At 39.5% G+C, this 144,179-nt stretch overlaps 1 protein-coding gene, 1 long non-coding RNA gene and 1 pseudogene across 3 annotated transcripts; 1 reads left to right on the plus strand and 2 right to left on the minus strand.

Annotated features, from left to right (window-relative positions):
• Nucleotides 1-10,701: 10,701 nt before the first annotated feature.
• Nucleotides 10,702-69,885, minus strand: BOD1L1 (biorientation of chromosomes in cell division 1 like 1). Of its 2 annotated transcripts, XM_015138008.3 has the most exons (27): nucleotides 69,511-69,885; nucleotides 62,424-62,548; nucleotides 57,259-57,449; nucleotides 56,147-56,761; nucleotides 55,474-55,623; nucleotides 52,893-53,059; nucleotides 51,245-51,356; nucleotides 50,478-50,616; nucleotides 49,070-49,142; nucleotides 40,905-47,040; nucleotides 39,086-39,150; nucleotides 37,853-37,937; nucleotides 34,191-34,234; nucleotides 32,817-32,877; nucleotides 31,154-31,224; nucleotides 30,134-30,206; nucleotides 28,832-28,911; nucleotides 25,081-25,165; nucleotides 24,673-24,746; nucleotides 23,601-23,676; nucleotides 23,487-23,521; nucleotides 22,394-22,439; nucleotides 19,752-19,801; nucleotides 19,576-19,660; nucleotides 19,014-19,167; nucleotides 14,980-15,120; nucleotides 10,702-12,089 (listed from the first exon to the last, which is right to left on the minus strand). In XM_015138008.3, the coding sequence occupies exons 1-27, from the start codon at nucleotides 69,745-69,747 to the stop codon at nucleotides 11,972-11,974; spliced, it is 9,288 nt and encodes a 3,095-aa protein (XP_014993494.3). In that variant the 5' UTR covers nucleotides 69,748-69,885; the 3' UTR covers nucleotides 10,702-11,971. The 2 variants fall into 2 exon arrangements, with proteins under 2 accessions (XP_014993494.3, XP_001098928.4); XM_001098928.4 differs by lacking the exon at nucleotides 14,980-15,120.
• Nucleotides 69,886-89,486: 19,601 nt separating this feature from the next.
• LOC114678247 (large ribosomal subunit protein eL32 pseudogene) lies at nucleotides 89,487-90,130 on the minus strand (annotated as a pseudogene).
• A 2,451-nt stretch (nucleotides 90,131-92,581) lies between these two features.
• On the plus strand, nucleotides 92,582-98,277 carry LOC106998263 (uncharacterized). The gene is made up of 3 exons (XR_003729552.2): nucleotides 92,582-93,063; nucleotides 97,372-97,471; nucleotides 98,078-98,277. It is a non-coding gene; the product is annotated as an uncharacterized LOC106998263 (long non-coding RNA).
• Nucleotides 98,278-144,179: the final 45,902 nt, after the last annotated feature.

The raw sequence follows: 144,179 nt of genomic DNA on the forward strand, positions 1-144,179 counted from the left end.
ACTAGGAAGCAATCATTAGTTTTGTAGGAAGAACCAGGGGAGGTTGGAACTTGAGGAAGCTGAGACAGGAAAATGTTGCCATAAGGAGAGAATGATCAGTTGTAAAATGTGCTGTGGTCAAGCAATGTGTTAGAGAAATGGCCCTTGGGTTTGGTAAAATGGACGTTATTGGTCACCTTGATAGAAACCATCTTGCAGAGTGAAGGGAGTACATCAGATTGGAGTGCACTGAGGAGAACATAGTAGAGGTAGAAGCAGAGTTAGTCAATACAGGTAACGCTTTAAAGAATTTGGCATGAAGAGGAGCAAAGCAGTGAGATGGAAGATGGAGGGGATCCTGCATCTAGAGATTTATTTTTAGATAGAAGATACTATAATATACTGTTATACATGTTAATGTAAGTAAGCCATGAGAGAGTGACTATTCATAATCCAAGACAGAAGAGAAAATTGCAGTAGCAAAATCCTTGAGAAGGTAAGAGATTGCTCTTTTTAAATGACGTACTTTGAAAAACTGCCAGATGAATTGATATACCTTCAGTTTTTTTTTTTTTTTTTTTTTTTTTTTGTTGGGAGGGGGCGTGCGGACAGAGTCTCACTCTGTCGCCCAGGCTGGAGTGCAGTGGCGGGATCTCGGCTCACTGCAAGCTCTGCCTCCTGGGTTCACGCCATTCTCCTGCCTCAGCCTCCCGAGTAGCTGGGACTACAGGCGCCCGCCACCTTGCCCGGCTAATTTTTTGTATTTTTAGTAGAGACGGGGTTTCACCGTGTTAGCCAGGGTGGTCTCGATCTCCTGACCTCGTGATCCGCCCACCTCGGCCTCCCAAAGTGCTGGGATTACAGGCGTGAGCCACTGCGCCCGGCCTGATATACCTTCAAGTTTACTAATTCTTTTTTCTGCCATCTCTAATTTGCTATTAAGTGTGATAAGAACCTATTTTCAAGGAAACTTTATATAAATAACGTATGAGTAATGTAGATATATTTATAAATATGTAAATAAATGGAGCACAATTAATCTCTTGCAATATGTAATTTAAACTTATAAATAAAGCAAACTGAAGGAGGCAGTTTGTGCCTGTAATCCCAGCTACTCAGGAAGCTGAGGCGAGAGGATATCTTGAGGCCAGGAATTGGATACTAGTCTGGGCAACAGAGCAAGACCCCATCTCTAAAAAAAATAAAAATTAGCCAGACATGGTGGTCTGTGTCTATAGTCCCAGATACTTGGGAGGCTAAGATGGGAGGATTTCATGAGTCCAGGAAGTTGAGGCTGCAGTGAGCTATGATCCCACCATTGTACTCCAGTCTGGATGACAGAGTGAGACCCCCAACTCTAAAAAGAAAAACAATGTGTTAACTCACCATCATTCTAAGTAACATTGCTGTTCCCTCAGCCTTTTAGCACAAATAGCGTATTTTAGTTTCTTTTGTTGTTGTTAAATCGTATTTTGGGACCTAACTTGGAGATGTTTATTTCCATTATGGGATATTTTGGACTGGGTTTTGAAAAAGAAAGGGCCAGAGGGCTGTGCTTTCAGAGAAAAAGGCTTAAGGTAAGGGCAGAAAGCTCACTGGAGAGATTTATGTCGAGGAATTTGCAGCAAACTCTGTCATTTCATCTGAGTAAGTGTGGCTAGAAACAGGAAGGGAAAAACAGGATATTGTGGTAACGCACGGGCTTAATGGAATGTCAGATGAACAGATGGGTTGGAGCTGTCCTGGGAACTGTCAAAGGAGGAAGTCTAAGGAGCCTTCAGAGGAATCCTTACACAAATGCAGGTGAAGTGGGGATGGGGACGTGTGTTTCCTGTAAAGTCAAAAAGAGTTGTGAGTGAAGCATCAAAAGGACAAGCAAAGGCATCTCTGTCCAAGTCATCTCTCTAAAGTCAATCCGCATTCAGGTCAGAAGGAAGTAGGGGCCCAGTAAGTTCCCATCAATTTACTTTTAGGAATTGGAAATGATCACTTATATCCTTTGACACTCTGTCAGTGTTTACTGGGAAATAATTTTTTGAAGAGCCGGAGAATCCCAAAATGACAAGGATGAAATTAACATCAATGTTCAAAGAAGGAAAGGGAAGCTCTTCTTGAATATTCGGTTTTGGCTGAAAAAAAAGTCAGTTTAACTATTTTAAGTAAGACTCATTGAAGACTGACAAGTTGGTGTCTTCAAATAAGAACAACTAGTTTTGGAAAGGATAACTTTATTAGCCTGTTTCACACTGCTATAAAGATACTACCAGAAACTGGGTAATTGATAAAGGAAAGAGCTTTAGTTGACTCACAGTTCTGCATGACTGGGGAGGCCTCAGGAATCTTACAATCACGGCAGAATGGGAGGCAGGCATGTTTTATGTGACAGCAGGCGTGAGAGAGCGTGTGTAGGAGGAACTGTCACACACTTATAAAACCATCAGATCTCATGAGAACTCACGCAGTATTATGAGAACAGCATGGGGGGAAACCACCTCCATGATCCAATCACCTCCCACCAGGTTCTTCCCTTGACACGTGGGGATTATGGGGATTACAATTTTAGATGAGATTTGGGTGGGGACACAGAGCCAAACCATATCAATGACATTTTTAAAACAGCATTGAACAAATTCTACTAGTGGTCATAGGGAATGCATTAACTAAAAGCTAATTGGGAAGCTGATCCTTCAGATGTAAACTGAGCAAATGAGGACACAAATGATTTCTGGAGGATTTGGAAAATATATTTGGAGTTTCCAGTTTAGATAGCATGGCAATATTAGGTACTTACAATGACCCTACTGCAGCGAAACACCCAGATGCTGGATTAATTACATACTTGAATTGCATACTTAATGTGCACTGCTGGGTTTACTAAAGAATAAGCGATATCCACTAGCCAAAGATTGTTCTTTTCTTTCCTTTTTTTTTTTAGATGGAGTCTTTCTCTGTCACCAGGCTGGAGTGCAGTAGCATGATCTAGGCTCACTGCAAACTCTGCCTCCCAGGTTCAAGCAATCTCCTGCCTCAGCCTCCCAAGTAGTAGCTGGGACTACAGGCGCACGCCACCACGCCTGGTTACTTTTCGTATTTTTAGTAGAGATGGTGTTTCACCATGTTGGCCAGGATGGTCTCGATCTCTTGACCTCGTTATCCGTCCATGTCGGCCTCCCAAAGTGCTGGGATTACAGGCGTGAGCCACCGCGCCCAGCCACCACAGGTTGTTCTTGTTATATTGAAGTTGAAATATGTATTGAAAGATGGGACAGATGAGAAGAGTCAGAATTGTGGTTGTGCTGATTGTTAAGCTGTTGTCTCTTAACTCCAAACTCTTCTATATTCTGCTTTGTGGTGCTAGGATTGGGATTTTGCAAGCCAGATTTCTCCCTAGCTAGCAGGCCCACTGTTAAGTTCAGTCAATAGGGGATGCTAACCGAAGTCCAGAAGGCCGAGGTTGAAAAGAGGTCTTATTTCTTGTTTGGTTACTCTTTTGTTACCATCACTCCAGCAATACTTCTTTATCTCAGTAATGGTAGATGATGGCAGTGGCACTTGGTTCCAGTTTCCAAGTTTCCACCCACTCTCCTAGGACAAGCCACGTTGTCCTCTCTCAAAGATACCAGAACTATCTGGGTAGCATCTCTCCTCAGGTTCTAAATCCCAGCCCTGCATGGCTTCTCCTTCAAACTTCTAATAACCTCAATTTTTGTCTTTCTGTTCTCCAAGCCTGGAGATAGTTCTGGTTGCTTTCAGAAATAACTCTGTATTATATCAGTGTTACCTTTTTCCCTCTTAGTTCTCTAATAGCTGTTTAACTAGTTCCCATTAAATTATTATCTTAGTCCATTTTGTGCTGCTATAATAGAATACCACAGACTGGGTAATGTGGAAAGAACAGAGATTTACTTATTGTTCCTGGAGGCTGGGAAGTTCAAGATCAAAGGGTTGGCATCTGTCAAGGACCTCTTTGCTGAGTCATCTCTTGATGGAAAGTGGGAGGCAGAAAGGAAAGAGAGCATGAGCTAGCAAGAGGGGGCTGAACTCACTTTTATAACAAACCCACTCTCACAATAACGAAACTACTTCCATGTTAATGACATTAGTCCATTGCCCTCATGACTTAATCACCTCTTAAATGTCCCACCTCTCAACACTGTTGCATTGGGGATTAAGTTCCCAACATATGAACTTTGGGGGACACATTAAAATAAACAGCAGTTATTTATTCAAATAGCTGGTGCAGTTTCTAATAACTAACTGGACCGTAACTGAAACAAGGTCCAAAATTTATTTCCTATAATATGGTAACATGAATATAGTTAGAATCAGGCCTTGCATCCAATACCAGGGGCACACCCCTCTGAAAGAAAGGTGACCTTTAGTTTCGAATCCTTGTAAACTTGCTAATAATGATAGACTTCCAGGAAAACAGCTAATGGTGTTTACTAGGAGGAGAGTTGGCACTTATGAAATACTTTTAGCAAGATATACCTGGTCTATCCAGAATTGCTTATGGCAACAAAAAACCAAATAAAATCCCTTAGAATCTATTGATATGTGGGACATGGCTCCCTGGAAAATATCACACAAGTTATGTAGCCATCTGAATACAGAAGTTCCATGACTGAAACGACTTTCTTCTAAGTAATGGAGCTGCAGATTTTTTTTTTTTTTTTTTTTTTGAGACCTCATGTGTTAATCTAGGCACATGTGTCCTGATGAGAAAGGGCCTGGGAATAAGTTGGCTAGCCTGGACCTGTGTGCTTCACTTGTGTCTAGCACAAGTGTCTAGCACATACTTATATCCTTGAAATTATTTGTAAAGCTTGATGCTGGGTAAGATCTCTGATTCAAGAGTCTGATTTAACAGTTGATCCTTTATGGTATTGCATAGACCTTTGCTCAGAATGCTATAGGTGCTTCAGCAAAATACAGGAGTACACAAGCAAGAGGAAGACATAGGATACAGGTATTAGGAGATCCAATGGGAAGATAAGTGAAGGGTAACCCTAGGACAATGGTTAGAGGATGAGGTGGCAGCCAGTTCAGACTGCAGCAGGAGGACTCAAGAAACAGGTGGAGAGTTGTCTTCAGCAAGATGCCTTCTGGCTTTGGACCATCTTTTAAAATCTAGGGGTACATGGTAGAGTTTGACCTAGATTCTTTTATATACTTGGCTTGCTGCCAAAGCTCTTCACTTCCTCTTTATCTACTAAATGTGAGGCAAAACATTAAAACTTTTAGAATATCTATTTGATCTTTTGAGTCTTTAGGACTCAAAAAAAGCTGGCAATTACATTAAAAATAAAAACTGTTCATCAAAAAGTACCATAAAGAAAGTGAAAACATAAGCCGTGTGTGTGTGTGTGTGTGTGTGTGTGTGTGTGTGTGTGTGTTTGGGGGAGAGATATGTTTGCAACACATATATGTGAAGGATTAATATCCTGAATATATAAAGATATATAAAGAACTCCTAAAAGTTGATAAGAAAAACACAAATAACCAAATGGAAAAATAGACAAAAACCATCAACAGGCATTTCACAGAAGAGGAAATAAGGTTGGAAAATAAGCACATGAAAGCATGCTCAATCTTCTTGTAACCAATGCAAATAAAGGCCACAATGAGATATATTATCCCTACTAGACAGGCGAAAAGCAAGAAGTCCTGTACTACTCAATGTCAGAAAGAGAAGTAATTTTTACACAGTACTGGTATGAGTACAATATGATACAAGCATCTGGGAAAAATTTTGGCATTATTTTCTAAAACTGAAAAGATGCTTATCCTAGGAATTAGCAGTTGTACTGTGAAGCAGAAAGCTGTACATATCTTAGTGCAAAGAATGGATACAAGTGTAAAGATATATTAATTCCCTAGCTTCAAAGTAGCTGAGTAGTCTGCTTTTCTGGTTAACAGGCTGATACTCTCTTTAGGCAGCAACCAACCTGGTCCTTCCACTTACATCCTGTGCCTACAAATACCACTTTCTATATGTACAACAAAATTCATAAGTTTAGGAAACTCTACCATAGAGAAACTTCATAAAAATGTTTAAAATAAAGCAAATAAATCTGTGAATAACCCAAGGACCAGTAAGAGGTGAATGGCTTAGTATACTGAGATAATGTATATTCCTTCAATGGAATACTATACAGCAGTGAAAATGAATCCAACTCGAGCTATACATATTAACATAGATGAATTTTAAAACATAATGTAGAAGACAAAAGCAAGTCTCAAATGATCCATAGAATGATTCTATTTGGAAAGCAAAAAAAATAAAAAATAAAAAAATAAAAAAATAAAACTGAATATACTGTTAGGGATATATACGTATGTAGTAAAACTGATAAACAGCTATAAAATAATAAACCTTTATTTAGAATGATGGTAATCTTGAGGGGGAAAAAGAGTGGTACAGTTGGGATAAGGAATGGACATGTTTTAAAAGGGCAAAAGGGTGGATATGTAAAATCTCATTTTTGTAAAAAAGAATCTACTATTTCATTAATTCAAAGGCATGCTTTTTTTCCCCTATATTTTAACAGCTCTGAAGTTAGAATGTGTCTTGAAATTGCTATTGAATGAGTTACAATTATGATATAGTTGTCATTGCCATGCTTCATGTTGTTCCTAACTATTCACATATCACTTCAACTGAATTATGTATATCATTGGTTCTAGATCCTTTGATTTCAAACACCATTTAAAGTTTTTTTAAAAGGTTGGAGTATGACTTGGCATCAAAACAGTTACTATATATTCGGAAGGGCACAGGAACCAAGGACTGAAAAATACATTTTATATCAATGAGGCAAATATTCAGTGTTGGAAAAGAGAAATAACTGATTCTATGTTTCCTCAGAAAGCAACAACCAAGTGCTTTCTGTGACTTAAGAAAGGAAGATATCTACAAGTAGGTGATGTTGTTATATTTTGTTCCTGACACATGTGCAAAGAATTGCCTCATACATGACAAATCATACAGCTAAAGGTGGAGAAATCACCACATTCTTTGTAATTGAGGAGAGACATTTTAAAGCAACAAGCTAATATAACTGATTCATGCATGCCATTAAGAACATCATTAATTTTTGTGTTATGGCGTTTCTCTTTCCTAATAGTATACAAAGTAATGGTGCATGGACATTTTATAGTCAATAGCGTTTTAGATTCAATGATTTGTAGTATATGAGTTTTGAGTATAGGTAAATAGAAAAAGACCTGGAAGAATTACACATCAGACTGTTAATAGTGATATCTGACTTTGGGATTACCAGTGATTTTTTTCCTCTTTATTGTTTATTTTTAATTTTCTACAATAGAAACATTGCTCATATAATAAAGAAAAATTAAGATTTTATAACATTTGTTTTGTTTTGTTTTTTTGAGATGGAGTCTCCCTCTGTCTCCCAGGCTGTAGTGCAGTGGAGCAATCTCAGCTCACCGCAACCTCTGCCTCCTGGGTTCAAGCAATCCTCCCATCTTAGCCTCCCAGGTAGCTGGGATTACAGACATGCACAACCACGCCTGGCTAATTTTTGTATTTTCAGTAGAAACGGGGTTTTCGCATGTTGACCAGGCTGGTCTCGAACTCCTGACCTCAAGTGATCCGCTCGCCTTGGCTTCCCAAAGTACTGGGATTGCAGGCGTGAGCCACCATGCCCACTGCTATTTTTCTTTTCTTTCTTTTTTTTTTTTAAAATCAAACATACTTCAAGAGAATGTCAAGGGAAAGCTGTTTCCACTTAGATCTGTTGTGGGCACTAGCTAGGTGAATGAAGTGGAGGAAATCTTTGAACAAGATCTTGGTTCTAATACTAGTTATGCTTCATATGTGTGTTCTTAAGCAAGTTATGTAATGGCCCTGTGCTTAAATTCTCCCAACTATGACATTGGGTGTATGATACTCTTTCACAGGGCTATTCTGAAACTCTTCAGGGTTTTCAAAGTTTTGTGCAACATCAGTTTCCATGGGCGTTAAATTAAGTTTCTGAGTGTGTGGTTTAGGGAAAGAAAGCAGGTACTCTAAAGGTTTAATGATAACCTTGGAAAATTCTAGGTTCAACAAATTAACCTGATTCCTCTCATAATTTCTTAGAATTTATATTTGTTACTGTGCACAATGAACTTCCAAGAAGGGCTATTGTGTGAGGAAGCATCTCTTGGAACTACTGTTTTGTGTAATGCCAAGATATAGTATTATCTGTATCTTCCTCCAGGAAGTTTCTGAAAGGTTGACTTAGTAGTAAAAATGGCATCCATTATTGTCTCCAGTTGTCCCTGCTCGTCAGCTTCCAAAATACTCTCTTTAGGTTCCAACCTTGCTTGAAACTCCATTTTAGACTTTTAAAAGTAAACTCCCTTCATCTGCCAGGAGTTAGTCCTTTGTCCTGCTTCTCTAAGGAAGGTATTCTTCTCCCACTTGCTGTTCTGTGGCACTGCTAGTGCAGCCCAGCTGTTTGCTTCATGTGGTTGTGCCCTTGAGACTTGAGCCAACATTGGAGTCCCTAGTGTTGGGCAGAGTAGTAGCTCAACAAATGTGTCCTTTCCCAGCACAGCAGTTTCAGTGGGAAAAGTGCTGGTTCTAGAACTATTTTCTTCCCCTGAGAACAGTATCTGTCAGTGTATTCTGAAAAGTATCTTGTTCTTGATTTAATCATACAAAGATGGCTACACAGTAATCTTAGTAAATATCAGGTGCTGTTGTACAAATGATAAACAAGACATCCCCCCCCCAAAAAAAAATAATAATAAATAAAAAAGCAAACTTTTCTAGCATTTCTTCTAGTTAGAACTATCTTCCTCTGACCTCAAATCACTTAGGTTTTAATCACTGACAGAGATGTTTGGGGAAAAGCTCTGATATATTATGGTCCTAAGAGCAGTGAGCCTGCTGTTGAGGTGGAAAGATCAATACCTCCCTCCTATGGGCTTTCATATAAATAACTCTGGCCTGGGGGTTAGAAGACAAAGTGTTCAGTCTGTGTTGCCACCAGCTCGCCATGAGATCTCATTGGGAAGAGGAGTGTCACCTGATGACCATTCCTAATTGGCGTGGTTATGGTAAACCTGTTAGTAGACTCTAGTATTTAAGTAAAGTCTAGGTGGTAGGGGTCAAGTGGTACCACCCTGAGGAAAGAGGCCTGAAGTAGGCAGGGAAGGATTGTGGTTGTGGATGACCAACTTCAACTGAAGAGGAACCAGCCATCATTTTGAGTCACATTGTCCTCAGTCACAGGGCGCTCTGCTGCCTTCACTAAGTCTTGTGTGATCCTCCTAGCCTTGTCTCAGCTCTGGGATGGGAAAGCAGGTGGGCTCTTGTTCAGGTTGCTTATGGAGAAGCAGTGAGGCAGTGGCAGTGGTAACCAAGCCAAGGCCTGGGAAATGTCAAATTTGGAGATGGTCTGCAAGTGCTTCTCAGTGAGTTAGTGGAAACTACTGGATTTTAGGCTGGATATTTTTTTTGGAGTCAGGGACTGTCCTGTAAATTGCAGTATGTTTTGCATTCCTGACTTCCTTCCTTCTGCTCAATACTTTTAGTAGCAAATCATTGTGATGACTAAGAATTGCTTCCACCTATTTCCGAAGTCTTGTATTAGAATCATTGGAAGGTATGTGGTTTAGCTGACTTCCCCATCATAAAATTCTTCACGTATTTCCACTATTTCCAGTTTTATCGAGAGGCAGCATTTCTGCACACTCCAACTACCCGGTCCCTATAGGGTCATGCCAACAGCAGCCATTACTAAACTGAGTAACATCAGTGTCACAGTAAGACTGCGTTTTCAGAATGCACTGCTGGTGAACCAGTCTAAAACTGACTGACTGGTGCAAAGGCTATGACCAAAGGAATCAGGAACCTTGGAAACTGGTTCAGCTTCTACCCTTTTACTTTTTACATTTTTTACTTGTATTTTGTATTTTAGATTTGGTTTTCTGTTCCTGCGTGCATTTACTTAGAATAATGGCCTGCAGCTGCATCAGTGTTGCTGTAAAGGACATGATTTCGTTCCTTTTTATGGCTACAGAGAATTCCATGGTGTGTACGCTCCACATTTCCTTTATCCAATCCACCGTTGACGGGCACCTAGGTTGATTCCTTGTCTTTGTTATTGTGAGTAGTGCTGTCATAAACATCTAAGTGCAGATGTCTTTTTGGAAGAACAATTTACTTTCCTTTGGGCATATACCTGGTAATGGGATTGCTGGGTCAAATGGTAATTCATTTTAACTTTTTGAGAAATCTCCAAACTGCTTTCCACAAGAACTGAACTAATTTACAGTCCTACCAACAGTGTATAAGAGTTCCCTTTTCTCACCAAGACCTGTTATTTTTTGACTTTTTAATAAAAGCCATTCTAACTGGTACCTCACTGTGGCTTTGATTTGCATTTCTTACTTTTAAGACAAATCACTTTAGATTTTTGAGCTTTGGTTAAAAGTCATCCATATACATAAAAATGAGAAACTCTCATATTCCTCGTCTCTAAGGGCCTTTCTGGATCTAAAGTTCAGTTCTTCCAAGTTCAGTTCTACAGAGTTCAATTCTACAGAGTTCAGTTCTACCAAGTTCAGTTCTACTGAGAAACGCCATCACTGACTCAAATTTGAATGTGAACATGGAACGATATAGGTAAGACCAATTATTTAGAGAGAAGAAACGGTTTTCATGCAGACAAATTTTAAAACACACAAATAAAATTCTTACCACTCAAATTTTGGTAAACATTTTATAATTTATATATAAAATCTCAGTAAGAAACCATGTAAAATGACAGAAATATCCACCTGACATTAAGAGTCAAAATAAAAATAAAAAAAAACCCATACACACTGAATGTAAATTTTAATTATAAAACAAGAATATGAACAAAACATTTAAAAATAATCTCAATTATTTGGCAACTCATCACATCATTGCAAGAGACAAATTTGATCGTAAGAAGTTTAATCTTATGAAAAACTGAAGTTGGACAGTTTGCTCATATGAGAGTTAAAACATGTTTAAAAAAACACCTGGCAATAAAGCCAGTTTCTATACTGAAACAACTGTGTATAAAACAACATAAAATCCTGAAACTGGATAGACAGGAGGGACCTAATCTTGAATGCCTTTCTCTTCACTGAAAAAGACAATATGGAAAGAGTATTGGTAGAAGCTTCAGAACAGCACAGAGCAGGGGAATGAACACCAGCAGAGAGGGTTTCTGCTGCAGGTGACTGACGCAACTTTACCTGAACCAGAACCTGTTTTATGTCAATGGGGCTGGTAGTAAAGTCACAGATGCAAGTATAATCTAAAAACGTTACATTCTTAAAAAACAGAGCCACGACTGTGAACAGAAAAGCAATGGAGAAACTTTCTTTAGCTAAACTACTTTACTTGGATACATGCGAGTTTCTGCCAGATCATATTAAGATAGTTACAGGGCAGGCAGAGTCCTAAAAAATTTTCTACTAATCACTGCATAGCATTTAAAACCCTTTTTTATTTAAAAAAAATAATAATAAAGTAAAATAAACAGATATATAGTAAAGTTCACAGATAAGTTTTCTCTGTAAAATAAATAGTGTTCATTGATTAGCATCATACATAGAGTAAAATACAACCTATTTTTACATGTTTATATACTATACACAGATTACCAGTAGGCAGCCTGGTGTCTGATGGGCTGGAGGGGTTTGCATTCATGATGTGTCACATTGGGAAATCCCAATTTTGAATGTTAAAATATACAACTACTTTGTTTTGAGTTCAGATACAAAGTAAACTTATTGTCCTTTATCTGAAATAAATGTACATAATATCTTCTATGAACAATAGTTTATAAAGCTGTTTAAAACATAACAAGAAAAAGCTTGCACCTAGGGACTTACAGCACATGCATATCTTTTTCCTGGTTAAAGAGAAGCCTATGGCCACCGAGGCATGTCTCTTTCCTCTCCACTGTGTTCCTCCATAAGCCTAGGGCAGCAGTGGTCAGGATTATCGCTTCGCTTTTTTCACAGGGGCTTCCTCCACCCTTTGCTGGCCTCTTGTTCGGGCCCCAGGAGGGCTGACTTCTCTCTTGCGCTTGATAGAAGGGGACAGCTGTGTCTTTGATCTGCATTAAGCAAAGTCAAGGCAATGGTGAGGTTTAAAAGCAGTTGCTTCAAATAACTTGGGAGTTCCTTAAAAAAATGGAAGAGTTTTGAACTTGACAGCTAAGAAAAGAAAAACCCAGTAAAATTTATACACGAAAAGGAGCTATTTCGCGAAGAGCTCGAGCTAACTGGTTCTTTGCTGTCAAACTCACACACAAACACAGGACACTGGAAGAGAAGTGTGAAGCCTGTGCTCTGGTTCCAGCTCTACCACACTCTAGGTGCTGATGGTGCTCAAGTCCACTTCCTTCTCTGGGCCCTAGTTCTTTCATCTATAAAACAAAGACATCAACAGTAGGTCCCACCAATATAGAAACTGTTCTAAGTTCAAACAATTAGCAAGAACACAGCAGGATTTCAACCTAGGTTGGACCAAGTGCAAAATCATACTTCGTAGCACAGGATTACAGAAAATAGCTGTGTTAAAAAAGCCACAGGAATTTCAGAAGAACATTCTAACCAATCTCCCTGTAACCAGCATACCCTGTTAATACAGTCTGTGATTAAAATTATTTGTTGGAAACTCCAATTAATCATGTTACTGTCCAGGAGATGTATGAAGTAGTTCCTCTTGGGTCTCCGATGCTTTCAGGAGAAAATCATCCAGAGCATAGAACACAGAGCCTTTTTTTTTTTTTTTTTTTTTTTTGAGACAGAGTCTCACTCTGTTGCCCAGGCTGGAGTGCAGTGGCCGGATCTCAGCTCACTGCAAGCTCCGCCTCCCGGGTTTATGCCATTCTCCCACCTCAGCCTCCCGAGTAGCTGGGACTACAGGCGCCTGCCACCTCGCCCGGCTGGTTTTTTGTATTTTTTAGCAGAGACGGGGTTTCACCATGTTAGCCAGGATGGTCTAGATCTCCTGACCTTGTGATCCACCCGTCTCGGCCTCCCACACAGAGCCTTTTATAATTCTGCCTTCTACTTGTGCACCATCTGGGACTGTAGTCCTGCACCTTCCACATCACAGAGCAAGATGCCCTATCTTTGGAATCCCCCACAGAGAAATGCGACTTTATTGACATGAAGACTTTAGGTCTTTACCACAGCATTTATCATTGTAATTTATCTGCTGTGTTTCTACAAGTTACAATCAATATTTTGTAACTACAAGTTACAATCAATATTTTAAAACAAGATATTAATAGGACACAACAGAAAATACCACTTGTATCACATCTACTAAATTTGACTCATGAAAATTTTGTTTCAGTTACAGTAGCAGGAATGTGAGCACCAGCTGTATTGCAAAACATTCTGATAGTGGGTTGTTGCCAAAAAAGTTTGAAAGTCTTATATACATATATCTCTCCCAATTAGACCCAATGATTTTCTAGGGCAGCTGCTGAGATTTATTCATTTTTCTAACTCCAGTGCCTACAGAAATGCCCAAAACATGGCAAGCAGGCAGTAAATGTCCTGTCAATGAATAAAAGGCTTGGAAAACCAAAATTGCAAGAGACGGAGAAACGGGACTCTACTGATATGAAGACACGTCTTTCATTTATTGTTTGACAGCAAAAGTAAATAAACTCAAATTGAGTCAAAAATTGTTGCAGATGATGTGGTTCTGGCATGTGTTGACAATGACTGAAAATGTGTTTGTTGATAATCCATTTCAAACCATTTCCATGGAAAGCCACCAGCCACTCAATGAACACCTCTTCAGTAAAGGTGCCGTGCGCAGCATTGTGCTGGGGGCCAAATGGCAGCTAACAGAAGCTCTGAGTCAGGCTGCTTCTCCCCAGCCATGTGAGCTTCGTAGCTTATCCAGGCCCTTCCAGTTCACCCAGAATGTGGTCTGTGACCAGGGGCACTGGTCACTGAGGAGCTTGTTGGAAATGCCAACTCACAGGCCCCACCCTAGACTTACAGACCCTAGATCTGCATTTTACAAAGAGCCTCAAGTGATTCGACTGCATGTTCAATTTTGAGTAGTATGCATGCAAACCTTCCTGAGATTCTGTCCCTCACATATAAAATAGAAGTAACTGTTACAATTCACTCAATGAGAGTTAAATGAGAGCATATTTGTGAAAGTGCCTAGCGCTATAGTTTGCTTTCGTTTCTAGAACGTGGGGAAAACAGCACATACGTGCAAGTATGCTGTGAAGATGAAAATGTGGTAAGAGGTCAAAACGGTTTTTGTGTACAGTGAAGAGTCTTTTACTTTGGAATATGATAATGTATAGAAAATATGACAAGTTCCTATCTGAAGAAAGAAAGCTAGAGCTCAGAGGGGTAAATAAAAGGAATATACCAAACCAATGCTATGTGGCATCTCAAGTGCCCAGTACTGACCAGAAGCGCAGCAAGAAGAAGAGATGAAAACAGGCTGAAGCAGGATGGAAAGGATCTGACTTACTGGAGGTGCTGGTGCACTCCTCACTAGCTCAAGCAAAGGCAAGAAAGGCAGGCTTAGGACCACCTCTGGGAGGCAGTAAGACTAGTAAGGCTGCAGTGAAAGGTGTAAGCTGGCAGGGGCTGTGCCTGAAAGAGGAAGCTTTATCACCTCATCACCTCTCCAATGCTCTACCTAGCACAGAACTGGTTCTGGGCTGTTATCTGCTTTACCACACTGCCTTGCCTTTGGTCTTGGCGGATGGGAGAAGGCAGATAAGGCTCACAGGTGTCAAGGGCAAGCCTGTGTGGCAATCCACTGCGGCAAGGCCAGACTGGCGGGGCCACAGAGACACCTTCTGCAGCCCTTCCCATTCTTCTTGGAAACCAATGATCCCCAAAAACAGTTATTTGGTGAGACAAAATCTTAAAGGAAATTAGGAAGAAAGCATTATTGCACCAAAAATAGTCTTAGGGGGTTAAAAATTACTTGAAGTGTAAGCAGGGACTTACCTTCCTAATGGGGGAGAGTTACTAACTTTTTCGCTGGTAGGTAACTTCTCTTTTGCTAATTTGTGGCGATTTCTAGGAGAAACTGTGTCTGGGCTGCCAAGTTTGGATGTTGCACGTGCAGATGGCTTGCTATGTTGCTTTCTGAAACAGATTATAGAAACACTGGGCAATGGTAGCACTGAATACTCCAGTCCCTGGAACTATTTAGGAAGTATGACGCTCCTTGTGGGCAAGTCAGAACAATAGGAACTCAAATCAGAAAAATGGTTGGTTTTGCTGACCACTGCTGATAAGTCGATCTTAATGTCATCTACAACTACCTCTGCTTGTGTGACACTATCTTTGCTCTTACTGTGCGTGGTATTTTATTGTGATTTAGAAAAGAGATGTATCTGTGAAAAATAGAAAATATACTGGCTGACAAAATAAAGATTACAAAAGAGCTCATCAGGGTAGAATAAAGGGCCAAGATTAATGACAGTACAATTCACAAAGCTAAGTGTTAAGGCCCAAGTAGTCAATTGCACAAGAATTTGATAAGGAATTCTGATTAACCAGTAAAAACTCTGAAAAAGGAACTTGTTTAACTGGTGTGTTTTTCAATTTGAGGCTCAGTAATGAGGATGCACACTGAAGAAAAATATCCAGAAAATAAGGTAAAACAGTCCTCTTCTGGATTCATTAGACCACACTTGGTATACAGAGTTTGCTTCTTTCTCTTTCCTTCCTTTCCCTTCCTTCCTTTCCTTCCTTTTTCTTTCCTTTCCTTTCTCTCTTTCTTTCTTTTGAGAAAGAGCCTCGCTCTGTCACCCAGGCTGGAGTGCAGTGCTACAATCTCTTTTCACTGCAACATCCACCTCCCGGGTTCAAGCAATTCTCCTGCCTTAGCTTCCCAAGTAGCTGGGATTATAGGAGTCTGCCATGACGCTCGGCTATTTTTTGTTCTTTTAGATGAGGTTTCACCATGTTGGCCAGGCTGGTCTTGAACTCCTGGCCTCAAGTGATCCACCAGCCTTGGACTCCCAAACTGCTGGGATTACAGGCGTGAGCCACAGTGCGTGGCCTCTTTTATTTTTTTATTTTTTTATTTTTATTATTTTTTTTTTTTTTTTAAGACACAGCGTCTTGTTATGTTGCTTAGGCTGGTCTCGAACTCCCAGCCTCAAGCAGTCTTCCTGCCTCAGCCTCCTGAGTAACTGGGATTACAGGCATGAGCCACTGCGCCCAGCTGCATATTTGCGTCTAAAAGAGGATAAAGGTCATTGAGGAGCACAAACAGGGATGATGAAAGGGCTCAAGAAGCAAGCAGAGAAGACCTGGAAGCTGCCCTCAAATATGTAAGGGAAAATTAGACAGAAGGTTCTGAAAGTAGAACTAGAATCAAGAGTAGAAGCCATAGGGAGGCCGGCTTCTACTGAACACAAGTCAGAGAATGCTGAGGAGGATGTGGCCACTGAGGTCCATGCAAAAGCAGGAAGACCCTTTCAGAGGAGATGCAGGTGCAGTGACTCAGGCATGACTGGCTAGTGGTACTACATGATCACTAAGAGCCCACCCAACCCAGACAATTTGTGAAATTATGAAAACATCAGAGCCCTGGGACTGATCAACCAATGCCAAGGAATCCAAACTAGAGAGAAAAGAACTCATTTGTAAATCAAAAGTTTATATTATAAAGTGCATGAAGAAGAACTTTAATAATCCAAGTGATTACAGAATCAGATACATCAAATAAGATTTTTAAAGAATTTATAAAAGGCAAATCGGAGAGCAATTTCTAGACACTCACTAGACGGCTAGAAGGCCTATGGAACGTTCTCTGAGTGGAGCCCTACTTTCCACAACGGTTTTAGAGGGAAGCAGTAATTCTGGTGGGATGGATGCTATACCCAAATGCATGGGTTTTGGGCTCCAGCACCCTCACCCTCTCCTAGCAGCAGCAATTTGGATTCTGTGACTTCTTTTCTAATTATCTGAGTTGCTCCACCTAAAAAAACAAATATGAGACCACCTTATAACTTTCGCCGTGTGAGCTTCTAGAATCCTTTGGCTCTAAAATCTGATTCTTTGAGAAATCAAACCATGGCACAAATGGCTAATAATGTGTTAAGTTTGGAGGAATTAGAAACAAGTTGATTTTAAGTTTTTTTTTGAGATGGAGTCTCACTCTGTCACCCAGGCTGGAGTGCAATGGCGTGATCTCGGCTTACTGCAACCTCCGCCTCCCGAGTTCAACTGATTCTCCTGCCTCAGCCTCCCGAGTAGCTGGGATTACAGGCACATGCCACCACGCCTGGCTGATTTTTTATATTTTTAGTAGAGACAGGGTTTTACCATATTGACCAGGCTGGTCTCGAACTCCTGACCTCATGATCCGCTGGCCTCAGCCTCCCAAAGTGCTGGGATTACAGGTGTAAGCCACTGCACCCAGCCCTGATTTTAAGTCTTTATGTAAACACAAGATACTATCATATTATGGTGTTAAGTGTTATTTTTGAAATAAATCTTCCTGAACTTTTTGATCTTGAATAATGAAATTAAATAAGATGATACCAAGATTAACACCTTATAAATCACATTAATTAAAAATTTAAAAAATATACATTTTTTCAGAGACAGAGTCTCACTGTCACCCAGGCTACAGTGCAGTGGTGTGATCACAGCTCACTGCAGCCTCAACCTCCTGGGCTCAAGCGATCCTCCCATTTCAGCCTCCCAAGCAGCTGGGACTACAGGCTCATGCCACCACGCCCAGCTAATTTTCAAGATTTTTTTGTAGAGATGGGGTCTCCCTGTGTTGCCCAGGCTGGTCTCAAACTCCTGGGCTCAAGTGATTCTCCCATCTTCGTCTCCCAGAGTGTTGGGATTACAAGCATGAGCTACTATGCTCAGCCTGGAAAATATTCATGTTTGGGAAAATTATTAACGGTTAGGATGAGACTACACAGTTATGTACCATTTCTCAAATGTGCCATGGGAAAAGGAATACTGGATGAACAGTTATAATGATATAGGCCAACAACAGAAAAGGGGTATCAGCAAATAATGCTTGTTTAAACAAAGTTCAACCGGCTTCTTTCCTTTAGGAGTTTGCCAAACCCTTTTTTTTTTTGAGATGGAGTCTCGCTGTATCACCAGGCTGGAGTGCAGTGGAGCCATCTCGGCTCATGGCAACCTCCGCCTCCCACGTTTAAGCGATTCCCCTGCCTCAGCCTCCCGAGTAGCTGGGACTACAGGCGCGAGCCACCATGCCTGGCTAATTTTTTGCATTTTAGTACAGACAGGGTTTCACTGTGTTGGCCAGGATGGTCTCGATCTCCTGACCTCATGATTCACCCACCCTGGCCTCCCAAAGTGCTGGGATTACAGGCGTGAGCCACCGCGCCGAGCCCTGGAGTTTGCCAAACCCTCAATGTTTTAATGAACATGTAACTGAGAAGGAGAGAGAATTCACTGTCATTCCCAAACTCATCTGACCATGGTACTCTTTTTCTTAGAGGTTTCTGGCTACGATAGGGCTTGAGAGAACACATTTTGGGAAATATATGAAATTATGTACCTCAAAATTGGTCAAATTTGGGCACTTTCCTATGATCAACCTATTGCATAGCACTGGTGAGATGCATGTGATGACGGCAGTGCATGGGCCTGGTTCCTCCTGCTTTCTGGGTTGAAATAAGTATGCTGAGAGCAGGGATGATGTTTTATGTATGTCCATATTCATGAATGGTGCTCAATACAACGTCTGAAGGATGGTAGATGCTCAAAAAATATTCGTAAAGAATTGAATGGGTTCCACCAAATAGACGTTTAAAACCTGGTAAGGACTCTGAAGCAATCCCCTAAAATGGTTTAGGACAGAAAATGTGTTCTCCAAGAACTATGTGCCCACTAACAATAAAAATGAAAGGGAAACACTTCCACTGAAGTATGAATGATTCAGTTAGTACAAAGAGAATCCCAGAAAACCCAGAGCAGTTTTCAGATGGAGAAGCTGGTGAAGGTCTCTGGCAGCTCTGTGCTGCCCCCATTACCTCTGAGCCTCTGATCTGGTGGTGGATCTTGTGGTGGCTCCTGAAGGCTCATCCTCTTCCTCTTCTTCCTCTTCCTCATCAGACTCCTGCTCTTTCTTGTCCTCTGCTGGTTCAGAAACTGATTTCTGGCGTTTTCTTTCTGGCTCTGAGGATTCTGTTCAAATAGAAGGGTAACACCTGGATTATACAATTCCCAAAGATCCAAGGGAGAGAGTCATAGAGTTTAGAACTTAGGATATTAGGGACTTGGAGGCAGAGAAGTGGTTTTCCACTTCCTTTTTGTTTCAGCACTTGCAGTTCACAACTGTTTAACTTAATCTCAAACACATTTTGGATAGTTTACATATGCAGTTCACAGCCAGCGTTCATAAAAAATTCACATGTACTCAGAAAAGCATCTGGGATGTACCATTTCTGACATGGGCTTAGACCTATTTCACACATATTTATGTAATATTAATATTAGCCGTATCCCATTGGATTTTTCCTCATTCAAAGAAAAACTCTTAAAAAAGGTGATTTTGAAACAATAAGACTTATTAAGAATTTGCTAGAAGCATACCTGCATCATCTGACACAGTGAGAGAACGTTTGGGTTTTCTTCCTCTCCGACGCACACTTGCTACTGTTTTTTCTTCACCATCATCCTAGAAGCAATAAAATTAAAGTTCAAAGGGTGGTCAGTTGAGCATTTAAGTTGATTTGTAAACATATCTTGATAAGAAATTTAACACTTACATTGCTTATACTTCTTTCTTGTAGGTTAGCTGTTTCTTTATTGGATTCATCTTTAAGAAAAGGAAATCTCTGCATTAATATTTTATTACTGTAAATTTAAATTTCAACAGTCAGTCTGGCTTATCTGTGTATCAGTATTAATTAATACACTGTTATACACTTCATTATTATTTTGTTATCAGTCAAGCAAAGATAGAATCAGAATACCTAGCAGAGATCACATTGGATTGTGAGTTACAAAACCTAAGTTTTCATTTCAGATTTTATTTTATTTGCTGACCCTCAGTTTTTTTTTTTTTTTTTTTTGAGACGGAGTCTCGCTCTGTCGCCCAGGCTGGAGTGCAGTGGCGCGATCTCGGCTCACTGCAAGCTCCGCCTCCCGGGTTCACGCCATTCTCCTGCCTCAGCCTCCTGAGTAGCTGGGACTACAGGCGCCCACAACCGCGCCCGGCTAATTTTTTTGTATTTTTAGTAGAGACGGGGTTTCACCGTGGTCTCGATCTCCTGACCTTGTGATCCGCCCGCCTCGGCCTCCCAAAGTGCTGGGATTACAGGCGTGAGCCACCGCGCCCGGCCCCTCAGTTTTTTTCAGCTACAAAATAGGAAGTTGGATTAGACTACTTTTTTTTTCTAAGACAGAGTTTCACTCAGTCACTCAGGCTGGAGTGCAGTGGCATGATCTTGGCTCACTGCAGCCTCCGCCTCCTGGGTTCAAGCAATTCTCCTGCCTCAGCCTCCCGAGTAGCTGGGATTACAGGTGCCAACCACCACACCCAGCTAGTTTTTTGTATTTTTAGTAGAGACAGGGTTTCACCATGTTGGCCAGGCTAGTCTTGAACTGCTGACCTCGGGTGATCCACCCGTCTTGGCCTCCCAAAGTGCTGGGATTACAGGCCTCTGAGCCACCACGCCTGGCTGGGTTAGACTACTTTTATGATCCCTTTCAGCTTAAATGTTCTGACCCCAAAGAAAGAATAAAAAAGGGGCATATAAGGAGCTCACAATATGTACCAGTAACTGCAAGTTGGAATGATATACAGGCAGAGCATCCTTAATCTGACGATCCAAAATTTAAAATGTCCTAGAATCCAAAACTTTTTGAGCACCAACATGACCCTCAAAGGAAATGCCACTGGAGCATTCTGAATTCTGATTAGGAATGCTCAACTGGGAAATGCAAATATTCCAAAATCTGAATAAATTCAAAATCTGAAACACTTCTGATGTCCTAGGCATTTCGAATAAGGATATATAACTGGTACTTTTATTTTTATGAGACAGGGTCTTGCTCTGTTGCCCAGGCTAGAGTGCAGTGGTGCAATCATAGTTTACTGCAGCCTCCAACTCCTGGGCTCCAGTGATTCTCCTGTGGAGGCCTCGGAAAGTGCTGAGATTACAGGTGTCAGCCACCACACTTGGCTAATATGGACTTTTCAATTTCAATGTAGCTCTACAAGTATTATGATCCTAGCTTATAGTCTGAACAAACCAGGCTTGAGTAACTTGATTTATGTAATTTGTTCAGAGTCACATAACTAACAAGTAGAGTGACAGGTAGAAATCTTTTGACTCCAAAGACATCATGGTAGTTAAAAAAGTACATCTTATGACCTGTTTGTAGGGTGCATACATACATTCTTTATGCATTTGCTTTCTGCAGATGTTACAATTTTCTGAGACTGTTTCATGGTAAGAAAAGTAAAGATTAGTTCAATGCACTAGTTGAAGCTGAGATTATGGGGATGTTCATCAGGCACTCAAAAACTCAAAGGTACTTCTTTTTGGTGACTGTAGTAGTCATCATTTTTTGCAGGTTTAAAATACCAATGAAAATGAAAAAGTTAACCCAATAGAAAGGTCAACAAAGAGGACTGTCTTAAAATGGTCATCATTTTACCCACATTCAGAAAACATTCTGAATCACACAGCTTTAATTAGCGTCCTTAAAGGGCACTCAAGTTACAAAGATTTCTTCTTGTATGGATTCAAATACTACAAAATTATTAATACAAACTGGTGAAGACCAAATGTGCAGAATCTCCTCCCTCTTTTAAAAAATAAACAAACCTTAATTTACCAAGACACAAGAAAAAATGAAGTACGATCACACATAAATGTGGGAAAAATTTTATATTACCTATTTGCTTTATTTGCTGATCAGAATATATACTTTATCGATCTGACCATGCTATTTATTTGATACAAAATAGCTGTCACATTAACCTTTGTTGTTGATATCAGCACTTCAAAGCTCACTAATGGCTCCTCTTGCTTTTATGTAAAAAATTTTAGACCACAAAATGGATACACACACATTGCAAAAAATATCTGGAAAATGCATGCAATAGTGACAAATAATATGGAATGCTCCCATTATTCCACCCTCCAGAGCTAATCATTAGCAACATTTTGGAATATATTTTTCTCCTTGGAATGAAAAGAAAAAGAGTCAAAACAATTTCAATTCTTGAGTCCTGGACTCCGTAAGTCAATAGTCTCTCCCAGATACAAGGACAACTATTTTTACCAAGGGGGCCACCCACTTCAATGAGAAGCAGAATGGAAGTCCCCAACATTCTCCAAGAGCCAGCCTCTCCTGCCCCGCCTCAGATCACACACAAAGGAATGCTCTAGGTACAGACCTGTTGGCATTACTTTCAGTTTGCTGCTAGGTGGAGACTGTTCTACCTATGTTTAAATAAACAACAACAAAAAAATTAAAATCAGCAGTTTATAATCATCACATAGAAATGCAATCAATGATATAAAAGTGGTATAGGATCTTTATTTACATAGGCATATTTGAGACCTATTTTCTATAATTAAGTATACCTAGCCAAACATGGATGCCTGAGCTTCTAAATACAGACTTTCCAATAAGTTACTTCCCTTTTGCAAAGCTAGAGGATGAGAAGTGAGGCAATGCAGCATGGCCACTGTGGTTAATATTCCCCAAGACAAACCATTTTACATGTTGGTAAATGCATTCCCATGTGCTTCTCTGGTTTTGTCTTATAATAATTCTATGAGATAAGTACTACAGGCATCATACCACTTTACATTCAAGGAAACTGAGTCACCCGAGGGTCCATGACTGACCCTAAGTCACAGGTCTCGGGGTAAGTGGCAAAACTGAGGCTTGAATCCCATGTTCTTTTGTTAGGTCAGTGAACACACGTCTGTTCTCCTTATAATGCTCTTCTTATAATAATCCATTGAAATGCATGCGATGGAATCCTGATACAATGATTTTGGTGGGTATATACATCAGGGTCAAAGATAAAGAACGTTCAAACATAAAGTATCACTGAGGATTTTCCTGCACTGAAATCAGTGTATATTTTAGGTCAAAAAGAATTCCATAGAAAGTAGTAAGATGGCAAGACAACTCACAAGTCTCTCTAAAGAAGCCACTATCTCAAAATCATATAAAATAGCTAATTTGTGTATTTTAACCACAGGTAGCCGCAGGAAGATAAATCCCTAGATAATTTTTAAATAATCAAACTCATGAGTTAGAATGGAATAAGAATGAAGAACAACTAATATAACTCTGTTTACACAAAGATACTAGTAATCAAAATATTTGAATGGTTACTCAGTATTTTATTTAGGAAACTCTTTTAAAGCTTTTCAAGTACTTAAAAAATAAAGTTCAAAATACTAGATAGTGCATTATACCCTTTTCAGGTTAAGAGCAAGTATTTGAAATTGTCGTGTTTTGCAATTACTTACAGTGGCAATGCCAGTATCTGTTTTGGAGTCGTCTTCTAAAAAAAAAAAAAATTCTCTTAGAAAATCGGTTCAAAAATTTCTTGTGTGTGAACTGAAAACACACCAAGTACCTACTCATTTTTAACGTTGTTTCTACAGGGTATTTGCGAGGTCTTCCTCTTTTCCTTTTAATAATTATTGGCTGATCTTCCTAAGGGGGAAATTAAAAACAACAGCAATTAAAAAAAAATTTAATCCTTTATTATACAAAGTTTTCTCAAAAATCAGACTTAGAGTTCCTGTTTAAGAGAGCTCAAATCCTAGCTTTGTCACTTTAAAAATATGTGATGTAGGGCTTAGTGTTTTATTTACTTATCTCACTGTAGTTCCTTCAACCTGATAAATATCACTAACTGTCATAAATTAAAGGAGCCGTGATGATTTTGAGACAATGAAGTAATCAAAGTGTTACCTTTTACTTCTGTAATAAATATGTATGTCCATTTAATTGGGATTTAGCCCAAGTTAGTTGTGACCAAATGGTAACCCTTATAAAAAATAATGGAGTCCACTGAATATATCATACATACAGAAGTGAGAACAACAACGAAAGATTTAAAATGGGCAAACTTGGTGATGGTTATCTAGATCTGGCTAGTGCACAGGCTGTGTCTCTTGATTTATGGTGCTCAGTCTCAAGCCACTGCAATTCTCTGCTCCACGGGCTCCCTGAAAATCTATGGGTTACAGTGGGCAGGGCTGGGATGCTGTCTGTGCCTGCAGCCCCCAGGAATCCATGACCTTGCCTCATGAACTAGGTCCCCTAGAGTATTCCCTGCATGCCTTCTGCACAACCTGCTGCTGTTCCCATTTCATCCTAGCTGGACTCCATGGCTCAGACAGCCTCCAATGTTAGGCCAGGAACCTGACGTTGACACTGATGTAGAGCACTGAGCTGATCCTTTCTGGCTATGACATAAGTGGGTCTCATACAAATGTTTTGAAGAAACAAAGATGAAGACAACAAAATTAATCAAAATGACACTGATAAAATGCACTGTATGAAATGGTGCCCCATTGCACTAAAAAAACCCCGAGCTCCTTCAAAGTACTTAAGAAAAACTCAAGGTAACAGTATTTAACGAATTTAATTTGGTTTTAGTGCTTAAATAATTGTGAACAAATAAATATGAAAAGCACATCTCACCTCCTGAGATTTTATGGTGTCATCATCGTTCTGCTCTGGCTTTTCACCAGTAGTTTCACTGCTGCTATATTCATCTGTAGAAAAGGAAGAGCTTTGTCCACTGCTAGTGACCACGGTCAGCCTTCCCCATCTTTACCCAAGTGACCTACATAGCTGCAGCCACACATGAACACACACTCCATTTTCATGTTTCTACCATCAAAATTAGTAAGCCTGAGTTGGGGTGACTAGTAAACAGCACATTTTGGGTATAGCAGGATCCAAATTAAAAATGATCCCTAATCTTAAGCATGAGGCACTTTATTATACAGGGAAAGTAAATGAGCAGAATAGATGTTTCGGTTGTTGAGAGATACGATGGCTGCTTTGAAGGTTCAGTCAATTTACCTAAGCAGATGTTTTACTCACCTTTTTCTTCCATGACCCTGGAGGCAGTGCTATTTGTCTCAGAACTGGTTTTAGATAATTCTTCCAAATCTCTGGAGTTCTCTTCCTATAGAGAAGTTGAAAAAGACCAGAAGCTTCTTCAAACTGAAGCCTTCATCCATTCATCCTCCCCACCCAAGTATGCCTTTCTATTTCAAAAAAACTCCCTCTTTTTTAGGATAGTCTTTTGGAAAATGTTTTTGAAATGTAACTATTATTGCTGCTAGTGAGACTATTAAAAAAAAAAACATTCTGAGAACAGAAAAGCATGAGATAAGGTTCAAGTATAAAATATCAAGGCCATTTTCTTTCCTGCAAAATAGAAATTGCTCTTCTCCTCCCTCCGCTTGGATTTTGTCTTTTTAAGACAAACTCCAAAGGAAAAATGGACAGATATTGGCAACAGATATTCATCTTTGTGGGGTGATGGAGGGGGCAGATGTGGGGAAGCAATAATTTGGGAGGTGCCAAAGGGAATTTATGGGTATCCAGATGGGCTGAATTGGAGCAGTGATCGTTCAGCAATTAAATTATCCCCCCGTAGTAGCAAGAAAGTTCTCAGCATGAAATGCCAAATTGTTTATACTATAATACTAATACAGTATATAAACAAAAATATATAAAGTAGAATAAGATCAAGATTAAATAGGCAACTAAAGTAAGCATTAATTTTACTTTAATGGCCCATTATAAACAACTGTAAATCCACATTTCCATTAATTTTAATTTTACTTATTTTTGAGTAGAAATATATTCTCGTGGTTCAAAATTTAAAGGGATCTATAATGAAATGCCCTCACCCCCGACTTCCCTACTTGGAAGAATTCAATGTCATTGGGTTTTGATATAGCCTTTCAGGGACTGGAAGGGGATGGATATAAAAGCAAATCCACATTTCACACAGTCTTCTGAAACACTGGAATTTCTGGCCCACTTCATGTCAGATATGATTAGATCTTCATTCTTTTTTACCTAACAATGAGGATGACACAGAGCTTCTGTTACTTCCTAGTAAAAGAAGTGTCAGTTCAGCCATTTCTCTTGTTATTTGTTTGTATCTGGATTACAAATACTCTCTGTGTCTTATGGGGTTTTTTGTTGTGGTTATTTTTGCAGAAATCTCAAACCAGTGTCTGTTTTGGGAGGGTCAGTTCAATTAAAACAAGGTAAACAAACTCTGCAAATTCATTTAGTTGAGCATCTGTAAGCTATTAAGTCATAAAATGCTGAAAGTGAACAAATAAGTGAGGGTCTCAATGTCAAGTCCTCTGTGTTGTGGGACTCCCAGCTTCCCTTAAGGTACTCTGACAGTACTACATAACTAGGTCCAAGACGTGCGATTACAATATAAGACTAACAGGTGACGTCAGAGGAGAGCTCACTTTCAGTGATAGCATCAGGGCCAATCTACACAGTAAATATTAGTAGAGATTAATTTTTAAGATTTTTAGATAAAAGGCATATATAAATGGTGGTTCTACCATTTCTTCTCACATTCTGAGGGCTTGTGGTACCTTGAGAGAGTGCTAATTTAGAGGATGGAAGGTCCACTCACTTGGGAAAGCCAAGGAGAAACCTATTTGCTCTGACCTTATCAACACATCAACATTGAGGCTTCACTGAGACCCTCATGCTGCACTGCCATTTTCATCGCAGGACCTCTTCAAGTGCTCTGTGTGTGTGTGTGTGTGTGTGTGTGTGTGTGTGTGAGAGAGAGAGAGAGTGTGAGAGAGAATGTGTGTGTGAGAGGGAGCGAGGCAGCACGTGTGTGACGCCGGGGGGAGGGAGAGAGAGAGAGAAAGAGAGAGAGAGAGAGAGAGAGAGTGAGAGTGTGAGTGTGAGTGTGTGTGTGTGTGTGTGTGTGTGTGTGTGTGTGTGTGTGTGTTGGAGCGGGTTGAAGTGTTTGAGGTCTTCTCCCTCATTTCAGCCAGAACATCTACACTTATATCTGTTTCATATAGTGGGGGCTGAAGATGCCCTGCACAAAAGTCTTCAAACCACTGGATGAACTGCATTTCTGTTTCTGAATTGGCTCTTTCAGAACCAACGCTTGGTCCTGTAAGCACTTAATCAGATCCTGATGACATGCATGCAACTCACTTTTTATTTCCTGCTTTTATTTTTCCAGTGCCTAGAATTTTTTCACTTACTCAATTTTGGTCTTCTTTTGGTCTTCCTATACACATTTCAGAATAATGACTTTATTGCTTTTATAAAATGGTACATATTTACTACACAGAAAACTTTAACAGAAATGATGAAATCACTCCCAATTTACTGTCCAAAAATTACTAATATTAAGATGACATCAAATAAATGCTATTGCAGACAGCTTTCATGTAAGAAAGGATTCTTTTGTAGTAACTGAAAATACCATGTCTATAAAACTGCTTAATGAAAATAGTTACATTAGATTTTATTTAAATTTAACATTAAAAAATCATGAAATTTAAGAGAAAATAAAACAATACCCCTTCAATCTACTTTTCTTCAAATTTAGAAGGATCGTCTCAGGATTTTTGATTTTGGACAGGGCAGGGTGAGACATAGCTTAAGAGCCTGTTTCTTCCTTTGGTCACAACCAACTAAAATTCATGACAATATGCCACTTTCCCTCTTAGGTTATTAAATCTTTTCCTACTTTTTATTTAGTTCTTCGGTTACTGGGGGAAAAAAGAGACCAAAGTCTGGTTTTAGAGAACTGGAAATCAGTTCTCTAAATTAGGGAAAGAGAGAGGAAAAGAGGGAACTAGTTTAGACAGACAATGAGAAATTTTAGAGTACTGAGTCTCAGAAATGGAAGAACACCCAAGAAGTATCTAGTAGGGAATGAAAAAATCTGGGCCTACAACAAAAGAGACAGCAGAGCACAAATAAAAATTTGTGAGGAGGTTCTGTGAGTCATAAGATGAAAATAAGACCACAGGAAAAAAGGCAATGGGTAAGGCCAATCCTTATAGTACCCAGATTTTAAAGGTAGGAGGTGATATGGTTTGGCTGCGACCCCACTCAAATCTCATTTTGAATTACAGGTCCCATCATCCCCACTTGTAGTGGGAAGGATGCAGTGGGAGGTAATTGAATCGGGGGGCAGGTTTGTCCTGTGCTGTTCTCCTGACAGTGAATAACTCTCATGAGATCTGATGCTTTTATAAAGAGGAGTTCCCCTGCACATGCCCTCTTGCCTGTTGTTATGTTAAGATGTGACTTTGCTCCTCCTTTGCCTTCCACCATGATTGTGAGGCCTCCCCAGCCATGTGGAACTGTGAGTCAATTAAACCTCTTTCCTTTATAAATTACCCAGTCTCAGGTATGTCTTTATTAGCAGCATGAGAACAGACTAATACAGGAGGTAAGCTAGAGAGTAAAGTACTAATATTTAAATATATGTGACTGTATTTCAGTATTTTGGTGCAAGTATATCTGTGATAAAGCACATTCTACTTTGGAAGAAAACATTTAGACACCTTAAGAAATCAATACTACTGAACAAAAACCTAAGCAATGTTATATTTAAATTGTAATAAGACAATCTTGCAGTTTAAGAATTATAAAGTGCAACATTTGATTTTGGGGAGAAGACTAAAAATATACACCTTTTATAATAAAGTGATTATTATTAGAGACATATAAAGGGGGATACTAAAATGAAAAAATATTATAATAAGTATTCACAATGCTGTAATTAGGCCTCCCTACCCCCACCCAAAACTTTAATATGTGGAAAAAATACCTTTGTGTCATGTGGCTCAGTTTCAGAACACTGCCTTTGTGCTGTTTCTATTCTGGAATCCAGGACATCTGGATTATCATCTGTAAATCAGTTTAGACAGAATCACAAATGAACAAAAGCTAAATGAAAAATGAAATACATAGTTCTATTTTAAGACTGTTTGAGCCTTCTTTCTTAGGCCTGTGATACAGAGAAGCCAAAAGTTACTCTATATTTATAATATCATGTGATATGAGCACTGAACACTTGCCTTTTGCCCTGGCAAAGTAAAAATAAAACAAAATACAAAAATCCCCATATGGTCACATGACACCAATGAAGTAGTGGGTTCTGTGGGAAGGGCTTAGTGTATAGTTTCCAGAGATACTTTAACTTTCTAAATGAGTTACCACGTAAGAGGTATAGCATAGTAATTGAGACCATGGGCTTTGGAATCAGATTTATGTGGTGAAGATAAAATCGTCATGTTTCAGAACCTTAATCTCTTTATTTATAAGATGACAACAACACCTAACTTACAAGTTTATTGTAAAGATTAAATGGGAATGTGTATAATGTACCATAGATAGTACCTGAATACATCAGGAACTCATTAAATTGCTACCAAATAATATAAAACATAAATATTTCATTCTTCACTCTTCATTCTTTCTCATGTAGTCATTCAATAAGTATTGAACTTCTCCTTTATGTCAAGTATTAAAGGTCAGTGCACTGTTCAACATGATAGTCACTAACCACAAGTGGCTACTGAAATACAAAATAATTTAAAAACAATTAAAAATTCAGTCTTTTGTTTCCACTGACCACTCTCAAGTGCTCAACAGTGACATGTGGCTAGTAGCTTCTGTATTAGACAAAATGAATGTACAACACTTCTATTACTGTTGTTCTACTAGAGGGCACCATTACAGACCATGAGAAAATCAATAGTATGAAGCACAGAAGGGGTGTTAGAGGCACTTTGGGACTAAAGTGCTTCACTAGCTCTGTAGGGCATCTGCTTATGATACAAAATACAGACTGCAGTGGCACCTGGCTGGGCCCCGGGGTGTGGTTCCAGAGAGAGTCTATCTTTGAGATCCAGGGGTTGGGTCTTCTGCAGGAAACAATCTAGTTTCTAGACTGAGGTCCAGAAAGGACCCTGGAGGTATCAAGCCAGTCTAGAAACAAATTAGCCTCAAGACTTGTGAAGTAGACAGTTACTATCCTCAAAAATTCTCTCTGTTTTTGGCTCACTCTTTTGGATATAAAAAAATATGATTTTTCACAGATGTCTAAAACAGAAACATATATAAATACCCAGTTCATCTTCTGAAGAGAGATAATGCTTCTTTCTTTTTCTTTTAGGCATATGCCTTTCTTCCTCTTCAACCTGGAATTAAGAATGACTAGATCAAAGGCCATAGAATCTTGATTCAAATAAACTGAAATGGGGGCACACTGTATTAGTTTCTAACCTTGGGAATAAGTTGAGATACACATTTTAAAAAAATCTAGAACACTTGGCCGGGTGCGGTGGTTCACGCCTGTAATCCCAGCACTTTGGGAGGCCGAGGCGGGTGGATCACGAGGTCAGGAGATCAAGACCATCCTAGCCAACATGGTGAAAAACCATCTCTACTAAAAATAGAGAAAAAAATTAGCCAGGCATGGTGGTGGGTGCCTGTAGTCCCAGCTACTTGGAGGCTGAGGCAGGAGAATGGTGTGAACCCGGGAGGCGGAGCTTGCAGTGAGCAGCGTTCATGCCACTGCACTCCAGCCTGGGCGACAGAGCAAGACTCCATCTCAAAAAAAAAAAAAAAAAAAAAAAATCTAGAACACTTGATATTTAGATTTGGATTAGACTAATTTTGTAAGCTTTAGTCTTTTTTCTGGGTTTGAATGTAAATTCATACAAAACATGCTATTTCTAGCTACATACTGTATTTCAATAATTCTAAAACACATGTTTAAAAAATTATTTATCATTTCACTATCTCTGAAGTCAAGCTATATATATCTTACAACTGATGGCATGTCATAATTAGTAGTATTTTTTCTGCTTAGTGGCTGATTAAACGTGGACTTCTTACGGTTGATGAAAGGTGCATGAAAAACCATTCTGACTATACAACATGGGCACTTCCAGACAGTCCTGAGAACTGCTATTTGCCTAAACATTGAAAGGGCATATACAGGTAAAAGTGACATGTGGAACTCTCAGTATACCCATTAATATTTAATTTATACAAAGAAGTAAAGCCTTCCTAAAGCCCTTCTTTGTGCACAGTGAAAATATTATGTATAAAATATCAAACACTTGAGTTTATTAAAACGCACCTCTTTAGGATCTGCCTCAACACTGTGACTGCTTATGGCTTCTGCGTTGTCTTTTCTATCACTGGATATCTCTGAGTAATAAATACAAAAAAGAAAAAAAAATCTTAAATCTTTTTATATTCCAATACTTATTGTAGGTGTGTGTTAGGGGGCTGGGAGAAAACTGAGTGAGTAACTTTACTGAGTACCAGTACAAGGCATTATGGTAGATAGTTCACAAATGATTTTTGATGGGATCCTCCACACAACTCCGTCAGTTAAGTTCTCTTTCTTCCTCCACTTGTAGATGTGAGGGAACGGGGTTCAAGGAGGTCAGTAACATGTCGGGGGTAACAACACTGGACTTTACACAGAAGACTTCAAGGCCCTTCCCCCTACTTTGTGTAGCAACACAGTATTAAGAAGCATCAATGAAAACAATGAATCACTGCATCATAATCATCAGGCTAACAAACATTCACCAGTCAAACAATACCAAATACAGGAGATGCTATAGAGTGACAACTGGTACACTACTTGGGGTCAATTTAGCACATGCAGTAAAGCTGAAGAGGTGCCTATAACTGAGCAATTCCATACCCAGAAATATAAGTACACTACATATACACTGGGAAAGGTAGGAGAACATACACAGTAGCACTCTTTGTAATTGGGAAAAGCTTCAAAATACCTACATGTGCAAAATAATGTACAAATGAAGCAAAAAATACTAACTCCGGTATATTCGAAAGCAATGAAAATAATTAGAGTTAATACAAATCAACAGAACAAAATCTCAAACTGCTGAATGAGCAAATAACGTGGGGAGGGTTTATGTAATGTGAGACCACATATTTATCTAACGAAGGCAACATATGTTACATGTTGTTTATGGACCTATATATAACTAATGCATAATAGTGGTTCCTTCTGGAGTGGGATTAAAGGGAAAGAGATTGGGATTGGGAAGGGGTAAATGGGGATTCCACCATAATATTTTTTAAAAGGTATGTGAAGCAAATATACTAAATTGTAAGATAGGGCAAAACAAAGTTGGGGGCACATGGGTGTTTATTACCACTTTACTTTTGTTTGAAATATGGTATATGTTATAAAAATAACTATATAAGTAAATAAGCCTCTTTTCCCACTCTTACAATAGAAAATTAACAAAATTAGTAAGCATCAAGAAAATTCTATGTTCTGTTTGAGAAGGGAATTATCTGTCCAGAGTTGGCAGCCTACACAGGTTGTATGGCCACCAGACCTCACCCCTGGGAGAAGACCCACAAAAATGTGACATCCTTGATATGCCACCATCCTAAACTGTCTGTCGGAAGTTAACACATTTCACAGTTGGGTACTTGTAATCCACAGGGGACTATGTGTTTTGTATTCATGTTGGATTGAGTCAACTGTGAGATTAATGGCAAAGTTCTAGTAGCTATTTAAAGTGAGACATCACTTTTAAGCTCTATGGCTTGGAAGAAGTCACCTGGTCTAAGACTCGTTTTCCTCAACTACAGGAGTGATGCTGTTAACTATCACTTTACTGAATTACTATGAATTAAATGAGAGAAAAATATGTAAAATAATTAACACAAGGCCTGGTATACAGACCACACTCAATAAATGGCAACTATAATTAATATTAAATCTATGGCTATGAAATTCATTAACTTACCTCCTTTGTTATAAGATTTGCTATGAATTTCTTCATTTGTTCTGAAGTCTGAATTTTCAACCTAAATATATAATATAAAAGATATTTATGGATAGTCTCACAAAAAATTTAAAGGCTAAAAGAGAGAGAGAGGAGAGAAGGTAATTTACATAACCTGGCTATTTGTACAAATGCCAAAAGGAATTGGGGTACATATTCTTTTTAATTTCACCCAGAAGCTCAGAAGCATGCAGCATCTTCTTTTTGAAAAGGTTTCAGTTTAACAAATTATTGTGCTTATTCTTCCTGTCCTTAAAGCAGCCAATGGCAAAAGAGTAAGAATAAATAAGAGAAATATCCTATAATATCCTAAGTCCTGGTCACAGGCTTTTGTACACATTTGGAAAGGACATTTATGCTCGACTGGGGAAAAGATAGCTGTTGGTGGACTCGGGGGACTGAGGTAGGATGGAGAACATGCCACCTGGCTCGGTAAGCTTCAACTCCATTTAAAGTCTTTTTAACTTTTAAAATTTATTTTATTAAAAAAAAAATTATTTTTAGAGACAGGGTCTTGCTACGTTGCCCAGGTTGGACCCAAACTCCTGGGCTCAAGTGATCCTCCCACCTCAACTTCCTCAGTAGCTGGGACTACAGGCCATGCCACTGTGCCCAGTCAAAATATTTTTAACTCTTGGATGGCAAACTTGAACCACACCAAGTGGTGCTTTTCTCTTTCTTCTTATTCAGCATATGGTGTATGAATTTCTAGCTACAAAATAGGGTGGTTGATGAGGAAGTACTCTGATTCCACGGTTCACTGATAGTACCCCAATTCCTCTAGGGGCATTGGAAAGAATGCAGTTGTCTGCACATTTGGAAACATTTTATAAAATGTTCACTCCTGGTACAATACGAGGTTCCTTATAAATACATTAAGACAGAAAGCCCAAAAGAAGACTCTTTCAAGAATGAAAGGGATTATGAGAGCCACATCTGGGAAAAAAAATACAGACACATAGCAGTTACAGGTTAGTATGTTGAGAAAAGTTGTCTAAAAACATGAAGTGAAATTTAATTCTCAAACTAAAATCTATTTTGTCTATAGCACCAGGATGATTTAAGACATCAAAATCCAATTTTCAATCCTGTTATAATAATAAACAATAGAAAGTTCAGAGTTCTTCGTCAGTGAGTATAGGTGTACGTGGAAAAGAGCTAGTGAAAGATGCTGTCAGGATGCTGAACTCAAATGAAGAGTACATTACCAAATGCCTCCTGGCTCCTACAGAAGTATACACGTAACCCCTCCAGATGGCTCCTCCTCAATAGCTCTCCAAAAAATAAAAAAAAAATCCAATAACCACAAAAATCAAAATCATTACAGTGACTTACATTTAGTGATTCATTCACCAACAAAGGCTCCTTCTGGAGTTCAGCTGTTCAAAAACAAAAATGAGATGTAAAGAAACTGAGTATTGTTTCTGAAATGTAGAGAAATAAATCTGAAGACTTTTAGGATGGGGAACCTATCCTATGTCACCAAGTGGCTTAGTTGCCTTCATAAATTATAACATTCTGACCACTTATTTCCCACAATCAATCCATGTTGTACTACCAGAAAATACTACCAGAAAAAGACAACAGAAATTAATGTTGACTGCATTTTTATAGTAATAGCAGTGGTATATTAAATCGCTACGGTGATTTAACTATGTTGGTGATCTGAAGCTTAGAAAAAAAGTAAAAGATCTTAATGTAGCTGTTAAGCTGCAGTGTAACACTGGTTCATTTAAAATAATAGCGTCAAATGAAAAGTTAGATCCTATCCCCTCAAACAGCAATGGTCTGTTTATATTCTTTGGAAACATGAAGTACAAAGTCTACTGTTTCTACTCAACAATGACAGAACACACATTTTTCTTTTAAACAACTTCCTTTTACGTAAGTAGATCTCTTACTGAACTGTACCTAAACACAGTAAAGCTATCTGAAATATAGCTGTGGGAACAATGGACTTCAGAATCCAAAAATGTTAGCTTCTTGACAATTAACAAATGAGACGTTAATTATTTGTAGTATAAAACACCCATGCACATTTTAACTAATGTATCTGTCCAAGTTTTGAATAGATTAGTCATCTTCAGGGTTTTAACATGCCAGCATAAATGACTTACTAAGTCTTGGTGTGGTCTTCCAGGACTGGCTGACACTTCTTACAAGGCTTCGAGACCCTTTCAGATGGTTTTGTGTAAGAAGGTCCTCAACTGCTCCCACTCCCCAAACCTCCCCAGATAAGTCATGGGTGAGATTTATATGCACTATTCACTTAATCTGAATCACTCCACATCTACTGCCCTTCTCTTTGCCTTGTACACCTAATGCAAACCTACTCATTACTCAATATTTAGCCCCAAATGAGTAACAAGTACTTATAAAAATTCAAAATGTATACAGGTTAAGCATCCCAAATTAAAAAATGAGAACTCTGAAATGCTCCAAAAATCTGAAATTCTTTGAGTGCCAACATGACTATCAAAGGAAAGGCTCGCTGGAACTTTCAGACTGAATTTTTAGATATGGGATGCTCAATGAGGTGTAACGCACATATTTCTAAATCCTAAGAAATCTGAAATTCTAAATACTTCTGATCCAAACCTTTTGGATTAGGGATACTCAACCTGCATATTCTTTGACCCTCCCTCCCCCAATCCAATTTTATGAAAATACCTGGTAAAACACATGTAGTGATATGCATTATGGAAGTTTGTTGCAGCCCTGTAACAGTAGAAACCCCGAGACTACTAAAATATCTAAAACTGGTATTAGGGACGATTATTTAGCTATTAAAACAAAGAAGTGGATCTGTATATGCTGATAAAGTAATGATGGGTGCCTGCAATATATGGTCGAGTGAAAAAAAATTGTAGAACAATATAATTTTATTGTACTGAAGGTGGTTACTCATAGGGAGTGGGAAACATTTTATGCATTTCTGTATATCTTACTTTCTATAATTAAAGGAGGGGGTGAAGGAAGAGACTGATTGAGCCAACACAAGTCTTCCCTGAGGTCTTACATCAGGGAAGCTGACTCCCACAGTCAAGTAAGTATCTTTATTATAGTACCTTATTTGCAGGTTGATTTCAGTGAATGACTTATTTCCATCTGTCATTTCCATGTTGATTTCCCTAGTACTCACAGGTAGCAGACTTGATGTTTGTCAGGGAAATAATTTAAAGAGCCAATCCAACTACAGTAGACATTACAGTTGCCCTCCTGGCACCTTTCCCAAGAGCCCAAACTGTGGTCTGGAATACCAAGTGGATCCAGGAACACAGCACCTGACTTAAGTCAACTAGTAAGCTACATTCCTCTGGTCACAGTAATTAGCTTACAACCAAAATCACCCTGACTGTTTATTCCACTTGACTTGCATGGACATTTTAACATTGTGGAAAAAAATGGAGGACCGGCTTAAATTTGGTCACATACTCTATAGTTCCTAGTACTTAAAAAAAATATTGTGGGAATCAGAAGAAAATACGCAATCATGTTTGCAATACAAATTAGAAATAATTCCTCACTGTCACAGTTCTTCTCATTTCCATTTCCTTAAGCCAGTATGGTCCAGCCTCTATGGGGAATTCCTGAGGCTTTCCGTCAAGGAATTCACAAGGGCCAAACTAACATTATTTGTTTTACAGACTCATGAGTGCTCAATGGAATTTTCCACAGGCCAAGATGTACCCATAATTATTTGAAAAGGCTACTAAAACCCAACCATTGGCTGGGTGCGGTGGCTCACGCCTGTAATCCCAGCACTTTGGGAGGCCAAGGCGGGCGGATCACAAGGTCAGGAGATCGAGACCCATCCTGGCCAATATGGTGAAACCCCGTCTCTGCTAAAAATACAAAAATTAGCTGGGCATGGTGGTGTGTGCCTGCAATCCCAGCTACTCAGGAGGCTGAGGCAAGAGAATAGCTTGAACCAGAGAGTCGGAGGTTGCAGTGAGCCGAGATTGCGCCACTGTACTCCAACCTGGCAACAGAGTGAGACTCCGTCTCAAACAAAACAAAAAACAAAACAAAACTAAACTAAACTAAAACAAAACAAAATAAAAACAAAAACCCAACCATCTATCTGCAATGTTGGATTTTCTTCATTTACTTTAACCAAAACAATAAATAGCAACAGGACTGAATGTGAAAACAGATATGAGAAACTGCTGTTTTTTATTAAGCCAGACTTAAAGGGATTTGCAAAAATGCAAAACAAGGTCACTTTTATCACTTAATTGTGTTGTTTTGGAAAATCTAGCTATTTTTCATGAAAATAGAGTTGTTAACTTATAGTGAGTTAATTATATTGAATTAATAGTGACTTAATATTTACTTTTCTCAATTTTAATTTCTTATTTGGCAAATGTCAACAGGTATAAGCCATATAACAAAATCTCTTTGGGGTTGTCGCTAATTTTTCAGTAAGTTTTGGTCCTTGAGACCAAAACATTTAAGAGCTCCTGCCTTTATCCTTTCTGATACTGAGGCTCTCCCTTAAAATCTGTAGTCCACAATGAAGAATGTTGCACAGAGAGACTGAGAAGAGGTTATATAAGCTGAGAGTAGTTTCTGTGCAGCCACTGGGGCAAAAGCCTGAGCAAGAGACAAGAGCAAATGGTGTAAAGTGGGTCCTTAGGCTCAGACTAGCCTTGTGGAAGTGAGCTGCAATAGTGTCTGGAGACAGGCAGGGGTATGGAGAAACACTGCTGGGATAGAGCAAGTGTTTGCTCCAAAACAACTTTCGTTTTGCATTATTATTTGGAGGTAATCAGATTTAAACAATTACCCTACGTAATGTTGATTGACATTTCATGAGGAAAAGTGTATGTTAAAAATAAGATAGTAAAGAATTCTCCCTAATCTATTTTAAAAAGTGAGAGGCAAATTAATATAGACTGTATGTTATTATGCATCAACTATTGATTTTTAGAAAGGTAAAACCGCATGCAAGGCAAAAACAAAAACAATGTCGACAACCACTCTAAGAAGCTCACCTATCCCACTTGGCTTTCCCCCACACAGACTTTCTGGTGGTGCCAGAATTTCACGATTTTTCTCTTCCTCTGAAGGCACATAAGCCTAAAAAATCCAAAGCACCGTAAAAAATAAGTTAACCGGGGTTTTTACAAGAAGACTAACCTCAAGTGAATTAAACAAAAAACCCTAGCATCCTGAAACAATATAAAAGCCTACTTTTAAGAGTACACAAAACTTAAAAATAAATACATCAAACTTTAAAAACCAAGCAAGTAAAAAATCAATTTAATTTTGTATTTCATCCATCAATGGGTCTTCTATTGCTTTAAAGGTAAAACCCCCAACTCAGCACACCACACAAGACTCTTCCTGATGGGCTCCCACTGCCTTCCAGGCTTAAGTCTCACCACAGCTCACCGTGAACCACTGCAGTGCCTGAGACACACCACGTGCCCTCCTGTCTCTGAGTCTAGAACACAACATTCTCTTTGCTTGGAAGGCTCTTTCTTTCTCTTCTGGGAAATTTCCACTCTACTTTCAAAATTCTATTTCAGTGTCCTCCTTGCAAGCCCTCCTGTCTACCTGCCCCTTGCTCCTATTGGGCAAGTTGTGTTTCCTCTGTGGTGTTCATAACCCCCATGTTCACTGCCGTCTTGTCACATATACTTGGATGGTGCCTTGAGATCAGGCTAGAAAGAGGATATGGAGACTAAACTGTGTAAGCACCAAAGCCATGCTTTAAAAAAAAAAAAAAAAAGCAGATTTTATTCTAAGCATGATGGGAAGCCACCACAAATTTTAAGCAGAGCTATGACAGGGCCTAAGTTATGTTTCTAAAGACTACCTGCAGTGTGAATCACACTGGAGGAGGGTGGAGCAAAATAAGCCTAATGGAGAGGCTACTGAAGTAGTGGCTTAGCCTAAGGTGGTGACTGTAGAAACAGAAATAGATGGACTCATGTTATATTCTGGAAATGGAACCTGTAAGAAATGGCGATAAATAAAATGTGGGATGACGGAGAAACTTATGGTGACTCTTGTGTTTCTGGCTTGAGTAAATGGAACTGATGATGGCACTATTTACTAAGATTACTGAGGTTCTTAACTTTCTCCCCCACAGGATATGACAATAGCACCACTAAGTGTCATAAGTACAATGAGAACAGGAGCTATATATCACATAAGTATAAATATGTGTATATGTGATGATAATCACTTACAGTTCAGCACAGCTGAATTATAAGCCATACCTCCATTTTCAAGTTGGCTTTCAGTTCCAATCCTCCCAAAACATTCAATGGAGACTCTTCATTGCCTAATAAAATTCAAGCCATTTAGTACAATTTAAGAATTTGCTTGCAAAATACATCTGGGGTCAAAAGTAATGGAATGTGGTTATCTGACATGCCGTGCCACCTTCCTTCTCTGGTTTATTTTGCTGTCAGTAGAAAATGACCAAAAGGAATATGTTGTATAAAAAGAATCTGGATGAAAGGCAGGGATTACGTGCTCATTTTGGGTGAGTGAAATTCTTGTTTGCACAGTAAGATAACTGCCCAGAAAGAATGACAAAAGTATTATCTGTGGAGACATCTTCATTTCCAAGTATTTTTCTGCAGCGATCTCCATCAAGTTTGTCCTTAAAAATATTCTGAGTCACTAAGGTCTATTCTCAGTACAGGTGATTTAGTAACAGATTCACTTTACTTGCTTCACATTGAACACAAATACTGAACATAAAGTTAAACTGTGAGGTAGACAAAAAGAAAATAAAATTTTGTCAGGTGGAGAGATTCTACTCTGGTCTTGCCTCTTTCCTATATCCTTCTGTAGATTGTGTAGAATCTTCTGTAGAAACCCTTCTATTTTCACTTCTTCAGGAAAAAAAGAGGGATGAGTAATTGTAGCAATGATTGAGTCATAAAAACTTCTGAAGCATTCAATTTACTCTAGGCTAAATTCAACAGAAACTTGTAAAGTTACTTGTTTCAACCCTTGGAGCATTTCTTAAACTCTCCTAAGTCTCTATAATGAACAAGACTAAATCTATTGGCCTCAGTTTCCTGAGACTGGGTTAGCTGATGGCTAAGGTCTGTTTCAGTTAAAAGTCCAGGATGCTACAATTTATACAGTCAGAGTGGAAAAGAATTCCTCTGCCCCTTCAAGTCCAGCACATAAGGACCCTTTGGTTCTCACAGCATCCTATGCTTAATACCATTCTAGGCAACTGTCACGCTTTAAAGTGTCACTGTCCACTTAAAGTATCTGAAGTTGGATGGTGTAAGGCATGACTGATATAATATCCTTGAAAGTCATTAACTATTTCTAACAGACCAGCACTGTCCAAAATCTATCAGCAGGGAAAAATGTTTCCTTTCACTTTCAAATATATTCTAAACTAGAAACTCATTTCACCTGAAAAATAGGCTCAGTTAAAAAGAATAATGTGCTCCCTTGATTCAAAGGAACCAGCAGACTGAACAAATACATACTGCAAACCTCTAATCAGATGAGGGTTGGAATCATGTTTGCCTTTGTATTGTGATCCCATCTTATTATCCCCATTTTATACAAGAAATGGAGGCTCGGAAGCTTTTTTTCTTCTAAAAGTCACCCGAGGACCATGAACGCTATTTAAATTTTCTGACCGTATTTCCTCATTTGTAAAATGAGGGTGGTAAAAAATATATATATTGCTTTCATTGGGTTGTGGTAGGGTACTCTTCCTTTTGATTGACAAGAAACCTGTAGGTCAAAGAGGTTTAGTAAGTTGCAGCAGTCATGTAAATAACATGTGGACTTCCCATGCCTCAGCCTCCTGCTTTTTCTCTCCCCACACATGAGAAATGGGCCAAAGGTTTTAAACTTTTAAACACAAGTACCTTTTAGAGAAGTTTGACCTTCAAGTTTGATGAGTTATTTTGCAACATTATGATATGAGAAAAAAATTTATAGATATTTCATCTTTCTGGAACCAAAACCATCTTTTGGAAGACTGTCCTAAACGCACTCTGTTGTACAATCATCCTTGTAAAATGTTAAAATTTGCAATTAGGTACAGATTCTCACCTATGTCACACACATTTTCTTCAGAAGACACAGTAACCATTACGTCTCCTTCCTCAGGGAATGATTTCCTTGTGCTGTTACCATCTCCTGTTTTCTCAGCAGATGCTTGATCAGTCCATTTGCCACTATAATCACTCCTTACAGTCAAGTCCTGCTCACATTTAGGAGCTAACAGAGCTACACTGTAGGTAGCTGGAAGGATCATTGTGTGGGAAGGAGCAATTTTTGATTCTTGGCCAGTAATACATTTGGTGGTACCAGTTTTCAAGCTGTCTTCAGGCCCCTGTTGCTCAGGAGGAAGAAAGGAATGCTCAGCCGCTGTGCCTTGGACAGGTGGCATGTCATCAGCTTTTATAGCACCGGTATTTACTGCTGCCAAATAGTGAACATTGACAGAGGGATCCTTAACCGTCTGCCCAGACGTCTGTTCTGGTCCTCTCAGGTGGGCAGGTGAGTTAGCATTCCCCTCTAAGCCCCTTCCTGCTGAATAACTTGCTGTGCTACTGCCCCCTGCTGTCCCTGTCTCTGGGCTCTTATCTTCTTTCTGAAGGGAGTTCAACAATACATTCTTCTCTTCTGCATTTATGAGGTGTAAAGTGCTCTCTTGCTCTCCTCTTCCTACAAATGGTCCTACTTCGGGGCACTCCTTGCCATACTTCTCTTCATTTTCTGCACAAACAGCACTTGGATGGCCTTGCCCTGCAGAGGGTTTGTGGACTGATGGCAAGTTGTGCCCCTCCTCAGTGCTCACGGTCAACACGGGACCCGGTTCTTTGCCTTCCCTGACTGGCCCAGGACACCTACAGTTATTCTCAGCAATTAGGCTGGGCATGGGTACCTTGTGCTTGCTCACTTCTGTGGCTGACAGGTCACCATTTCCTTCTGGGTTGTCTGCAGTCAGCTGGTTCTCTTCATGTCTGTCGATGCTGGCAGAAATTGGCACACATTCTGCTGTGCTGGTGGAGATGATGGCAGCATCGCTCAAGTCTTCCACTCTTGTGATGGTCAGCCGATCTTCATCCTGGAGGACAGCACCAATCATGACTGCTTCACACCCTTCAGAGGTGCTTGTGGAAATCATGGCAGTGTCACCCATCTCCTCTGCTGGTGTGACTGAGGCGTGGCCTTCCTCCTGAGGGACAGCACTGGACACTGGGCCCTCACAGTCTTCCACCGAGCTCGTGGAGATGATGGCACTCCCGTCTTTTTCTTCCATGACTGTACCAGCTCGCTCATTTTCACTTTCAACAACTACACCGGAAACAGAAGCCTCACATTCTTCTGCTATGCTAGTGGAAATGAGAGCACATTCATCCTTCTCCTCCTTGCTGGTTGAGGCAAGAGGACTTTCAGCTTCTGGGGATGCACTGGGCATAGGCCCCTCAAAGTCAGCGGTGCTTATCAAGACTGGACCTGTAGCCCTTTCTTCCACTGCTGCAGCAACTGGCTGGAGACTTTCAGCACACTTGATGGTTGTTGCACTGGAGATAGGCACTTCAAATTCTTCCCCTATGCTTGTGGAAATCATGGCACACTCATCTTTCTCTTCATTTCTACTGACAGTGAGTTGGCTGTTATCTCCTGAGACTGCACTGGGCATGGGGGCTTCAAATTCTTCTGTGTTTACTCTGGTACCTTCCATGTTTTCTTCAGTTCTCAGAGCATTTGAGTGACCTCCTTCCACATCTGTAATTGCGCTTACCTGAGGGGTGTAATCATTTGTGGTACTGGTGGAAATCATCAAGCCTTTGCGTTGATCTTTACCCCCAGCTAAGCTATTCTGGTTGGTAATATCATCACTGGCTGTAGTTGCCATGAGGCCATCACACTCTTCATTTTCTACAGAGGTGATGATGTCCTCATCTTCTTTTTCACTTGGTGATGTGTGGGCAACTTCACATTCTGGGACTTCACCAGATATAAGAATATCGTAACTACCCCCCACAAGGCCAGTGGAAATAGTGGTATCTTCAACTTTTTCGAGCTGACTGTCACTTTGATCAGATGCAGCACTAGTCATAGGACCCTCACAACCTCCTGGAACTGGTGTCACTTCATCCTTTCCTGAGACTGCACTGGTCACACTGCTTTCTACAATCCCTTTTGCACTGGAGCAGATATCTGTGTCTTTACTTTCTTTCTCTGTGCCACTCATGCTGTCAACATTATTTTCATTTGCATTCATGATGGCAGCTCCAGCCTCAGCTTCCACATGCTCTAGCACAGTACCAATCTGACTGTCCCCTTCTGCACTTTCACAAATCAATACCCCTTCACTTTCTTCTCCTAACCCTGTACAAGTTGAAGCATGCCCAATTTCATTTCCTCTTCCAGTACTAGTCACAACACCCTCCCCTTCCTCGTCTTCCTCTTTTGCGCCTGTGCTAGTCACAATGCCTTCATCATCACAAGGACCAGCAGCAACTAATGGTACATTAGTGCCTTCTTTGGCTACTGTGCTGTCCATCGCACTCTCTCCATTTTCTTCCGATTCAGAACTTATAGCAAAACCTTCACTGCTATCTTCTGAACCTGTGCAACTTGCTGGCCCCTCTCCATCTTCTGTTATTCCCGTGCTGGTGACTGCACTCTCACCTTCTGTACCATCATTCACAGAACCATCTCCTTCTTGACTGGCACTTGTTCCTGGTGGTGCATCATTATCTCCCAGGGCAACACCTGCACCTGTAACCATGCGTTCCTCCCGGGGCCCTGCTCTGGTTACTGAGCAGATCACAAAGTTATCACTTCTGCCTTCTGCTCCTGTACATGTCACAGTGCCCTCTGTTTCTTTTTTGGGACCCATTCTCATATTTCCCTGGGAGCCATCCACCTCTTCACTGCTTATAGATCCTGCTCTTATTTCTGTCCCAGCACTTGTAACTGCTCCATCACTTTCAACTTCACTAATAAAAGTAATAGTTCCTTCAACTATTTCTGAGTCTCTACTTGAAGAACCATCACATTTCTCTTCAGAGCCTGCACTGGTTACAGCATCATCCTTTTCCTCTGTCACAACGCTATTTACATTGGCTTCGATTTTAACTGCATGTACAGCCAGCAGGTCTGCTGCTCTGTCCTCAGATTCAGCCACAGCACATTCCCCACTTTCCCCTTCCTTAGTGCTTGTGAGGAAGGTTTCACTTTCAGCAAATCCTTCTGTGACAACAGCCCCGCCTTCTTCAGCTGCAGCAAAAACAGTGCATTCACTGGCTTCTGCACCAACATGAAGAGGATTATTTCTGGAATGTGTTCCTATAATGAGGCCTTCATCTGCCTCAATGCTGGTGCAGGGTAAAGCCACCTCACTCTCTCTTGTTTCTGAAGAAGTAGTTGTGGCAGGCCCAGCCTTCACTGGACTTAAGGTGACATCTTTGTCCTTCCCTTCAGTACTAGTGGCAACAGAAGTCTTTTCTGCTCTCCCAGGCCCAGTTGCCACATCCTCAGTTTGTCCATTCCTTTGGTGCAAAACAGAGGGTGCAGAGCCACTTCCAGCACTGGTGTCTACCTCACTGTTTTCATTCCTTCTTTCAACATCAATTGATATGTCTTTCACTTTACCTGGGCCTCTTTTATGCTTAAGTTTGACAGGTTCAGCATATTTTTCTGTACTCATGCCTACAATATGATCAACAGCAAGGCCATCCTTCTTGCCATTCTCTACTGTTGCTTTAACTGTCTGCTTTAAATTGGGCTCTGCATTTAAGTCACTTTCTTTCTTGGCCATGTCCACTAAACCACCTTCTTTGGTAACATTCTCATTTTCCACAATCATGCCCGTTAACTTGCTTGCAAGAGGCATGATTACCTTTCCTTGTTTACCATCCAATAAAGTAGCCTGGTGACCTTCCGGAATGTGTCTTTTGCTAGCGATGCTTGCTTTTGCTGGTGTATCTACTGTGAAACCTTCACCACCTTCTTTGCTGTCACTTGTCTTAAGGACTTCTGATTCCCTAACAGTCAGACTTTGATTAGAGAGAGCAGAGTGATCTACAGGGGAGCTGCTGGCTGTGCCACCTTCTAAAACGGTTCTTTTGTCAAACACAGGAACTACATCTGGATCATAAGATTCCCTCAGAGGCACAACAGTCACTAAACTTAAGGATGGAGAGGAGTCTAAATTTGTGGAATGTTCAAGAGCAGCATCTCCTTGAGCAACATGTTCTTCAGCAGCTGTGTTTTTCAAATTCTTCTGTACCCTATCATTTTCTGATGGGGCACTCAGTAACATTCTATGAACAGTTTCAGAATCTATATTCACTTCATTAGTTCCTCTATGAATGGGTTCTTTCTCCCCAGGGTTGAGTTTGGACACAGCACTTTGGATATGCATTTTCTTGGTCAGGGTGCTTCTATGGTCGGTATGCTTTTCAGAATTACTATTAACTCCTGTTCCACGGCCTGGCTTATAAGCTGGAGCTGTTGTTTTTGAATCTGCTGTGCAAGTTCTCAATTCGTCCTTTAGAACTGTGGCAGAAGTTTTTGGTTTCATATTTTCAGAGTCAATGTCTTGCTGAGAATTATTATTGCGGCTGTCTTGGGTTTTAGATACTTCAAACACATTTTCAACACCTGGCTCAAAATCAATTTCCATTGGCTCTTGTTCAGGGATCAATGTCGTATCACCACTCTTTTTTGGTCTCTGAAGGGAAGAACCGCTGGGAGCGCTCAAAGTGTTTGCTGCTAGCTTTTCTTCTCCTTTAGTCATTTCTTGTGACAAGCTTCCTCTCCGATTTTCACACAATCTTCTACTTAATTTCTTTTCCATGAGTGAACTATTACCTCTGGCCTTTTCATGATTACTGTCACTTTCTTTACCATCCTTGTCATCTGCCTTATTTTCTTCCTTCTTTTTTATGTCTTTACTACTATGTTTCAAGCTCCTGCTTTTGTGGCCATCTGACAACTTTCTCTCAAGCCTAGTGGAAGTGGAGTCTTTATCACTCTTATATTTCTCCTTTGCTAATGGTAACTTGGTTCTATGACTAGAATCCTTCTGTGTACTATGTGCTGAAGAAGAAGCAGCCTCTAATACAGGTTCAACACCAGTTTCTTCAAAAGGTTTGTCTTCAACTTTAGACTTTCGCTGTTTTTCTGAGTCATTTTCTTCTGTGTTCTTCTCCTTGTCTGGTTTTGGAGTGGTTGCCTGTTTTGTGACACCTTCTTGTAATTCTGTTTCTCCAACTTTTAACTGTTTGCCTTGACTTTTTGATTTAGACTTCAACACAAGTTTCTCTTCTAACAAGCTCTTTGTTCGTCGTTTCTCCTTGTGAACAAACTCTTCTGGTTTCAAATTACTATCCATGTTAGTGGAGTCCATATCACATTTATCTTCCGAATAACTTTCACTTCTTCTCTGTAATGTGATACCATGTTGCTTGGAACCCAGAGAATCTTTCTGAATTTTAGAATCACTTGACCTTCTTGATTTGTGCTCTGCCTTAGTTTTTTCGGCTGACAAGCGTCTCTCTTTTTTGTTGTTTTCTTTACGAACATTCTCATCTGTTTTTATAATATATTCAGAAACTGGCTTTCCATCTTTGCCTAATACTGATAATTTCCTTTCATTCCTATGTTTACTTTTTCGTTCGGCTTTATCATCTGAAGAAAGCTTTGTTTGTTGACTTTGCTTTTGAATATTTTCCTCTACCTTTAAACCTTTCTCAGAAGAGTGAAGCTCAGTCTCATCACCTGTTTTATGCATACAATCACCTTTATATTTATGTTTCACAGGCAATTTGTCTTCCGATGGAGTTTTCTCTCTTTCAGGCTTCTCCTTGGAGGATTTCACCTCTTTCTTAAGTAGGCTTTTCAAATGTGGTGTTTCAGAATCATCTTTCTTTAGATGTTTTTCATTTTTAAGTATGTTTTTCTGTTTCTGGGGCTCTTCGGTGCAAATTTCTGCACGTTCTACTTGCCTTTTTGCATCTCTTGTGTCAGTCTCTTCCTGTGCCCCCTCCATGATAATAGGGGTAGATGTCCGTCTTTTATGTTCTCTTTCTACTTTGGATTCATTTTTGTTTTCATCAACTACATGCAAAGACTCTGAAAGTCTCCGGGCAGGTTTACTTGGTTCACTTTTTGCATGAACATGCTTCAGCTCTTTTGAAGAAGACATTTTTTCCTTTTCACAATGCTGAAAGAAAACAAAGATTAAAATATGAGAAATACCAAAATCAATTTTTAGATTCAAATGTAACATTTGGGTGCACTTAATATGTTGAGTGCTGTCACATATGTAACATCTCACTTAATTCTTGCAAGCAGCCTGTGTAGGTGTCAAAAACTCACCTGATTTTAAAAAATAGATATTATTAACTTGATTTTAAAAAGCTAAATTCCTCAAAGAACTAACAGGAGTTTACAACAACCACACTTCACAATAAAAAACTAATTCTAAACAATATGAACACAATTTTATGAGATTATTTCTCATAGAGATTTATCACAAAATAAAGTTAAATACTTAAAAATATGCCATTAAACCATCAGGAAATTGAAGCTCATCATAATTCTATAACGTGACACTCAGGCCTCAAGTAGGTGTGTTAGAAATGAGTTTAGATTATTTCATTCCATGTCTAGTACTCCTTCCAGCATACCACAGGCACTGATTTGTCTATGAATTCTTCAATTCTGAATCACTAGAGCTCACTAATGCTCAGCACTCAATAATAAATACAAGCTAAATAAATGACAGTCCAATGTTCTTTACAGTCAAAAACATAATACATGAAGGCAATTTAAAATTGAAATACACTGAAATATAGATTTCCTATATTTTGATTTAGAAACCTGAAATATGTATGGAAACCTCATGAATTTAGGCTACTTGTACAACATTCTATACACGAAGCTTCAAATGTATGCAATAACTCATAGTAACCATATCATATATAACATATGCATATGTTTATGTATTCAAAAAAGATACTGAGACAAGAGCATCTAAACCTTCCTCCTGGCCCTGTGGTTTGGCCCTAAGTAGGTGATTAATATTAATGAGGGGATGTTGACTAAATCTACTTCAATAAAGACCCACCGACTACTCGCTATAATTATTCTTATGCAAATAATGGGCCAAAGTTCTTAGACAGACCTTTGTGCCTCTAGGTCAGTTTAACACTGCATCTCCTTAAATGTCAACACAAAGATTAATATACTTCTACTAATAACAGGGTCCAGGTCATAACAAGACCTTATTAAATAGCTTAAAATTAAATTACTCAAAGAACTAACAGGAGTTTGTGCAACCTAACTTCACAATAAAAAACTAATTCTAAACAATGTGAATACAATCTTATGAGATAATTTTTTATAGAGAATTATCACAAAGTTAAATCTTTAAAAATATGTCATTAAACCATCACTATATATTTCTAAATATGCCTTTAATTTCTGAGTAAATAAATTTATGTTTGCTGATGATAAACAAATAATCACTAAACTATTGCTTTTTCCCTCTGGAAATAATAAGATATTTTAGCTACAGAACTATAGATAATGTGGCTTTGTAAATAATAATTTTAAACGAGTGCAAGCAAAAGTTCGTCCCACGAAAATAATCCTGAAAGGGGGAAGAAAACATTGTACATTGCTTTTACTGTTCAAAATGATCAAATCTTGGAAACAACCTAAGCGCTAAAATATAAGGACATACTCAAATAAATTATGGTATCTACATTAAATGTAACACTACACAATCATTAAATAATTAGGAAGCCCAGAAGGTGACATGAAATGAGTAAAATGTTAAAAACAGTTTGCCAGATTACTTGTACTCTAAAAAATTATGTGGACCTGTGGATAAGGAATGAAAGGGAATAAAAAGGATAATTTGTTATAGTGGGGGGATTTTAGATTTTAATTTTAGCCTCCCTTTTTCTTTTTTTTGGTCATTACTGGCATTTTTGTTATTGCAATTATAAGAAATGGGAAAAGAGAAGAAAAGTAGCTATTACCTAGATAAAAGACAAATATATAAATCAACTCAACAAAATGGGCAATTTGGGACATAACAAAATGGGGTTTCAAAAATGCTGAATGTAAGTGACTTTTTATTTAACTTGAAAAAAGTCAAATGACATGCTAAGTTTTATTCCAAAGGAATAAACAGCCTATATCTAACAAAACAGCATTTGAAATGAGGTTTTATTAAGACATACCTCACTTGTTTTAAAGGTTTCTTTGGAATCTTCTTCAGATTGCTGTTTCTTTTTGGAGTTCTCTTCAACATTCCTAAGGGTGAAAGTCAAATATAAAGCATGGATCAAATGTGAAAATTTTTCAGGAAGGTTGAAAACAATAAAAAGCTTTCCTTTACTATAATTTTTATTTATCTTATTTTATTATGATTATTTTTTGAGGTGGAGTCTTGCTCTTGTTGCCCAGGCTGGAGTGCAATCGCGCAATCTTGGCTCGCTGCAATCTCCGCTCCTGAGTTCAAGTAATTCTCCTGCCTCAGCCTTCCAAGTAGCTGGGATTACAGGCATGCACCACAATGCCTGGCTAATTTTGTATTTTTAGTACAGACAGAGTTTCACCATGTTGGTCAGGCTGGTCTCAAACTCCTGACCTCATGTGATCCACCCGCCCCTGCCTCCCAAAGTGCTGGGATTAAAGGCATGAGCCACAGCGCCCAGCCGTTTACTATAATTTATACACTTAATCGATAAATGGAGACTTGTTACATTTCAATTTAAATCCTATCAATTATTGGTCAACAAAGGAGAGCACAATCCCAAATATGGCATGAACTGTTCTTGGTGCTAAAGGAAAGTACAGCCGAAACAAAAATTCCTAATTTGTTGCTTAAAGATGAATGTTTTATGGGCTATAATTACACTTCAAAATTACTATCTTTTGAGTAAAGAGGGAAGTCTTATTTATTCAGCTCAATAAGGATGAGATGCAATAACAGTAAGAAATTTGAGAGCTTACTACTCTTCCAAGTTCTGCAAATTATCAAATCAGTTATCTTGAAGTCTGTGATAAATTTACATAAATGCAACTTGATGGAATAAACAAATTGCAGCCCATGGCTCACAAGACTTCATAGCTACCCTCAAGAGTCTCTTTAGCTTTCTAATTCTTAAAAAGTTAACCATGATAATGCAGTTAACAAGGAATCTGGCTCAGATTCTGGGTTGGGGGAAAATCATGGAATACTGGTAAAACTAAAAGCGTGGAAAGACTGGAAATAATAATTATAAACAAGTGGTTACTGAACGCCAACAAGAGGAATACTTCTAGATAACTTCTAGAGGATCCATAAACTCTGAAACTCTAGGGATAATTGTTAGCTTATGCACGTACATTTTTCAGGGGAGAGGGTCTAAAGCTCTCATCAAATTATCAAAAAGATCTGAGACACCCAAAAAAATTAAGATACACTACTTAGAAATGTTATAGATATTAACATTTTGATACTAAATACGAAACCCTAAGGTCCTTCATAAATATGCAGTAACATACACATCCTAAGTACAACTCTTTAGTGTCACTTCAACGCCTTTCTTCTGAAAGCACCCAGGGGAGTGTTACAAGGGAAACATGACCAGATGAAATATGTACCTTGAATCTTTTTTTCTCTTTTTGCTTAAGGCTACTTTTTTTTCTAAAACTTTCCGTTCTTTAAGGACTTCTTTAATTCTGGGGGCTTTAGGTTCCAAACTCTTTGTTGATGATTCCTCTAAGTCCACACTACTCCTGCCTAGAAAAGAAGCAATCAATAAAATGTATTTCAGAAAAGTTTTATAAACAGTGTAATATTAATTTTTCATTAAGATTTTTCTAATCATTGTTAAAGCCAAAATGGCTTTAATATTCTTAAGCTGTGCTGGAACAGACATAATATTTTAGATGAAGAAGTCTTATCTTTCCTATTTCAAATGATCACATAAATGTGTGTATGTGTGAATTCATATATTACATAGGATTAGTGCGCAGAGGGAATACAATTTTGTTCAATGCAATATTACAGGTAAATGTTTGACATTTTAGTTATCATAAGCATAGATTAATTTCATTAATCACCAGCAAGGGTTGATAACTCATTGTTAACAATCTACTTTCCAGTGATAATCAAATCATTACAGAAAAATAAACTGCTAACAAATGAGTTGCATAAGCTGGTATCTGATAAAATGTTTAATTAAGATTTAGCAATATAATAAAAAAGAAAAATGAATAAACACATGAGATTAAAACGCAAGGAAATCTTCCACATTTGAGAATAGATCCTTTTATTTTATATCCATGTCTCATAAGTAACATAAGAGTACCTGGAAAATAATGAAATATATAAGATAGTTTAAAATATTAAAAGTTAACATGTATACCTTGACTCTTGGTTTTTGAAGACTTTGTCTTTTCTGCTTTCTGTTTTCGTTTTTCTTCAAGTTTCTCTCTATTAATTTGCCTTCTTAAAAGCCTCTCTTCTTTTTCTTTGGCCTAAAACCACAAAATATCCTAACAGATTATTAGGCAAAGGCAGAAACACACTGAAAAACTGTATTTTTTAAAAATTTTAGTTTACCCTTCAGATGTTCTTACAAATTAATGGACTCTGAAAAAATGCACATACACTACATATATATAAACACATTTATCTGTATGTGTATACATACATATGTATGTGTATGTTTCAATCTGGAAGTTACCAGAAAAAAATAAACAGTTATGAAAATTTGCCATTACTCTTTCAGAATGCCATTAGTTTAAAGAATGGGAAAGGTATTATTTTGGGAAAAAGTGATTAAATAAGCTGGTTGTTTCAATTAAAAAGACAGCTGTGAAAATATCTATGAACATTAAGTATATATAGGTAGGTGTTTATAACTTTCCAACTATTCTTATAGAAAACAGTTGAAATAAAAATTCAAGTGATAGGCTAGTTCTACAACATATATGACTTGATGGTTATACGCTTGGGACCCAAGGGACTTGGGACTTGCAGCTGTTGTCTTTTACAGCAGAAAGAATTCACAATCATTGTGCTACTCCCACTACTCTTTTCTGGCCCGGAGTGCCAAAAATCCTAAGCAGGTGCATAACTTCTAACCAAGTAACCTTTTCAAGAGATAAGCCTGAAGGGAAAGCTGATCACCACTAGCATTTTGGGGCAGTTTCTTCAAATCATTTTCCTATGTAACAATATTTCCTGATTCTGAACTTTTCATATTTTACAACTTTTCATACTTTAATGTTTCTAAAATTGTAAGCTATCTTAAAACTAACATACATATATAACAATAAGGTAGTAATTTTCTTTAAAAAGCAGTTATTAATTCAGTGGTACATTTTATAATTAGAAATATTTTCGAATCCAAGAAATAGGTCAATAGCATTTCCATCTCAATAGTATGTTAATAGCTGCATACCATATCCTTGCAGGATTGGATCTACACTTGGTTTAAACATTTCCATACTGTGAAGCATTTAGGTTGTTGCCAGTTTCACTACTATAGGTTGAGCAACCATCATCTGAAAATGTGAACTCTTTAGCACTGACATGCTCTCACAAGTTGAAAATTCCACACCTGACTTCATGTGACAGGTGGCAGTCAAACTGTAGTCAAAACTTTGTTTCATGCACCAAATTATGAAAAACATTGTATAGAATAATTGGCAGGCTATGTGCATAGGTATATAAGACACACAAATGAATTTTATGTTTAGACTTGGGTTCCATCCCTAAGATTTCTCATTATGTATATGCAAATATTCCAAATTGTGAAAAATTCCAAAATTTGCAACACCTCTGGTCCCACCCATTTCGGATAAGGGATATTCGCTTGTATTAGTAATGATGACACAAACATCTCTGTCACATGTTTACATCTACTCTACCTAGTTAAATGACAAGGTTCCTACAGGCAAATCCTGTATGTCTCTGCTTCATATGCACACCAGTACCTTGCAGATAAGACTATTTAAGTTTGTTAACCTGATGTAGTAGGTTAAAATAACAGAACAAAGTGGACTTACAATGGACTGTCGTCGTTGTTCTACAGTAAGCTCATCATCAGAATCACTATAGTACTTTGAGTAAAGATACGGTTTGTGGACATACGCATGCCGTACACTTTTTGTTTTTCCTTCACTAGAATCACTAGTTTGAGTTTTTGTTTTATTCTGTTTGTTCTTCTCTTCATCTGTAAGAAAGTTAATAGAAAGAGGAGTATGTCTGTGAATTAGCATAAAATCAACATTATGCTGTACAAGAAGCAAAGGCAAGATCAATTGGAGGTCCAAAAGGGGAACTATTAGGATGTGAAAATTTCAGAAATTGACTTTTAAAGGCTATAATTCATATTTTTATTTCTTATCAGCTTCTCACACATAAATAAGACAAAGAAAAATTAGACATTATAGTTATTTATGCTGTTAAAAGGAAAATTTCAGACAAATTAAATTTAACAGAGTTTTTTGGAGCAAAGAATGATTCATGAATCAGGCGTCAGAACGAGGAGAGGTTCTGAGAGCTCTGCTTCGGCAACACAACCAGTGGGCTTTTACAGGCTGAACACAAAAGCAGACGAAATATATGACTGGATTGGCTACAGCTAGGTATGTGCCTTATGTGAATATGATCTGGTGGAAAGTCCCTAGTTAGAAGTTAATTGGAGGTTTCTGATCGAGCTACGTTTAATCTCTGTTTTACTATTCAGACTGAGCTTCAGTTTGCCTTTGTAGGAACCCAAGGCACTGGAGCTATCTCAGCCTAAAAGCCTCCATCTGTGCCTCAGTGTTCTCTGGACAAACAATTCTTATTTTTCACTGGACTTGATATTTATGCTTTACCATTGTTAAGTTCAACAAATCCACTGGAAGCTGTACTTTAAAGTAAACTTGAGATTTTAATGACCACCTCTGAATTTCTCATTTAGGGAAGAGGTGGGAATCAATAACTGGATTGAATCAATAACTGGATCAATAACTGGAAGGTAATCTGTTTTGCTTTGACACAGCAAGAAGAAAAAAAGGTAAACAAGGTTTTCATTTCCTACCATGTACTCTTAAAATAGCCATCTTCTTACCTTTAAAATTCCATACATATAAAATCTAGTCTTACCAGGAAAAAACTTAAGAAGACCCAAAAAGGCATCAAGAATTAATTTTAGTGAGGGCAGAGAAAGTGGAGTGTTCACAGGATAGGGAGCACTCTTCCTACACAGGTAACACAGAGCTGACCTCATGAGGACACATATGACAATTAGGAAGTGCTGCTGCTGCTTTTTTTAGTTTGTGAAATTGAAGAAAAAAAAAATGGGAGGGACTGACACATTCATCTATGGTGTTACAAGCTTATACTTTTTCTCCGCCATGATTTTCTCTCTAGGTAGCCTATCTGAAAGCTAGCAACAAATTTATAAGATGCTCTCTACAGGCAATTGCAAATAAAACTCAGTATTTTTATTACTTCTAAACAGAATTTAATCAGGTGGTAAGAGCAGCATAAGATATTGGTAAGAAGCACAGACTCAGGTTTGAAATCTGCACTAGTGCTCACTAGCTACATGACTGGAAAAGACATGGTCTCCCTGACTTTGTCTCCTTGCCTATACCTACTTCCTGGGGTTGTTCTGAGGACTACAGGAGTTATTACACGAACGTCCTTAGCACAGTGCCTGGAAGATAGTAAGTGCTCAGGAGGGGTTTTCTGAAAAACAAACTGTATTATAAAGAATTCTGCCTTGCCCAGAGAGGTCTGGCCTTTACCATTAGCTTCTGGGAGGTAATCTCTAAGCCTCTGGAACGCTAGGCCTGACTGGAGTGTTTCAGAGTGCAAAGGCTCTTGAGTCAAGCTAAACAGTCTAACAATGTGATTTAGGGTTGGAGTGGTGGGTCATGGAGTATGAGTTTGACTTCTAGAGGGGTTAGAGACTCAGATCAGCCATGTGGGCAGCCAACTCTGACTACATGCTAGAGCCTTGGTGAGAACTTTGGATCCCAAGGCTCTGGTGAACTTCCCTGATTGGCAATATTCTGCATATGTCGTCAGACATCAATGCAGAGGAAGTAATTCAAGGGGGAACAATTGGAAGTTTGAAACTTTCCTGGACTCTGCCCTATGTGCTTCTTCCCTTGGCTGATTTTAATCTGAGTACCTTAACTGTAAACAACCATAGCTGTGAGTATACCACCTTTCAGTAAGTTCTATGAGCCCTTTTAGCAAATTATCAAATCTAAAGGTGGTCTTGGGGAACCCTGAACTTGCAACTGGTGCCATTAATTGAGGGCAGTGTTGTGGACTATGCTGCCCCCAAATGTGACACACACAAATAAAAAGCATCTTCATATATTTATCTCCTCTACATTTTAAATTAATAATCATACTAGGGGATAGAGTTAAAGAATGAAGAACCAAAGGTTGTTGAGATTTAGTAACTTACCAAGCTTGCCCAGACAGACAACTTTGGAGCTGGGACTCAGAAACAAATCTTCCAACTACAAAATCCCATGCTCTTGCTATTATACCACACAGTTTTTCAGGATATAGCCGTTAGAATATACAAATAATGCTTGACAGGATGCTTCAGAGGCATTATTATGTAAAATGCTTTACCATCTGACGTAATCTCTCCTTCTTCCATGCTATCAGACATTACAACTTCCTCTTCAGTATCTTCTTCAAAAGATGAAAGGTCACTGGTATGAACAGAGCTAACTGTGATGTCTGTAAGTCCATCCACATCAGAATCTATCAAAGATAAATCTTCAAGAGGAAAATAAAACAGAAAAAAAAAATCATCTCGTTATAAGAACATATTCAGAGCTCAATTACTAAATTACATTTAAAATTTTCTGCTTTAAATACGTGTCAAACTATCAAACAAGGCAGAGTGGTTTACAGAAAATACAAAGGCAAAGTAGACTTCTGTGAAAATAACTGAACTATTAATTTACAATGTATGATATAATAAAAAAATGAATTTTAAGTAACTGAAGTATTTACTACCTAATAAAGATTAGGATATCCAACTATGAATTAAGTTGCTTAAAATAATGTATGTGAATAAATTATAAGACAAATTATAAATTCATAATTTATGTTAATTTACTCCGTGAACAGATATATTAGTATACAAAAATACAAATATTTGTTTTTTTCTTAAGCAAAGGGGATTTAAGTTTCCAAAAGTATTAAACTTATTAAAATATGAAGGCAAATTTGATACTTCCCTGATCCCAAAATACTGTTCTTTAAACTTTGTAGATGTTTGCAAGTTTTTATATACCTTCTTTTGTCCCTTCAACAGTTTTAGCTTTATTACTGTTCTTGTCTGAAGGAAGTTTTAAACTCTCTACTTCTTTTTCTTTTGCTTGTTTTTCATCTTTAACTTTCTGTGTATCTTCACTCTTTTTTGAGTGATCAAATTTCTTTTCAGTCTTTTCCTTCTTTTCTTTCTTTCTTTCTCCTTTCTCATTGCTGTCTGGCTTCTTTTCACCTTTGTCTGTTGATTTATTTTTTTGCTCACTGCTTTCCTGTTGAACATCCTTATTTAGCAGAATTAAATTATTATGCTCTTTTGTGTAATTTTTAATTTCTTCAACTGGACAAGGAAGGTCGCTAAATTCTTCAGACTTTGGGGCTGTTTCCAGTCCTTCACCTCCAGAGTCAGCTGTAGATTTTTCTTTATCAGCCATGTCCTCTGAAGTTCTTTCTTTGTCAGTACCAGTATCAGTGGTTGGCTGAGATGGAAGTTTTTTTGATGCTCTCTCACTGGTCTTGGCATTTGATGTTTCTGTTGAAGCCCTAGCAGCACTGGCTTCTTGGTTAAGAGAAGTGATGGTTTCCAGTATCGACATGGCATCGTTGGCTACATTAGCACTGGGCCCAGGAGCAGGAACACCTTAAAGAAAAAGAGAAGTTTTAGAATACATTTAATCAGAAGGAAGATACCTCTGCTAAATCAATACCACACACCACTGTCATCTTTATACGATGCATATGCTGTGCAGACCATCTGTATATTCTTTCAGACTTTCAGGTACCAGTACTAGTATATACCATATTCTGAATTATCTCTCTCTCTAATATATTATCTTAGGAAGGGCACCATGCAAATCTGAGGAATTGTCTACCTCCTAGAAAAAGACTATATTCTCTAATTATTTTAGTTATTCCTTCTATTATCATACACACCCCATTAATAATATGCTTATTATTTTTATTAATCTAAAAAAGGAAATGTTATGACAATTGAGGAACTTAGGAGATATTTAAAGTAAGTACAATTTCACTGGAATAGCCAAATTAAAAAACGTGTTAAAGAGCCAAGTCTCCCTAACTTGATATTCAGTTCAAGAAGAAAAACAACGGAACTGACCAAGAGTAAAAGCAAAGCACCTTGTGTAATAAGGGAAGAGTCTGGTTTCTCATCATCGGGAGCTGTGTTGCCACTTGCTTCCTCTTTGTGATTCAGCGTGGCCAAAAACTCATGCACAGCTTTCTCCACCTGAGGTCTGAATGTGTGGTTGATCTTTGGATCCACAACCTGAGAAATAATTCGGTCAATACCAGACTCCAACATTCCTGATCTGAAACACAAGATAAATTACGGAAACGTGAAAAAATAATATATTATTTGCATTAATTACTTTAAAATAGCACTCTATCTATCCATCTATCTATCTATCATCTATCTATCCATCCATCCATCCATCCATCCATCCAACTTAAATTGTCCCAATCCATTTTCTTAGATATAGATAGACAATGGAAACTAAGTTTCATGCTATACTAGCTTTAGATATACCATACTATAAAAGTCTGTAAACTGTTCTACTACTGTTTCACTAGTGCAAATACTGAAACAGACAAAACAAAACACCCTTAGAACTAGACACAGTACACTACCTAGGGTCCAGTATAGAAGTGATGCTTATCTCACCCCTGCTCTGCTCATGGCATATAGGAATAAGCTCATTAAAAAGCTGAGTTCTGGGGATAAAACAAACCTATGGTCTCCATAACTTTTTTTTTAACAGAAAAAAATGTAAGCTTTTTATAAGCATTAGAGTCCCCAGAAAAACAACAAACAACACACACACAAAATATAATTTCATCAAATTACAAAATAAAAGAAGGAAAACTTTAGAGAAAATATTTGGAGAAACAAGACTTCTGGCTTTCTATTATCTTCCTGCTATAAAAACTGGATGATTCATTCATTCAACAATTATAAGTGTCTTCTATATAACAGGTACTATGCTGGCCACTGACAGCTACAAACTGACCTGGTCCCTGTTCTGGATGGGGATGTATACACAATTAAGACATGAGATGACAGGCACTAGTACACATCATGTACTACAGGAAAAGAGAGGAATAAGAAATTATTAGATATGTCCAAGATAATTTAGGAGTGCTTCATAAAGGAGAAGACATTTGAGCCAAGTCTTGATTTCTACAGAAGAGAAGGGGAAGAAAGGTACATGGAGTTAAAGAAATATCATATACGAGAGACAAAAGAGAGATGAGGACAACTATCTATGAAATGTGCTTCTGCACAAAGGCATCTCAGTAAATAAGAGAACATGAATTTATTTTAAGAAACACACTTAAATCTTTTCTTCCTAAAAAAGAAGTGGACAAGTCAAGGTACCCGGGATAGGGCTGGAAGATCAAAGTGCTAATCATTTCTAGCTTCTAAGCCTCAATTTCTCTCTATGGAATGGATGAGGAGCCATCTTTCCTTACACTTTACAAATGCTATTTTTGAGTGTAGTTCCATCTGGAGTGCAGGATGGATTAGTTTTTCATTTCTGGAGGCACCTTGTCGCCTTGTGAAACTATAATTCTACTTATGTGGGCCATAGAGAAAAATGAGCCAATTCGGCACAAAGTAGGTTACCTGCTTTTTAAAGTTCTAAGATTAAAAAAAAATGCAAATCTTGCAAACATTGTTACATCTTAGAGGTGTATTTAAAATGTAGTAGGTAGAAAAGAAATAAGAAAAAGCAATCTTAAAAAAGGTTTTAGGGTACAAGTAAAAAGGTACAAAAAGGGCCGGGCATGGTGGCTCATGCCTGTAATCCCAGCACTCTGGGAGGCCGAGGTGGGCAGATCACAAGGTCAAGAGATCCAGACCATTCTGGCCAACATGGTGAAACCCCATCTCTACTAAAAATACAAAAATTAGCTGGCTGTGCCTGCAATCCCAGCTACTTGGGAGGCTGAGGCAGGAGAATCACTGGAACCCAGAAGGCAGAGATTGCAGTGAGTCGAGATGGCACCACTGCACTCCACCCTGGCAACAGAGCGAGACTCTGTCTCAAAAAGAAAAAGAAAAAAAAGTACAAAAAAAAAATTAAAACAATCCACTCCCAAATTTTTGCTTCAGTCTCTTTCTGTCTGCCTATGTTCTAGCCTCTTGTCCTGCAAACAAACAAAACACTTCTACTTTAGTCCTTTCTCACACAGAGGTCAGCTCTGGTATCTTACAGAAAAATGGAGTCCAGTACTAATGATCATACTGCACGTAGCGGCCATAACTGCCTCACCCAAGTGGGGAGAAGCTACAGCCCTCGTTCAAGGGCAAAGTCAAAATGCCAACAGCTGGCAGTTTTCTGGTTAAAGTTACTTCCTTGTCTTCTTTTCAAATTATGTTTAGCTAAGATCATTATTCAGTTATCTAGGATTTTCAGATTCTGTTGTACAAATAAAAGCTTAAGTAGAATAAAATTTTCCCTCCTACTGAGTCAGCAGATCAGCTATTAAGTTGAACCATCTGAAATTGCTGATATTAGACCATTTTTGTCTTACAAAAATGGCAAGTGCAGATAGCTCAACCTAATGGAGTCAAGTGAGTATGTCTCAAAGCATACGTACGAAAAACTGTTTGAAATTATATTTATTTACAGGGGCTAGTCCACCCCTATACCTTCAGATTGAACACAACTAAATAATCTCTTTAAGGAAGCTTTAAAATGTTATTATCAGTATCATAAAATGTTACTAATGGATATTAAATGAAAATAGTTCATTTAAAAAAATAAATACAGCTAGAAGAAAATTTACAAATGTCCCAGGAAAAGCAATGCCTAAATTATCCAAGAGAAGGCAGCTGTCTTCCCTCTTTCAAAATGGCTCCAGAAAAAGAGATTCCTCATTACTCATAAGCAAATTGCTCCAGCATTTAATCAGTGACACAGCCACAAGAACTCCTTACCTCGCACCAAACATGATTTTGTGATCACAATGTCTTACTGGTACAGCAGTAATTTTAAGTGCTTAATGTCAGGCCTCGGAGCCCAAGCCAAGCCATTGTATCCCCTGTGACTTGCACGTATACACCCATATGGCCTGAAGTAACTGAAGAATCACAAAAGAAGTGCAAATGCCCTGCCCCGCCTTAACTGATGACATTCCACCACAAAAGAAGTGAAAATGGCCAGTCTTTGCCTTAAGCGATGACATTACCTTGTGAAAGTCCTTTTCCTGGCTCAAAAAGCTCCCCCACTGAGCACCTTGTAACCTCCACTCCTGCCCGCCAGAGAACAACCCCCCTTTGACTGTAATTTTCCTTTACCTACCCAAATCCTATAAAATGGCCACACCCTTATCTGCCTTCGCTGACTCCCTTTTCGGACTCAGCCCGCCTGCACCCAGGTGATTAAAAAGCTTGCTCACATAAAGCCTGTTTGGTGGTCTCTTCACACGGATGCGCATGTCACTTAATTTTCACATGTGTAAGACTTAGCTCACTTAAATAAAAGAACACAATGACTGCTCCCTTACCTTATAGATTTTGTACGCTATAAAAGTAAACGCAATTCTAAGAAGTTTGCCTTCAATCTGAGTGTCAATATATGAAAAAAAAGAATGCCAGACTCCCAAAAAATACGCTTTTAAAGCAATGCGATCATTTGTGAACAGGGAGGTGGCTATGCAAATCATTGAATGAAAGTAATCAGTAGAGCTCTGTATAAGTGTGTGTGAAGGGGTGCTCTACCCTACCTCCACTCCCTTATCCCCCAGTTCTAAGTTATTTTGGTCACTGTTCTCTTTGAAGGCCTTTGTGGAAACACAGGCAGCAGGCCTGTCACCCAACAGATCTCTTTTGTTTCTACTTTTTCTAGAAACAGCTTTGACCTTTTCCTACCAGGTATTATTATGCAGCCTTCTAATGGCATCTTTTGATCTCACCTAGACTCTTTTACAGGTTCCTCTGACATCCTTTAAAATGTAGACAAAAAAGCTATTGTGAATTTCCCTCTTCTCTTATGCACAAGGAGACACTGTCTGAGCCCCTAGGCTCCTGGTTTCTAGTATTACCTGTGGCTAAATAGGTTTGTCTTTTAGTCAGGGTGTGAATTTTGATTTGTGGGACTTCCTGTTGGTTAAACTATCAGACTAGATAGGCTTTCCAGAGGTTCCTATGGGACAAAAGGGAATTAACAGGTGGCAGGTATAAAACAGATTGGTTGAACTGTTTAAAAGCTACACTTCATTCTCAAAGATGTACTTGAACATAAATACTTGTCAAGTCAGGGAGACTGGATGCTCTCTAAATAACTTAGTCACCCTTTTTTTGAGGGGTACAGCAGGGGTAGAAGGCTTTCTTGTCTTTGCAAATATTTACGTTCAAGAACAAGTAGTGGCCAGGCGAGGTGGCCCATGCCTGGAATCCCAGCACTTTTAGAAGCCAAGGAGAGAAGATCCCTTGAGCCTGAGTTGGAGACCAGTCTGGGCAACATAATGAGACACCGTCTCTACAAAAAAATACAACGAGAAGCTGGGCATGGTGGCAGGTGCTCAGGATGATGACGTTGGGAGGTCTGCTTGAGCCCAGGAGACTGAGGCAGAAATAAGCCATCATCATGCCACCGCATTCCAGCCTGGGGAACAGAATGAGACCCTTTTTTGTTTTGTTTCGTTTAAAAAAAAAAAAAGTAGAAGACTGTAAATCTAGTTTTCTAAGGATGCTCCAAATATTCGAGTTCTTCTAATTCTCATTACCTTATGTTCACTCAAAATGGCTCTGACAGGTCCAACACTTTGAGGGGAGGTGGGGAGTTATATCATCCATAAGTAGCAGTTAAAAGTCATAGTCAAATGCAAAAGATGGGGGCACTGTATTAAAAGAAGACATGGCCTCAAATCAAGAGAAAATATTTTAATTTCAGTAATCTTTAATGTCTTTATTTGTAAAATAAGAATAATAAAGCCTGCTTGCTCTCTTAGGGTCAAGAAAATAGTTGTGAAGGCAACTGTGTATATCATCTGTTAATATTACATCTAGATTTTTTAGAAAGTCATATTGTTATTTCCTTCTTTCAAATATTTCCAAAGGTCTACAGGAACAATCAGACTGTTAAAATGTATAAGAAAATGTGAAGTGATTAGACCCAAATCCAAAATATGCTACATCACAGGAAGTAGCCACACCAAATCAAGTAAAATTGTCAACATCATTAGGTGAATAAACTTGTATGTAATTTCTCCGCTTTCAGGCAAAGTAGGTTAGGACATTTTAAAACCTGCCCAGAACTCTTATTTCTGACACTTACTTGAGGACTTGTTGTCTAATGTTGTTTCTTAGCTGGTTCTTATTGAGATGGGGACTCCATGTGTGAGTTGCCAAGTGATTTGCAACAAAGTTGTCAACACGCTGTCTCAGATTCTGATAGGCAGGCTAGAGAGAAAAAAACAAAGGTTAAATCTTCAATGTTATACAGTATCAATATTCACCTCTCAGAAAATTATTTTTACCATGGGACAACAAAGTTTCACAGTTTCTGACAATTCTGCTTCAAGACAACTTACACTCATTCAAATACTGCTGATTTTGTGTAAGACAAGGTGTTAGGAGATATGAGGAATATAAAGAAGGAGGATACACCTCTTATTTATAGACAGAGGACTGGAAAATAAGACACAAACAAGTGTTATTATTAGATGATTTGGAGTAAAAAAGGGAGAAGATCTGAGGAAGCATGCCTTCATTAAAAATGTGCCATTTGAGCTGGAAAAATCAATTGCACAAGGTAGCTGGGAATGGGAATGGCTGGCTTTGCTCATACAGTCAATGTAAACAAAGAGCAAGTGGATGAGAGAACTGGAGGCCAGGAGCATTTAGTGAGCCCCCAAATCGGTGGTCCAATTTGGCTACAGAAGAGAATACAAAAAGCAGAGAAATGAGGTTAAGACAGAGAGGTTGGGACCAGGTGCTAAAAGGCTTTGGGTACTTGTACAAGAAGTTTGGAATTATGGGGTAGAGAATGGGAGCCCACTGCACATATGGGCAGAGTGATAAAACAGCTAAGCTTTTTGATGGTTAATCATCCTACAGCGCAGAGTAAACAGACACAAAATACTTTTAGGAAAGCATGCAATAACTACAGTGAGGACAGTCTGTACTGAGGTGGCAGAAACCAGCTAATGGCGTAGACCCAAGAGAAATTACTGAGGGGCAACTACTTGAACTAGGCATTAAATCTGAGGTAAGGCAATGGTTCTCTACCAAGAAGGATTTCAGTCCCATCCCCCAAGGGACACTTGGCAATGTCTGGAGACATTTTAGGTTGTTACAACTGATGAGAGTGCTATCGGCATCTAGTGGGTCAAGGGTAAGGATGCTACTGAATATCCTACAATGCACAGGACAATCCCCTGACAGGAAAAGAACTATCCAGTCCCAAATGTCGACAGTGCTGAGTACGAGAAGAACCCTTGATGTGCTCCCTGAGGCGAGCATGGAGGGGAACACATATTATATCATCTCTACTTGAAGGGGCACTGCCTGGAAGGAATATGTGACCACACACTCAGGACTGCACTCCATTTCTAGAGGCTGTCCCCCACCACTGCTGTTCTTTCTACCTTTCTTCTATATAGCTTTCAATGGGGATGAGTTTGAGTGTTCCTGACTGATACTAAGCAAGCACTGCACAGCCTCACCTTCTGCCATTTGCCTCCTTTTAGCTTCAAAGTTTATACTCCAGTGATAAACTCTCATCTCTGCACCTACCATCCTACAACTACCATTCCCTCTGGTTGTCCATCTGACAAATTTCTCACCTTCCAGAGCTCACCCTAATCTGTGAAATCATCTTGACACTTATGGGCTCTTCATCCACGCTCCTACTGTTTTCTATACATTTTACCATTCGAGCAATTCTTGTACTACATTGTGTTTTCGGGAGCAAGTCATATTTATCCTCCATTGAAGTGTAAGCCTCCTCCTCTACCTCTCTTACTCTTTGTTTTCATATAGCGTATCATACTGCTTGGCAGATGAGCAATTAAAATACAGTCCATTAGCTGAATGGGTAACCATCTCTAACACAGAATGATAAAGATTTTATCCCTCTGATGCCCTTACATCAGTTCCAATTTTCAGGCCTTTGCTGATACTTATTTCCTATCCTACAAGGTAGTTTCATGATCATTTCCCACCTGCCTGTCCATTTATCCAAAATCAATATGAACTAAAATTAATTTTTTTTTTGGCAGAGTCTTGCTCAGTTGCGCATGCTGGAGTGCAGTGGTGTGATCTCGGCTCACGGGAACCTCCACCTTCCGGGTTTAAGTGATTCTAGTGCCTCAGGCTCCCGATTAGCTGGGACTACAGGCATGTGCCACCACACCTGGCTAATTTTTGTATTTTTAGTAGAGACAAGGTCTTGCTATGTTGGCCATGTTGGTCTCAAACTCCTAACCTGAAGTGATCCATCTGCCTTGGCCTCCCAAAGTGCTGGGATTATAGATGTCAGCCACCATACCCAGCCCTAAAACTAATTCTTAACTAATTCTTTCTCCCCAATGATTCTAAAGCCTAATTCTTCTTTCCAGTATTCTCAAATCTAACACATATTCATTAGGCTCTAACATCACAATGCATTTGGCATTCTAGTCTAGTCTTCCCGTAACAAGTTCAAATTTGAACTACTCAGCATGTAATTTTCCTTGTTTTCAAGTTCTCCTTTAAGTAAAAAGTTGAGTGACTAGAGAAATATTAAGTATTCATTGAGAAGTATTCTCCTACCAACATATATGGACCCACATGTACATATATACATACATACACACACACACACAATTACAAATATTTATACCCTTTCTTCCTTTTCCAGTGCTTTGGTGAAAAGCCTTGGAGTTATCCTTGAGTCCCCCCTTTGTCTTCTACTTCACTTGCAAACCATTAGCAAATTCTCTCAACATTAGCATGAAAATACTCCCAGAATCTGACCACTTCCGACTAACTATACTGACCCCATTCTGTTCCAAGGCATTCTCATCTCCTATCTGAATTATAATAACTGCCCTCATGCTTCTATCCTTACCTACAGCAAAGTAAGTCTAAAAATAGGGTAACCATGTAATTCACTGACCCATTCAAATCACAACTTAGCATGAAAGGGGAAGCCATTACACATGGCCAACCCATCTGAAATGGAAGTCAGATCATGTCCTTCTTTTGCTCAAAACCTGCTAATGGGTTCTGAGCTTGAGTAAAAGCCAAACTCTTCTGATGGCTCCCAAGACCTGCCAGATCTGTGAAGGCATACCTACCTCACCTCTTGTCACTTTCCCCTTAGCGGGTCTCAGGTCTTCTATACTTGCTATGCTTTCTTCTTGGAATGCTGAAGCCCCAGACAGCTGCATTGCCCCTTCAATTCCTTCACAGATGGCTCACGTATCATCGCATTGAAACCTACCCTGAACAGCTTACTCAAAATAAAACAGTAAGCCCATCTATCCTCATCTTGCTTTTTTCCATAGATCTATCATACATTATTTGTTGTCTATTTTGTTTTCCACTAGGATGTAAGCTCCATAACAGAGGGATGTTTGGTTCACTGCTGTATCCCTGGCACCTAAAAAAAGGACTGGTACATAAGAGTTGTTGAATGAATGTTTGTTGGGTGAATAAATTGACCAGGGGCCATTTATAACTAAGAAAATGTCCAAAAAAATCAGACTTTGTTACTTGAAAAAAGAGGTGTCATATTTACCTGGTTGGTGAACTCCCTGAAGGGCCTCTTCATCATCCCTCCTCATACTCTCCAGATGCTAATCAGTGCAAAGGAGACAGAATGGCTTTGTAACCACTAAGCTTGCTCCAGAGATCTGGAAACTGGTAGTCTATAGTGGAGTTGTCTTCGCAGTAGTTGGAGCTTAGGGTTGCCCGTGGTACCATTTCTTTGGGTGGGAAGGGTTGATTTGGTCTGCTACAGTCAGATCTCTCTCCTGGTTAAGGACTATCAATGACCCTGGACAGTTAGGAGGGGGGTTCTATGGTCTTCCGGTGTAGCAGCAGACTTTAGTACTTCTCATCCTGGTTTAAACACTAAACTGGACAGTTTTGCTCTTAGATAGCACCTGGCAGGTAACAAATGTCTTGATTCTTAAATATGTATGTGACTGACATAATCCACTATAACTCTATATGCTACAAGTTAAGACTTTTTGACAGAAAGCAGGTCAGTCTTTGAGGTTCAAGTGGCAGATGAAACTCAAGGATTCCATTAAAGTGATGGTTCTTTGCATGAACAGGGAATCTTCTACATTGGCCCACTCATCACATTGATATGAATGTTATGTTCTGATGAAAAAAACTTTGGCTTTTTGGGAAGCAGGGGGGGAATAACTTTTTTTTTCCAAATAAGAAAATGAAGTATAAAATGGTATTCAACAAGAACAAATCTTTTAAATCAAATTAAAATCTACTAATTGCTAATTAAGGGAGTGGAAGAGAAGGAGAGAGTCATGGGGGGAAGGAAGCACCAGAACATAACCTGTAACATAACCAGGAACAGGTACAGATGTTGGTGGCAAGCGGGGAGAGAGAGAGAGATTTTGTGGGAAAGTTTAAGCTAGCATCTGAGTGACAACTTCAACCATAACCGAGTGTTCTTTTTTGTCTAGGAGGGTGTCATTTCAGTTCTAATTTCTCAAAGCAACATAAATATTAGAAATTTTCATAATTATTAAATAGAATTTGTAACTGTATTGAAAAATTATTGTTGCTTTTTAAAATATTGCTTTTTTTAGACCAAGTCTTGCTCTGTCTCCCAGGCTGGAGTGCAGTGGCGCAATCTTGGCTCACTGCAACCTCTGTCTCCCGGCTTCAAGCAATTCTCCTGCCTCAGCCTCCCGAGTAGCTGGGATTATAGGTGCCCGCCACCACACATGGCTAATTTTTTTTTTGTATTTTTAGTAGAGATGGGGTTTCACCATTTTGGTCAGGCTGGCCTTGAACTCCTGACCTCAAATGATCTGCCCGCCTCAGCCTCCCAAAGTGTTGGGATTACAGGCATTAGCCACCGCTTTTTAAAGTTCCTACATCTGTGGCTGAATATGTCTTATTACTAGAAGCAGGGTTGATCATCAGTTCTATTCCTATTTCTAATTGTTATAGTCATGTGCCCTGAGAAAACTTGTTCATATAAACAAGTACTGTGCCTGGGAATGGAAGAGCTTTGTTGTAACAATATCATTCATTTCTTGACCTCAAAAAAGAGGCTAAGAACATTAAAATGGGTTCTTATTCCATGGTTCCTGAGATCCCTGAAACTGTATACATTATTAGATTGATTCTCATGAAATTGTCTATAGCTGACCATTTTCAAGCAGAAAAACAGCGTTTTAATGTGTTATTTGTGCATTTTTCTCGAGAGAAGGTCCTAACTTTCATTAGATGATCAGCGCTACTGTGCTTCCCTCCTTCCCTCCAAAAACGGTTTTAATCCTTTACTTTGAAGGATCTGGCAGGGATATTATAGACACATACCAATAACATTTTGTGGGAATAGGATAATAAAAAAGTTGAGCCTTAGACATTGCAGCAGTACATTACAATTTTTAATTTGTATACATAATGATAACACACAGATTCATGGGTTTCCGAGAACAGCAAAGTAAAAATTCTATTTGTTGAATACGAATAACTACCTTTATTTGGTAACATTTACCTGGCCATGTCTAACCTTTTCCCACTAAATAACAAAAATAATAAAGGCAATAGGCATTATTTCTAAAAGGTAGTAGTGCATATTCCTGAAGACAAAAGTAAAAAAACCATACTTTCTAAATAGATGAACACTCCCAAGTGAATTGAATTCTCTGTGGTGCAAAACCTCCAATATCCTGAAAAAACACATTATACACAGTGGGCCCAGTATGAGTCCTTATAAAGAAAGATGTACCAGGATATTCAAGAGAGTTTCCCCAGAAGAGATAGTGGAACTGTGTGTAGTTTACCTGAAAGATTTAGAAGAATCTGCGGATGTTGTAAACATGCATTTCTCAAAGAAACAAGGCTCCTCACAACAACTAAACATACTATGAGAAAACCCTCGGCCGGCGCGGTGGCTCACGCCTATTGGGCGAATCACGAGGTCAGGAGATGGAGACCATCCTGGCCAACATGGTGAAACCTCGTTTCTACTGAAAATACAAAAATTAGTGGGGCGTGGTGGCACACGCTTGTAATCCCAGCTACTTGGGAGGCTGAGACAGGAGAGTCGCTTGAACCCGGGAGGCGGAGGTTGCAGTGAGCCGAGATCGCGCCACTGCATTCCAGTCTGGCGACAGAACGAGACTCCGTCTCAAAAAAAAAAAAAAAAAGAAAGAAAAAAGAAAAAAAAAGGAAACCCTCATTTCATCAAAACTCCTATCCAATGGACCCAACCAGATTTAACAAGCAGACAAAAGCAACCCCTACAAACCAGTTAATTTTCCAACATGCTTTCTGCTTCCAGAAATCTAGACTCTACTGTGGTTTTCCCACCACCTCACTGACTGCCCTTTCCTGGTGTCTTTGGCTAATTCTTTGCCAATCCAGCTAAGTTTACTTGTTCCTGCTAATTTCCCTTTCACTCTGACATTTGGTACAAAATCCCTTCCCCTTTCCAGCCCCTCGTTTTGGACAGGGAACCTCGTTGCTGACCTTTCCCTTCTCTACATTACTCTCCTGAATCTGCTCTTTCCTGTCCTTTCTCCACTTCAGTATCTGCTGTCACCTCTCCTGCATCTTTTCTCCACTGCATGACTCGGTTCTCTCTACCCCACCTTCCTGTCCCTTCTTACCTTAGAATGGTGACATGGCCTAAGTTACCTAAATCAGGTAGTCACTGCTAGAAACCATACTAAAGTCCTGTCTCAGGTTTGCCTCCTTATCTTGGCGCTCCCAGCCCCACGATGTCCAGCAAAGCATATTGCATATAACTTGATTCAATTACCATTTTGTGATTTCTCCAAAGGATAAAGGTTCATGGCCCTTACCGCCCAGAAACCTTCAAGAAAGAAGGCAAACATAACTTCGATACAAAGTAAAATCATCAGATATGAGAATGAATACAAAACTAGCCACTGTTAGCGCTACTATTTCCAAACCAGTTCCTGTAAGAACAATGCTTTAGTCTTGCTCACCAGACCGGCGTAATCACTGCGCCGAACCCGTGACTGGCACGTAGTAGGCACTTAAACACTAGTCGGTAAAACGAACCAATGGACATGCTAACGAATGAACACGCTGTGCTTTACACAGCGTGTGGCACACAGCTGCAGCTCCAAGAGGAAGCCACTGCAAAAGAAGCGCGCCCTTGGGTCCTCCCCTTCCCTCGCAGACCCCCAAACCCGGCGGCTCCGAACCTTGGTGTCCACGTCGGCCAGGCAGTCTCTGCGGAACTGGTCGAAGAGCCCTTGGCTCTTGAGGTGGTTCACGATCATGGCCACGAGCTGCGGGTCCCCGGCGCCCGCACCCGCGCCGCCCGCCCCGCCCGCGCCGGGGCCAGCCCCGGGGCCCGGCGGCGGCGGCGGTGGCTGCGGCTGCGGCGGGGGAGGCGGCGGCGCTGGAGGAGGCGGCTGCGGCTGTGGGTTGGTGGCCATGGCGGCCTGTGCCGGGGAGGGCAAGGGCCCTGACCGGCGGGCGCACCTGGGAGGCGGCGGCTGCACTGGTCCCGCCGCCTGAGGGAAGCCAACGGGATGTTGTTACGGAACCAGAGGATCCAGAGCAACCCCGGAAGTAAAAGGGAACGGGGGGAAAGGAGGAAAAGACGGTGACGACATTGACGAAAGTCCGGCGACGGAGGCCGCGAGGAGCCAGTTTCGGCCGTCGCCGGGCGCGAGCGCCCTCGCGAGGCCGAGGTGCGCCGGAAGTGGCGGCGACTGTGGCGACGGAGACGAGAAGGCTGTGCTGGCTGCGAGTTGTGGGGTTTGGGTCACTGGCTGGGGTCTGGAGTCCCCGGAGGTTAGGGCTTCGACCCGCGCGACACCTGGGGCCCTCGGTCTGAGCGGGAGCAGTGAAGTTCTGGCCCCGCTTCATCCGCGACGGCATTTTAGGCCTGCCTCTCTTGCTCCTGTTTCCCGGAGCAGTGCATAGAGATCCATAGACATGTATAATTCGAACCCTACGTGGATCTGCTCATTCTAAACTCGCCCAACCCTCGTCGTTCTTAGCCTGTGAAACTGCACTATTCTTGTCCCAGCAGGTAGCTCCACGGTCCTTCTGTCTCTCTTCTGCTTGCACATCCCGTTTTCCCTTGGGAGTCCCTTGTTTCTGGCAGTGTGCCTGTGGATTAGTCCGGATCCCTCCAGCCCCTTCTTCCTATGTGTGAAGACAAACCGACAGGCTTTTGGTTTTAGGCTTTTTGCTATTGATTACTATGATTATAGCCGGTAAAACATCCATAGCACATATTACGTACCAAGCGTGGCGTTAAGTGCTTTTACATATATTAACTCATTTAATCTTTGGACAAACACTAAGAGCTAGGTCCGATTACTATCCCCAATTTGCAAATCAGGAAACCAAGGCCCAGATAAATGAAGTGTGTTGAATAAGGTTACACAGCTAGCAAATCACCTGCTTTAGGACTGCATCATCCTTGAAATTGTTAGTAGTACCTGGTCAAAGCAACATAAATATTAGAAAATTTCATAATTATTAAATAGTATATGTAATTTTATTGAAAAATGCATATTGCTGCTTTTAAGAGTTCCTACATCTGTGGCTGAATATGTCTTATTAGTAGGAGAAAAAAGGTTGAGCATCAATTCTATTCCTTTTTGTAATTTTTATAGCTGTGTGCCCTGAGAAACCTTGCTAATATAAACAAGTACTGTGCCTAGGAATGGAAGAGTTTTGTTGTAGCAATATCATTCAATTCTTGACCTCAAAAAATTGGTTGACTTCAAAAAATATGAGCTGACTTCAATTAGGCCCTCCTTCCTTTTTATCAGAAGCAAAGAACCGAAAACCACCTGACTCGCCAAAGGATTTGTTTACTTAATCCTTATTTTTTCACTTTTTCAGATTCTGGGAAATATACCAGATAGGTTTTACCAAGATACCAAATGACTATGAATTCGACCTGATTTTTTCAATGAGATGTACCTTTCACCCGATATGCTGAAAGAGTGGAGAATATCTAAACACTGTTCATTTCATAAATAGTTTTGGATAAGATTTATTTTTGTTATCAGGTGGTTAAATTTTGTTTTTGTCAAAATTTGCAACTGCAGATTTAGCTCATTCAAGTTCAAAATCTTTGTCACTGGGCACAGTGTCTCACGCCTGTAATCCTGGCCCTTTGGGAGGCTGAGGCAGGAGGATCGCTTGAGTCCAGAGTTCAAGACCAGCCTGGGTGACATGGCAAGACCCCACCTCTACAAAAAAATAAAAGAAATTAGGCGGTGTAGTGCCGGGCATCTGTAGTCCTACCTACTTGGGAGGATTAGGTGAGAGGATCACCTGAGCCCAGGAAGTCAAGTGTGCAGTGAGCCATGATGGGGCCACTGCACTCCAGGTTGAGGGACAGAGTGAGACCCTTCTCAAAAGCAAGAAAAAAAAAAGATTTGCAAGTATGTTAAATGTTTACCTTATAACCTAATAAACAGCCCATTTTCATTGTCAAACTAGACAAATCAGATTTACTTTAAATCAGAAACAGTTTGACTTCATTGTTTCAATTCAAAGTATCCTGTGTGTTTTGAGGAGTTTGATGAAGATAGCAGAGAGGAAAAAATCATGGAATGAATCTTAAAAGATGAATTACTATATGCAGTCAAGGCTGGGCATGGCAGCAAACCCCTGCAATCCTAGAGCTTTGTGAGGCTGGGGCAGGTGGGTCACTTGAAGCCAGGAGTTCAAGACCAGTAACAAAACAAAACGAAAAGTAACCAGGTGTGATGGTGCAGACCTGTAGTTCCAGCTACTTGAGAAGCTGAGGTGGGAGGATTGCTTGAGCCCAGGAGGTTAAGACTGCAGTAAGCTATGGCGGTGCCACTGCACTCCAGCCTTGGTGACATAGTGACACCCTGTCTCAAAAAAAAAAAAAAAAAAAAAAAAAAAGAAAGAAAAAGGCAGTCAAGATTACAGGATTAAAATAGCGTAAAATATAAATGTTTTATTCATTTTAAAAATTAGTCTTGAAAAGGTAAGACTATAACACTTAATTACCAACAATACAACATATGTTGCTAAATTCTAAGTTTATAAGTTATTAAGTGTGTAGTATGATAAAAGGCGTGGTATTTCTTTGGTATATTTGGATGTGTTAATCAAATTTATTTAGCTTTTTGGGGATTACTAGTAGAAATCATCCATTAAAGTTCTGAAAAACTTTACAAATTTAGTTAGGCATAATGTCCAAGTTTAAAAAAATAAATGAGACAATTAGGTATTTACTGCTAAAAATGAATTGGGTCAGTGACTAATAAATGATTTGTGAACAGCATATAGAAAATATTAAATATTTTCTGCAATGCAATAAGATGAGATCTTTATAATAGTTCACAATCCATTTTCTCAAATGTGCCCTAATTGCCTTATTGAATAACACATACTGAATCTAAAAGATACATCATTGTGTCTCTGAGTTCAGGTTACACTGGGTAGACACATTATACTGGTTACAGTGTAACTTGAACGATTTTGTGGCCTTGAAAAACATTCTAGATACATTGAAAAGAATCTGGGTCACTGATCTGTACTGCCTTGGCTGTTCAAAGGTGATTTTCTTTTCATATGAATACAGGTCTTAGGGATGAGTATTTTAAATACCCGAAAAAGAACAACAACAAAAAGCATACATTTAATTTGTTTAAAAGACTGCTTTAAGCAGTCAGCATTTCCTACCAGTGACGTCTTTGCTGTGTTTCCTCCTGATTGTCTCTCTAGAAAAGAGTATATAATTTCTTTTTTTTTTTTTTTTGGTAAATCATTTTATTTCTTCCATGATGATTTAGAAGTACAAATCATGATTTAGAAGTACTATATTTAAACCAGTACAAATATTTCATAAATAATATCTGGCCATTTTCTAAACAATTGAGTAATTTGTTGCACGATAAGCTACCTCACATCTTGCAGCAAGAAATATGTTAAATTTGAATAGTAAAGACATTACATAATGAATTAGGACACAATTAAAATTTGCTTTAAATATTTCTTTAAGGTAGAGGACACCACACTTCTACTCAATGAAGAGAAACTTTTTTTTTTTTTTCTGTGACAGAGTCTCGCTCTGTCACCTAGGCTGGAGTGCAGTGGTGTCATCTCGGCTCACTGCAAGCTCTGCCTCCTAGGTTCACACCATTCTGCCTTAGCCTCCTGATTGCTGGGACTACAGGTGCCGCCACCATGCCCAGTTAATTTTTTTTTTTTTTTTGTATTTTTACTGGAGACGGGGTTTCACTGTGTTAGCCAGGATGGTCTCGATCTCCTGACCTCGTGATCTGCCAGCCTGGGCCTCCCAAAGTGCTGGGATTACAGGTATGAGCCACCCCACCCAGCCGAAGAGAAACATTTTTACAGTCCAGAGGTCTTTTATTTTTTTAATACTTATTTTGCCATGAATTCATAGGGAATAGATTCCAGCAGCTCAGGCTCCTTCCCGTTGGTTCTCACAAACTGTGCTTCCCTGGATGGAGCAGGCTGGCACTTCAGTTGAACCCAGGTACTTTTCTCTTTGGCTTCTTTTTCTGGTCATTTTCCTTCACGTGTTTCAGGAAGCTATTTTGGTTCTTAGAGAGCTTAATGTGCTCCATACGCACATTAATTCTTTTAGCAAGAATCAGGCCCTTGTTTGTATACAACAATGCCAACAACATGCTGGGTAACATTGTAGACTCTTCTACTTTTGCCATGGTAACACTTGTGGGGCATTCCTTTTTGAATAGTACCCATTCTCTTGATGTCTACAATATCACCTTTTTTTTTTTTTTTTTTTTTTGAGACAGGAGACAGAATCGCGCTCTGTCCTTCAGGCCATAGTGCCGTGGCATGATCTCCGCTCACTGCAACCTCCACCTCCTGGGTTCAAGCAATTCTCCTGCCTCAGCCTCCTGAGTAGCTGGGACTACAGGCGCACGCTGCCATGCCTGGCTAATTTTTTTTTTATTTTTAGTAGAGACGGGGTTTCACTGTGTTGCCCATGCTGGTTTTGAACTCCTGAGCTCAGGCAATCCACCTACCTCAGCCTCCCAAAGGGCTAGAATTACAGGCGTGAGCCACCAAGCCCGGCCTCACCTTTCTTCTGGATTGACACATACATGGAACAACTGCATGTTTTCTAAAAGGCCTAGAGGACATCTATTGGGTGCCTCTCCTCTTTCCCTTTGTGTTCGTCAATTTGGCGAATTACTAGAAGATGGCAGTTCCGGCTGAAAGGAAAAGAGTTTATTAATTTCTAGCAGTACTTAGGGCATAGAAGAGGTGAGATCTTCACAAAAGAAATTGCCATCCTTCTCCTGCTCTACTGTATGCCTGTCTGAATTCAGAACATTCCAACAAGGGTCAGATACTTTCTCCCTTAACAGGATTGACTCTCATTCTGTTCCCCAAGTCTGATGTCAAGGTGATGGACTTTACAGTTTGTGAATTAGGGAAGCAACAGTAGGTGATGATGGTCTCCGTTACTGGTAGCCATGTGTATGGTTAGGCACCAGATTCCTGACAAATGGTTGGCCCCTGGGATTTCTCCTTTGTACAGTGCAGCCTGTCCCCTACCCCTACCCAGTCCTCCAGACTGTTTCTGTGAGCTTGTCCAGTGAAAGTCAAACATTGATCTCCTAACCCCAGGGATCCCGTCTGATTATTCGGCAGAGTTGTTTCCTTATTTTCTTCCCCTTGTACCCCCGTGGGATCCCCACTCTTTGGCATCTCCATTCCTGACTAGTCTTTTGATAATCAAAGGGAAATTAATATTTCCTAAATGAGTGTCCATCAACCCAAAGCTTAGTAGAAACTTTGAAAGTTCATTTTTCAATGATAACAAGAAAACACAGGAGGAGGGGGAGAGGACATGTGTTAATATTATTTGTCTTTCCAATGCAAGCTGCATGGTCACACGTATTCTATTTTTGTTGCAGTATAATAGTGCCCTGTTATTCATAGGGGAGATGTTCCAGGACCCCTAGAGGATGCTTGAAACCATGGAGGACCAAACTCTATACTGTGGGCTGGGCGCAGTGGCTCATGCCTGTAATCCCAGCACTTTGGGAGGGTGAGGTGGGTGGATCACTTGAGGGCAGGAGTTCAAGACCAGCCTGGGCAACGTGGTGAAACTCCATCTCTACTAAAAATACAAAATTAACTGTGTGTGATGGCATGTGCCTATAATCCCAGCTACTTGGGAGGCTGAGGCAGGAGAATTGCTTGAACCTGAAAGGCAGAGGTTGCAGTAAGCCGAGATTGTGCCACTGCACTCCAGCCTGGGTGATAGAGTGAGACTCCATCTCAAAAACAAAAACAACAACAAAACCCCCAAAACTCTATACTGTGTATATTATGTTTTTTTCTGATCTGATAACCAAGATGGCTACTAAGTGACTAACAGGCAGGTAACATATATAGAGTCGATATGCTGGACAAAGGGATGGCATGGGATGGTGCAAGATTTCAGCATACTTGTCAGAGTGGTGCAACACTTAAAATGTATTCATTGTTCCTGGAATTTTCCATTTAATATTTTCAGACCACAGTTGACCATGAGTAACTGAAACTGCAGAAAGCAAAACCTCAAATAAGGCAGGACTGCCATGACGGTGGGGCTGCAGAGTGTTACACAATGTTAATGTGAAAAGCGGGTATTGATTTTTCCCTTGAAAGAATTGTTACTTGCCCTAGGGTCAGGGCATGGAGGTGGAGTGGTACAGGGGGATGGTAAGGCAGAGAGGGAGAGGGATGGTTCTGGGACATTTGGCAGAGAATGGAAACTTCAGCTCCCTGCCAGGCTGGGAGTGTTCTAGGGCAGGGGTGCTTTGGAAATGGTGGCTTTGTGAGAATGTATTACCTTGAGGAGCTGCAGAATTCAAGAGAGTGGCCATGTCCTAGTTAGTGGGAAAAAGGAGGAGGTGTCTGGGGCAGCAAGACAGCAGTAATGTCAACTGAGATGAGGATTGGGATACATCAGCCCATGGGATATTGGGGTAGGAACTTCAGAAGAGGAGGGAAATAGAGTGGTGACGGGGGTTTGGTGAAGTTGGACCTATCAATCACATTAGTTATTAATACTTTATGGGATGGGAGAGTCCTCTGTGGGTAATCTGGAAGACTAATAGTGGTTCTCAAATTTTAGCCTGCACCAAAATCTCCTAGAGGACTTGTTAAAATAGAGTGCTAGGTGTGCCATCCTGAGTCCCTGATTTGATAGGTCTGGAACAGAGCCTGAGAGTTTCCATTGTTAACAAATGCATTTAAGAAATGCTGATAGAGCACTATATGAGAAACACTGGACTAGACAAATCACAGCCCACGGGCCTAATCCAGTCTACCTGTTTTTATAAACAAAGTTGTATTGAAACCATGCTTTCTAGTTTGAACTTTTTTTTTTCATAAGATGATACTCCTTTTATGCAAGTTCCATTAATTTTTATACATTTCTTTGCTCATAAGGTTTAAACTCCTGGTAGTGATAGCAATCAGATTTATAGAAGTAAGATTTATTATGAAGTTAGGTAGCCTGTGTCTATTAATGCTACTGAATTGCTGGCTATTTTGAAAATTGAGATGTCAATGTTACAGATGACTTGAAATACAAGGTATCTTTTATATGCTTATAAAGATGGAAAGAAGCTTTGCATTTAGCATTTTCCACTTAGTCTTTGTGAAAATTGTTCTTATTTTAAAAATAGCCTTAATGTATGTGCGTGTGTGTGTGTGTTTCCTGAATATTCTAGATGGTACATGGTATTCTGAAAACTGAAAGTCACACCTCCAGGAATAAAATTAGGAAAAGTAGAAATTGGAGGGAGATCTCTAGAAATGATGTAATATTATCTGAATACCTCAAATCCAATCCAGGTCATCTGGGTAGAAATTCTGGGATGGATTTATTTAAATATAAATAGAAATTTGTATACCTAAATAAAGATTGTATTCTACATTTGAAGAAAGAGGTTTTTTTTTTGTTTTTTTTTTTTTTGTTTTTTTTTGTTTGTTTGTTTTTAGAGTAAGAGGTGGTTGGCATGCATCTATGAAAGGAAGGAATTCAAAGTGTGTAGAATTGGCAATGTCTCTGGAGAGCATGCATTTGCTATTGGGTGCCAGCCATTAAGATGATCTCATTCATTTCTCCTCTGATTCTGTGATAGTTATTGGATCATATTTGCCTTCACATTTGGATTTGCCTATAGGAAGAAAAGTGCTGATTAGTAAATTGAGGAAGCTGTCTACTTGGTAGTTACATCTCTCCCCATGAATGATTTTTATGCATAAAACCCTAAGAGCTTGGTGAATTTTTAAACCACCCAGGATTCAGATCTTTTTTTTTTTGTACTGATAGTCACCTCTTACCTTGCAAGACTGAAGGCTGGACCCCACACTATGGTCAACAAATTGAAGTGTTGCTGTGGGGGTCCAGTCAGGGTGACCAGCTGACCTATCTTAGGTAACATTTAATTTTATTGGCCATATTTTAAATTTAAGTTGTCATTATTACAACTTAAATTGTAGAGAACGAGTAGAATACTAGTAAACTAGGAAAAGGAAGTCTTTCTTGTAGAAAACTAGGAAAAGACAAAGAAGTCTATTGACAACAGGGAATAGGCTGGAGATGAGGACCTGACCCAAGCTGGACCAATTAGAACCCTTCCTTGGGAGTTTTGAAGGTAATTGGTATCCCTCTCTTGGCTACATTGTAAGCAGATGTCTGGAGTAGGTAATAACCAGATCCTCTGTCTTGTTCATCAAGCCAATCTGCTAAGAAAAAAAGAAATCCACTAATCTACAGAGCGAAGCACAGATGAGGATGGACAACGAACACCCTGCCTGCAGTCTGCATATTCCCGAGGACCAGGTATGCTTGTTTCTACCATCATTTGATTAAGTGAAACAAATTCACAACCAATAAAAGTCCTATTTTTAATAGGATGTGCATTGTTACAGTAACGGAAGGAAACTAACACAGGTAGGGATTGTGAGGAATTGTGCAGTGTGGATAGGCATCTAGTGAATGTCAACATTTACCAGCATCATTTACCCCCTTTGTAAGCAAACAGAACATTGGCTTGACACGCCAGTACTGGCGTGCATCAAAACATCAATAGAAGTCTGATACTCTTCAAGCTAGGTAAGTTGTTCTTTTCATATTGGTGCCTCAGTTGCTCTAGAGAGGTCATGGACTGGATGGGGACAAGTCTTTTAAAACAAGAACTGTCTTGCTAGAAAGATTTGATTCAAGAATGATTTCTATGGAGTTTAACCATATGCCTCAAAAGTTGGAATTAGGCTGTTCATTTTTTAAGATAATAAATAAATAATAAAAGAAAAGAGAAGATATGCCTATTTCTTGAAAGAAAAGTGAATAAAAATACTCATCAGTGATTATTTTAAATAATTAATACTAAATTGACAATGGTACATTTTTGTATTTAAGTGAAGTGATTGTGGTTAAATGAATCCCTTTTTCTGTGACAAGAATAAGAGACTATGATTGAAAGTTGAGATTCAAATAATCATTACAAAAAGACTGAGTGACAGCTATGATTCTTCTTGATTGAGCGTAAATTTAAATTTCTACTATTTTAAGTTATTAGAAATACACTTTGATGTGGCAAATATGTTGAACAAATTATAATGGTGGTTAAACAATTTTTCATTAAAGCATTTCAACAGAGAAGGGAGAAGGAGATGCACTTTGCTTATATATTCACATTTTCTGTTATTAGGCAACCGGACAGGGATTCTTACCATCTTGTTGGTGCTCATGTAGATGTGCTTAGGATAGGAAGCCCAGTGGGCATGGACCCCAGTCTCTGGGAGCCAATGTGCTAATTGTAAGCATAAAACATGCTTCTTACATAAACAATACATATATAAAACACAACAGGAGTAGTTGGATAAGTAGAAATGAGGGCAAAGTGGTAGAAAATGATGTGCATTTATGTATTAAGTTGGTGCAAAAGTAATTGTGGTTTTTTGCCATTACTTTCAATGGAAAAAACAGCAATAACTTTTGTACCAACCTAATAGAAGGGTGGCTGAGATGGGCTAAGCTAACCAGTGAAACACTCTGGAGAAAGTGGCCTTGAACCAGGAAATGATGGGCTGAAGATAAGAACAAGTCGTAAGCAGCTTAATTTTCAAGATCAGTCATAAGAAAATATATATTCAGACGTTCATAGGTATATTCAGTTTTCTTAATTTACAGAAAACACTAGATAGCTCTTTGATTAATGAATGGTAGAGGAAATAATTTAAATGAAATCTAAAGCAAAGGCAGACGTGTTTCAATTTCTTAGACTAAATGTGAAATGTATTAGTATAAAACAGGAAGGATGGATGAAGAAGTTTTTTTTTACAGGCATAAGGATGAAGAGGTGAAGCCTGGGGTCTTTGAATTTCAGCTGTGCATTTCAGCTTTGCTATTTTCTAGCTTATGACCATGAGCAAGTTGCTCAACCTCTCTGTGCCATTTGTCTTGTGAAATTGTAAAAATAACAGAACTTGCCATAGGGTTTTAGGTACGGTTGATTGAGTTCACTCCTTCATTCACAAATATGTGTTGGGCTCCTATTATGTGCCAGGTGTTGTACTAGGAATGGGAGAGAAAGCAGTTGAGCAAAACAGACAAAGCCCTTTCCCTAATGGTGCTTCCATTCTAGTGGAATTACTAGTCAGAAAAGAAACGCACAAATAAAATATCAGATAGAGATAAGCACTCTGTAGAAGATTAAGTGGAGTGATATGATAAAGGGTGACTGGAAGCAACTTGCAGGTTAGGGTAGGCCTTTCTCACCTCCGAACATCACGTTGAAGTCAGCTGTGAGAAAATAAGGAGGGGCAGCCCTGGCAGGGAGAACAGCTGGTGCTGAGGTCCTGGGGCAGGAATCAGCTCGATGTGTTTGAAGAACATAAATAAGGTCATTGCAGCTGAGGTTAATGGGCAAGAGGCAGAGTGGCAGCGAATGAAATTAGATCATGTAGGTTTTTGAAAACAAGGATAAGGAAGTGTGTTTTGTACTAAGTGCAATGCAAAGCCCCTCAAAAATTTTAAAGTGGGAAGTGGCATGACTTCATAACAGATGTAAAGAGCTCATTTCCAGTCTTGGCACAAGATAAACACCCAAGTGTGTGTATGTTAGCTGTTGCCATTTCATTTAGTCCTCACACCAGCCCTATGTGATGGTTACTATGAAAGGAAATTATCCCAAACCTGAGCTGGGGCAGAACTTTGTAGGCTAATAGGATTTTCAGCCTCTTTGGAAAGGATCTAGCATTCCTGATAAAGCACTGGAGTATTTTACTGATAGTTGGTTTTTTCTTTTTTTTTTTTTTTTTTTTTTTTTTTGAGATGGAGTCTTGCACTGGAGTGCAGTGGTATGATCTTGGCTCACTGCAACCTCTGCCTCCCAGGTTCAAGTGATTCTCCTGCCTCAGTCTCCCGAGTAGCTGGGATTACAGGCACCTGCCACCACGCCTAGCTAATTTTTTGTATTTTTAGTAGAGAAGAGGTTTCACCATGTTGGCCAGGCTGGTCTTGAACTCCTGACCTTGTGATTTGCCCACCTTGGCCTCCCGAAGTGTTGGGATTACAGGTGTTAGCCAGCACGCCTGGCCTTTCTGATAGATTTTAATGAGGTTTAGAGTCCTTCTGGGAAGCTAGATTGGCAACACTCTGCTGTTATTTTTTAGATGTGTTCAGTAACCTTTAACCAGACATTTAAGGGCACAACACTCTTTAAGCCTTATGCTATCCTAATAATCTTTAAACCAGATATTCCTCTTTTCAAATTCTAGCTGAATAATATTTATTAAGTCATTTTTTCCTCCCAAAAGTAAATTTTTGAACTAGTTTTTTTTTGAAGTCTTTTCCCTTCCACCAAGCTTGAAATAAAATGTGTGTCAATGTTCCATTGAATTTATCTGAGAAACTGCTTTGACAGTATTATTAATATCACCATTTTACAGACAAGAAAACCGTAGCCTGTGCATTTAAGCGCTCCATCGTACCTACACCCAGGGAGAGCAAATTAAGCCAGCGTTCTAGGAAGCAACAAAGCAAGTCTGAACCCAAGAGGTCTCAGTCCCCAGTAAGAAAAGAATCACTCATTTCTTTTACTGGAATCCCATTATTACCTGTTTTATTTCATATTGATTTGTAAAGACTGGTAGTCTGTGATTCACTGGGGCCCTCTTTTTGCCCCCAAGATATATGTGTGCAGTTTACTCTCACTCTGCTTTCTAACTTTGAAAAGTTCTAATTTGCTCTTTCAGTAATGGAACCCAATCTTGACTTGGGTGAAACTTTTCTCCAGTTTATCAAGAGCCATTTAATCGATTTTTATGGTCTAGAGTGTCACTTCCTTGGCTCTTCAGCCCATCAAGGCTGGAGCTTTAATTCATTAGTGTGTATGGCTTATGCCAATCAACTCAACCAGATTGTGTGGGTCTGCTGAGCTGAAGTAAATTACTCATTGGTTCTTGTGAGAAGAACCTTGAACGAGATCACTGAGGGATGCTAAAACAATCTGGATGCTTTTGGACTGGAGAATGGGGGATCTCTTTTCTAACTAACAAGCATTATATTCTTAGAATGAAATCAATTCCGTGGTGTACTGGAGTCAGTTCAATCAACTCCTGTTACATTTTCAGGAAATTTGTGAAATAGTTCATGACAACTTTATAGCTTTAAAATGGCCATTGTGTCTGTATTTATGCCACAGAAACTGGCAAATGCCACGAATCAGGGCTTTCTTTCCCCATAGAGTCTGTTTTTAAACACTTAGCGATGTTACCCAAACAAAACCAGGGTTCATTTTCCTGGCAAGCAATCAACAACTCTCCACAAGAACACAGGTTTTGATCCATAGGAGTTTTATTACTCATCACAAGTAAGGAGAGCACTGGGAGCGTTCTCTAAAGCAGTGTCTCTGTGAGGGAAAGTGACAGGAGAGTTTTATGGGGCGATGGAGGGGGAGAGAATGTGTCATCTCATGCAGGGAAGGGGTCCCAGTGGCGCAGATGCAGTGAGTCATCATGCCAGTGCATAGGTCACCTGCTTTATAGCTCCTTCTGGGCGGGAGACATTAGCATGGTAATGAGGAAAGTTCACTTGGGTTCATCTATAAGTTGCCAGGGTCTGTCAGAAAGTGGTTTCAACTGACTAGGTGACTGCATTCCACACAGAGCCTGAAACAAACAGTTTGTAAGAGAGGGAGCTGTGTGGTTTGGTAAAGCCCACTGAGCTCCTATGGACTCTGGAGACCTAGCAGTACACCATTGCAAGTGCCTTGCAGGTTCTCCCTGCTTTCTTCCTAGTTATAGGACAAGGAGAAGATAGGGAAAGAGGAGAAACTGCCAATGGGCTTTTGGCTTCTTGCCTGCATTTTCACTGCCAGAAGTTCTGTAGTCAAATAGACCCCACACTCCTAGTAACAAATGAGGTTTGCTGTCATTTCCCCCCCTAGGGTTGAATACCAGCTCCATAGCTACTTGCTTTGGGACTTTGGCTGATCAGTTTATTTACATCTCTAGGGCTCAGTTTCATTATCATTACAATGAGAATAATACCACCAATCTCGTTGTGTATAGATGTATGTGTGTGTGGGTGGCGGGGTGGGGCGTGCTGGGGATGGGATGGGGTGGTAAATGATATGGTTCCCATTAAAGTCTTTGCTGAAGACTTGGTGCATTGGCTCTCCATAAATAATAGCTCTAATGATATTATTCAGTAAGTTCTCACACATGCTCAGAGGTAATAAAAGAAAAACTTCATCTGAATTAAATTTAAAGGAGTTTAATTGAGCAATGAACGACCTGTGAATTGGGCAGCCTTCCCAGCCAGAGTAGGCTGGGAAGAGACTCCAGCACAGCCACGTGGTGGAGAAATATTTATGGACAGGAAAAGGAAAGTAATGCCCAGAAAACGGAAGTGAGGTGCAGAAAACAGAAGTGAGTTACAGAATTGGATTGGTTACAGCTTGGTGTTTGCTTTATTTGAACATGGTTTGAACAGTTGTACATTTGCTTGACCAAAACTCGTGACTGGCACAATCGTAGGTTATGGTCTATTTACACCTCCACTTGTTATAGTTCACAATGTACAGAGAAATCCTTAGGCTGAAATTAAAGTATGTAAGGAGGCAGCTTTATGCTAAACTTGATTTAACAGAGGGCACTTGTAATCTACGATTTCATAAAGGCCTTTCTGGTAATGTCTGATGCCTCTGAACCAGCCTGACTTGTACCATTTTCCCCATGAGCTCTCTCTCTCAATATCTCGCTCTTTCTCTGCCTGTGACCTATGTGGGCTGGAAGCCCCAGTACAGGTGTGATTCCAGTACATTGCAAGTCTCACCAGGCACATATTTTTCCATTCCGTTCAGTGCCTGCCTTCCAGTGATACCCCAAGTGTATTGAGCTTGACAACTTTTTCAGCTATAAATAAGTGGTGGTTGGGGCGAAGGGGTGGGTGTGAGAAGAGACTTATCTTGAAATATGTTGATTTAGGCTGGATGGCTTTTCACTGACTTGCAGAAGTAGTATTTTGTGTCTCTATGCAAGATTCCCCCTGTATTTACTGCAAGGATGTTTTTATCAGGTTAAGGAGAAAGCTGAGGTTGGAGAAGGCGTGCTTTTCTGTTCCCTTTTATCTGTCAATTTCTCTCCTCATTCTGCAAAATCCCCAAGATACCATGTTAGAGTTAAATCAGTATATGATCAGCAATCAGACAGGCCTGAATATGACATGTGATTCTGCTACTTATCAGCTGAATGACCTTGTGATGGTCATTTGAATTTCTAATCTTTAGCTTCCTGATCTACAAAATGCCTCTCTCTCCCTTTTTTTCTTTCTCTCTCTCTCACTTTTTATCTGTCTTGGGCTAGCTCTGTACTTCACAACCTGGCTACACATTATATTTACTTGGGGAGCTTTTCAAAAATAGTTAATTCCTGGGCTCTGCTCCAAAAGACTGATTCAAGTGGACTAAGTTTCAGCACAAACATCCATCTATTTTGGAAGCTCTCGGTGAAGTACTATGTATAGTGAATGTTAGGAACTGCTGAGCTTCTCTTATTAAGCCTCTCTGGACCCCGTCTGGCCGCCATGCTCTTTACCTGGGTGTCGCTGGACCACAACAACTCATGTTAATACAACATACAAAACAATCCATTGCTAACAGTCACTTTGTAACTCCAGCCCTCCACCTGCTCAGATTGGCAGGCAGTGCAGTCATCTGTAACTTCTTGTCTTCAGGAGCCCTTTCATGGAATGTGCAAGAACCCCTGTTGGTGCTCTGCAGATGAGAAAAATAGCTACTGAGATCCTTGTTCACTTGCTGAAGCTGGAAGGCCTTGTGGTCTGGAGAAATGCCAACTTTTGCAGTGGTTCATCTGAGAACAGTGGATGCTGGTCTTTCTCTGGGTAATCCTTGGGCAAGAATACTCTCTCCCCAATTGGCCTGGGTTGCCAGGGAAGAGAGTATTCATCTGAGAAACTGCTTTGAGAGTATCATTAATATCATCATTTTACAGATGAACCTTAGAAATGGTAAGATGATCAATGTCATAAGAGGTAACCTGACCTGACCATAAGACCTGACCTTAAGAGGTCAGGTCTTCCACTTCACCTAAGTGAAGCCAAGCTTCCCAAGGCACAGCTCAGCACCTGGGGAGCCACATTGCAATGAGTTACAGCACCATCCACCTACTGCCTAGAACCACCATTTTGTTCCAAAAACGTAGGTCTGGGTTACCCAGTCCACACTCCATCTTCCTGTTGGTGATTTTCTTTCATTTCTTCCCTCCACCTGGCCCCAGGTGGGTACAGTCTTGTCCATCAGATGTGTTCTAATAAATAGTTAAATACCAAACCCTCTTCTTCCAGAAGCATCCTTGGTTCCTTCTACATATATGTGTAGATTCATATATGTAAACTAAGTATGAAAAAGGATCTTTCATCAGTTTACTTATCAGCTTCTTCTAAACCCATGCTCTTTCCAAGCTGCATATCCAATTTTAAAAAGTTCCTATTCCAAAACCAGCGGGTAGGAATGAAATTACTTTACCCAGGTGTAACTCAAAAGGATCACTGAGTGATTATTTCCAGAACAATGGGATGACTTGCTCCAAAGGTAAGTTCAAGTTTTCACCATGAACATATAAAACACCCAGGATTTCTTAGTTTCAACCAGTTTTAGGATTCAATCTCCGCTAGTTAAGTCATTATACGTAAATGCCGTTGATATGAATGTCGATCTCACAGGGTTGTTGAGAATAATACATGAGATAAGATGTAGATAGATCAATTTGTAATATTTTATTACTGACACTGTTGCTAATTGGCTAAGCTAATCAGCATCTTATTAGAATTGTCCCTTTGGGCAGTGAACATCCCTCTTCCTGTTCCTCCTGCGCCCTTCCTGTAGTCAGTGTGGTAGCTCTGACCTCTGGTCAGTACAATCCAGTGGATTCTAGATTCTCACCACATCACCACTAAGATTATGGTCACTTTAACCAGGGTGATGGGGCCTCTACATTGAAATGCAGGGCTGTGGGATCAGTGATACTTGCTGTCTTGCTGTCTCCTGCTTTGGTTATGAGAGAAATTCAAGAAAGCAGCTCTTGCTCAGGTAGACTTTGGGTTAGTTCCTGAGCTTTGGTTTTCCTCTGGATTGGCCTAAAGGTCTTAAGGGGTTGAGGAGAATACTGGAGAATGTCTGCTATCATCCATGTTCTCCAACAGAGTAAAGCCAAAACATTAAGTACTGGAGTTATTCAGTACTTGCCTTCCCTAAGGGAAGTGTAGTACTTACTGTGTCTTGATTCTCATGGAGCTACTTGCCTCTGCCCTCTGTTAGTTAGCAATCTGGAAGGGAGGAGGGTTGTACTCAGCATTTCTAAATAGACAATAGTTCTCCTGATTGAAAGGCTAAAACACTTCCACCCTGGAGTTTTACTGACCACTGATTTTTTTTCTTTTTTTTGAGACAGGGCCTTACTCTGTCACTCAGTGCAGTGGTGGTGCCATCTTGGCTCACTGCAACCTCTGCTTCCTGGGCTCAAGCTATCCTCCTACTTTAGCCTCCTAAGTTGCTGGGACTACAGGCACGTGTCACCACACCCAGCGAATTTTTGTATTTTTCATAGAGACAGGTTTTTGCCAACTTGCCCAGGTTGCCCATGCTGGACCATTGACATTTTAAGAAATGTATGCTTGTCCCTAAAAGGGGAGGTCAGTTTGGGATCCTCCCTCATGGATGATGTGAGTTTGATTACGTAAGGGGACTGGTTTATCTCTCTTATGGGTGGTCACATAATATTCAGGAGGTGTACTGACTAGGCTCAATGATTGACTGGGTGAAGCAGGAAGGAGGAGGGGAGCTATCCAGGTAGACAGGTTTTCTCTGGAGCAAGAGTTGGTTGCCCTCAGCCAGCAGGTCAAATCTCGCCTGCTGTCAGCATTTAGTAACTTTTTGTTTTGAAATGATTTCAGACTCAACTGCCACCTGTGTTATAAATAAAGTTTTCTTGGAACATTACAACTCTTACTTGTTTACATATTGTCTATGGCTGCTTTCATGCTACAGTGACAGAATTGAATAATTGCAATAAGAACTTATTTGTACCCTTTGGCTCTTTATGAAAAAAGTTTCCTGATTCCTGCTCTAGAGTCAAAGATGCTTCTCAATCAAAAATACTCCCCCAAATTGCTGTATGTTTCATAATCTCCCTCACTGTGACCCAAAGGCCACAAAACCCTTGTAGAATCAGAGAACACAGGGTTGGAAGGGGGTATTAGTGGTCATTCAGTGCAATTCCTCATATAAGGCCAGAATCTCCCAATGGTGCCCCTTCAAGCAATCGCCTAGTGATGGAGGCATATCATTGTGTGTAGTAGTCAGCTCAGCTTTTTTGGGGAAGTTCTGGCTGTTGGAAAATGATTTCTTATATTGAGCTAGGCTGTGGTGGATGAGAAAAACTATTAAAGTGTTATTATTTATGACCCCCTCTCCAGCCTTTGAAGGAGGAAGACGTCATCACCAGCAGAATGGGCTGTACCACCTGTGTTGTGTGGATCAGCATGATGGATGGAGAGGAGACCTGAAGATGCTACAATGGCAAATTTGCTCTACATGGAGATGCTGGATGTCCCTAGACATAAAGACCCACAAAAGGATGCTGGAAGGGCGTGGCTGGACAGGGGTGGGGTGAAGGAGGAGCTGCAGATGAGGAAGGAGTCAAGGTGTAGAATTTGTCTCAAATTATTCTTCAAAGCTTCTCAGGTAGGATTTGAGCATTTGGGTGCATTTCTAGATGCTTCAGTCAGTTGAAGAAAACTGGGGAAACAAAGGTACCCACATGACGTGGTGCATTTTGGTTGTGTCTGTCACCTTGAGGCTCCCATGCATTGGTCTTCTATTCTCAGTCCAAACAACTTTCAGCCCAAGTAGCACCCTAGCAATTAATTGTCCAAATTCTACCTCGTTGTCTTTCTCCCTAGCCACAGATTTCCTCCCCTCTCAGCTCGAATATTTCTTCAAACCAGCATGTGTGGCGGGAGAGAGGTGGAGGAAGGCTATGTGCCATCTTTGTGGCCCATGTTGAAGGTTTTCCAGGGTACAGGGTAGTGCCACGATCTCTAGATGTGCATTAAGGGCTCTGGCTTCCACATCTATTTCTGCAGTAACTTTCTGTGCAACCTCTTGTCATCATTTCTCTTCTTCATACTTTAATTTACTTTTCTGTAAAATGAGCTGGAGCTGGAACAGAGTTTCAACTTTTTTTTTTTTTTTTTTTTTTGAGACAGAGTCTTGCTCCTTCGACCAGGCTGGAGTACAGTGGTGCAATCTCAGCTCACTGCAACTTCTGCCTCCTGGGTTCAAGTGATTCTCCTGCCTTAGCCTCCCGAGTTGCTGGGACTACAGGCACACACCACCACACCTTTCTAATTTTTTGTATTTTTAGTAGGGACGGGGTTTCACCATGTTGTCCAGGCTGGTCTCGAACTCCTGACCTCAGCCGATCTGCCCACCTTGGCCTCCCAAAGTGCAGGGATTACAGGTGTGATCCACTGTGCCTGGCCTCAAATGCTGCTTACTGAGCCTTGAGCCAAGTGACCTCTGGGGTCTTGAGCAAGGTGAGCAGCAATGTAGATGCTAAAAGGCCAGATTTCCAAGCCGCCCTGGGCAGCTTTCTTCAAAGCAGTTATCTATTGGACAGATTGGGGTCCATTAAAACCCCGAAGTATTTCCACTGCTAAAAAACAAGCCTAGAATCCAATGAACTATCAGTCTTTCTCAGTGTGTGGTGCAGGTCCCACTAGGGAGATACAAGCTTATGTATGATGCATGGATGAACATTTTAAGTTTTCATAGTTATGTTTATTTTAAAGTCTATTAGGAAAAAAATATAACTATCACATCAAATGTGTGATTTCATTGATATTGATTAAGATGAAGCTACATTTAATTGAATAAGTGAGCTTACTTGAAGAAAGAGAATAAGTAAGTAATAGTTCAGGTGGTATAGGATTATGGCCAACATGATTAACATTTGGGAAAATGGGCAAAGCGACCTCCACAGGCCCTCCTGGCTGTGACATTCTAGCATTCCTCCTCCTCCCCATCTTTTCTCTTGTTTCCTCTCTGTGGTCATGTCCTCCTCAGCGGAGACGGCATTATAATGTGTACTTTCAGATTCAAAACAGTGGCCTTGACATGCATGAGGTCTGCGCTCTGTGAGTCCCCTTGGCCCTCCCTATGAGAGCTTTACTTTGGTCAGGGGGCAGCTCTGTTTTCCTACCTTCAGTTTCTGATGAGGTACATGAAACCCACAGGAAGCAAATCAAAATGAAAGCAAGAAAAACAAGGCTCGGCAGAGAGCGGCTATCTGCACTTCACTTGGGATTAGAGAAGGCGCTTTTGGCTCCATTAGCAGAATACCTAATGTGCTTGTGTTTGAAGAAGCAAATCTGCAGAATTAGCAGCCAGTGAATTGTTAGTCTTGCAGGCTGTTGATTCTGTCTTGCTCTTTTTTAACCATCAGAACTCACTTAGTTTTATTTATTTTTTGGCATGAAATAATTTCCTATATCCTTTTTTTAACTCACTTCTAGTAGGATAGCACATCTATTTTTCTCGTTCTGAATTCTGGATGATTTTATTGTTGAGGGAAGACAGTAGATATTGCATATCTACTTTCTTTTTTCTGTTATTTATTTGTTTATTTTTTACAGTTTTATGTAAACACAAAGCAGGCCCATGAGCTGCCTACTCATTTTCTTCACTGCACAGCCTGGCATTGGGGTTGGCGACTTGCATGGCCAGCTGGGTGGCCCTTTCCATGATGGCTTTGCAGTTCTTGGAGGAAACATTGTGATCAGTCTCAGCACAGTAAGATTTGTTGCACATCAACGGTACTTTCAGCTCCTTGACGTTGTGAACCAGGAACTTCTGGAAGCCACTGAGGAGCATATGCTTTGTTTTTTTGTTGCTCCCATAACCACTGTTGGGCATCAAGATCTGGAGCTTGAACCTTCTACGAACCTTGTTGTCAATACCGCTGGATTTCCGCCAGTCACGCTTAATTTTGATATATCAGTTTGACTGGTGCCCAATGAACTTCTTGGTTCTCTTTTTGACTATTTTGGGCTTCACAAGGGGTATGAAGGCGGCCATGATGCTGAGGAGGTCATGGCTGCCACCTCCATAGGCAGTGCCAAGGAAGAGAGAACATACCTACTTTCTAATGTTGGACTTGCACTGTGTGTCCACAGTTGATGAAGTGTGGCATGCCATGGTGGACAGACCTTGGGAATCTGGGGCAGACAAACCTGGATTTAAACTTGGCTTAACCATCTGTCATCTGTGGACAGGCCTTTCTTATTTAAATAAGCTTGATTTTTTTTTTAAAATTTCTTAACAAGAATTATGCTTTTTTTCCCCCACAGAATTTTTTGTGTGTGGATTTAAGAGGCAATGTATAAAAAAAACTCCAGCTTCAGTGTGTTGTTTAGATGTGTAATAAATATCAGCTCTTTTTTCATTTCTCACAAGCTTGACAAGTGCTTGTACTAGATACTACAGCCAAAGCAAAGATGAATATGACATAGGCCAGGATGGCAAATAAGTTTTCTTTCATGCCCAGCTCTCATGAAGTGGTGAAGCCTCAGGGAGTACTGTGTTGAGATGGATTTTAAGGGTCAGCAGGGAAGAGTGGTGTAGTGGATGAGCCATATCCTTCAAGGCTCAGGAGGGGGCACTGAGGAACACAAATGTCACAAATTTGCCATCACTGACACACCTCTGTTTTGGGAAGTCAGAGCAAATGGAGTGTGAAATTTGTGTAGAAGAAATGAATAGCTATTGAACATAAGGAGAGTGGTAGACACTCTTACATGTGTTATGTCTTGAATGCACTCAGCAAACTGTAGAGGAATGAATTACTCTTTGCAGGACAGTGCTCCAGGTGGCCTTGGACCAAACCAGTTTTTACTCCTTTTCCACTTGTAGTTCTCAAGAGTAACTATAGAATGTGCCACGAGTGTAGCATCTGAGATAAAGGGGGAGATGGCTGGAACAGTCATCTCCTGTTCCAGTTCTGTTCCAGTCCTGCCCCGTCCTCCTAAAGAAAAAGGGTGTCCTCTGCATGTTCTCACTCATAAGTGGGAGTTGGAGTTGAACAATGAGAACACATGGACACAGGGAGGAGAATATCACACGCCGGGACGTGTAGGGGGTGGGGAACTAGAGGAGGGATAGCATTAGGAGAAATACCTAATGTAAATGATGGGTTGATGGGTACAGCACGTGTATACCTATATAACAAACCTGCATGTTCTGCACATGTACCCCAGAACTTAAAAGTATATGAAAAAAGAGAAAGAAACAGGGTGTCCTTCAGTGCTTTAGCCCAGCATGTCATGTGACCATAGGGAACACAACCCAGGGTGGGCTGCTTTCCCTGGTTCCTTAGCTGCGGTGCAAGTAGGGCACAGGCAGACGGAGCATCATCTGCCTTAGGAAGCTTTTCTGAGCCTTGGGGACGAGCTTAAAATGAATCCCAGTCTTCTGTTATCCTTGCTGCCTATCTATAAGTAATAAATCTGCTTCATGTAACTTGTGTACGAATGTGTTCTGTCTCACTGCACCCAGACAAGTTGGCAACGAGTGCGTAGAGATCTGCTTCCCATTATTCTCACGCTGTATGAAAGAAAATGGAATCGTAGACAAGGTAAGTCATTTTCTCAAGATCTTACAAAGTAAGAAGTGGTAAGAAAAATCTGAGATTTGGACCCAGATGCCTGATTCCAGAAGCCTTTTGTTTGTGACTATTTAAACTCGGGTGTTCAAATGGAGTTGTAAAAAAGAAAATACTGAGGTAAAATGTAGGTACTTTAAGGTGTGTCCAAGTGCATTAGTCTTAAGTGCTCAGCTTGATGAACTTTTTTTTTTTGAGATGGAGTTTTGCTCTTATTGCCCAGGCTGGAGTGCAGTGGCATGATCTTGGCTCACTGCAATCTCTGCCCCCTGAGTTCAAGCAATTCTCCTGTCTCCACCTCCCGAGTAGCCAAGACCACAGGCATGCACCACCACACCCAGCTAATTTTTTTGTATTGTTAGTAGAGATGGAGTTTCACTATGTCGGCCAGGCTGGTCTGGAACTCCTAACCTCAGAAGATCTACCCACTTTGGCCTCCCAAAGTGCTGGGATTACAGGCGTGAGCCACTACACCCAGTCTAGCTTGATGAATATTTAATTAGTTTTATATACTTGTGTAACCATCACTCAGACCATGACATAGAACTTACCATTCCAGAAGCTTCTCTTGGGTACCTTCCTGGTTAAAAGTGTCTCCAGGAGGTGTGCTACTATTCTGATACTTACCACCATCAATTAATTTTGACTCTTCTTCAGTTTCATACAAGTGGAATTGTACAATATTTTCACTTTTGTGTCTGGTTTCTTTGTTCAACATAATGTCTATGAGATTCATCCATGTTGTCATGTTAGTAGTTTTTTTTTTTTTTTAGTTTACTTTGTAGTACTCCATTTTATGAATATACCATGATTTATTTATCTGTTCTCCTCTTGAGTGGTAATGAATGTTTCAATATACAAATAACTGGGGAATACTACACTCAAAGGCCCCATGAAATACACAGACATTTGTGACTGTATCCATAATCAGTACAAATGCGAAGTGAGAGGGGATGATCTGCTAATGCATATCATGTTTTGCACTGTTGTTGGTGATATGATTTACCAAATAGTGACCAACTCCTGGTAAAATTTATCATAAAATAAAGTGCAATCTTTCTTCAATTGACCCTGGAAAATTCACTGGATATTAAATGGTATAAGAATTTACTTGTTTTTAGTTGTAAAATGGAGCAAGGTTCTAGGTTCACATAACTTTTTCAACTACACAAATATCTTGTGGGATATGTAGGGCATCTACTCACCCTGGTCCTCAACCATGAAATATCATTGAGTGCCCTCTTATCATAGCACCAGCTATCCTCACAGTTTTCCAAAATATCTTTGGGTGTGGTGCCACCTCTGCAGAAGCCCTGATTCTAACTCAGCTCTCTCATTTTACAGATGAAGGAATCATCCCTTTGGGGAGGGAAGAATTACTCACTGGAAAACATAGGGATTCAAACATAAAGCCTGGACCAGGACCACAGACTTCTGACTCCTTAGGCTCAATCCCAGTTGTATCCACCACAGCAATTGAAGCCAAGGATTAGAGTCAGGTAGGCTTGGGATCAAATCCTGGCTCTGACCTTGGGAAAACTGCTCCATGTTTTCAAGCCTCTGTTTCATCATTTGCATAAATGAGATTAAAAATAGCGTTTACCTTAAAGAATTGTTATGAGGACTAAGAGAGGTTATGACTTTGAATTCCTGGCACATAGTGAACTCTTAATTAATGGTAGCAATTATCACACTGCTTATTCCCTGCTTTAAAGCTCATTCATTTAAATGCCAACAGAAATTGTCATATCCTAGAGAACTTCTCTACTTGAACTTTTTTCTCTGTGGAGAAACACTTGTTTATCATTTGTTTCCAATACTTCAAATCATTCCTTTCCAGGACAAGGCCTCCTTCTAATCTCCCCATTTTCCTCCAAGATGTCCCGGGCCACATTTAAGGGAAAAATGTCTTGAGCAGAGTAGCTCGGAGGATTCTCATACCTTGACTCTTACTTAAAGAAAGGAAGAACCACCTTTGGGGCTTTGATTTGGTTTGAAAAGGCGGAAGGGAGGTGATATCAAGCACTTATTTTGAGCAATTATTTTGTACCAAGTGTATTGCAGGTGGTCTATTTTGTTGCATTCTCTCAAGAATAGTCCTTGTGAGGTGGACAGTTAAGGATCACCTCCATCTTATAGATGAGAAAGTGGGCACTCTAAGCTGATAAGACCCTTTCTTGAGGTCATACAGAGCCAAGATTAAAATATAAACAAAAAATAAAATTCTAGAGCCCCTCCAAGCAACTGAAGGGCCTCTCCTGGCCCTTCTTGGCCAGGGCACTCCAAAGTTAACCTGAAAAACTGGTTCAGGCCATGACAGGAAGGGGTGTCAGACATGTCTCATTATACCCTCCTCTCTTTAGGAATTCAGGAAAAGTGACCAGCATTTAACATCAACACAGACCTTAAGTCTGATAAGAAACATTTACATTCTATTCTCTCTGAAGCCTGCTACCTGGATACTTCATCTGCATGATAAAACCTTGGTCTCCACAACTTCTTATTGTAACCTAGACATTTCTTTCTATTGATAATAACTCTTTCAACCAATTGTCAAATCAGACAAATTTTAAATCTACCCACAACTGGAAGCAGACCCCCCAGTTTCCCTTTTCCGAACTGAAACAATATGTATCTTAAATGTATTTGATTGAAGTCTCATGTCTCCCTAAAATGTATAAATCTAGGCAAAGCCCCAACGACCTTGGGGTCTTGTTCTTAGGGTCTCCTGAAGGCTATGTCACGGGCCATTGGTGACTCATGTTTGGCTCAGAATAAATTTCTTTAAATATTTTAGAGTCTCACTCTTTTTGTCACCAAAAATCAGCTCTCTGACACTGTTGTGATTTGGGTTCTTTCAAAAGCAGATCCTGAGACAAGGGTTTGAGTGCAAGTGGGAGTTTGGGAGGTGTATTTATCTTTTTTAAAAAATATTTTTTATGCCTGTCAGCTCTGAATGGACCCTTTATTAATAATGTATGTTCTGGGACTAACAAAGGCCTGCCTTTGAGCCTGTCTTCTTTAAGTGCGCGCGATGCTAGGCTTCCTCAGTAGAGGGCGCTGGAGGACACCACAGCTGGAGGACGGTTCTTGCCGGTTGTGCGGCGACAGCGGCTCAGTAGTGTGGGTGAGCAAGGACAGCGGGTGGAACTGGTCCTTCTGTGACTCTGCAGCCCCGGCTTGGTGATATTTTTTGTGCAGCCCTCTTGACATGGAAAGCAGAGCCCCCCAGCACAGAATGAGCGCTCCGAAGGGCTCTTGCCCTTACCGGTGCCCGGATTACCTTCCCTTTCCCTGTTTGCTGCTCTTGGGCCCGGAATTCAGCCTCCCTTTACAAGCTTCTGCTCGGCCTGTGTGCAGCTGCACTTAGCTGGCAGGGTCACGCGTTGAGTAGCCGCTACTTCTGCAGCCTCCAGCAGCCCCCGCCAGCTCCCGGGCTCCAGCCCTCACCATCAGTTGCTGACTGGCTCCCGCTGCACTCCGGAGGCTGGCTGCGCTCTGGTGGTTCCCAGCAATTCCAGGCCAGCTCCAGGCTGGCCAAAGCAGCTTCCCTGCTGTCTCGTGGGCTGAACCTCACCGTTTCCCAAGAGGTCTGAATCCCTCTCAAGTTCATCTTTTCCTAAGTTCTCCCTCTCAGCTCTTTTCCTAAGTTCTCCCTCTCAGCTTTGTAGTTTCCTTACGTCTATACTCTTCATAGTAGTCCATGACTCTGTGTTACATTTGTCCTATTGAACTTACTGTGTGGTTTCTGTCTCTTGACTGGAGCAAGGCTGTCACAGGAGTCAATCCCGGAAAAATGATGAGAGAGTAGGGATGAGAGAAAAGCCAATAAGCAGTATGTTAATGAGTAGGTCCCACCTGGGGCTCAGTTGCACTGGTGTCCCTCTGAGAGTATGGGCACCACACACTTTGGGATTGCCCCAGCAAGGGGCAAGCAAGGGAACTGGGTGTTTATCCTCCGACTCATTGCTTGAGGCTTGCTCTTGGGGATGGTAGCTCCCTGGAACTTCTGTCCTGCCCTGCATATGTGGACTGTGCAGGGGATACTTCTGTGGCCAGAAAAAGCCCTTGGGCAGAGAGAAGCAGGTTCTTGATGCTGAGATGTCTGCGTGCTTGGGAGTTGACCACTGCAGCTGCAGGTGACCTCTGGGGTGGGCCAAGGGGATGTAGGTGGGCAGTGATGCATCTGCTACAGACATGTTGTAGGATGTGGGGCAGCAGAAGGAAACTGATAGCTGGATGCCAATGAGTGGCCCAGATTGATTCAAAGGTAAATTTGCTGGAAGAAGTCTGCTGCAGAAGATCAGATGCTTTCCTGACTGGTGTAATTTAATTGTATGGTCAGTGTTTGCTATGGATAATTGGTTTTTTCTTTGACCTTCACAATCTTGCTGGCTCAGTCACACTGGAAGACACTTTTCTAGCTCTCTCAAATGCAATAAGACTAACCTGGCTTCCACCAGGAGCTCGCGGGCTTGCCATTTCCAGGAGGTGCCGATGGCTGTGGCATGCAACCAGCAAACGGCAGTGGTGTTTGGATTTCCCATTTTGCCCTCTACAAGAATATTTCAGCTGAAGCAAAAGGCTTTTTCCTTTACTCTGGGTTTTTAAATAGAAATCTTGGTTGCATTAAGCACTTTTAATTCTGAGCATTAGACTGTAAAGTTCAAAGCTCTGTTCTGCTCTTGAACACAATGGATACCAAGGCAAGAGAGTCTAATAACAAGGAATACCAGAAAAAAAAAATATAGGCAGGAGACAAGTTTATTGCGAAGTGTTGTGAACAGTATTTGTGATTAATGTGGACCGAAAAAGGCTATTTCTACATTAACATCATTCACATCTGCAATAATTTAAACAACTTATCTGATTTCCCCAAGAGGGGATGTGTTCTTTCCACATATAACATGCTCAGGGAAGGAAGAACAAGGAAGCTTACTCTGCCCTGAAACATATCTGGGAGAGCTTTTCTGCTTTGGAAAGATCACCAAGTTATGTTGTTAAGTGACAAAAACAATGTCCAGAAGAGTATCAAATAGCTAATTATTGTGTAAGAAGGAAAAAAGGAAGACTACATAGTCACATTTACTTATATTTATATGAAAAGCTAATAAAAGTAGCTAGGTATACGTAAGGCAGTCAGAAACAAGACTTTTTAATTTATAACTTTTATATCATTTTAATTTAAAAGTGATGCTAATATATTTCCTGTTAAAGAAACAAATAACAACCTGCCCAGTGGAAAGCATCATCATTGTAATAATGTCCTAAGATCATTTTTTATGACCTTTGAAGGTAACTTAGGATAGGGAAATGCGTTCCATAAAATTCAGCTACCTGCACATAGCAAATCCTTGGCAAACACTTGGAATAGGGTGAAGGTTTTTGTGTGACCATGGAATTTTTTTTTTGTTTACATCTCTGCTGCTATTCGCCATCCAGGCAGCAGGGGGAGGTGTTTCTCTGTTTTTCTTTGCGCCTCCGGCGCCTTCTCCCCAACTTCATATGCAAAACTGACCAAGAATTCTCTAATTCAAATCTATGCATGAAATGCACCACATTTTCTAGATTCATGTTGTTACTCTCTCATATCCAAAATCTTTGGGAGACTTGGAGCTTCCAGCAGGCTGCTAATGATTATTCAAAAGGGGTTGATTGTTGGGTTTGCTGGTGTAAAGTTTATCTTCCCTCTTCTCTGTGCCTCTCCTTGTCACTCCACTCAGCCTTCATACATCACTTGCCATAATCGAGTCACAGAAAACAAAACTTACATTATGGAAATTCACAGTCTTTTTTCCATTTTACAGATGAGACTCAGGATTTAGAAGGCAAAACAAACAAACACACAAATAAAAAGGAGATTAATTTTGGACCTTCATGAATGGTGCCAAAGTGAAAAAAAAAAAGGTAAAAGAGGAAGGGACTGAGTGTTGGATGAATGTTTATCTTGGTGCCTGGTACCATACCTGCCTTACACCCTCAGAACACAAGGAAGGGTGTGTCACTAGAGCCATTTTGCTAAGGAGGAGATTAAAGCTCAGGGGGGCTGAGCAACTTGCCCAAATTTGTGTTGCTGGAAAATGATAGAATTGGAATTGGAAGCCATACTGTATCTAAAGTAGAGATGTTTAAATATTTTCTTCCTATACCACACAAAATAAACAGAAGGCAGTGTCTCTCTCTCTCTCGTCCCTGTCCGCCCCCCAGTCTCTGTACCTGTTTTCTCACAAGGGTGTACCACCTGCTCCCTACTCCACATTGCGTCTATGAAGAGAGAAAAGGAAAAAGAAAGTTGCTTCAAGAGCTCCCCAAATGCTCAATGGAAGCTGCTCTTTGTTGTACATGGGCAGTGATTTCTTTAGAAAAAGTAGTGACGTAGACCTGCCTGAGGTCAGTGATTCCTAGAGCCATGGACTTGGGGAAGTGCCAGGGAAGCATTGTGCTGTTTAAAAACTTGTTTTGGAGCATGTGCTTGTGTGTATGTGTATTTCTGAGCCTATCTGTTTCTCGTAGGAGCTGCCTGGCAGTGGTCGCAGGTGAAGGTAATGGTGAAGAAGATGCAGATATTGGCAATTTGGAGCATTCGATGAACTAATTACAACATTAACCTAAAGACCAGTGGTGAGAACATTTTACCCAAAGTGAAGTTCTTGAGGGCAATCTTGGGTGGCACGTAGCCTCTGTATTAAATAAAATGGACATCCCTTGGGAGAGAATGTGGCTCTTTTCAATTCTGATTAGGGCCAAAAGAGTCTCCTTGATGCCAGCATGACCTTAGTGCCTTTAAACATAGACTGTGCTGCCATTTCCACAGAGAGGGACAAGCAGCAGGCTGGGGTCCTTGAACAGGCAGTGGGGCCCAGCCAAAATTTTCTTAGATTGCTTTATTTTCCTTTAGTTATGATTACATTTATAGCAAATGATTACGGTTTTTCTATTTGTGGTAATGATAAGGGATGTCTTTTAAATATATGTATTTAAGTAAAAAGGTCAATTTAAAGAAGAAAACAGTTGAGTGAATGATAGTAGTGTGGAGATGTGGCAAAAAGGATGAAAATGTCACTAAAATCATTGAAAGATGGGGGCTGGGTGCAGCAGTTCACACCTGTAGGCCCGGCCCTTTGAAGGCCAAGGTGGATAGATCACTTGAGCCCAAGAGTTCAAGACCAGCCTAGGCAACAAAGTGAGACCTTCTCTGTACAAAAAAATAAACAAAATCAGCCTGGTATAGTGGTGAGCACATGTAGTCCCAGGCACTTGGGAGGCTGAGGTGAGAGGATCGTTTGAGCCCAGGAGGTTTAGGCTTCAGTGAGCCAAGATTGTGGCACTGCACTCCAGCCTGGGAGATAGAGCGAGATGCTGTCTCAAAAAATAAGAAATAATTGAAATATGGGGATATAATAGTGGATTAGTTTTCAGCATATCTTCCATTTCAGACATTTTATAATTCTAATTCCATCATTTGAGAATCATGGGAAAATTAGAATCATGCAATATTAGAAAAGAAAGGGATAACTGAGTCTGCCCTCCTCATTTTACAGCTGACGAAATGGAAGCTTAGAAAGATGTGACCGGCCCAAGGTCACACAGTGTTCTGTTGGCTCACATCCCATTTGTGTGTGTGCACGGGTGTGTGCACACAGGTGTGTGTGTGCATGTGTGTTGATGGGAATGGGGGAAGGAAGAGAGCAGGAGGGTAGCCTGAATATAGAACCGCCTGGGCTTTAATGTAATTCAGGTTGTCTTGGCACCATGGAGGGAAAGAGGGAAGACAGAGGGAACAATCTTGGAACAAAATGAGAACTCCTAGATAACAAGGGAGGGGGCGGGGGAAATATCCTGAAAATCTAAGTTTCCTGTGTGTGCTACAGCAACAAGGGCAAGAGCTGGCGGATTTCCCCCAGTAAACACAGCAGTGGCGTTTTGCTGGGGAATGTGGCGTTAAATTCAATAGGTCAGCATTAAGCTTGAACAAAATGTGATGACTGATTAGGAAATGAATGGTAAGTCATGGACGGCAGATCCTGATTGTGATGATGCTTATCAACACCTCCCCCCACCCCTACACTGGAACAAACAAAGCTGCACAATGTCCTTGCAGGCTGACGAAACTGGACCCACATGTGCTGGTCCTGGGACAATTGAATTCTGGCTATGCCAGTCATCTATCAGGAAATTAGATGTCAAAGGAAAGGACCCAACGACGCTTCAGGGCCTGTGCTTCTGGGGAGGGGGTGCCCCTGCCTCCTCCTCACCATGAGGTCTGCCCTGAGACCTGCTTTCCTATTGAGATTACAAAAGTGAGATGTAATCCAGGATTAAAGCTCCTCTTTTTGGATGGGGCTGGGGCCCGATGCATGGCCCAGAGAGGAGACTTAATATGTTTTTGTGGAATGACCAGAAGCCTGGATAAATCAATGGGTCTCTCACCATGCTTGATGTAGAGCCAGAATTTGATAAAGGTTCATCTCCTGCTCATCGTCATCCTGTGTGAATAAGTCACTCAGTGTTTTCAGTGTCACTATTTCTTCATGCCTAAAATTCAGATAAGAAAGTGTCTCCTACAAATAGGTTCTTGGGATATGAGACAAAATGAGTCTGCTGAGTGTGATAGTTGTCTATTCATTCACTCATTAAATCGTTCATCCAACCGACTGCTATTTGTTAAGTATTTAGTAGGGCTGTAACATAGACACCTCCTTATAGAGGTTAAGATCTAGTGGGCAAGTCAGATAGCAATTATGTACATAAATAGATAACCAAGATAATACTTTCAGAATATCATACATGCTGGAATGAAATAGTAATTAGATAAAAATAGTAATGGTAATAGTAATGATAAAAGCTAACATTTATTAAATACTATAAACCACACACTGTTTTGAACCTTTACCTGTATTACATATTTAATCCTTATCAACATCTTATTCTTTCAAGGAGTAATAAAGCTATTATTCCATTTTATAAAGAGCTGGAAAGCAATGGGGAGCAGTTGGCATTTTAGACAGAGTGGCCAAGAAAGACTTCCGTGGGAGGTGACAGATAAGCAGGGCTGGAAGTGTTCATTTCTTGTGTATCTCTAAGATCCATATTCCTCTTTCCACTCACCCCATCCCTGCACCACCATTATTTGGTGAAAACCACCATATTGCTCATTGGCATTGCAACTACCTTCTAACTGGATGCCCTTCTAGCAGCCAGAATGGTGTGAGAGTGACTGGAGGTGCAGATGGCTTGGCTCTGTGCATTTGGTCCATTTACTTCCCTGCTGACCTTTCTAGGATGTGGCTTATTGGTATTCCCTGAATTTGAAGACTACATGGCTGAGACTCTGGGATGACATGACAAGGAGTAATGACTCACTACCATGTATTTACCCATGGGGAAGCTGGGAGTTTTTTTTTTTTTTCTTTTAAACATTAAGTCATGCCATTTACTGTGGGAATGGGGCAGAAAATTACCCAGTGGTGGAGGCAGAAGCAAGAATAATGTCCACAAACGGTAAGTTCCACAGCTTTTCACCTCCAATATCCCACCTGGGTCTCCCAACAACCTTGTAAAACTGATTGCTATGCATGTTGCATGTTTGGGAGATCAGAGAAACAAAGGCCAAGATGCTTCATAAGTGTAGCCAAAGCCATACAGCTAGTGCTTGAGCTTTTTCATAAATAAAGAACCTGTTCATTCACCTGACCATAGCCGATAGAGATAGTTTCTTTCTTAAAAACAAAGCCAACCACCAGCACCACAATTACTACTACTTATTGTTATACGTATTTACCCTGTGCCAGTGTCTTAATTCTGGTTGCTATAACAAAATATTATAGACTAGGTGGCTTTTAAACAATAGAAATTTATTTCTCACACTTCTGGAGGCTGAGAAGTCCAAGATCAAGGTGCTGGTAGATTCAGTGCCTGGTGAGGGCCTGTTCTCTAGTTGACAGATGACACCTTCTCACCGTGCCCTCACATGATAGAAGGAGTAAGAGGTCTCTCTGGGGCCTCTTTCATAAGGGCACTAATCCCACTCGTAAGGGCTTTAAACCCATCACCTAATCACCTCCCAAAGGCTCCATCTTCAAATACCATTACCTTGGGAGGCTAGGATTTCAACTTATGAATTCTGGGGAAACATAAACATTCAGTCCATAGCATTCTATTTTGGCTTCCCCCAAAATTCATGTCTTTCCTACATGCAAAATACATTTATTCCATTCCAATAGCTTCAAAAATCTTAACTTGTGCCAGCAATGACTTTAAAGTCTAAGTCCAATGTCTCATCTAAATATGATATTTAGATATCAGATGTGGGTGAGACTCAAGATATGATTCATTCTGAGGCAAATTCCCTTCTAGCTGTGAGACTATGAAGCCAAACAAGTTATATGCTTCCAAAATGCAATGGTGGAACAGGCACTGTAAGACATTAACATTCCAAAAGAGAGAAATAGAAAAGAAAAAATGAGTGACAGGTCCTGGGCTAGTCTAAAACCTCAAGGCTTGAGAAAGATTTTCTTTGACTCCAGACTCTGTCGTCTAGTCTTACTGGGATGGTGACCCTGATCCCATGGCTCTGTTGAGCATTGCTATAGTGGAGGCTCTCTGTGGTGGTTGCACCCCATGGCAACTCTCAGCCTGAGTCATGAATCTGAGGATCTGGGCAGCTCCATGTTCCTAAATCTGGATGGAGGCAGCCATACACCAATGGTTCATGCACTTTGTTACCGGCAGATATGGTACCCTGTGGATGCTTCCAAAATTTATCATTTGTGTCTTCCAGAGGGGCAGCCACAGTGTCCTGTACCACACCTTGTTGGAGACTGAAAGAGTGAGGGTCGTGATCAACTCAGTATACCACTGGAGGCTATATGAGTAAGCAGCAAACTGTTTCTCATAAATGCAGCATTTTGGCAAATTGACAAACTGCATATGCCACCCGGAAGGACTGCTGAGGGCAGTCATGACCCAAGTGCAAGTGTTTCTTGTGATTACGCATAATTTAAGCCTGTTAGTAACAATATGAACCTGTGATCAATTAAGCAGCTGACCCATCGTTACCTCCTCCTCCCTCCTCATTCTACCCAATAAATAAGAAGGGCTGTGGAAGCTCGGGTGGCTGCTTTTGCTCTCTAGAAGCAGGGAGCCCTTTTCCTCTTCTCTTCTTCTCTCTTCTTCCTCCCCATGCTAACCTTCCCTTAAAATAGTTACTTTTGTTTTTTGTTATCATTTCTATGTTTGTCCCTTCATTCAGTTGTAATGACAGTCTCAAGCAGTAACAGTAGTAACTGCTGTAATGATGGTCTCAAGTAGTAACCGTGGCAGTCGTCACACACCTGGCCTCACTGGAGCCACACCTGGGTGGCTGAAAATTGCCATCCAGGAATTGCCATTGGAAAGTAGGGAGTAGAGCCTAAGGTATTGCCAGGCAGCCAGTGCTGAGGGCCCACAGGTAAGTCTGAGGCTCTTCCTTTAAAATTGTTCTGTCCTCCAGGCTCTGAACTCTGGGCCTGAGAAGGTAAAGGCAGCCTTGATGATCTTTGAAATGCTCTTGGGGTTATTTTTCCCTTGTCTTGGCCAAGAGGTCCTGGATAATCCATACTAATCTTCTTATCAAAAGGTTGCTTTGCCACACCCTATTCCTGAATATACTTTCTCATACTTTTAATACGGGTAGGCTGTGAAATATCCTAACCTTTAAATTGTTTCCCTTTTGATTAAAAATTCTGTCTTTAAATCATTTTTCTCTTTTTATATTTGACTATAAACATTTAAGAGGAGCCAAGCCATACCTTTAACACTTTGCTTAGATATTTCCTCAGTCAAATATCCTATTCTTTGTGTGCAAATTCTACCTTTCACAAAACACTAAGACACAGCAATTCAGCCAAGTTCTATGCCACTTTGTAGCAAGGATAACCTTTCCTCGGGTTTCCAATAACATGTTCCTTATTTCTATCTGAAACCTCACCAGGCTGGCCTTTACCATCCATATTTCTACAAACATTCTGTTCATGACCACTTAAGTATTTCCTTAGAAGGTTGAGGCTCTTTATACAGCTTTCTTCTTTTCATCCTGACCCTCACAAGGTTCACCCTTAACAATTCACCTGGCAATGTAGGCTGTTTTTTAGACTACACCTCAAAACTTTTCTAACTTCTACCCATGATTCCATTCCAAATCTGCTTTCATATTTTTAGATCTTTGTTATAACAGTGCCGCCAATTCTTGGTTCCAATCTTCTTTGTGAATTTGAGCTGTTATAACAAAATACTACAAGTTGGATAGCTTTGTAAAGAAGAGAAATCTGTTACCGTTCAGGAGTCTGGGAAGTCCAAGGTGAAGGTGCTGGCAGACTTGATGTCTGGTAAAGGCTTGCTCCCTGGTTCATAGTTTTTTCTTGCTGTGTCTCCACATGGTGGAAGGAGTGAGGGGTCTCTCTCAGGTCTCTTTTTTCATAAGGACATGGACACCAACTCCACTTATGAGGGCTCTGTTCTCATGATCTAATCACCTTCCAAAGGCCCCACCACTTAATACCATAACCTTGGGGTTTAAAATTTTAACATATGAAATTTGAGTGGACAAAAACATTCAGACCATAGCAGCCTGATCCTGAATCAAGAGATTTATATATATTAACCCATTTAATCCTGTTGTATGCTGTGTAGAATTTGGCAGTATCTAGCATATAGTAATAGTTTAATTAATGTTAACTTATATGACTCTATTTTTGGATAAGGAAAAACTGAGGCCCAGAAAGGTTAAGTGTCCTGCCCAAAGTTGCACAGTTGGTAAACAATGGGCCTAAGGTTTGAATACAGGCTGTGTGGTTATGTGGTTGAGCTCTCATCCATGATGTACTTTGCCCACCTGTGTAATGGTTGGGTTGTCTCAGTGTGTTTGTGGGCAGTACATGCTGAGTTTTAGTCTTTTGCAACTTGTTTCTGTCAATACTTAGAGGTTTTTTCTTTTTTATTCAGATTTCTATTTGAAGTCATTTTAGCTTTGGATCTCCAGTTCCTCAGAGACTACTGTGGGTGTGGCCCACACTGTGATTCCTCCCTAGAACCAATAAATGTCTTTCTCATTTAGGAAGGTCTGAGGATCTGAGATCTTGGAGGAGGAGGATGTTTACTCGTGGTGCCTGAGTGATGGATGCTTTTTCAAAGAGTTTGTAGAATTAAATCCTCATGAGCACAATTGGATTTGAAATTTAAGTCATAGGGATTTTCTATTTTGCATTTTGTGAAAATTTCAAATATAAAGCTATTCCCTGAGTAGATAATGTCTTGGCATTCCCTCTTCTCTAGTCCAGGCTGCAACTTTTTGTTCACTTTGCTTTATTCCACAAAGATTTTATCTGTCAGGCTCTGTGCCCAATAACATAGAGAAAGCAGACTGAAGGGGATTCAGACTCTATATTCAACTCTCTGGGATATGGCAGATAATTCCTAGGGGAAGGATTCATGAAGGAGATAAAATTTTACCCATGACTTGAAAGATGCTTGGATTTTGATAGAAGGAGAAGGAAGTATATCTCAGAAATCCAGAACCATCTGAGCCTAGGGATGGAGGTGAGAAAGGCCAAGATGAGCTGAAGGAGGCAGATGAGATTTCAGATAAACTTGAGATTTCTGTTTGCAGCAGAGGAAAAGGTGACTCTTTAAATTTTTGAATGCTCTTCTCTGACAATAGGGTAGCCTCAGCATGGGCTTTCCACTCAGTCTTACCATTGGAAACCTTCACCTGTCACATCTCCCCAGAGGATGAAGAGACCCTTCATGTCTCACGAAGTTAACAGTAAAAGCCAGCCTTTATTGTTCACTGTCTTAGCCCATTCAGGCTGCTATAACAAAAATGCCATGGTCTGCGTGGCTTATAAACAACAGAAATTTATTTCTCACAGCTGTGGGGGCTGGGAAGTCCAAGCTAAAGCACCAGCAGATTTGAAGTCTGAAGAAAGCCCACCTCCTGGTTCACAGATGGTACCATTTTGTGTAACCTCATGTGACAGAAGGGACAAGGGAGCTCTCCAGGGCTTTTGTAAGGGCACTGAGCTCATCCACAAAGGCCTTGCCTCATGACTTAATCACCTCCCAAATGCCCCACCTCCAAATACCATCAGATTGGGGTGAGAAATTCAACATATGATTTTGGGGACACAAATATTCAATCTATAGCATGTACTTTCTGTGTGCTAGGGACAACGGTAAGCACTTTATATGTGTATTGCCTTTGAGCCAGTCTTGATTATTCCCATTTTGCAGGGGAGAAGCCAGCAGGCTCAGAGAAGTTCCAGGTCACAGGTCAAGTAAGGGGTCAAGTAGGCTTTCAAACCTTCTGCTGTGTTGGACTCTAAACCTTCTGCTTCTTTCACTACACTTTGGTACTAGAAGGAGATTTTCCAGGACTTGGCAGTGGAAAGAACACTGCTGTTGGCCTTAGGAGGCAAGCTTAGAGCTGTGGTGGTCACTTCCCATTGAAGTCTTCAGAGCATATGATTCCAGCCACATAGGCAATTTTAAATTTACTATTAGCCCCATTAAAAAAGGAAGAAGAAACATGTGGAGTTCACTTTAATCATATATTTGATTTAACTCAATATATCTAAAATATCATCATTTAACAGGAATCAATACTAAAAAAGTTATTAGTGGAAATATTTATATTTTTGTAGCAAATCTTTGAAATCCTGTGTTCATTTTACACTTAAAGTACATCACAGTTTGGCCTAACCATATTTTGAGTACTCAATACACACATGTGAGCATTTGCTGCCTTCCTGAATGTCACAGGTTTAGAGGAAGCTTTAGTCATCATCGCCATGATAACAACAATTGCTAACAGTAATCAAGCATTCATTAGGTGTTGGAACCTGTGTTAGTTTGCTAGTGCTGCCATAACAAAAGACCACAGAGCAGGTGGTTTAAATAACAGAAATTCATTTGCTCAAAGCTCTGGAGATGACAAAACCAAGCAAAGGTGTTGTCAGGTTTGATTTTTCCTGAGGCTTCTCTCCTTGGCTTACAGATGGCTACTTGAGTCTCACTGTGTCCTCACATGGTCTGCCCTCTGTGTAAGCACATCCCTGGTTTCTTTCTGTGTGTCCGAGTTTCTTTCTGTAAGGACACCAATCAGATTGGATTAGAGCACAGTCTGACAGCAATGTTTTAACTTAGCCGCTTCTTTAAAGGTTGTCTGCAAATACAGTCACATTCTGAGGTATTGGGGCTAAGACATCAACATATGAATTTGATGGAGAGGCACAATCCAGCCTACAAAAGACATCAAGTTATATATTTTTATATAATGAGTTTAAACTTTCATAATTTCATGATTAGTACTGTCAGTAAATGTATTTTACAGATATAAAATTTGAGGCAAAAAGAGATCAGGTATCTTCTTTAAGGTCATACAAAGTAATGCAGAGCCAGAATTTATTTATACACAGTTCTGTCTGATAAGAGTCTTCATTCCTTTGCAAAATTCAGTACAGAAATTTCAAAATGTAATTGGAAGCCTTGATAACAGACTAGACAAAGCGGAAGAACGAATTTCAGATCCTGAAGACTGGTCTGTTGAATCAACCTAGTCAGGCAAAAATAAAGAAAAAAGAATTTAGAAAAATGAACAAAGCCTCTGAGAAATATGGAATTATGCAAAGTGACCAAACCTATGATTCATTGGTGCTCTTTAGAGAGAAGAGAAAGTATGCATCTTGGAAAACATATTTGAGGGTATAATCCAGAAAAATGTCTCCAATCTCACTAGATGAGCTGACATGCAGACACAGGAAAATCCAGAGAACTCCTGAAAGATACTATACAAGGTGATCATTGCAAAGGTTTGTACTCATCAGACTTCCCAAAGTCAACACCAAAGAAAACATCTTTAGGACAGCTACAGGAAAAGGCCATATTACCTATAAAAGAAATTCCATCAGACTAACAGTGGACTTCTTAGCAGACACCTTATAAGCCAGAAGAGATTAGGGGCCTGTTTTTAGCATTTTAAAATAAAAGGAATTCCAACCAATAATTTCATATTCTGCCAAACTAAACTTCATAAACGAAAGAGAAATTATAGTCTTTCCCAGACAAGCAGTCTCTAAGGGAATTTGTCACCACCAGACTGGCTTTACAAGAGATGTTTAAGGGAGTTCTAAACATAAAAACAAAAAGATAATACTTGCTACCACAAAAATACATGTAAGTGCATTACCCACAGACCTCATAAAGCAACTACACAATCAAGACTACACAACAACTAGCTAACAACACCATGGCAGGAACAAAATTTCACATATCAATATTAACTCTGAATGTAAGTAGCCTAAATGCTCTACTTAAAAGACATAGAGTGGAAAAATTGGATGAAAACCATGACTCAACCATCTGCTATCTTTAAGAGACCCAGCTCACATGTAATGACAGTCATAGGCTCAAAGTCAAGGGATAGAGAAAGATGTATTATGCAAGTAAAAACCAAAAAAGAGCAGGGGTTGCTGTTCTTGTATCAGACAAAACAGACTTTAAACCAATAACACTAAAGAAGAAAAAAAAGAAGGAAATTTCATAATGATAAAGGGTTCAATTCAATAACGTTTAACCATCCTGAATATATATGCACCAGTATTGGAGCACCTGGATTTATAAAGCAATTACTACCAGACCTAAAAAAAAAGACTTAGCCACACGGTAATAGTGGGGGACTTCAATACCCCATGGACAGCATTAGATAGATTATCCACGAAGAGTCTTCATTCTTGCCACCCAAGCTGGCCAAATGAAACATGGCTGCCTTCATGATAGCTATATTTGGGTGCAGCTAAGAGCCTGTTGCACTTTTATCAGCAGTTCCTCCTAATTGTGTGTGGAAAAGCAGCACCATCAGGGAAAGGGATCCAGAAGGCTAGAGAAGTTGAGAGCACACACGTGTTTTTATTTTTATTTTTCTGACAGATACTTTGATCTTGGAATGGAGATACAGGTCTGGGAGGAGAAAGGCTGGCTGCATCGATGGGGTTGAACAATAGGATTTGACATCTGAGCAAAGGAGGAGATGGTGATGGCTTCTTGGGCTGGCTACGTCACTGAAGATGAAGAATACACTTTTCCCCCTGAAGTCTAGCTGACCAAACATGCATGGATATGAAATAAATATGGATGGTATTGTAGGAAGAATTGTGTTCCCCAAGATAATATGTTGTAGTCCTAACCCTGGAACCTGTGAATGTGACTTTATTTGGAAATAGGGTCTTCACAGATGTAATTAGTTAAGAAGAGATTATACTGAGTTAATGAAGCTGTAAGTCCAATAACTGGTGTCTTTATAAGAAGGCAATGTAAAAACAGACACACACAGGGAGAGCACTATATGAAGATGGAGGCAAAAATTGGGGTGATGCATCTATTAGTTTGGTACAAAAGTAATTGCATTTTTTGCCATTACTTTCAATGGTAATATATGCCGAGGAACACCAAGGATTACCAGCAAACACCAGAAGCCAGAAGAGAGGCATGGAACAGATTGTCCCTCAGAGGCTGAAGAAGGAAACAAGCTTGCTGATATCTTGATTTTGTACTTCTGGCTTTCAGAACAGTGAGAGAATACATTTTTGTAATTTTAAGCCACCAAGTTTGTGGAACTTTGTTACGACAGCCCTAGGAAACTAGTACAGATGGGAAGGAAGAAACATTCATGGAAATAATTGATTTGGATGATAATAAGAATGACTTAGAGAGAAGAATAGAGATGCAGAATGTGTCTTGGGACTTACAGGAAAGAGTAAATTTAGAGGAAGATAGAAATTTTGGTCTTAGAATCTTCACCCAATTTGCTAGGGCATAATATATAAGATAAAGTAATGAGAAAATGTGGTAGGTGTGTGATATTTCAAAGTCACCAAAAAGTGAGCTAGAAATTACTATTTGGTATAAACATAAACAAGAAGAATATACCCATTACATTGGGAGGGAATTTGTGTTAACAACAACAACAACAACAAAAGACAGATTTAGGAAAATCAGAGGTCCTGAGAGGGGAATCAGGCCAGCAAAGCTTAGGGTGAGGATATAAATAAAAATGAATTGAAGTGATGTTCTTAAAGGTATAATAAAAAGCCATGTGAATATTGGAATGAACTGATGTCTTTGTTTCCTGTGTCACAAGCTGGCTCAAAAGTAAGATTTTGTAGTATTGGAAACTCATGTTAACTGTCCAGATATCTGCTACACATTTTATTTGACTGAAAGTAGGAAAGTGTGGTATGATTTTTTTCTTTCTTAACTGATAATTTCATTTCACAAGGGCCAGTGGCAAAAGAAATTTCTACTCTGGACCTAATTATGAGCTGTTAATTGGTTGGTGAAGTGGAGGTGGTGGGAATCTTAAGAGAGCCAGATGGGATTTCCCCTTTTGGAGTGATATGACCTTATTGAGTTTTTGAGCACTGATGAGAAGATTAGATAAACTTAGTCAGGATTGCACCCTAGACTTTGGAAGGAAAGGTTTAAAAAGCTTTCAGAGAACAACCTTATCTTTACTTCTTATTGATGGATAATGTCAGATTCCATAGGCTTTCTTTTTCTCCCTCCCTTCCTCTCACGTACTTCTACTTTCAAATGAATCATTAAGGAATATTAAATTTTAGCATTTAAAAGTTGAAATTTGCCAGGACTAGCATTTCAGGAAAAATGAAATTGGTGCTCAGCCAGAAGTCAGGCAGCCTCATGAAGCTTCTGTGCATGGCCGCATCCAGGTGGCGGCACTCCCACTGGATGAACTCTCAGTTGCTATATATCAAGGGTAGATGGTTGTGCTTGTCACATGCTGCTCTCATGCTTGTTAGATATAAATGGCAGCTCGTTTGTTTCATCATTGTTAATTTAGATTGTGTACATTGTTAGCAAAATTTTATAGTGGTTTGTTACTTTTATTATGGGAAATGAAAATATTTTTGTCATTTATATGTTGAAACTATAGTCCTCCAATAACTATACCTTATTATATATATTACCATAAATTAGAATGTGAAATAGCAGGCTGCTATGGTTAAAGCCAAGGAATGCATCATCTTAACCATCCTTAAATATTGTACTGTACACATTTTATTGCTAACACTAGAAGCAGATTAACAAGTGTGAATGTTGGTCTCACCTAAGCTGTTTAAACCACACTTCTTTTATCACTAAAATGGGAATAATAGGACCTATTTTAGTGAGAGTTAAATGACATCATACATATACATTGTTTAGAAAATGGTCAATAAATAGCTAATAATTACTACTACTTAAAGAGTGCTTATAATTGGCTAGGCACTATATGAAGTGCATATATTGACTAATCCTCAGAAAGCCACATAAGGTAAGTACTACTATTATCTCTAATGGTAGTTAATAGTTGTAGATAATGGTAGTTTTATAAATAAGAAAAGCCCAAGGTACAGGGCATTTAGATTAACTCTCAAAATCACAGTTAGTGGCAGATTGGGTATTTGGACCCAGGAAGCCTGCACGTATGCATCTTACTGGTAACTAATTTGCTGCCTCTGATAATAACAACAACACACCCCTTTCTTTTCCAAAGGCGTCATACAATAACATGACAAGATGGCCAAGTGAATGGTCTCTATTCATTTGTAAACCATTTCTCTCCCTACTTTCTGTGGGCATCTGGAGGGGATGTGTTTTACCCCAGTTTTCAACACTAAGCTCAACCCTTGCTCAATGAATAGCTGTCAATCTTATCCCCTTATTTACCTTTTTGATTATGGTATTTTTGTTGATGATGCTAATAAAGCATTGTTCTTTCTGGGAACACCACCTGGATGGAAGACTTTCTAGATTCCACTTTGAATCCAATGCTTCTTGCTTGAGGTATACTTTGTTGAAATTCCAGGACATTAGGCTGCCTCTAGAATGGAAGCCATCCAGCTGAGCACCTGGAAAATACCATATTCCACTTGTGTTTATCAGGAGCTCCCTGGTCATAGATTGTAAAAGAAATGTAGGAGGTACAAGTGCAGATTTCATACATGCATGTATTTTGCAGTGGTGAAGTCTGGGCTTTTAGTGGATCCATCACCCAAAGAGTGAACATTGGACCCAATAGGTAATTTTTCAGCCTTCACCTTCTTCCCACCTTCTCACATTTTGTAGTCTCCAATGTCTATTATTTCACTCTGTATATCCATATGCACCCATTTTTACTTAGCTTCCACTTATACCTGAGAACTTGCAGTATTTGACTTTCTGTTTCTGAGTTATTTCAGTTAGGATAATGGCCTCCAATTCCATCCATGTTGCTGCAAAATACATGAATTTATTCTTTTTAATGGCTGAGTAGTATTCCATGGTGTATGTGTATATATGTATGTATATATGAACATACTATAAATATCCTTCTGTATGTCCTAAAAATGTTCATTGTTAAAATAACCTTTTAAAACTACAGTTTCCACTTGTTAACAAAGCAACAGATGAGTATTTGGTAAGATTTTTCAGCTTTAATTCAAATATATGACATATTAGTAAAGCCCACATTGCAAAATTCATAATATTCTGTTTTTTCTATATGCAAGCTGAAAAGGACATGTGCAGTGTACATGTATATATGTTTATGTACACATATATACACACCATACATATGTACACACATATATGTATGTACCATACATATATGCACACATATGTACACACTGTACATATAGAACACAGTACACATGTACACACATGTACACACATATACACACTGTACATATACACACATATATGCACATACTGAACTTGCATATATATACACATATATACTGTATACATACACACACACACACCCCCCCCCATATTTTCTTTAATCCTCATTGATGGAAATTTAGGTTGATTCCATATCTTTGCTATTGTGAATGGTGCTGTGATGAATATATGAGTGCAGGTCTGATCATAGATTTTTAGTCTTGAAATGAATCTTAGTGATAGGCCACAAGAGAAGAAATAGAGATCCAAAGATGTGAAGTTGCTTTCTGGAGCTTACACAGTCAGGGGAAGATTACAGACTAGAAGCCAGGATGCCCAACACTGTATATGTCTTTTTCAATTTACATATAGAAAGAAAACTTGGAAAATTATGAACTTTACAAGATGAGCTTTACTAATACATCACAGAATATTTGAATTAAAGCTGAAAAATCTAAACAAATATTCGTCTACTGCATTGTTAACAAATGGAAACCTGTAGTTTTAAGAGGGTATTTTAACAACAAACATTTTTAGGGCTTGTATAAGGACATTTATAGAATGCTTATGAGCAATAAAACTGAGACAGTACAATTTAATGGCACTTGATGGGACCTCAAGTGAAAGTTCTGTACAATTAGCTTTGTTTTGCACATCATAAGTCAAGTAAGTGTTCTATGAAAGATCAAAGGAATTCAAAACATTTAAACTCTATCATTTGTTGAAATCTGCAAGTATCTAAGAACCAAACTAGACAGTGCTTTAGGCAAACTCAAATTATTCCACTAAAGGAAACCATAGAAAAGACAGTTTGAGTCAAGGACTCTGTTTGAATCAGGACCCATTAAAATATTACTTTAACAAATGAGCCATTTGTGAAATTAGATTTCAAGCAAATGACTAGTCCATATTTTAAAATAAGTGGCTTAAGATTTTCCTTAGAAAAGAAGAGATTAGTGAATTTAGGGGAAAGATATCTTCTTAATGAATATATTAATAGTGGTCAAAGATAATAATTTATTAGTTAATCAGTGCAAAGCATTTACTAGATATATGACCCAGATACAATCTGTCATTCTTTCCTTAGAGCTGCCTCTGTCCTTTGCGTATACTTCAGGTATGGCAGTAATCTCACCCTGAAAGTGTATATGGCCAATGAGCAACTTATGGGCAGGGATACTACCTCTTTAATTTTTTGTTTTAACAGGTAAGGTGAGTTATTCATGTCACATATGGAATGTGTGGCAGACTCAGGATTAGGACGCAGATCCTTTGACTCAAAGTTCTGTGGAAATAAATGAAGACCCACCAAATGAGATTAAGCAAAGGCTATTTACTCAGAGCTTGCAATAGCAAGGGAGTCAACAACCATTATCACTTGTTAAAGACAGGCAGAGTAATGAGAAAGTTTAATAGAGGAAAAAAGGGAAGACTTCTGGTATGCCCTGGCTGTAGACTGTTGGCCTGGAAAAGCTGGAGATGGCTAACCAGAAGTGAGCATCCTATGAGATTGGTTAGGGGTATGTATTTGACTTCTTTGGTTGGTCCTAAGTTGGAAGCAGGAACAAAAATTAGAGAAGCTGTCAGTTATTAATCAAGTCCTAGTTGTTTTGGGCCAATCATTATAGGGATTATTATTTGGCTTCCAGGACTGGTTAGTGGAGATATTAGGTTGGTGCAAAAGTAATCGCAGTTTTTGCTATTGAAAGTAATGGCAAAAACCGTGATTACTTTTGCACCAACCTAATAACTGTCTGACTTCCTGTAAGTGTGACTCACTGACTTCCTGTTAGTGTGACTCCTGGGCTGGGTACTGAAGACAATGGGTTGATTTCTTGAGCTGGTTGCTGCAGATCATGGGTCAGAGTTCATATGGGCTCTTAGGACTCATTTTGTCTAAAGTCTGGCCATTGTATATTCTGTCAGTTCAATTATCTTCCTTCTAGATCAGGAGCCAGCAAACTTTCTGTAAAGAGCCAGATTAAGAAACAATATTTTCAGCTTTGTGAGCCTTACAGTCTCAGCTGCAATTACTCTGTCACTTAAGCACAAAAGTAGCAGCAGACAATAGGTAAACAAATGGATTTGGCCATCTTTCAATAAAACTTTATTTTCAAAAACAAGCAGCAGGCTTAATTTGACCTGAGGGCCCAGTTCACTGACCCCGGTTCTGGACTGAAGAGTTTACACAAAATCAACAAATGTGCGAATAGCAACTTTCTCCTCCTATGTTGTGATTCATTCCCTTTTGGCCTGTCTTAATACTATTGAAGCTGTGATCATTGTGGTCTAGTTTCAAAGTGGCATCATATTCAAAAAACATAACTCAACAACCAAAATTTTTTAAAAAATATTATTTTTTCCCTCCTCTCAAAATGTATTATATAGCACTCATTTAATTACTAAAACAATACTTCTCATCATAGTTTCCTTCTGTCTCATTTCTCTATAGCCCATACTCCCATTTATAGCCCATACTCCCATTTAGGAACCTCTTAATTGCCAAAACCCCCAAAGAAAGCCTCTGCCATGCACAAAGAATCATTCCCTCAACACATCACATGGCAGGCAAAGGTAACATTGTCAAATTGGCAAAGGTGGTCTGTCTGTAGCCTTGAACCCTTGTGTGTGCAACAATGACTGCCACAGTTCCAGGCATCATGAGATAGAATAGTATCCAGAGAAAGTAGAGGCCGTTTCTTCCTTGCATCTCCTTTAGAGTGAAGAGCCCTCTCCCAGAAGCTTCCCAGCAGACTCATCCTCATGTCTCATTGACCCAATTGCATTACTTACTCACACCTATGTCAACACTGCCAAGGGCAATGGAGTCACCATGATTGGCTTAGATCAAGCAGAAGTCACCTGCTGAGGCTGGGAATGCATACTGTCTTCTCTGATGCACATAGTTTTACAGGGGAGAGTAGAGGTGAATGAATGAATTTGAGATTCTTTAGGAAGGTTGAGGAAGAGAGGGTTGATACTGAGAAGCCAACCAGTGGTATCTTCAGCAACAGGCAAAGGGGTAGGGAGAGAAAAGGGAGCAGGAGAAAGCAGAGGATTTTTGAAGAATCTGTCTTTAGGTTTTTAAACATTTTTCAAAGTAGAAACAATCAAGGATATCCTTTTTGTGGCAGACAGAAGGCCTGGCTTTGTTGATAATGAGGTGACTCCCACCTTCCTCTCAACACATTATATGTCATGCAAAAGCAGGTAAGAGCAACATTGTCAAATTGGCAAAGATTGTCTTTCTTCTCTACAGTCCAAATTTGATGTCTACTTTTACTCTTTCCATAAATCTCACCCTATTGTGCATTGAGTACCTTGCACACCCCATTGTGAATGTTTTGAGTGGAGGGAGCTCTGGATATGGAGATGGAACGGCCATGGGCATGAATCCTGGCTCTGATACTCACTAGGTTATGACCTTGGACAAGTTACTTGACACAATGAATATTAGTTACCCTGAATATACAGAGAAAAGATGTCTGCCTTCCTAGCTCATGCAGTTGTTATGAAGATTAATGAATGAAATCATTTTTCTTAAAGCACCTGGCACATATGCACTAAATAATATTTTCATTTTTCCTTTGGGTTAACCAAACCTGTCTACTCATTGTTCCCTGAACTCACTCATTTTGTGATTTTCTATCTTCACATGTAGCTTATATCATTTTTTTTTCTTTCTACTCTGCGACTCTCTCCACCTGCAATGCCTTTCCCCCTCTTCTCCATCTTGGTTCTGAACCAGTTCAGAACGCAACACCACAAAACAGGAATGATAAGGCCTGGTGTACTAATTTATGATTAAAGATTAAGAACCAAATATGATCTGAGATGTGAACAAAGAACTACAGGCAAGCATCTTAGTCATCTATAATGTAACTGTTGGAAATCTGGCTTGATTCCAGATTATTTATAAACCCCCTTTTCCTGTTTCATACCAGGAGTATCATTCTCTGAAGGAGCTGCAGGACCTGTGGAATGGAGGACATAATTGGGGAGATCTCATAGTACCATGTAAAGCCCCCAAAAGTTAACATTGTACAAAAAATACCAGAGTAGTACAATCCAGAAGATGTCAGTTTGAGATCAGGGGCCACATGAGACAATGGAATAGGAGCTCAGGATAACTCAGTGGAAGAGAGAAATTACAGTGGGAGCTTTTGGCTGTAGTATTGATCCCTGCAAGTGTCATTTTTCTTCATGGGTGACTTATGTGTTATTTGAGCATGAATTTTCTCATCTTCAAAAGGGAGTCCATACCTAACTCTTATTTCTTATCTTTCATGAGAATGTAAACCCCAGAGAGGTAGAGTCAATATTTATTTTATTTATTAATTTACCAGTTACATCTAACTCATAGTATACTACCTGGCATGTAATAAACACAATAAATACTTGTTGAAAAATGAAAGAATGTAAAATAAGAGAACATAGATGCAAATCTTTGTAAACTTAGGGTATGATACAAATTCAATATATTCTGTTCTGCTCACCTCCAAGAGCTTAGCACAAATCTCTCTATAGAATAGGTATGCAGCTGATGTTCACTGATAGGTCCTATGTCTTGTAAGGAATGTAGAGCATACTGTAAGTTTGTTTTCATAGAAATCTGAAATCTTTTAAAGCCGAAGGCCTGTCCTGTGTAAGAGCATCATCTATATATCTTGCCTTCAAGTTGTTTACTGGCAAATGGCTTCCTCCAAACGCAGGGCAAATATTATTAATTGATTGTGATACTTCCCTTTACATGGCCTTCATGTTATTTTAAAAACTTTTTTTATAGGCAGCTAATACCAATTGTTCAAAATTGGCACTTGCATTTAAGATTATTTGCCATCCATAGTCTTAATTCAAGAGTACTCTTTTTTATTTTGCATGTTTGTTTACTTTCCTGAGGATCTCCATTAATAGAAACTCCACAGTCTCATTTGCTGATTATTTCTTTGTTCCCATTTTTTTGACCATCAGAAAGTTTTAGTATCCACATATAAGCTCTCTTGCTGTAAAAATGGGGCCGTCCTTGTCCTTCAACTCTAACAAGTATTGCAAAGAAGAATGATTTGCTTTGCTTCTCAGAAATAAGGGAGACATCAGTGGGGAAATGAATCAATCCACCTCATTGAGATTACTGAGAAATTTCTGAGAAACAAGCCCCCATGCATACAAGGGCCACACCTAGAACACCAGATTCACTTTTAAGTGTACTTTTCTGTTTCCATAACCTGCTACTCTTATCCACACTTTTAATCTTGTAAAGCACTTTATAAACATTTACTGATTGATTTATTATTCTGGAACCAGTTCAGAACACAACACACAAGAGTGATGAAAAGGCCTGATGTACTAATTTATGATGAAAGATTAAGAACTGAATATGATCTGAAATTTGAACAAAGAACTACAGGCAGACATCTTAGCCATCTATAATGACTTAGGAATCTGTGAACTCCAAAGCAAGAGATAGATTATTTCACTTGGCCATCAGAGGTTTCAAATGAGAAAGTTTATTTATTTCTTAAATGAAGAAAAATTTAGTCAGGCAGATTGATTCATTAGGGCTATGAGCTGTCCCAGGAAGCTGCAGATTCAAGGTTGCTGCAGAACCAAGGGTGAGAGCAGAGAATGAAGCTCATTTACATGCAGGAATAAAACCAAAGCCTCTTTCCACTCTGCTCTTCCCATTCTCGCTACACTGACCCATCTGTTTTTAATATATAATTTTGAGAAACTTTACCATCCTCATGTCTCTGGAAATAAACTGAGAGTATGCAACACTAAACCTAAGAAAGACTACAGTTTAATACAGTGTTAAGAATACTCCCTGTTGGGGAACATCACACACTGGGGTTTGTTGGAGGGTTGGGGGCTAGGGGAGGAATAGCATTAGGAGAAATACCTAATGTAGATGACGTGTTGATGGGTGCAACAAACCACCATGGCATGTGTATACCTATGTAAAAAACCTGCGTGTTCTGCACATGTATCCCAGAACTTAAAGTATAATTAAAAAAAAAAAAAAAAAAAGAAATACTCCTTGTCAAAAAGATTGTATCTGTTGATTACAGGCTTTAAAATGGGCATTTATATGACTAGTTCTTCCAGGGTTTTTGTTAGCAATTCTGATCTCAGGTCTACAGAAAATGTGTAATAATAGTATCAACTAAACTAGCTCATATATTCTTTTTAAATTTTTTATTTTAATTTATTATGTTATTTTCAATTGGCAAATCATAATTGTATACATTTCTGGGACACAATGTGAAGTTTTGATATATGTATACAATGTGGAATGATTACATCAAGCTAGTTAAGATATGTATTACCTCCCTTACCTGTCTTTTTTATGGTGAAGCATTTTAAATTTACTCTTATTTTGAAATATACAATACATTATTATTATTGATCTATTACCCTACTGTGTAATAGGTCTCAAAACATATTCCTTCTGTTTACTTTAAACTTTGTGCTTATTGATCAACAGCTCCTCATTCCCTCCCTCTCTTGTCCTCTAACCCCTGGTAACTCTCATTCTACTCTCTACTTCTATGAGCTGAACTTCATTGCATTTCACATATAAGTGAGATCATGTGATATTTGTCTTTCTCTGCTTATTTCACTTAGCATACTGTCCTCCACATTCTTCCATGATGTTAGAAATGGCAGAATTTCCCCCATCCCCATTTAATGCTAAATAGAATTCCATTCTGTATATATACTGCATTTTAAAAAGTCTGTTCAATTGTTGGACACTTAGGTTTATGCCATATATTGGCTATTGCAAATATTGTTGCAATGAACATGGGAGTGCAGATATGCCTTGAACATATTGATTTCATTTTTTTTGGCTATATACCTAGAAATAGGATTACTGGAACATAATTTAGTTCTATTTTTAGTTTTTTGAAGAACTTCCACAGTTTTTCATGATGGCTATATTAATTTACATTTGCACCAACAACATATAATAGCACCCTTTTCTTTGTGTCTTCTTAAACACTTATGTTTCATCTTTTTTCAAAAGCCATTCTAACAGGTGTAAAGTGACATCTTACTGTGGTTTTAGTTTGCATTTCCCTGATTATTAGTGATGCTGAGCATTTTTTCATGTACTTATCAGCCACTTGTATGTCTTCTTTTGAGAAATGTCTATTCACATCCTTTGCCCATTTTCAATCAGGTTTTTTTTTTTTTTCTTGCTATTGAGTTGTTTGAATTCTGTTATGGTTTGGCTGTGTCCCCACCCAAATCTCATCTTGAATTGTAGCTCCCATAATTCCCACATGCTGTGGGAGGGACCTGACAAAAGATAATTGAATCATAGGGGCTGTTCCCCTATATTCTTCTCATGGTAGTAAGTCTCACGAGATCTAATGGTTTTGTAAGGGGTTTCCACTTTCACTTGGCTCTCATTCTCTCTTTTGCCTGCTGCCATGTAAGATGTGCCTTTTGCCTTCTGCCATGATCGTGAGGCATTCCCAGCCACATGGAACTGTGAGTCTATTAAACATCTTTTTCTTTATTAATTACCCAGTCTTGGGTATGTCTTTATCAGCAGCATGAAAATGAACTAATACAAGTTCCTTACATATTTTAAATATTAACCCCTTATCAGATGTATGGTTGTAAATATTTTCCATGATTCTGTGGGTTGTCTTCACTTTGTTAATTGTTTTCTTTGCTTTCTAGAAGCTTTTTAGTTTGATGCCATAACGTTTGTCTATTTTTGCTTTTGCTGTTTGTGCTTTTGGGGTGATACCAAAAAATGCATTGCCCAGAGCAATGCCATGGAGCTTTATTCCTATATTTTCTTCTAGTGGTTTTAGAGTTTCAGGTTTTATATTTAAGTGTTTAATACATTTTGAATTGATTTTTGTATATGGTGTAAAGGTCAAAAATTGTTTCCTCATTGTGTGTTCAAAGGTTCAAAAGAGTGTACCTGGCCTTTATAAATTCGGAAAATCAACGTTTTTCCATCAATTCCAAGGTTATATTTAATTGTAAACTCTTTTTTTCCTAGTTGGTCTAGCAAAGGATTTGTCATTTTTCTTTATGCCTTCAAAAAAACCAATCTTTAGTTTTGTTGACTTTCCTATTTTTTTCTAGTTTCCTAATTTCTGCTCTGATCTTTGTTACTTCCTTTCTTCTGTTAACTTTGGGCTTAGTTTATTCTTCCTCTTTTAGTTTCTTAAGTGTAATGTTATCTGTAATCTTCTTGTTTGGTATAGGCATTTATTACTGCAAATTTCCCTTTTGGGACTGCTTCTGTGGCATGTCACAAGTTTTGGTATGTTGTGTTTCAATTTTGGTTTAAGTTTTTTTTTTTTTAATTTTCTTTTTGCTTTCTTCTCTGGCCTATTGGTTTCAAAAGATTTTGAAAACTTTTTATCATTATTTCCTTAAATGTGCTTTCTAGGCTTCTTTCTTTTCTTTTTTTTTTACTTCAGAAACTAGTATTGTAAATATTTGTTCACCTGATATTCTATAACCCCCTTAGGCTTTTTTCATTCTTTTTTTTTTTCTTTTTTTTTTTTTTTTTTTGCGCTTCAGATTGAATAATTTGAAATAGGTTATTTTCAAGCTCACTGATTCTTTCTTCGGCTTGATCAGTTCTACTATTGAAGCTTCCAATGAATTTTTAAATTCAGTTATTGTATTCTTTATTTTTAGGATTTCTATTTGTTTTATCATTATTTCTATTTCCTTGTCAAGCTTCTCATGAATAATTTTCCAAATTTTATTTAATTTTCTATCCATATTTTCTTGTCATTTTCTGAACTTCCTTAAAATAATTTTTCTGAATTCGTTGTTAATCATTTCCTAGATCTCCATATTCTCTGCAGATTTATCTAACTTCTGGTGGTGTTGTATTTCTCTGATTTTTTCATAATCTTTGTGTCCATTCATTGATGTCTGGTCATTTGGAGAGGTGACCACCACTTTTGGCCTTTGCAGGTATTATCTGGTGGTGATAGACCTTTATTGTTTAGCCTAGCCTGAAATTCTGGATGGGCCACTAGTAGCAATCTAAGGAGAGCAGACCTTGGTGTCAAGCTCTCTAGTTGGGCTTGGTTGCTTTCTGTTTTCTAAAGTTGAACGGTACTGTTTATTGTGCTCCATGGTCTGGTGAGAACACTGACCAGACTCTGTAGTGAGGTGGAACTATTGCCTGGGCTTTGTGATAATCTCTGCTGGGACAGCGTTGCATATTGGGCAGGTTGTCTTCCTGGCTGGGCAGTGCTGTTATATGGAATCTGTAGTTGGACAGGGCTATGTGCTTTGCTGTAAGGCTGGGTGAGGTCTCTGGGATTGATGCTCAACCACTTAGGGTGGGGAGGGCAAAAGGCTATGCTCCACAGTTATATGTAGACTTGGGCCTGCCTCCCAACCTAGGGAAGGCATAAGAAGAGCACTATGGATTGGTGGTCACTACTTAGCAACTTGGGCTGGGTGAGACCAGATGCTCCCTCTGTGGGTGATCACTAACCTGTTGTTACCTCCTAGTCTGGGGTAGACTTTGTTTATTAGTTGATACATAATATGGGTACATTTTTATGAGGGTATATGTGATATTTTGATACATGCATACAGTGTGTAATTATCAAACCATAATATTTAGTTTACCTACTCAGCATATCATTTATCATTTTTTTGTGTGTTGAGAACATTTCTTCTCTACTAGCTGTTTTGAAATATACAATCTATTATTGTTAATGATAATCACCCTATTTGTGTTTTGAACACTAGAACTTCTTCTTTCTGCCTAACTATGTGCTTGTACTCATTATTGACCTCTTTTATCACCACCCCACATCAGTCTACTCTCTACCTCTATGAGGTCAACATTTTTAGCTCCTACATATGAGTGAAAACTTTGTATTTGTCTTTCAGTGCCTGGATTATTTGACATAGCACAATGACCCCCAGTTCTAACCATGTTGCTGCAAATGACAGAATTTCGTTCTCTTTTATAGCTTAACAGTACTCCATTGTGTATATATATACCACACATTCTTTATCCATACACTCATTGATAGATACTTAAGTTGATTCCATATCTTGGCTATTGTGAATAGTGCTGCAATAAACATGGGTGTGCAGGTATCCCTTTGATATACTTATTTTCTTTCTCTTGGATAAATACCCAGTAGTGGGATTGTTGGATCAGGTAGTAGCTCTATTTTCAGTTTTTTGAGGAGCCTCCATATTATTTTCTTTAATGGCTATACTAATTTACATTCCCACCAGCAGTGTAGAAGAGTTTCCATTTCTCTGCATTATCACCAGCATTTGTTACTTTTTGTCTTTTTAATAATAGTGATTATTTTTACGTAACATGTATTTTAAGTTCAGGGTACACGTGCAAGGTTTGTTACAAAGGTAAACTCATGTCATGTGGGTTTGTTTTATATATTATTACTTAACGCTTAGATATTAAGCCAGTACTCATTAGTTATTTTTCCTGATTCTCTCCCTCTTCCTACCCTCCACCCTCTAATAGGCCCTAGTGTGTGTTGATCCCCTCTATGTGTCCACATGTTCTCATCATTAAGGTCCTGCTTGTAAGTGAGAACATGTAGTATTTGCTTTTCTGTTCCTGTGTTAGTTTGCTAAGGATAATGGCCTCCAGCTCCATCCATGTTCCTGCAAAGAACATGAACTTACTCTTTTTTATGGCTGCATATTATTCCATGTTGTGTAAGAATCACATTTTCTTTATCCAGTCTATTATTGATGGGATTTTAGGTTGATTCCATGCCTTTGCGATTGCAAATAGTGCTGCAGTGAACTTACACGTTCATGTATCTTTATAATAGAACACTTTATATTCCTTTGGTTATATACTGAGTAATGGGATTGCTGAGCCGATGGTATTTGTGTCTTTAGATCCTTGCATAATCAGCACATTGTCTTCCACAATGGCAGAACTAACTTAAACTCCAGCCAACAGTGTATAAGCATTCCTTTTTCTTTACAACCTCGCCAGCATCTGTTTTTTTCTGACTTTTTAATAATTGGCAGATAATAGCCATTCTAACTGGGGATATCGCATCATGGTTTTGATTTGCATTTCCCTTATGATGAGTGATGTTAAGCATTTAAAAATGTGTGTTGCCCATTTGTATGTCTTCTTTTGAGAAATGTCTATTCAGACCCTTTGCTCACATTTTAATAAGATTATTATTTTTTCTTGTTGAGTTGTTTGAGTTTCTTTTATATTCCAGAAAGCAGTCCCTTGTCAGATACATAGTTTGCAAATATTTTCTCCTATTCAAAAGATTATCCCTTTATTCTGTTGATTGTTTCCTTTGCTGTGCAGAAGCTTTTTAGTTTAATATAGCCCCATTTGTCTATTTTTGTTTTTTAATTTCTTGTGCTTTTGAGGTCTTAGCCATAAAATTTTTGTCCTGATCCATGTCCTAAAGCAGTGGCCTCCACCTTTGTGGCACCAGGGACCAGTTTCATGGAAGACAATTTTTCCACGGACCTGCAGTGGCGGGGGTGGGAGGGTGCATTAGATGATCATAAGGAATGTGCAATCTAGATCCCTCATGTGCACAGTTCACGATAGGTTTCATGCTTTTATGAGAACCTAACGCTGAAGCTGATCTGATGGGAAGTGGAGCTCCGGCAGTAATGCTCCCACCTGGGGTTTGTGACAGGCAGAGGACTAGTATTGATTCATGGCCTAGGGGTTGGGAACTTCTGTCCTAGAGCATTTTTGCTATGCTTTCTTTTAGTAATTTTATAATTTTGAGTCTTATGCTTAAGCCATTAATCAATTTTGAGTTGATTTTTTGTATGTGGTGAGAGATAGGCATCTAATTTCATTCTTTTGCATATGGATATCCAGTTTCCTCAGCAGCATCCGGAAAGGATGTCATTTTGCCAATGCATGTTCTTGGTGCCTTTTTTGAAAATCAGTTGGCTGTACATCTATAGATTTATTTCTGGGTTCTCTAGTGTGTTCTATTGGTTTTGTGTCTGTTTTTATGCCAGTGCCATGCTGTTTCTGGTTACCCGTTTTGTAGTTTATTTTGAAGGCAAGTAGTGCGATGTCTCCAGCTTTGTTATTTTTGCTTAGGATTGCTTTGACTATTTGGGCTCTTTTATGGTTTGATGCACACTTTAGAATTATTATTATTATTTTAATTTCTGTGAATAATGTCATTGGTATCATGATAGGGATTGCATTGAATCTGTTGATTGCTTTTGGTAGTATGCACATTTTAACAATATTAATTCATCTGTTCTGTGAGCATGGGATGTCTTTCAATTTGTTGGGTCTTCATTCAGTAGTATTTCATAGTTTTCCTTGTAGAGGTCTTTCACCTCTTTGGTTACCTTTATTCCTAGGTATTTGTTGTTGTTGTTGTTGTTGTTGTTGTTACTGTAAGAAAATTGCTTTTAAAATTTCTTTTTCAGCTAGTTCATTGTGAGTGTATGGAAAGACTACTGAGTTTTTATGTTGATTCTGTATCCTGCAACTTTCCTGAATTCTTTTATCAGTTCTAAGAGATTTTGTGATGGAATTTTTAGATTTCTCTCTCTATAAGATCATATCATCCACAAATAGGGACATGTTGACTTCCTTTTTTTTCCAATTTATATTTCTTTCTCTTGTCTGATTGTTTTAGCTAGGACTTCTAGTGCAACATTAAATAGGAGCGATGAAAATGAGTATCTTTGTCTTGTTCCAGTTCTTTGAGGAAAGGCCTTCAACTTTTCCCCATTCAGTATGATGTTACCTGTGGGTTTGTCATACATGGCCTTCATTATATTGAGGTATGTTCCTTTTATACCTAATTTGTCAATCATTTTGTCATGAAAGGATATTGAATTTATAAAATATTTTTCTGCATCTATTGATACCATCTTATTGGTTTTCTACTTCATTCTTTTGATATTATGTATCACATTTATTAACTTGCATATGTTCAACCATCCTTGCATCTCTAGGATAAATCCCACTTGATCATGGCCTACTATCTCTTTGATGTATGTGGGGTTTGATTTGCTAGTATTTTGCTGAAATTTTAGAACCTATGTTCATCAGAGATATTGGGCTGTAGTTTTCTCTTTTTCTCGTGTCCTTGTCTGATTTTGGTATCAGGGTAATGCTGGTGTCATAGAATGATTTAGAAAGAATTCCCTCCTCTTCAATTTTTTGGAATAATTTGACAATTGGTGTTAATTCTTCTTTGTAAGTTTGGTAGAATTCAGTAGTAAAGCTATCTTGGGCTTTTCTTTTTTGGGAAACATTTTATTCAGTCTCATTACGCATCATTGGGTTGTTCAGGTTTTTGACTTTTTCATGGTTAAATCTTGGTAGTTTGTATATGTCCCATTTCCTCTAGATTTTCCAATTTGTTAGTGTATAGTTGTTTATAGTAGTTATGATGATCCTTTGTATTTCTGTGATATCAGTTGCAATGCATCTTTTTTTTTCATTTCTGATTTTATTTTGGTTTTCTGTCTTTTCTTGGTTAGTCTAGCTGACAGTTTATTGATTTTGTTTATCTTTACAAAACATTACTTTTATTTTGTTGATCCTTTGTATTTTTTTAGTATCTATTTTGTTTTGTTCTACTGTGACCTTTATTATTGCTTTCTTTTAAATTTTGAGTTTCACTTGCTCTTTCTTTTCTAGTTCATTGAGGTGCACCATCAGGTTATTTGAAATCTTTCTGCTTTTTTGATGTGGGTGTTTATTGCTTTAAACTTCCATCTCAGCATTGCTTTTGCCATTTCCCATAGGTTTGGTATGCTGTCTTTTAATTTTTTTTTCAAGAAATTTTAAACATTTCCTTTTTAATTTCTTCACTGACCCAGTAGTCATTTAGGAGCAAATTGTTTAATTTCCATGTGTTTATAGAATTTCTAGGTTCTTCTTGTTATTGATTTTTAGTTTTATTTCACTGTGGTCTGAGAAGATAGTTGATATAATTTCAATTTTTAAATTTGTTGAGACTTGTTTTGTGGCCTAACATGTGGTCTACCTTGGAGAATGTTCCATGTGTTGATGAGAAGAACGTGTATTCTGCAGTTGTTGTTTAAAATATTTTGTAAATGTCTGTTAGGTCCATTTGGTCTAAATTGCACTTTAGATCTAGTGTTTCTTTGTTGATCTTCTGTCTAGATAATCTGTCTAATGCTGACAGTGGGGTGTTAAAGTTCCCAAATATTATTGCTTTGGAGTGTATCTCTCCCTTTGGATCTAATAATGTTTGCTATATATATCTTGTGCTCAAGTGTTGGGTACACATATATTTAGAATTGTTATATTGTATTGCTTAATTGAACCCCTCATATTTATAAAATGACCTTCCTTGTCTTTTTTTTTTTACTGCTTTTGACTTAATTCAATTTTACCTGATATAAGCATAGCTACTTATGCTAGCTTTTGGTTTCTACTTGTGTGATATCTTTTTCCGTTCCTTTATTATCAGTCTGTATCTGTCTTTACAGGTGAAGTAAGTTTCTTGTAGGCAGCATATACTTGGATAATTTTTTGAATTCATTCAGTTTACATCTCTTAAATGGGATTGTAATTCATTTATATACAAGGTTATTATTGGTAGATGATTACTTTTTTTCTGTCATTTTGTGAATTTTTTTCTGGTTGTTTTGATTATCATTTGTTCCTTTCTTTCTCTATTATAATCCACCATCACAGGTTGGTGACTTTCTTGTTTTTTTAATACCCTTTGTTCCTTATATTTCTCTCTTATTATGTTTCATTGCAGTTTTGTGGTTTTCTGTAGTACTAACATTTGGCTCCTTTCTCTTTCTAAATTGTGTGTCTGACCTACTAGTGTGTTTTATATTTTCCTTTGTTTTTGTGATGACAGGTTTTATCATTTTTCTTCCAGATGTAGACCTTCCTTAATGAGGAAGACTTAATGCAAGCACCAGGACTTAATTGGATCATCTCTCCACTGCTAGGATTGGGAAGGGACAGATGCTCCCTTTATGGGTAGTTGCTGACCAGCAGTTGCTTCTTGACAGGGTAAAAGTTAAAAAGAGCACCCCAGGCTTTGTGGGGAAGCTGGCTAAGACAAACCTGGAAGACTTGTGGAACATGTTTCTTGCAGCGTGACGCTGTTGGTTAGTTTCTCTGGTATGGTACCTTTTTTGGCCAGAATGCAAAGCAACTACTAAGGTCTGCATGCTGGTCTTTTGAACTTCACCTCTGTTTTTCGTTTCTAACTGACCCCATGTAATCTGGACCTGCTGGTCCTGGGCACGGTCTGAAGAATGACAGGAGGAAACACTTGTGTATGGAGTTAGAAGTGACAAAGAGGTACGTGCTGCTCCATGGAGAGCCTTTAACAGCATGTTGGAGTGTGGCCATCATTCTGCAGACATGGGGAAGCCATTGCAGAATTACATGGAAAGTTCTTTGATCAGAGAATAATTTAGAAAGATTACATTGTCAGTGGTATGAAGGATAAAGGTAGAGGGACATCAGTGGCAGGGGACTAGGTAGAAGTCAATTGAAATAATCCAGGTGAGAAGTAATGAGGGTCCAAACAAAGCTGCTGCATTGAGACTGGAGAAATGGCAGGGACAGGTTTTTATAACTGTTTCCTTCACACTCTTGCCTATGTGTGTCACCTTCTGGATGAGTGAAGCTGGATATCTTTCAGATTTATAGTGTCGAGGTCACTGCTGACTAACATATGAGAATACCTGGAAATGATTTATTTTTAACTTGCTTAGGCACAGAGATTGACAATATGTAGAAAAACAGAACCTGGCACATTCTACATCATCTGGTGAAATGACTACCTTATTAATAGTGGGAGGCAGTTCATAATTCTTTGCCACATTTCATTTTTTCATTAATATTTTGCTATATTGTCATAAAAATATATATATATTTATGGATACATACATATATATTTAACAGAGTTGAGACTATACTGCAAAAACTATTTTGCATTCTATTTTTCCCCTTAAACCTTTTGTTATATTTTTCATTCCACAAAGAATTTTTAGTAATGTAATTTTTAAAGATTTCAGGTTTTTTTTGTATTACTGTATACTGTTTTAACTAATCCCTTATTGCTGAATATTCAAGTCATTTCTGGTTTTTAGCTATTATAAATAATATTATAATGCACATTTTTACAAAATTGTTATAGCAGCTTTATTAATAATAGCCCAAACTGGGAAACAGCCTAAATATCCTTCCACAGAAGAATAAACACATTGCTGTAGATTCAGTATTGCTGAATCCTATTCAGCAATATAAAGGAACAAAATACTGATACACAAAACACACAGGTGAATCTCAAAAACATGATGTTCATGGAAGGATACTAGATAGAAAAAAGGACGTACTATTTCCATTTACACATAGTTCTAGAATGGACTAAACAGCTATGGTAGTAGAGATTAGGACAATGGTTGCTTCTTTAGGGTGCGACTGACTGGAATGGGAGAGGTGGAGTTTTCTGGAATGATAAGATGATCTATGCCCTTATTGGAATGGTGGTGACATAGGTATATATATTTGCCAAAGTTCATTGAACTATACATTTAAAATCCATGTACTTTATTATATGTTAATTTTGCCTTAATTACAAAAATTCACAATAAACACTTCTCCTTTCTCTGGGTTGATGAAGTTGATACAAATTTGGAGTAGTAAAAAAAGGTTATGTGGAGCGTATCACACATCTTTTAAGTTGACAAGAATGGATTTTAAGTCATAGACTCTAATAATGTATAATATTACAGGGAAGAAGACACAAGAAAAATATTACAGCAGCCCCAAGACTATATCTAACACAATCTCCTGAGTTTACAGCCCTCCCACAAGATGCCTAATATACAAGATTGCTGTGCAATGCTATAAAAGGACTTACACAGTCTATTCTGAAAAACTGGTACTTCAATAAATAAGATAAGTGGAGAAGCCAAGATATAAGAAAACATATAAAAACTTTTAGAAGGTCAACAAAGCCTGGGGAGATAAAACTCAATAGTTCGGGAACAGAAGTGGAATGGAGTTTTCTTTGTTTTAGACAGAAAATTACAAGGTGCTGTTTGAGATTACAGCTGGAGTTGGAGTAGTCCCTTGCAGGAGTGCAATTTAACAAGCATCTAGGAATCTGAGCCCATCCACATAAAGGAAATGGAAGGATAACTTTTTGTTGACTTTTCACTGTGATAAGAAATGGTCCACCAGCAAGGGAAATTCTGAGGGGATGAAAAATGTTCTGTCTTGTTTTGGGTGGTAGTTACATGACAGTATACAATTGCCAAAACTCATCCAACTGAACACCTAAGATGAGTGTATATTATTGATATCAGTACCTCAATAAAAATAATATGAATAGTAAAAAAGCAAAGAAGAAGAGGAAGATTTTTCTTTTCTTTGCCACTATTTCAGTGACAAATTAACATCCACTAGGTAGTAGAGCAGATCAGATCTGGAGTTGTCAAGACCAGACCTATTGCTTGGAGGAATGGCCAAATTCATTTAGTGCAGCTGAGTGGGGGGTGTCCAGGTCATCTCTGAGTAGCAGATAGACTGGCTAGAGTAGAGATATCATCTATGCCTTTGGCACAAAACCAAGAAAGTCTTTCTGTAAATTTGCAACCCAGTGTGGTGATAACAAATAGGTCTCATCTTCTCTGATTCATGAATCACACAGGAAGCCTTGGGTACATGAAGATAAAAACCTCAACCCATGCTCAAATTGAAGAGTCAGCATTGATTAGTGATGTCTGTTAGGGGTGGCAGGTGGATTGGAGACATGTATGCCAAATATTTACTAAGCACTCCTGGCCCAATTTTTTGAAGGAAGGAGGAGGATAGGGGCTGGATGCTCAAGACCACAAGGAAATTTCTTTAGTGACTATGGTGGTGCTGGTCATGTTTAGGTGTACTGGATTTGGAGATCGTATTCCATTTCTTCCAGAAGCTTCCAGGAGTGAAGCCAGCTTAAAAGAGCCAAACAGCTTGACTGAAGCATCAGTCTGAAGAGGCTTGGCAGAGGTGGAAGTCAGGCCTAAGAAAAGATGGCTGAAGCCAGAGAAAATGGGGGCAAAGGAAGTGAGTGTTGGCTAGTGTAGAAGGTGGCCCTGGATTCCCTGACTGGATGGGATTTAGCTCCAGAGGCTTTGTGGGTGGAGTGCTGCTGTCAGTGTGCACAACTGGATTGGACCACAAATCAAAAGCCATGGATTGCTGAATTCCAAATCCCTTAACTAGTCTTCCTTCCTTGAGAACAGGTCTGGTGCCACATCCTGGAGTCCAGTGGTCAGATGTGAGAGAAGGTCAGAGAAGGTAGAGATGAAAGGATCCACTGGGAGCCTGAGAAAATGCCCCTTTGTGGTGCCCATCTCCTCCACTGTTGGCCCTCTCATTTCTGCAACTGTTCACCCTTTTAAGGCCCAGGTCCTTTCTTATTTTTAAATGAGTAATATCATACATACCATAAAGTGAGTAAAGTGCTCTAATCTTTGATGAGCACTTTTATACACGATGAATTTGACACATGTATACAGTATGAAAACCACCTCCTAAATCAAATTCTACATTTCTAACCACGCCACTCTCCACCAGAAGTTTCCCCTGTGACCCTTCCCAGTCTCTAACCTCCTCTTCTGGGGAAATCACTAGGGGGAACAATGATCACAGTTTGCCTGAGACAGGAGTTGCCTGGGATTGAGGGGTTTCCTGGAATGTGGGACTTTCAGTGCTAAAACTGAGAAAGTTCTGGGCAAAACAGAACAATGGAACATCCTAGTCCTCACAATTCTGACCTTGATGATCATTGATTAACCTTGCCTGGTTTTGAACTTCATTTAACGGAGTCAGACTTTAAGTACTCTTTTGCATCTGGCTTCTGTTATGTAACACTATTTCTGTGTGTTCAGCCCTACTGTACATATAGTGACAGTATTCTTTTCAATTGCTGAATAATATTTCACTGTATGAATATACGTTGTCTATTGTCCTGTTGAAAGGCATTTTGGTTCAGCTACCTTCTGATGTGAATAATAATCACACTGACCAGTCTGCTAAGTAATACCTCCTTTTATTGTAAGTCTTCTCTAATTTTTAGGAACTAGGTGGAGGGGTAAATTATAAGCATGTTATCTTAGCCCATTTAAGCTGCCATAACATAAACTGGGTAGATTATAAACAACGAAAATTTGTTACTTACAGTTCTGGAAGCTAAGACGTCCAGGAGCAGGGTGCCCGTATGGTTGGATTCTGGTGAAAACCCTCTTCTGGATTGCAGACTGCCAACTTCTTGCTGTGTCCTCACATGGTAAAAGGGATAAATGTACTTCCCTGGGCTTGTTTTATACGGGCACTAATCTCATTCGTGATGGTTCTGCTTTCATGACCTAATCACCTCCCTAAGGGCCACAATTCCTAATACTATCAGGTTGGCAGTTAGGATTTCAATATATGAATTTTGAAGGGACACAAACATTCAGACTATAGCACGTGTCTATAATCAAATAGGTGTTGGTGATTACTCCATTTCCCTAAAACAATTTCAGGGACTGTGCCAGGGACTAGAAAAATAGCTTAATTATTTGATTTTCTTCTTTTTAACTTTTATTTTAGGTTCAGGGGTACATGTACAGGTTTGTTAGATAGGTAAACTTATGTGATAAGTGTTTGTTGTACAGATTATTTCGTCATCCAGGTACTAAGCCAATAGTTTTTTTTTCTGATCCTCTCCCTCCTCCTACTCTCGACCCTCAAATAGGTTCCAGTGTCAGTTGTTCCCCTCTTTGTTCCCATGAGTACTCATAATGTAGCTTTCACTTACAAGTGAGAACATGTGGTACTTGGTTTTCTGTTTCTGTGCTGGTTTGCTAAGGATAACAGCCTCAAGCTCCATTCATATTCCTGCAAAGGACATGATATCATTCTTTTGATGGGCATTTAGGTTGATTCCATGTCTTTGCTATTGTGAATAGTGCTGCAGTGAACTTTCGCGTGCATGTATCTTCATGGTAAAATGACTTATCTTCCTTTAGGTTATATACCCAGTAATGAGATTGCTGAGTTGAATGGTAGTTCTGTTTTCAGCTGTTTGAGGAATTGCCACACTGCATTCCACAATAGTTGAATTAATTTACACTCCCATCAACACTGTATAAGTGTTCCCTTTTTTTTCTGCAACCTCACCAGCATGTTATTTTTTGGCTTTTGTATAGTAGCCATTCTGACTAGTGTGAGATGGTATATCATTGTGATTTTTATCTGCCTTTCTAATACTAGTGATATTGAGCTTTTCTTCATGTGCTTGCTAGCCACCTGTCTTCTTTTGAAAAGTGTCTGTTGATGTTTTTTGTCCACTTTTTAATGGAGTTGTTTTTTGCTTGTAAATTTGCTTGAGTTCTTTATAGATGCTGGATATTAGACCTTTGTCAGATGCTTAGTTTACAAAAATTTTGTCCTGTTCTATAGGTTGTGTATTTACTGTGTTGATAGTATTTTTTGCTATGTAGAAGCTCTTGTTTAATTAAATCCCATTTATCATTTTTTGCTTTGTCGTGATTGCTTTTGGCACCTTCATCATTATATCTTTTTTTTTTTTTTTTTTTTTTTTTTTTTTGAGACGGAGTCTCGCTCTGTCGCCCAGGCTGGAGTGCAGTGGCGCGATCTCGGCTCACTGCAAGCTCCGCCTCCCGGGTTCACGCCATTCTCCTGCCTCAGCCTCCCGAGTAGCTGGGACTACAGGCGCCCACAACCGCGCCCGGCTAATTTTTTTTGTATTTTTAGTAGAGACGGGGTTTCACCGTGGTCTCGATCTCCTGACCTTGTGATCCGCCCGCCTCGGCCTCCCAAAGTGCTGAGATTACAGGCGTGAGCCACCGCGCCCGGCCATTATATCTTTTTCTATTTCTATATCTAGAATGGCATAGCTTAGGACAACCTGCAGGGATTTTATAGTTTTGGGTTTTACATTTAAATCTTTATTCATTTTGAGTTAATTTTTGCTTACAGTGTAAGAAAAAGGTCCAGTTTCAATTTTATGCATATGGCTAGCCTGTCGTCTCAGAACCACTTACTGAATAGGGAGTCCTTTCCCCATTGCTTATTTTGTCAGCTTTGTTGAAGTTAGATGGCTGTAGGTGTGTGGCCTTATTTCTGGGCTCTCTATTCTGTTACATTGGTCTATGTGTCTTGTTTCTGTACTAGTACCATGCTGTTTTGGTTACTATATCCCCGTACTATTGTTTGAACTTGGGTGACATGATGCCTCCAGCTTTGTTCGTTTTGCTTAAGATTGCATTGGCTATTTGGCCTCTGTTTTGGTTCCATTTGAATATCAGAATAGATTTCTCTTCTAGTTCTGTGAAGTATGTCATTGGTAGTTTGATAGAAATAGCATTAAATCTGTAAATTATTTTGAGCAGTATGGCCATTTTAATGATATTGCTTTTTCCTATTCATGAGCATGGAATGTTTTTCCATTTGTTTGTGTCATCTCTGATTTCTTTGAGCAGTGTTTTGTAGTTCTCATTGTAGAGATCTTTCACCTCCCCGCTTAGCTGTATTACTAGGTTTTTTATTCTATTTGTGGCAGTTGTAAATGGGATTACATTCCTGATTTGGTTCTTGGCTTGGCTGTTGTTGATGTATAGGAATGCTAGTGATCTTTGTACATTGATTTTGTATCTTGAAACTTTGCTGAAGTTGTTTATTGGCTGAAGGAGCTTTTGGATTGAGACTATGGAACTTTCTAGACGTAGAGTCATGTTGTTGACAAACAGGGATAGTTTAACTTCCTGTCTTCCTATTTGGATGCTCTTTACTTCTTTCTGTTGCCTAATTGCCTTGCCAGGACCTCCAATACTATGTTGTATAGGAGTGATAAGAGAGTGCATCCTTGTCATGTGCTAGTTTTCAAGGGAAATGCTTCGAGCTTTTGCCCATTTAGCATGGTGTTGGCTGTGGGTTTGTCATAACTGGTGTTTATTATTTTAAGGTATGTTCCTTCGATATCTAGTTTATTGAGGGTTTTCACAATGAAGAGATTAAATTTTATTAAAGGCTTTTCTGCATCTATTGAGATTATCATGTGGTTTTCGTCTTTAGTTCTGTTTATGTGATGAATCACATTTATTGGTTTGCATATGTTGAAGCAAACTTGCATCCCAGGAATGATACCTACTTGATCATGGTGAATTAGCTTTATATGTGCTGCTGAATTCAGTTTGCAAGTATTTTGTTGAGGATTCTTACCTGAATGTTCATCAAGGATATTGGCCTGAAGTTTTATTTTTGTGTGTGTGTCTCTGCCAGGTTTTGAAACACGATGGGATGATGGTCTCATAAAATGAGTTAGGGAGAAGTCCTTCCTCCTCAATTTTTTGGAATAGTTTCAGAAGGAATGATACAAGCTCTTCTTTGTACATATGGAAGAATTTGGCTAGGATTCTATCTGGCCCTGGGCTTTTTTTGGTTGGTAGGTTATTTATTACTGATTCAGTTTTGGAGCTCATTATTGGTCTGTTCAGGGAATCATTTTCTTCCTGGTTCAGTCTTGGGAGGGCATATGTGTCCAGGAATTCATCTATCTCTTCTAGGTTTTCCAGTTCATGTACATGTTTGTGTATGTAATAGTGTCTGATGGTTATTTTTATTTCCAGGCAGTCAGTGCTAACATCACCTTTGCCATTTCTAATTGTGTTTATTTGGATCTTCTCTCTTTTCTTCTTTATCAGTCTCGCTAGTGCCCTATCCATTTTTATTTTGTTTTCATGATGACCCTATGTAGTACTACCATCACCCCCTATTTAACACATGAGAAAATTGAGGCACATAGAAGTTAAATAATTGGTACATGACAGAATCAGAATTTTAACCCAGTGTCATAATTTTAATCTTGCCCCAGAACCTGCTTTCTCTACACTTCACTGAATAAGCAAAATCTTACAATGAGGGGATTCAACCTTAAACCTTCCTGAATCTATTACTGAAATTTGCATGGCCCCTGTAAATTTGGAAAATTAATGCAGTACTGCCTACTGCAAAGTTATATATAATTGTAAACTCTAAAGCAGTCTGTACAAATAAGAAATGGAGAAATTTTTTTTTTCAGATGCTACAATAGTCCAGTCATTTCATGGCTTCTAACTAAAGATCTGCCATACCGTGTTCCCTAATTTTGATGGCCTTCTTATTTTCCATGAGGTTCTCTAGGCTTGAAATATCATAATTATCCTAGAATTAAGATATTTACTGTATGTATTCTATGTTTCAAACAGTTGAATGCTGTAAGGGACATAAGAGAGACAGAATATGGAGATTCTAATTTTATCAGTAGAGTGAAAATTACGGTTTCCCACATTGTGCCTCCAGGAATATTGAGGCCTTGGTAGTCATCAGCTTAGACAAGAGGAAAGTTTTGTCCACAAGTCACTGTGTAGTGCCTAGAGGTGTGGAAAGAAGAGACCTCTGAGTGTTTGGTAAACTAGAGTCAATCAGTACCATCTTTAACCGAATTGTTTTCCACATAAACTGAGGGCTAAAGGTGAATTGGGCAGATAACACAAATAATTGCTTTATTTCAAGGGTGAGTCATTTCTGGCCTGGGGCACTTGATCCAGATTTCAGTTTGATTTCATCACATTCTTACAGTCACTCCTGCTTTAGCCTAGAGATTAATTTCTATCCTGGTGGACTTGTATGAAGAAACTATTCCACAGGATGTCTGAAGGTTTAATAATTAAAGCAGATGAAGATCTGTAACTAATCGAAGGTTCAAAGTACCATGAGTTTTAAACACAGAGCCCTGATGAACAGCATGCAGTCTCTTACAATCAGCATTCACCTCAAAAACTTCTGAGTTCACACCTCTTTTCTTAGCGTTCCCTTTCTTTTCTCTGTTGGAATCCTTCCCATCCCCTCTCCCTTCAAATTTTTTTCCACATTTCTTCCTCTCACTTACATTCTCTAACTGGTCACAGTGTATAATGGAAGCACCAAACCCTAGATATTAAGAGCAACCCCTGGGTTTTGCAGATAAGAAAACTGAGGCACAGGCTGGAAAAGGGGTTTGAAGCAGTCAGAATGGAAACTTCGCTCTTCGGATATACCACCCCAATATTTTTATTTAGCATTTACCAAAAGTATTTAAAATATCGATTATTTTTTGTCATATTATAAAATATTTCATGGCCATTGTAACAGATGTTCAAAAATACAGAGATTGTAAAGAAAAAATAAAAATCACTTACTATGTCTTCACCCAGAGATAACCACTATTAACAATTTGGGTATATTTCCTTTCACTCTCTTTTCCATTCAAATGAGCAGACATTACATTTATTTTAAAGAAGTAGGATTCTACTCTAAGGGCACATTTGATCCTGTTTTTTTTGTTTTTTTTTTTTTCTTTTTCCTTGTTAGCATTGTCTCATTGATACAGGAATTAAAGAGAAATCGTTGGGCAGATGTGAGGGTGTGGAAGTCCTCGGTAAGGCTATTCTTTTTAATGAAAAGCAGCCCCAAATTATTTTCTAACAAACAGCAGTCTGTAAAGTCGAGCTGCAGACACAAAGAAGCAAGCTGGGAGCTTCCACAAGTGAATGCCAGCAGGAACTAGGGACAGGACATGTTTAAGATGGCAGCTCCATCTTTCTTTGTCTGCAAGCCACGTGAACAGTAAGGAGCAGACAAGATGGGCCGGCCAATGATAATTCATTTGCATAATAAGATTAGGATGGGGCGACCAGCCTTCCCCACACACTATGTAAATGTCATGCGTGATTGAACCAATCTGTGAGCCCTATGTAAATCAGACACCACCTCCTCAAACTGGACTATAAAATCCAGCACATCCGACCAGTCTGTTTTTGTTTGTTTTTTTTTTTTTTTGAGACAGAGTCTCTGCTCTGTCACCCAAGCTGGGGTGCAGTGGGGCTATCTTGGCTCACTGCAAGCTCCGCCTCCCGGGTTCACGCCATTCACCTGCCTCAACATCCCTAGCAGCTGGGACTACAGGCGCCCACCACCACACCGGCTAATTTTTTATATTTTTAGTAGAGACAGGGTTTCACTGCACTAGCCAGGATGGTGTTGATCTCCTGACCTTGTGATCCACCCGCCTTGGCTTCCCAAAGTGCTGGGATTACAGGCGTGAATGGAACCGTGCCCAGCCCCAGCCAGTCAGTCTTTTCAACTCAGAGACCCTTCTCTCTATAGAGAGAGCTGTTTTTTTTTTCTTTTTTTTTTTGTCATTGTTGTTTGTTTTTTTCTCTTCTCTTCTGCCTATTAAACCTCTGCTCCTAAACTCCTCATGTGTGTCCGTGTCCAAAATTTTCCTGGCACGTGATGATGAACCCCAGGGTATATACCCCAGATAACGTAGCTGCTTCATCATAGCATTAAATATTCTTGAAAATATGACTTTTGATGGAGGCATACTATTTCAATCTATGGCTGCTACATAATCTGTTTAACTATTTGTGACACTTATTGAATAACATTCTCTGTTTTTGATTTAAAAGTAGGTGAGTGAGACATTTCATATGTCCCAAAGGAGAGGGGAGAGAACTCCAACAATTCTGAATGAGTTGCTTTTCCTTCATAGCTTTCAATTGGTTTTTCTTCCCATGGTTTACAGACCCTCACAGGGGAGAAAAAGGATGCTTCTGCACTCTGTGTTGCTTTCATTACCATCGTTGTCGAGTGACTTCAGTTGCTCTTCACACTGAGTACAGAGTCCACTTCATTCTGTGCTTCCTCCCCTTGCAACCAATCTCATCTTAAGAACCAATGGCTGCTCATGCTGCCTGCCCTTATGTGGATCACCCACCCCGCTGGCTCTGTTCAAAATCCTTCTCCTTTTTTGTTTTTAGTTTTGTTAACTCGTTCTCTCCCCCTCCATTCTCTTTTCGTCACCTCCTTCCCTCCTTGCCTTTTTTTCCTTCCCTTTCTTCTCTCTCTCTCTCTTTTCCCAGCTTTCCTGAGATATAATTGACAAATAAAAATTCTATATCTATGGTGTACAATATGATGTTTTGATATCTGTGTATATTGTGAAATGTTTTTACAAACAAGCTAATGAATACATCAATCACCTAACATTGTTATTATTATTTTTTTGGTGATAAGAACATTTATGATGTACTCTCTCAGCAATTTTCAAGTATGTAATAGATTATTTTGAACTAGAGTGACCATGCTGTATCAACATCCTCTTGAAGCAGAAAAAGTTCCTCCTGGGCACGTGCCAAGCGTAGAGAGAGAAGGCTAAGGAGAAATGTGTTTATTGTTGGAGCATGGTGTTTTACAGTTTATAAATCCTCACCTGCTCTGGGAAAGGTAGATAGAGATGTGCCTGAGGTGTTGGAATTACAAATTAGACCCAGTGTTTGGAATTCTTTTCTATTTTGAATATGAGGCAGTACAGGTAGTGCAGTGGATAAGAGGGAAGACTTTGATGACAAACAGATCTGTGCTTGAATCTCAGCTCTGTCTGAACTTGCTGTGGGACTTTGGTTACATCATTCATGTAAATCATCTGAGCCTCATTCTTCATCTGTATTTGGGAATAATAAAGGGCCCTAACTCATAGGCTTTGGTAAGGATTGAAAGACATAGTATACCTGAAGAATTCAGCATGGTGTCTGGAATGTCAAAATAGTAAACAAATGGTAGCAAGGAACATCATTTGTCCTATTTGTCTTGCCCTGGTGTTCTTACATTCAAGGTCAATGTTTTATCTTTTCAGTGAATAATAGAGAACGAAAATTGAAGTGATAGCCAAAGAATGATCCCTTACATATATACATACACACACATATGTGTGTGTGTGTGTGTGTGTATGTTTGTGTAAAATAAACATACTTGGTTTAAATTAAAAATGAGAGTTTTAAATTAAAAAATGAGAGCTTTTGATTATTAGAACTTGTTGAGCCGGGCGCGGTGGCTCACGCCTGTAATCCCAGCTCTCAGGGAGGCAGAGGCGGGAGGATAGCTTGAGCCCAGGAGTTCGAGACCTGCCTGGGTAGTATAGCGAGACCCCGTTCTCCACAAAAAGGAAAAAAAAAAAAAAGAACTTGTTGAGAAGATGGAGATCAAGTTTCAGAGCATCTCAATAGACATATTTAAAGCAAGGTACTTAATTTTTCACTTTTTCAACGCTTATAGCCTTGCGAGGCTTTACAGTGGCCAACTTTGAGGGTCTGGGTTCCATGCACTGAACTTCGTGGATAATGGTCTGTTTCTGGGAAGCTGCATAATTGAGCTTCCTGGTTCCAGGCAGGCAGACTGGCCGCCCTCTGGCTTTGGAACTGGATTGGAGCTGTCACATCCACTTACTGGGACCCACATGACCTTTGTTCCACACCTGAAGCTATTCTCTGTGAGCCAAATATGGATGTACCTGGCGCAGAATAGATGTTCTTTGCTGTGAGAACAATTTGGAGTAATATTTGCTCATAAACGCAGTCGTTTCCTCGGAAAGTAATGCATTAGCAGCTTGGCTGACCAATTCCTGCCGTTCTTTCAGGCTGAACAGCAGCAGTGTCTGAATCACCTTCCGGAAGCACCTTGTGGCAATTCGCTAATTATTTTTATGATGCCAGGTCAGCAGTAAAGGTGGCCTTCCTGCTTCCCTCTTTCTCCCAAGCCATGTGACAGAAGAGACTATTTTTCAAACCTGAGTTTGAGCGCCCAGCCTGCCAGGAGAGGAAGGCACTGGATATTCAGGCTGAGTTGCTTTGTACCCTTTTCCCCTTTGCATGTCCTTGTCCTGGTCCTGGTATTTTGTCCCTGGAAAGTGTATTATTTTCTGAGGGCTGCTGTAACAAAGTACCACAAAGGGGGTGACTTAACACAATAGAAATGCCTTCTTTCATAGTGTGGAAGTTAGAGGTCTGAAATCACGGTGTTGGCAGGGCTATGCTCTCTTTGAAGGCTCTAGGGGGGAATCTGTTCCATGCTTTTTTTTTTTTTTTCTTTTTTAGCTTCTTTTTTAGTGTTGCCAACAATTCTCAGCATTCCTTGGCTTGCTACTGCTTTGCTTCATTCTCTGCCTCTGTCATCACATGGCATTGAGACGTGTCATTCTCCTGGCTGTCTGTCTCTGTGTCTCTTCTCCTTATAAAGACATCAGTCATACTGGATTAAGGGCCCACTCTACCCCACTTTGACCTAATCTTAACTAATTCCATCTGCAATGAGGCTATTTCCAAATAAGGTCACATTGCAAGGTACTGGGGGCTGAGGATTTTCACCTCTTTTAGGGGGACATGATTCAAATGATAACAATACATACCCAAGCATACCTTACTTATGAAAGCTGGGGCATTATTCCTAATTATTTTTCAGGTCTGAGACTGGCTGGGAGCTGTTTTGTTTCCTTTGTAGGTAGGAAGAGGGTGGCTGAGCTCCAACCCCAAGTTAGTTGTGTACACTCATGTGTTTTCTGAACATGTCCTCTGCGAGCTACAATCGTTTGGGTGAACAAAACTCTTTTCTTATTTTTATGAGATTATAGTGTTCCAACAAATAAAGAAAAAGAAGACTCCTTTCTCCTTGCTGAGTCAAGGCTTGTATTCTAGGACTCCTTCATTCCTGTGACACCTCATCCATGACAAAACTCTTGCTTCCAGCCTGGAGGGGAAAAAAAATTACAGTCATATTAAAAGTACCACAGGAAAGTTAAAACCCTGGAGTCAGTCATTTCAGAAAAGGCTGAACTCTTTTAACTAAACAGAGCAGCTTTGAAATTTAATAGAAATCTAGCGAGGTGTACTATAATGTGAAACAGTGTTTCTTTTAGTTATCTCATGAAAAGATGAGCATTTCTGTGGTGACTTTCATCTGAAGTACCTCAAATGCCACACTAATTTGATAAACTATGCTGTCTATGGGGTTTCTGCATCCTGCCCACTGTTCTTCCCAATTTCCAAATCCTACAGAGGCACAGCCACCTCTGGAGTACAGGTTGAGGCTCTGCGTGGTAGCAATTCTACTTAAACAAGGTGTTCTGGGATTTTGAGAATTTTCCATTCTTTATTTGTATTTCAGGGAGATACCTGGCATCATAGAAAGAACTGTGGATTTAAAATTAGCTGTGTGAATCTAGGCCTCAGTTTCCTCAAGTGTAAAATGAAGCATTTGGACTTACGACTTCTGAGGTTCTCTTCCAAGTTTAAATATCTAGGAGTCTATGGTTTGTGAAGACTTTTCTAAATTGCTTCGAAACGTTGACCAGGGAGTTAAGTGTGCCTTTAGGAAACCATCTGTGACTTGGTATTCTGCTCAGTTCTGCTGACAAAATCTTCTGTTGCATGAAGGATTTCCCTGGTATTTGACCTCCATGTTCTTCAGGCTTGTCAATGTTTATAGCACAGCAGTGACCTTGCAAAGTGAAATAGCCACTTTGTATTTCTTTCTGCCAGTGTGCATGCTCTCCAAAGGCTGCCCCAGAGATTATTGATGAGGCGTATGGCCCAGTGTGATTCCTAGTATTTCTGTAGCTCTTTATAGTTTTCACAATGAATTCATGAACATTCATTTATTGAATCCCCTGATAGTCTGGAGGTAAGCTAGACTGGCACTATTATTCTCATTTGAAGGATGAGGAAGCCAAGGAACATTGAGGCTACATCACCTTAACAAGGTCACAGAGTAAATTAGTGGCAGCGGAAGGAATGGAATACAAATATTCTGGCTTCTAGTTTAAGTTTTCTTTTATTATATTGCATTTGAATCAAACTGTCCAGATGGAGAAAGAAAACAACGTGACATATATACCTACTATGTGCTGGATGTACTAGTCAGGATTCAAACCACCATGTATTTGATTCTGAGGATGAAATTCTTTACATTGCCCGATATTTATTCCTTGATGGCTGGAAGAAAATGGTAAATACCAAGTGCCATCATATAAAATAGATTAAATTAGTTTGGTTTTATAAGCAACTTGAACACACTCATTTTTTTTTATTATACTTTAAGTTCTAGGGTACATTTGCACAGCGTGCAGATTTGATACATAGGTATACATGTGCCATGTTGGTTTGCTGCACCCATCAACTCATCATTTACATCATTTCTTCTAATGCTATCCCTCCCCCAGACCCCCACCTTCCCATAGGCCCCGGCGTGTGATGTTCCCTGCCCTGTGTCCAAGGGATCTCATTGTTCAATTCCCACCTATGGGTGAGAACATATGGGAACACACTCAATTTGATGTGTACACATAACAGAACTCACCTAAGCTATGTGCTTAGGGATGTGAATAGCACTGGGCTGGGATTATTCTCCTAGTGCCTTCCAGGGAGCTTCCATGGGAAGTGAGTGGGGAATGAGGAAAACTGTGTAGGAAATATATTGTTTCTTTGTAAAAGACACCACTAGAAAATGTGAGGAGCCAGGAATGACATTGCCTTCTCTCTTGAATGGCTGGTGTGATGTTCAGAGATGCCAAGAATTCCTTGTGGATGCTCTTAAGTCTTTTTCCCTGGTAGCTGGGCCTACAGTCATAGCTCTAGAGACTAACCTGGAGAAAGTATTTTCAAATAGCTATAATAGTGCTGCCTTAAATTCCTCATTTTCTGTTGTGAGGACAAATGAGAAAACTTACGTGATTGTATTGTGGAAATACAGCCAACTGGGCATAGTAAGAAACCAACATTGTGTTTCATGAGAGAGTAGACTTGGGGTGCAAAAGCTGTTCTGCTACTTGCTAGTTTTGGGTTCTTGAGCAAGTGCCTTATCTTATTGGGCTTCAGTTTTCCCATCTTGCCTTCTAAGGCTTCAATGAAATGATCTCAGTAAAATCTCAGACCTAATACCTGGGTCTTTTCTAGTCTCAAACGAGAAATCCCTCTTTCTTCTCACCTCTTTTGAGGTAGTGGCTTGATTCCCCTTAAAATATTCTGGGATAAACCCATTTTTTTTTTTTTTTTTTTTTTTGAGACAGTATCTCACTCTGTCACCCAGGCTGGCATGCTCTGGTGCAGTCTCAGCTCACTGCAGCTCCAAATTCCCGGGTTCAAGTGATTCTCATGCTTCAGCTTCCCAGGTAGCTGGGATTACAGGGGTGTGCCACCACATCTGGCTAATTTTTGTATTTTTAGTTTCATCACGTTGGCCAGGCTGGTCTTGAACCCCTGACCCCAAGTGATCCACCCACCTTGGCCTCCCAAAGTGCTGGGATTTCAGGCATGAGACACCATGCCTGGTCAAAACCCATTTTCTAAAAAAGTAATTTATGCTCTTCATGAAGACAGGATTAGCAAACATAATAGATTTTTTTAGAACAAGTTTTCAAAATTGTATCCTCACATCAAGCTGTATTAGTTGTTCCATTTTTGTATATTCAGCATTCCTTCCTTCTTGGAACTCTCTTACCTCTCATGTATTTCTGGTGGGGTTGAAAATGATGTGGCTCTGCCTTTCTTGCCAAGTGATTGGCTCAAGGATGGACATGTGATCCTAGAGGAGCCAATCACAGTCTTTGAGTTTGCTTTGGTCACTAGTGGATAAAAAGCAACACTATTCTCTGAGATTGCTGGCTGTAGGAAAGGTTGAGCCTGGGCTGTCTTTGATGCCATATTGAAAGAGCCTTTGGGGGATGAAACCCCCATGTAGGAAAACGGAACAAAAAAAGTTAGAGATTTTTTGTGACATATTTGAACCTCTGTATCTATCTGACCATCTTTAAAATCAGCTCTGTCTTTGGTCTGACTGATTAGTTCCTTAGGATAAGAACTTCCTTTGTGGTGCAAGCCAGTTTAAATTGGGTTTCTGTCACTTGTAACTGAACAAAACCCCTAGTGGGTGCTCGGAGTGGGTGGCAGAGTCAGTTGTTCTGGGCTTGTTAGGAAGCATATAGTGTAAGGGGTCTGTGTAGAAAGCAGGCGAAGTGTTAGA

The sequence above is a fragment of the Macaca mulatta genome, chromosome 5, assembly GCF_049350105.2.
Source record: "Macaca mulatta isolate MMU2019108-1 chromosome 5, T2T-MMU8v2.0, whole genome shotgun sequence".
NCBI lineage: Eukaryota > Metazoa > Chordata > Mammalia > Primates > Cercopithecidae > Macaca > Macaca mulatta.

Coding starts and splice junctions, on each gene's coding strand:
- BOD1L1 (XM_015138008.3), bottom strand. CDS start 69,747: ATGGCCACCAACCCACAGCCGCAGCCGCCTCCTCCAGCGCCGCCGCCT. Junction 62,549..69,510: donor TGGCCGACGTGGACACCAAG/GTTCGGAGCCGC, acceptor TTTTCTCTCTAG/CCTGCCTATCAGAATCTGAG. Junction 49,143..50,477: donor AAGAGAAAAAAAGATTCAAG/GTACATATTTCA, acceptor TTTCACCCTTAG/GAATGTTGAAGAGAACTCCA.